Below are 144,179 nucleotides of genomic sequence, written 5' to 3'. Positions count from 1 at the left end.
AATTTTGTTTGAGAATGATTGTATGATGATTAAATGATATCATTGTTGTGTTATGGTGATTGATCATGCTTTCTTTTCCATTTCCATGGCTTGATTGAGTTTGAAGAAAATGTTAGGTTTTGAGAAAGATTGATGAATCAACCATGAAAAGTTTAATGCTAGGTTGTTTCTATGGTATGTATGTGTTGTATTGGTGTTATAATGATGTTTTAGAGTGGTTTTGGTGGGTATAAGAGGGTTAGAACAGTTCTGGTTCGTGCTGGTTTTTTATGGGTTCTCGCAGGTCCGTTGAGCGGAGGGGGGTCCGCTGAGCGGAGTTTTCTTTGGCTCGCTTCTGGCAGGGTCTGCTGAGCGGAGCTCAAGCGGCCAACAGCATTTTCTGTTTTTCCAAAACTTTGAAACTTCGTAACTCCTGAACCGTAACTCCGATTTTGTCGCCGTTCGAAGCGTTGGAAAGCTAACGCAATGAACTATACTATGATTTAATGAAATGATTCATAGGATGTAGTATCCTATTATTTTTATTAGGATTTATTGATAGAACTATGTAGGGTTAACTTATGAAGTATGTTTATGTTTTCCAAACTTTGAAAGGTCGTATCTTTTAACTCGGGTGTTCGTTTTATGTGTTGTTTGAAACGTTCGGAAGCTATTTCCATGCTCTATATGATGATGTAGGATGTAGTAGTGCTTGGTTGATTTTCATAAATGGTTTTGTGAACTAGTGCATGATAAATCATGATGATGTGTTGTGTGAATGTTAACGTATTGGTACGAGGTATGTGATTAGTTGTCGATAACATGAAACCATGTTCATATGTGTTATGTATTAACGAATGTTCATTCTTGATATGTGACGATGTTGGTTGTTTGTTGTTAACATGATGTGTGGCCTTATGACAAGTAATTGTTATTATGAGAATGATGTATTATCATTGTTGAATTGTTGTTATTACAACTTGTTGATGATGTATTGATGAAGTTGTGGGCCGATGGCCAATATTAATTTGATGTGTATAAGTGTGTTATACGTTCATCTATGCCAATGTGGCCAGTATGTTTTGACGGTGAATGTGTGTTGTGTGCTTATTAATGCCTATGTGGTAATTATGGTGTGATGTAATTGATAACGATGTTATTAATTGGTGATGTATCCTTTTGGATAGAATATAAACGATGTAACGTGAGTGTATGATCGTGTTATATTGTTGATGATGTTGTTGTCGTGTAATAGAGTCATATATTTAAACAACATAATATTTCATTACGTTAATGGCGGAATGCTATTAACAGGTGGCCTGCGGGCATTGGTTACCAGTAGGAGCTTAATGCTCGGTAACGGTATATTAGCCTGAGTGGCAAGAGGTCATTGGTGGGAGCTACATGCTCGGTGACGACAGCCAGCGGGCTTCCTGAGTGGAATAAAGTCCCAGCATAATGCTCGGCAAGGTGTATTTGTCATAATGACAAGGAGGAGTTTACTCCGGATTTGGTACCACATGCATATGCATAGTCGAGTCTCATTCATCATTGTCTGTCTGTATAATTTATGTTATCATTCATGTGTCGCATTACTTATATATTGATTGTGGTTGACTTAGTGGATTACTTTGTTGTATGATTATTGATGATACTTGTTGGCATTACTATATTTGTCATGCTTTTCATTATAAATTATATTCTCACCCTTCTGCTGATTTGATGCTTGAGTGGCATCCTGCAGATTAGCCGCTTTGGGAGTCTTTTGGAAGAGGTAGTTCTCCAGTTGGTCTTGTCGGTCGCTCTGATATGTAACACTGGGTAGTCGGGAGCCTGTTGTTATTTATTTGTATATGACTCTTTTGAACATGTTTATTTGATAACGTGCCATTATGTATTGTAAACACTTTATTTTGGAAAACTCCTCTTTGAGAGTGAGAGCTATACGTATATATATATATATATATATATATATATATATATATATATATATATATATATATATATATATATATATATATATATATATATATATATGTTCATATCTTCTGTGTGTTATGTATCGTTTTATTGGCAGGTGTTGTATGCTTTTGGCATCGCTGATGTCCGTTTGTTTTCTAGGTGTTTGTTTGGTTACTTAGTGTAACATCCTAATTGTGTTGTATGAAATTTTAATACTCTGATATTTTCTTGCCTAAATGCTTGGGTAGAATTGGGGTGTTACAGAAGGTGCTGGAGGTTTCGAGCTCTGAAAATACATATTAAAACCATGTGAGTAATATTCATAAAATTACACAAGTCAGAATATAAAGTATGTATGTACCGTGGGTTTCTTTCCAGTGGTGACAGAATCACTCCCACTTGCCTTGGTGTTCCTCGAAGCTCCAGAACCCTTCTGTGCAGGGGCTTCCTTGATATTTCTCTTTCGAGTAACGGCTGTGAACAAAATGTGAATCAGTATTTCAGTGAAGAAGGAAAAGTTAATCGAAGGATTGTCTAAACCCCAACCTTCAGGTATTGGAGTCAAGACGCAAACGTGCTCAAGACCTATGTGAAGATGTCCTTTGAAAGTATCCAAGGTATGCTTAGTCGGGACCACTCGTTCAGCGTGTTTTTTAGATTGTTCCTGAAGGATTTTTATGAGATTCCCACACACAAACCAGTCTGGAAAAGGAGGGCTTAAAGCCACACCAAAATCAGCACTAGGTAGTGGAGGAAATTTTGGAGGATTAAGTTCAAAAGCCACTTCATAACGTAGTTTAGGTCGAACAAACGTGGGCAATTTCAACTTATCCAGTTTAGCAGAAAACTTTTCACGTAAAGTGACCGCAGCCTCACGAACGGTCCGACTAAGATCATCAGGCCTGTAGATAGTTTCAAAGAATTTTTTGAAATGCTTGGATTTCTTTAATGTGAGTCGAAGTACCTTTATGGAAGTTCGCGTGCACATCAGCAAAAGCTTCAGTTAGTTCTTGAGAAAGGCTCTCAGCATCGAAGATTTGCGTAGTATAGTAATCTGTCCACCATTAATGAAAATCTATGGTAGAATAAAAAGCAAGTTCGAAAGAGACAGGAGTCAAAGTGGTGATGCCAACATATTTGGAGATTTTTGACTCATATTCATCTTCTGCCAGATGCAAAGTGTGTAGACACGTGTGATTCCTTTTGTCGTACAAGCATTTTGGTTTGAGTTGAACCAACCCAAATTGTCTCGAAACCAGATTTGGTTGATAACAAAGAAGACAGCAGTGACTTTTTGGAGATCGAAGCCGGTGATATAAAAACTTTGGGGTGAGGAAAGCTTCCCAGATAGCCATGGATTCGGCTTGTTGGTCGGAAGAAGTTGCTGGAAATTCTCGAGTAAACCATTTGGGACCCACTTTTCGTTGTACGAATGGAGCCATCGAGGGACTAATTGATAACGTTTAGCGAACATCATTATGTATGCCAAGAAGGTTTCACGAAGTTTGCCAGTTTCTTCTTTTGGAGTTAGGTAAGCTAATCTGGTTCCTTCCACTGTTCGATTCTTTATAGCTGTACTTTCTTCATCCACAACACTTTTGTATGGGAGGTGAGCCTCAAAAGTGGCATTAAGCCATAGTTGCAACAACCAAAAAGGACCAGCAAAAAGAAGAGATCCTGTTTTGTAGTTCTTAACAAGGTATGTTGCTTCACCGAGATTCTCGTAGAGAAATCCTAGAATTAACTGGCTTAAGTTTAACGTTTTCCCAGTATTCAGCTGGTTAGCCATGCAAAGATATCTCTTTGCTACTTGTATGGACCTAGAACAAAAGACATATCTCGAAAGCCAGAGTGCTAGAAACGCAATATGTTCTTCATCTGAGACTTCTGTGTTCGTTTCGTTGTGGTATTGTTGAATGAAAGCAGTATAAGTAACTGTTGCTTCATTAAAATGGATGGTGTCAATATCCATGAAATTGGGATCGAAGGTTTCTCCAGTTGGTCGAAGCCCTGTGATAGCAGCTACGTCAAAGAGGGTAGGGGTAACCATTCCACATGGAAGGTGGAAAGTATTGTGAGAAGCATCCCAGAAATAAACTGACGCTACTAACATGGTTTGGTTATATTCTAAGCCTGTTTTGGATAACCGGATTAGGTCATAAATCCCTAGTTGTTTCCAGAAAGAAGCCTTTTGTTTTTCCACTTTCGCTAGCCAAGCGTAATACAATTCAGGATCTTTTGCTAAAGGGATTGACCTAAAGACTTTCACGAAATTGGTTACATAGTTTAACCTAATTTTCTCTAAGACCGGAGAAGTTTCAGTCGAGGTTTCTTCTGTGTTGTCAGGATTAGCTAAGATTGGATGACCATCTTCATCTATCTTATTCTTGCTAACTAAAGGTCTAGTTTTATAATAAGCAAGGAAAAATTTACTCAAAGAGGGGTTATTTCCTCCTGGTAAAGGACCCATGAAAGCATGAGTTTTTCCAGAAACTTCAAAAAGGAATGATTACCTGAGAAGCATAGATGGCGCGCGCCTCTGCAGCATTTGGGTCTGGAATGTGTTCTTGATTCCCTATTTGTGTAGGATTTTGAAGTTTTTGAATGGGTTGAAGAGCATTTGAAGAAGACGCCATGAGTAAATTTGATTTAAGAAATGGGTTATACAAAGCCAAAGAGGATTTTCTTTTCTGCGATGAACGTAGGAAAATAGGAGTGGAAGTTATGCGAGGGTAGAAGTTCAAGTATTTAAAGGTTTAACGGAAACCCTTTCAAATCTTTTGGGTAAAAGTCAAAAGACACGCGGCAGGCGTTGATTTAATCCAACGGCGGTCGAATAGTTGTTAGCCTTACTCCTAGTATATAGGAGTAATGATCATGAAGTAATGACAAAACGTGGGAATGTAAGTTCTGAGAAGACACCTTTGAAAATGAAAAGACGTTTTGAAAGTGGAGTCATAAATGATTATGACGTTAGTCAGTTGTCTTGGAACTCTAAGAAGTGAGTAAAACGAAATCTCGTCATAACAAGAAACGCCTATTTCTCTGGTTTTCGAAACAGGCATTTATTGGGGGCAATTTGTTGGCCGGAGATTTCGTTTGGAGGAAATATTCTTTGAAGGATTATGATTCGAAGAAAGATGGTTACTGATGACCATTTTTTATTAAAAATGGCTACTGATGGCCATGTTTCGAGAATGTTGTTTGAGTTGGAGTGAAGGTGGTTAGAATCGGAGCTAATTAGAAGTGAATTATCTTTGAGACTTAAACGTTTTACAAAATATGTAAGGTACTGAGGCTTAACGTGTTTTCGTGGTATTCTCGGTTCTGATCACGTTGCCACGCGTCGAAAGAGGAGTCAGGCGGGAGGATTTGAATTTCGAAGTAGTCTGTGTAACCGCACAAGGGCAGATGGCATCCCATGGATTCTTGTGGGCAACGTGGCATAAGATTAGTGTAGGACTGTTATGGTCGAAATTAGTATAAATAAGGGTCTTAATGTTAGGATTCCGTGTGTTCATTTTGTACAAATCACTCACAAATCACTCAAGTATCAAGTGTTTAGAGAACGAGTTCGCTGAGAAATGTACGTATGACACCAACACCATTTTAAATACATTTGTATCTTTCTTTACTCAAGTATCTTTTCAATTCCTTTATCCTTTTCGTTTAACTTTCATTTCGAAGCACTTTACATTTCTGCATTTTACATTATTGTACGTTATATTCCTGCACTTTACATTCCTGCAGTTTACACGCTTTTGTTTACGTTTCCTTTGTCGAAAGTCATATTAACATGTATAACAAGTGTTGTTTTAAGTGAATATTCATACGATCACGTCACAAACAAGTTTTCTTGAAGTCAGAACAAACAAACATGAATCAAATCATATCGAGAGACAATTGTTTGACTATGTCCTAGGATCAATCTAGTCGATCCTGCGAGTAACCAAAGTATATTTTATAGTTTAGAGGACTAGCGGTTGTTTACCGGAAATCACCGTAAACACCCCGCAAGGCCTGTTGCGGGGTGTTTTGCACTTCAGAACTTTTGTGTCAGTAAAATCTCCAAACGGTCACCTGCCACCCTGACTTTTTAATAAATGTAATATTTGATTTTTCAATATTTTTTTTAAAACATCGTTGCGAGGTGATTAACACCCTGAAATGTTTTTTCCCAAAATTTCAAACTTCCCTCCCTCCATTGCGAGATAGAAATACACTTTTTATATATATATATATATATATATATATATATATATATATATATATATATATATATATATATATATATATATATATATATTTTAAAATAATTGGTTTGAGAGGTGGTTTGCACCCCGCAACTGTAATAATTTGCGAGGTGTATTTCACCTGGCAAACTCACCCAGCTAATCAGCAATTTTCTTGTAGTAAAAGTCGTTATAAATCTTGTAGTCTTTTAAAAACTATAGTACTTTTTATGCAAAATTTGTCTTTTGAATTCCTAATAAAAAGAAATCTTCCAATTTAATTATTTTATGACCATCTTCCCAAATTCTAGATGAAACTCACCTAGATGCTTCATAATTATAACCCATTATTTTCCTTGTGTCAAAAGAAACAAGGTTGAAAATTGATTTACCCTTATCCCAATTGATTTACCCTTATCCCAATTTCAGCAGCACAGGCAAAGCCGACATTAACCCACCATCTCTTCTCAATAAAACGCTACATAGATAAATTCACAAATGTGTAAATTTAAAAACGAAGAGGTGGTTGTCGAAGATGCGGTGGATCAGATTGGCTCTCTTCATGGTTTTGCCAGATTATAGGACTAAAAGCAAAGGTCCAACAAATTATTATTTCTGATGTCAAAATCCTTTAAAATTAATGTTGGTGTAATGGATTCTTTGTAAACAGGCTAGTACCCTTGTACTCTGTTAAATATTATCATTATTAAAAAAAAAAAACAAGTGCAAAATACATAACCACCACATAACTCATAACATAAGGAAGTAATAAATATCTAAAACAAAAAGTATGGTTTTAAATCGTGGTTGCGGGTGTTGCGATTGTGGTCATTGCGGTTGCTGCGATGCGCATTGCGGTCGTTATAGCGTGAATTTAATTAAATTAGAAAATATTTGAAATACACCTTTAAAAAACACTTAATGTTAAATCCCAAATAAAAACTGCAAGACCATTTCTCCCTCATTGGAATTTATGGTTAGCTCACACAAAAAAATGCATGGAAATAGGACGTAGAATGAAAGAAATCTTAAATCACAAATAAAAAGAGAAATAATAATATCCAATGAAAGATAGTATAGATAGTTATCAATTCCACCCTAGAATTTGTGAACTAAGGAAAACTCAATGTAAATACTTCTAGCTAAGAACTAAAACATCTCAATGAAAGCTGACATGTGGGGGAGATCCTTGTACAGGTGGTTAAATCTTCTAACGCTTTGGTCTTCTGCGCTTGATGTAAGAATCTTTCAACATGGATAGTCATATCCTCTAAAAATCTCGCATTCTTCAAAATATATACTGCAAATTGAAAATCATCATCTCCTGCATCTCCATAGATTTCAATACGACATTTTTTTAGATGGGACGAAACACATTCAGGAACATGATATGGGTATTTCCAATCATTGTTGGTGGTTAATGTCTGTCAATCAAAAACAAAATAGAATTTGTTAAAATACTTAAATAGAATAAACAGAACAAAAATAAAAACATGTAATTATCCATGCACCATTGAAATGGAAAAAGCTTGAAGTTTGGGACAATTCTGGAGTATTCTCAATAGCTCAGTCCAGTCAAGAATCCCTCCATTTAGTTCAAGTTGAATTAAATTTTGAAAGGCTTTATCATATGATTCAATCGGTTGATAGGGAAGATCATCATGTCTCACCTGCACACAGTACAAAATATAGTATTATACAAACAAAAATAAATCAAACTAGAGACACAGAAAGGATGAATGCGTCAAAACAGTTATCATACCCAAAATACAGTCAAAATCTGGGCATTATAAAGTGCTGTTAGCGGAACCTCATATAAAGAGACATCGGCGCTGATCAAATTGTATAATAAGGGTTTTTCAGGGTATCGTTCCCAAACTCCCGCAACATATGCCGTAACCAAATGCTCCAATTTGGGAGATCCGGAAAGAAGTTTCATGAACTTGTTCATATGATAAAAATTAACATCATACAGATCTAGGGATTTAAGCAAAGGAAGATCCACAGAAAAGTTATCATGAGCTACAAGTAAGTTGTGCAATTTGAGAACCACTAGTGTTTTGCAGCAGAAAACCCTAGGCGGCAAGATTGTATTTAACAAGGATAGAGACAGATTCTCGATGCTACGTCGTTTTAATGCTTTGACACATTCATCCATGTTTGAACCGAGAGAGTAATTATTACTCCCGGATTGATCTTGAAATTCGAGATGAAATGTTTTGAGAGTATGTTTGTGCAGGCGTGGGGAGAGTATTACTGCGTTCAAAAATTGAAGGAAGTGAGTATAAGAGTTTTCATAAAGGCGGATAGAGGAAAGTGAGTAGAATAGTGAGACCCATCTGTGTGAAAGAAGAGTAGTTCGGAAAGAGTCTTTGACGGGGAGAAAAGAGAGTATATGGATTAGTATATCATCAGGAAAGTCGCTGATGTTCGGCGGCATTGTAATGAACAGGATTGAGAAAGATAGAGAATTGTATTGGCGACTAAACCTTACTATTGCCCTTATTTAAGGGGACAACTTCTCTACCCATCAGTAAAAGTTGGGTAGTGTACATTCAACCAATCACATGATACTATCAAAGTTTAAGACATTTAATTATTTATTAAATACTATAATTATTTGTTGTTTTCGATATATTTTACACTAGAGGTAATCTTACCCAACTTTTTGAGTTGGGTGGATAAGAATTCACCTTTAAAATGTTTTTACGATGGGAAACTCTCGTTTACTTGTTATCAACAAGCTGTTGACTTGTGATTGCAGTGGATCTGGTTCAAGCTTACGTAAGCTAAAATATATAACAAATAACCAAAATTTTTACTATTTAATAAGTTTTTAAATACATAATGATTTGCAATGATATACCTAATAAAATAGTCAAAATATATAATATATAATCAAGTAATTATTGTTAAAAATATGTTATTACAAAAGATGTTGGGTATAATATAATTTGGTCTAGGTGCGGGATATAATATAATTTGGTCTATTTCTTAGTCTCTGCTAGGGTTTTGTTTTTTTTCTTCCACTAAGAAGCAAAAGTGTAACTATTAAAGAGGCTAAGGATGGATTGTTCCTATTTCACTTTGCTGGTAACTTAAATATGGAGGCTGCGATAAAAGGCGGACCGCGGACTTTCGACAGTCATCATCTGATCCTTGAGAGGGTACGACTGGGGTCTAGATCGAGAATATCCCATTGTTCCATGTTGACTTTTCGATACAGATCCATAATCTTCCGACGGGTCTCATGATGGAGAAGGTGCGAAGAACTATGGCTAACTTCATTGGAAGCTTTGTGGAATATGATAAAAACAACAATACTAGCTTTTGGCGACAGTATATGCGACTGCGAGTTAGGATTGATGCGAGGCAGCCATTGAAGCAGCAAACTACGGTAAAAAATAAGGGAGGAGAATGGTTCATAGTCAAATTTAAATATGAAAAACTTAGCCTTTTTTGCTTTATTTGTGGCATACTGGGACATTCAGAGAACAAATGTGAAATCATATTTTCCATGGAAGAAGATGATGGTTCAAGATGGCGGTCAAATGATCTAAGGGTGGATCTTCGGCGGACTGGTGGTGAAACATCATCCAGATGGTTGAAGGATGAATATGACCGAAATGACATTGGAAAGAGCAATTTGCAGGCGCGTGAAAAACACTCCCACAGAGGGACGCATGAGATTAAAACACCGCAGGGTGAGGAAGAACAAATTCTCATTAGATTAAAACACCCCACAATTCATGTCACGTCACTAGAAAATACCCTACTCATTTGTTTTTACTTTTGTTTGTTTGTTTTCTTGAATAAAATAAAATGGAATTTGCATGCTTTCTTGTTTGTTATCTTGCTATGTCTGTGAATATTCTCTCTGTTTTGGTCAAAAGACTTGTGGTGTGATGTGATTTACTCTTTTTGTGCATTCTTGGTAGATATGTTTTAACTAAGCTCTAAATTGTACATCACTAGTGATAAATCACTAACCCTTGTGAGATTTCGAGCCTAATAATGGATAACACATAAAAAAAATCCATCTTTTCTTTCTTGTGTGATTTCACTCATGTTTGTTACTCTCTAGAACTTGAATTGACTATTGTTGAAACTTTTTGTTTACTTGTGTACACTAAAATGATAAAGGCATGTTAGTTTGTTTTATTTCTAACCAATTAGCCAACCTTAATAATACTATCCTCTTGTTTGGAAACCCCTTTGAGCCTATTGTCCTTTTTTGTGTTTAAAACTCATTACAAGCTGAAAAGTGAAAAACAATGTATCACCCTATTCAAGGGGTTAGAAGAGTCTTGTATGGAGTTATGTGGGGTTGAATATTATGTTTATGATGATGTTGTTATGATGTTGATAGAAAAGAAAATAAAAGAAGAAAAAAAACAAAAACAAAACAAAAAAATAGAGAAGGTTGTCAATTTTACTCCTTCTAGAAAAAAACAGAGAAGAGAATTAAGTTGTAAGTTTGTTGTTCAATAGAATTTCCTTTTGAGATGTTTTGTAGTTCAACTCCCGCAATTTCTTCAATCCTCTTTTAGCTCTTTGAATTTTAACTTAGGACCCCCTTAGGATTTATCTCACCTTTACCTTTGCCAAGTTACAACCAAATAATAGTCATTTTGATCTTTGTGTGCAAGTATTTAAATAGTGGATGTTAGAGTCTTTTCAAGCTTATGGTAGTACTAACTTTCATGTTGTGCTTTAAGCGTATACAGTAACCTAAACACTTGAGAGTTGAGTGGATATAATTTATCTTGTGAGGATCTTGATACTTTTGATGTACTTTTTGGTAATCTGTTTTTCATACTTTCTTTGAATGTCACAGTTGAATTTCTCACTAATGCCTTGTCTTGAAGCTTAGACTTAGAAGTGTGTTTGCATCTTGTGTCCTGGATAACTATTGAGTTCGCATGCTCTGTTTTATTTTTGTTTGAAGTTTCTTTATTTTGAATTTTTAATTTTGCTCGGAGTGCAAAAGTTCAAGTGTGGGGAATTTGATCGGTGCATTTTGATGCACATTTCTCTATGTTTTAATTTTACATTTCTATGTTTTATTTTGGTTATTTTTCCCTTTTAATGTGTTTTTATAATTTAAATTATTTTTACACTTATTTAATTTTCGCACTTTATTTTCAGCTTTAGCAGTCTGCACGGAAACGATCATAAGTGGAGCTCCGGGAATCCGATAGACGCGTTCTAGTAATTGTCGGAAATCTAACAGAAAGAGCTACAATTCATGTGTTGGAGTCGAAGTCAGATTTGAAACGCATATTTTCCAGAATTACGTTTGAAGTTGAAGCAATAGTTTTTTATTTAGTTTGGGTCATTTGTATTGGGCTGGGTTATGTATTTGACCCAGTTGGGCTGTAAACCGTTTGGTTCTCTCTAGTACCTAGGTTTGGCCGTACAATCGAGAATGCACGTTATCACTATTCAGGAATTTCGTGGACATTTTGAAGAACTCATGGAGAACTTAGTCCTAGGGTTTATCTACTGTTCATGTTCCACCGAATCTTTGAGGTTTTATAATTTTTAATCCCAATTCTTCTCCCTTTCAATAATCTTCTATATGTGTGCATGCTTAATTCAATTCATACATAATATTATTGATTTAATTCGATTGGTTTATGTTCTTTGATCTGTTTCGCGATTTAGCGTTGCTTTATCGTTAACTTGCGTATGTCAAATCATGTTTGCTTATTTCATGAGTGCTGAATCCGTTTGCTTTATATGGGTAATAGGGATATAAACCGTATAGTACCAATTTCTTTTGTTTATTGTTGCTGTAATCGAATAGGGGATAGAATTCACTTAGGGATTAGATTTATGATTAACAATGATAAGTGGGGAACCCGAATAGTAGAACAACTTATTTTATAATCACTTTTCAGAATCACTTAATTGCAATTTCTTTATTGAATCGATCCTAAACCATAAACCCCAAATTATATTTCTATTAGTTAATATTAAAGCAAGAATCCTTGTGATACGATACTCGAGTCACTTGTCGCTATCTACGGTATTTTCAAAATAACTCGTTTTTTATCCGCGCGCGACAGCGGATCAGAGATCCACAACCTTTCACAGGTGCTCAGGTATTTCTTTATGTCTATCTCCTTCCTCTTTCTCACGATTTCCTCTTCTTCTACTCTTTCTTCCCGAACTTCTGTGTTTCGCTGTTGCTTCTATGAATCGTTGTTTTTCCGTGCGATGAAGGTTGTTGCGTTGTTCTTGCAGGTTCTTGTTACGAGGTTGCAATCTCAGAGAAGGTGAAGATGATGAGAGGTTTGAGGGGATTCAAGATTTTTTCTGTTAAATGATTATATGAAGAGTTTTTTATGATTGAGAAAGAGAGGAACAGATTGGAGAAGTGAGGAGCAATGAAGATTGGAAATACGGATTGAAGATCGATTATAGCGATGATTCTTTTGCAGAGATTATGAAAATTTTGGAGAATTTGAAGATGAGATTTAGATAGAAGAAGAATCAATACTTTGGAGATTCTTGGTGTGAAGAGATTGAAGTGATGAAGTTGAATGATGGATTTTGTTGAGAATTTGGTTACAGGTTTTTTTGGTGAGTTTTTTTCTGATCTTTTTTCTCCCCTCTTCTGTTATACGATTTTTTCCCAAAATTTTGTTATATCTCTTTTTCCTGATGCTGATTCTGTTATTTCTTCCCTCAATCTTCTGCAGAAAATCTCGTTTTTTCCTGATGTGTGCAATTCTAGTGAGCTATTTCTGAATTTTGTGAACCGGTTCTATTTGAGATGCAGGCGCAAACCGATCCGGTTCGATTTTCATGAACCTGTGGGTTTGTTTTCGGTTTTAACTAAATTTTGCGGATGAGCTGGTTTTCCTTTGAGCTCCCAGTTATTTGCTTCTTCTTGTAATCATTTTTTGTAATTGATTTGTAATGGGCTGGGTTTGAATGAGCTCTTGTAATGAATGAGAACTTTTGAATATTTTTGTAATCTTGTAAATTTTCTCTTATGAAGAACTTTGAATCCAACGAGTCATTGAATTTATCTCTTGACTTTGTGGGCATCTCAACAATGTTTCTTCCAATTTTACCTCTAGATCTCAATGACATAAAGAATGAATGAAACTTGGATAATACTTGAATGAACTTGAATTCATGACGATCTCAATGAATGATTAAATCTTGAATGTGCTTTCAAATTAAACTTCTTCATCCAACCAAAGACACAAGGAATGAATATTGATCTCGAGTTTTAAATGGTAAACATGAAGATGTGTAGATCTTGAATGAATGAATGATTCAATAAATTTGGATGGAATTGCATCAATACTTGAATGAATCTTTTTGATGATTGCACGCCTTGTAACTTGATGAAGAAGTAATCAACGAACCAAACCTAAGCTTCCAACCATGCTATTAATTGATGAGAAATGCACTCAATGGATGTTTTATCCAAGTCCAAACTATTGAACTCTTGAGGAGAAATAGTCAGGAGGCAAAACCCTAATTCACAAGATCCCTAGTTGAAATATTGTCAAGCTCAAGCACAAGGGATTAGAAACCCTAATTTCAATGATCCTTGATCCCAATGCCAAGTTATAGATTAATGGATGCATGATGCATTATGTGACCTAATGGAAGGTATGCAGACGATCTGAAGCTATAACCCAAGATAAATAGGGTAGGACAAATTTAGGGTATGACAACCGCTTACGGCCAGGAGCGTAATCGGTTACGCCACGCACAGAAGCAATATAACAAGGAAAAAATAGAGTATGTAAACGGTTACGGCCAGGAGCGTAACCGGTTACACTGAACACAGAAGTAGCATAACTTATAGCTCAAATAAAGAAGGAAAATTTTGGGGTGCAACACCTGTCTGTGAAAAGAGTTATTCTTAAATTTTTTTTGCTGCATCAAAATGGTTTGTAAAAGTGTCAATTTCATTTTATATATTGATTTTTCATAGAGCTATGTGAGATAAGAACTATATGAGAGTTCTTTTTCACTCAGTTGTACAAATTTGAATAAGTGTCCTGATGTTTGTGACACAAGTATTATGAATTTGAAGTTAAAAGATATTCTGATATTTTGCTTACTATTTTTACAACACTTATTTGTAGTTTATTTTGAAAATGGTTGTCATATCCCAAAAGTTTCCCATCATATTTCCAAATATTCTGACTCATATGATCTTCAACTGCTCAAGACTATGCAAGAATCGAGCACACCTACCTATCTCCTAAGCAATCAACCCACAACTAGGGTTTTGATTCTCTCAAGTTCAAATCGAGTTCCAAGACCTAAAATGTATCCCATGGCCACTCATATGCTTCAAAGGATCCTCATGCCAAGTTTCAAGCTCTGATTCACCAGACTGCTCAATCAACTGCTCAAATGGTTAACAGTCGACTAGTTCGACCTAAAAGTCAACCATGGTCAAACCACAGTCAAAACTCTTGATTTTTGGTCAACATCAACATTTTGAAGTAAAATTCATCATTTGATCAAGAATTGATCATGATTCATCAAGGAAAGCTTCAAAATCACTAAATGTCCAAGTTTCTAAATTAGGGTTTTGAACTAAAAGTCAACCCAGCTTTGACTAGACATATCTCCTGCTTGGTTCATCAGAAATTTCCCAACCAAATCTCATTCTCAATGAAATTTGATTCTCTACAACTTTGATTTTGGGTCCAAGATCCAGAAATGCTTCAGCCTAAGAGATATGAGCCAAAACATTACAGGCCCTTCTAGAAGCTCGTAAAAAGCTATTTTTTGTCAGGAGGCATATCATCAAGATAAAATATTCAAATTCAAAATATGTTCCAAAGTGGCTTGTATAGGACACCTTGGGCTTTCCAAAAAGTCCTAGAACACTTCCATACCTTAAAAATTGAGGGAGATATGTCTTGTAAAAGTTGGCCAATTTTTGGTGAGGTGCATGAAGCAAATAAGGGTCAAAATAGAATTTCTTTCAAAAGGGCCCAACTTTTTATGACCCAATCTTGTTCCCCAAGTAATATAGAAGCTCCAAGCCCAAAGCCACGAATTTATGATTATTATTTGATTTTTTATTGAACTTTATTCATTAAAATTATGGCTAAAATCAAAGATTTGGAAAAAATATAAAAAGATGTGATTTATCTTTGATTTCCAATAAACTCCAATCAGCCAATAAATCAAATATATGACTAAATTTCGTGAAAGGAAATATTGGAACATGATTGAAGCAAAAAATCAAGTTTAATGCAAATTGGAAATCAAATTTTTTCTCATAAAGACAAGGTATTTGCTCCATGTTTCTTGACCTAAAATCACCCTACTATATATACCTAGCATGGGCAAAGCAAAAGGGATGAAATTTGGAGGTGAAGAGCAAGGGTTTCAAAGTTATTAAAAATTCAAGATTTTAGGGCACAATCAAGAAACCAACTCTAGCCATGTCTGCTCCATTCCAAGGTTTGGTTCAGGCTCCTGAGATCTCCAACAATGGATTCAATCCCTTAAGCAAGCTAATTCACGACCAGAACCCCTCTCATGAAGGTGCATCATTGGTATAGTTTCTTGAATCTCAAACATTCGTTTGGTCCCATATAAATGAGTTCAATGCATATATTCATGTTTACACTAATGTTTGTGGATGTTTAGAATTATCATGCACGAGTTTTGATGCAAGAACCATGGTCCACCATTGTTAGGGCATGGAACGTATATGCCTTCATTTTCATAGTTTCAGCGAGTTTCAAGGAAAAATAACATCACCAATGAATTCGTAGAGGTCCAGTTAGGGGACCTAGGTCGTTTCTTTGCCTTGTGTGATCTTTGTTTGCAGGTCACAGGTTGGTGCAAGAACTGATTAAGAAACCTTGGAAAATTCGCAGCAGAATTCGCAGGTAATTCCCTGGGAAAATCCGCAAGTGCGTAGGAGGGAGATGATGAACAGTCCCTGGAGACTGTTTGACTGTCTGCGTGTCATGAAGCTATCGGCCAGTCTTATTTCACTCTCTCTCTCTCTCCACGCGTGCACTGCATTGATTGGCCAGTCAACTTTTCCAACAATCCCTCTCTCCTCCCCATTGGCTCATTCAAATGGCTGGGCCCCACGGTTTGACTATCCCATTTATTTTTGTTTTAATACTTATTAATTGTTGATCATGTTATTAACAGCAAACGAGTTTGAATTAGTTGGTGAAGGAGGGCTTGGCGCATTACTCAAAACCTGGGTTCGATCCCAGGCGAAGTGTATTTTAATTTTTTTTTTTCCTTTTTTTCACAGTTTTCCTTCAGATCCAGTGCATGTGTTCAGTGCGTGTTTATGACGTGCCTTCCGTCTCCACCGTCTGATCGTTGTGAAGCCGAATCCTACGCCCCTAGAATACGTAGCACACCATAGACCCTCGGAGACCTCCCACACTGAATCCAGTGCCTCCCTCATGCTTTTTCTAGGTGTGATTGTTTACTTTTTTATTTATTCATTTCCTTTTTCTTTATTTTTTCCTTTTAATTAAATTTTCTTTTAGTTTAATAATTAACCAACCTAAAACTATAACTAGGTTTTAAAATTAACATTTTTATTAATTTTTTATATTTTATAATTAGGATTTAATTTTTAAAATCAATTAGACTTAGGTTAATTTAGTCATAAAATTAATTTAATTAATTTAGTTAGTTTTTTAACACTTTAGGTATTTTAGGGTTTATCACATTCTTTTCCACTTTATTTTGTCACTCGCCAAGAATCCTATTTTGGGAAACTTAACATCGATTAATTTTTTGGCAAACCTTTTTAGGTCTTTTTAATTATTAATTTTAGTCTTAACTAATTAATTTTAGGTTTATTTAAAATTAATCCTTAGTTTTTATTTTTAGGTTTATTCTATTAACCTTTAAGTTTTAGGATTTATCACCACAAATGCCTCTAACCTTCAATTTTTTTCCAACGCGCGAATTTCTCTTCTCATCCCATACTCCATGAATGTCGCATGTTTGTTTATTTAATTATGTTATTTAATTTTTTCCATTTAAAATTCTAGAAGGTGTATAGGTCACTCATTTGTTTTAAATGTAATAGTAATTAGGATTTTTATTTCCTGCTTTTACTTTCCGCACCCTATAACTGCTTTATTTTCTGCTATTATTAATTGTATTTAAACTGCATGGTTAGTAAATAGGGAGTGACAAGCTTGCTAATTAAAATTAGTTCACTAATTACAAGATAAAATATTTGAACATAATCACTTGATTGTGGCACACACACACCTTTAATGGTAACCTTCCTTTTATGTTGCCTTTTCGATTAAATAGTCAAGTCCCTCGGATACGAGGATACCTTAGCCAGTTTCCTACGAATGAAATCATCATATGAGATCTAGTCCCTCTATGTTGCCTCGGTAAAATGATGATCATCCCTTCGAATGCTAAGGTGTCCTAATTGTTGCCTTAAAATGACTATTATATCCTTCCCTGTGACTACCTGCCCTCTTTATGGTAGGGACAGTATTATGGCGAACGATAATCCTTGATGACCCTTTTCAAATCCAATGAAAGGACTACCTGCCCTTTTTATGGTATGGATAGCCCTTTCCAACTAAAGTCTTAAAGAACAGAAAATTTAAACTTAGGGTAATTGCTTTTAATTGCTCGCTCTTCTCAAATTCAAAATTATCTTTTCCCACTTCTTTCAAATCAATTCAAAAAGACTACGCTTATTTATAAGCTAAAGTTCTTATTCAAAATATTTTCTAATCACACACTACACTTTTTTTCAAACAAAACAAAAAGTTAGCTAAGCAATTAAGAGCGCATGGATAACCATGAATACAAAGGGTGCTTACACCTTCCCTTTGTATAACCTACCCCCAAACTCAAAATATTTTAAAGGTCTTTGCTGTTCTTTTTGCCTTTCCAATTGGATAAAATAAAAGTCGGTGGCGACTCTTGCTATCCGCAACACTTTTTAAAGTCAGTTCTCCCACCGTATTACAGAACTGGCGACTCAGCTGGGGACTTATTTAAAAGATGGGTTACCTTAAAGTTTAGGATCACTTTAATTGTTTGCTTTATTTTTAAGGGTATTGTTTGAGTATTCTCTTGTGTGAAAGATCTTATACCCGGATCTAGTGTACCTTAGGTATGTGGCAATAGACCAAGGAGATTGTACGACTTGTATCGATATGGTTGATCTGGTGGCCACCGTTAGTGTGACACTTTGGTTTGTCTTGATGGCCCTTGAACATGATCGGGGAGACATTTGGCTTCCGCGTAGTGTCATTAAGCACTAATTTGCCCTTAGAACCCTAGTTGAACTTGACTTTGGCCTATAGGAAGTAGCGAGATGGCTGGCTTTGGATTCCTGACTGAAGCTGGTTGATACTCGATGCTACACTCATTGAGATTGGACTCTAGGGATGCTTTTGGCTGGTCGTTTGAGTGCCATGTTGAGATAATGCCCGCGAGAAAGGTCATGGATATGAGCATCATAGAACCCGGTTACTATTCTAGGACAGGTTGAACCAACTAAACTTCAGTGGGGAGGGTACTTACCTACGGACTTCATGCAAGCCTTCAAACCTAAGGACACTTGTGTGACTTGCTTGTGTGTGCTACTAACCCTTCGATTTCCTTGCAGGTTTTGTCATAGGACTTGTTTGTCCTTACTATATTACGCTTTGCCTAATATACTGCATTCGCATAACATCATGACGTCATAACATATCATGTAAACTAACCCTTTCAAGGATCTTAGGGATTTAGGGCGCACAATTTTAGGTGCTCTTATCAAAGACTGAATTCCTAATCAAGGGGCAAGAGGATTTATTTTCCTCTGGCCATTTGTCTTCCAATTCAGAGACTCGGTACCTACCAAGGGGCAAGAGGATTTATTTTCCTCTAGCCAACTCAGAAGTATAGGTATCCCGAATCAGAGACTATGACCCACTGGATATGGTGAGCTTGATTCCCAAATAAGAACATCCAAGAATCAGAGTTCTTCGAATGAAGATACGACCAAATCATTTTTAATGTTGCTAACTAAATTCCTTAAAGATCCTTGAAAACATTGCATTTGCATTCATAACATTGCATAACAGGTTCCCGCCATAGGTCTCTCATCCTCTCTCGCTGTTTATTTCAGCACAAATGGATCTCGAGCAATCTGTCAAAAATCTTCAGGCTCAGAAAAACCAGTTCCAAGAGATGATCCTTAACTTGGCCAAGGGGCAAGAAGAATTGAAGACACTTCGTAATGACCGCAACCTATCTGTTGAGGCAGTTCCACAACGATGAAGCAAGCCAGATGCACCTAAGCGTCAATTCACCCAGATTAATAGGTCACTGGCTCAGGCATTACAATACTTGTTGAAGTCAGAGTTGATTACTTTAAAGGATCTCCCTATGAATCCTAGTACTTCTGCTTGCGAATATAATCCCAATGCGAGGTGTGCGTACCACTCCGATAGTCCTGGTCACGATACAAATAATTGCTGGACGTTGAGGAACAAGATCCAAGATATGATCGATGCTGGTGAAATTGAGTTCAACCCTCCTGAGACTCCCGCGGTAATCACTGCCATCATGCCTAGTCATGACAAGACTGATTAATGTCTAGAAGGATGGACTCTTGGACCATTAGTTGCATTCTCATTTTAATTTCTATTCTGTTTGTTTAAACATTCGACTTATGATAGACATTATCTGTTTTAATAATCATCATTAGTGCATTGCATATGTTTGTCTTGAATAAATTATTTTGCTATCACTCATTTAAACTGTGTTACTTTGTTTTTGTTTTGTGATGTTCAACTCCTGCTAAGTTGTAAGCCTTTTGAGGGAGGATGACGAAAACGATACCGCAACCTCATACAATATGCTTTTGAACGGACTATGCTGACGATGTACAGGCATTGTTTCAATTCCTAAACATTGGAGATATAAGGATGTTAATCCCTCGTCAACCCCTTTGAGCCTAAGAAATGGAAGTTTTATTTCTCGTACAGATTAAAACCTTGATCATAACCTGGGGCAGGGTAGTTACTCAGTTAACTCAATTATACTAGTCGTTGTTTACACCAAATAATGATGGGTTCCCGTAACCATTAAGTCAGGAAGTCAATATCCACCAAAAAGAAAAAAGTTGTTAAGTCAAAACCTATGAAGGAGACTTATCAAAAATCGAAACATCCCGCTGACTGTAATCTCAAAATAAACAGTTCAGGCAAAAGTTAGGGATAACAAAGTCAAAAATAGGATGCTACGAATCCTCGACAAAAGAAAACATTACAAAAAAGGGATGACTGTCTGTCCAAATAAACTGCCTGTATCTTAACTATCATGAAAGGCCAATGTTACGACTTCAAGCTCTGCTAGGACTTAACCGCAAAGTTAACTGAGCCTAGGATCGAAGAACATCACGAAGATTGAGAAGGGTACAAATAAACTTTGAGCCTTTATCCTTTGTTTCTTAAACTGTGAACCAAGCCACGTTACAACCCTTAAAAGTCCTAACTGAAGCATGGTTAGTTCGAAAGCGTATTGTCACCAAAAAGGTATCTTGACTCCTTAAGGTTTGCCATAAATGCTGAGTTGATATCACGTTCTTACAAATATCACGCTTTTACACCTTTGTTTTAATGTTTTTCAAAAACTCAAGACAGACATATGCATTGCATCTCATGAATTCATTATTAAACATATTCTGCTACATAATTTCAAGTGTTAGCAACAGGAAGAATCTGCACAGGGTACGACTAATGACTAAAAGTCATCCTGACAGATGAAACCATTTCAGCAGCAACATCTCTTGCATCTGACTCAGTTGATTAGAAGTCAATGAATACAAGGGGCATGACATGCTTTGACCAATAAATATGGGGTAATCAAGTCAAGATTCCAAGAATCTCTCAAGAATGCCAAACAAATCAGGGGCATGCACCCAAGTGGGTCTGAAGCTACTTGATCGGTCACCATTTCTAATAAGTTTACGCACCTTTTTCCGACAAGAATTCATGGTTTTGGTAACACTAAGTGGCATTTGCATGTGTTTTAAAGTAAGTTTTCGTATTTTCAATTGTGTGATTTTGTTGCATATTAATGCTTTATGAGTGTACAAAAGTGTCTTTTTATGCGCCGGTTGATTGTGTTGTGGCCAGGTTGATGCATGGGAAAAATAGGAACTTGTGGCGCGCACGAGTGGATGAAAAGAAGCCGGAAAAGCTGAGTTCAGAGGTCAACACGGGCCCCCGTGTGGAGAAACACGGCCCGTGTTGAAATGTGGCTGGAAATGCAATTTTGGACCTAAGACAGAGGATCTACACGGGCACCCGTGTTCACAGACACGGCCCGTGTGAGAAAGTGCCTGGAAATGTGTTTTTTTGCCAAGGTACAGAAGAACAACACGGGCGCCCGTGTGCAGCAACACGGCCCGTGTTGATGAGCGCGTGCTGAATATATGTTTATGTGTTTCCTCACTCAAAGGGGATCATTAAGGGTATTTTTGGTATTTGGTTTCAACCTGAATGGAAGATAGATTATAAAAACAACTTTAGGGCAAGGGAGAAGACACTTTTTGACATATTAGAGAAAAGAATACAAGAGAAGATTGGAGAAAGCAAGGGTTTGGGAGAGAAGAAGATCTTCATGAACGGAAGCAATTGAAGATCCAATCTCCTCCAATTTCTTGTAATGTCTTTATTCATTATTATGTTTTCTTTGAATACTATGAGTAGCTAAACCCCCCAATGTTAGGGGGGTGGCTCTGACACTTTGTAATGACTCTGAGTTTGCAATTGCAATAACAATCATGTTTTTCATTGTTGATTTATTCTCTTGATGTTTCTAATGCTTTTCCTTTCAGACAAATCGGAATTGATGTATGATTATCGTTTAGGTTGGACAACCATTGATAATGCTTTCATGAGAATATGCTATAATTGATATTACCTAGGACTAGGATTACCTTATAGTAACCGGATATTCTTGATAACTTAATTGCTTGATTTCATTGTAAATCTCTAAGGACTTAGGGTTTAGGATGAAGGATCAAAGGTTTTTTCACTAAGGACTTAGGATCAAACAACCTTAAGAACCGGTAATTGATTATTGAAAATAAGTTGTTGCAATAGAGATTTCAAAGTTGTTACATTGTCAATCATCCACTATCCCTAGCATGTTACTCATATTTGTTAAAAAATCTATTTCATTTACTGCTTATTTTACTTTTCGTTAAGTGATAATAACCAAACAAAACCCAATTGAAGTTTTTGTTTAATTGAACTTTGAATTGAACTCATCATTCCTGCGCAGTCCCTGAGATCGATATTTGGGGAATTTTCCCTATTATTACAAGAGGCAAAATAGTACACTTGCTATTTTATCGATCAAGTTTTTGGAGCCGTTGCCGAGGACTGCCATAATATTGAGTTTAAGTTGAGTTCAATTAGAATTTTGTTGCTCTGCGACTAAAATTTTATTTTCTGCACTTTTTATTTTATTTTCTGATTCTAATATTTCTCTAATCTGTGTATGCGAGGTAAGGCCTCAACTAAATTTCTTTTTGACGCAGAACCTGAAAGATCGTTGCACGCTAGGCTTAGAAAAGCCAAACAAGCAAGACTAGCAGAGTCAGCCATAGAACTCGTAATTTAAGAACCAGAAAAAGAGGAAGAAGCTTCAGATCATTCTGGTCACTCAAATACAGGTTCAAAATCAGATACAGAGTCAGAGACAGAGACAGTTATGGGGGAACCTTAAGAAAGGCTCCTCGGAGACTATGGTGTTGTGAATACACTGGGTGGGAGACTAACAATTGTCAACCAACCGGTGAATGTTCCTAATTTTCAATTGCATCCAAGCACCATCACTCAGCTCGAAAGAAAGCCTTTCACCGGAAAGGTTAATGAAGATGCAAACAAGCACTTGCAAAGATTTTTTACCATGAGCACCACTCTGAAAATTGATGGTCATACTCAAGAAGCCAAGAAGCTAAGGATGTTTCCTTTCACCTTAGCCAAAGAGGCAGAAGAGTGGTTCTACTCCCTCCCAGCGGGCAGTATCACATCGTGGGAAGAGATGGAAAAGGCCTTCCTGAATGAGTATTTTCCAGCGTCAGTCTTTCTACGAAACAGGTATGAAATTCTGAACTTTAAGCAGAAAGAGGGTGATCCTTTGGGAGATGCCTACAAAAGATTCAAGAGGATCATCGTAGCATGCCCAACTCATAACATGGATCATACTGAACAGATGCAAGTATTTGTTAATGGGCTCAAAATAAAGACAAAGCAGTTGATCGATACTGCAGCCGGTGGCTCAACTAATTTCTCAACAGCCACTGGTATTAAGAAGATCATTGAAGCGATAGCTGCAAATGAGCATCTAGAGTTGTATGATAGGTGTACTAACAAACTTGAGGGAATAATTGATCTAAAGTTGGAGACTTCTAAAATTTGGGTTGAAGATGCGATAGCTGCAGAAGTTGAAAAGAAATTGAAGGCTATGAATATAGGTACACAACAAGTGGCTCAAGTTCAACAAGCTCAACCTGTCAGCTGTGAAATCTGTAATGGCCCACACCAAACGGTGTACTGTTTTGCTACTCCCAAGCAGATTGAAGAAATCAAATTCCTAAGGCAAAACAACCCGTATTCTAACACCTATAATCCAGGGAGGAAGAATCATCCAAATTTTGCTTGGAAAGATCAACAACAACAAGGTACCCAGAAGGCAGAGTGGGAAGTGGCAATTGAAAGATTAGTTGGGCAGTGTTCTCAGTTCCAAGAAGAAACAAGAAACAACCACAGAAACACTTCGGCCTCAATTAAAAATCTGGAAGTTCAAGTGGGGCAGATAGCACAGCATCTCACTCTACAGGCACAAGGTACCCTTCCGAGCCCAACTGTGAAAAATCCGAAAGACCAAGAGAAGATTAATGTTGTTGCTACAAGAAGTAGGAGAGTAGCAGAACCTGAAAAAGAAAAAGAGGAAATAGATGACCCCATGGTAATAGAGGTGGATCTGGAAATAAGAGAGAATCCAAAAGAGCCAGAAGTTGTGGTACCACCGGTTAAACCAATTGAAGAAAAAAATAAGAAAGACGTTGAACCGGTGATAAAACTACCCTTCCTCTCCAGAGTGACAAAGAAGGGTTCAAGAGAGAAAGACTTTGAGAAGTTTACTAAATTGTTCAAAAAGTTAGAGGTAAATCTACCATTCTTTGAAGCACTTGAGCACATGCCTTTGTATAAGAAATTTATGAAGGAGGTGTTGGCGAAAAAGAGATCACTAGGAGGAGAACCAAAAATTGCAACGGAGAAGTGTGGTATAATCTCGACAGCAAGAAAGATCCCAATAAAGAGGAAAGACCCTGGGGCGGTGGCGATACCATGCACTATCAAGAATATAGCTTTTAAGAAGGTACTCCTCGATTCTGGGTCTAGTGTGAGTTTAATGCCTTTGTCCATTTTCAAAAAGCTTGAATTAGAAAAGATTAGTGAAAGTAAGACACAGTTAAGGTTCGCTGATCACACCGTTAAGAAATCCTATGGGGTAGCTGAAGATGTGCTAGTGGAAGTTGATAAGTTTGTATTCCCTGTTGACTTCCACATCATGGATATTCCGGAAGACGAAGAAACTCCTATCCTTCTTGGGAGACCATTTTTGTCGACAGGCCGCTGCAACTTCGACATTGAAAAAGGGACACTAACGCTGAAATCATTTGATGAAGAAGTAACCTTGAAGATGTTAGGAGTTAAGAAAAATAGGGCAGGTGTGAATGAGAAAACTTCAGCTGGTATGACAGAAGGTGAAAAAGAAGACAAAAACCCTAAAAATATCCAAGAAAAAGTTTCAAGCATAGCCTCTCGGGTGGAACCAACTTATGTAGCTGTCAAAAGTCCTAAGAAAGCTAAGGAAGTCAAGAAGAATGTGGGAAGTAAATTGAAGAGAACGGATATCCATGTTTTTCATCTTCATGAGTTCGTGGTTGCGGAAGTGATGAGCAACAAGGTTTGGAAAAGGAAATACCCTCCATAATAAAGGGTAATGGACGTCGAGCCATGCGACGTTAAACGAAGCGCTTCGTGGGAGGCAACCCACGGTTTTAATAATTAATTTTTCTGTTTGTTTATGTTATTTTCAGGAAATAAAAGAGGACGTCTCTGGTGAAAGCTTGGAAGTGATCATTGGAGTGCATTACCCTCTATGAGTCACCTCTCTCAGGCTTGTTCTGAAACATTGAGGCCGATGTTTCGTTCAGGTGTGGGGGAGGTTCTATTTTATTTTATTGCTTTGCTTTGTGTTTTTGAATTCATAGTTTAGTTTGTTTGGTTTGTTTGTGTTACTTTTGTTTTACTTTTTCTTTAAAGTGTGTTTCTTTCAAGTTTGTATGGTGCAGTGCTGTCATGGTGTTACCAGGTGATTGATAGAAGTCGGAGGGGAGCAAACTAATAGCTAGTGGTTGAACATCACACCCCATACTTGATCTCCGCAGGCACCACGGAAGTTGACACAATCAAGAGGAGAAGGTAGGACGCAAAGCATCAACACTGAACCAAGAGAGTGGTATGGTATGTGTCAGTTGAAAGGAAACCGCATGACACCAAGAGCACCTCGGAGCATGTAAGCTTAACCCACCCGGTGAGATTACAGAGCCAAATTCATAATATCACATGAGAGTTCAGTCAGGTATGACGTTATTCACTTTGATTTTGCGTATGTTCTCGTAACACAAGCACACTACGAAAACGCACACTGAGGCAAGTTTTTCTTTAGCCCCGAGCCTTTCTAGCCATCCTGTATGCATTATATCCATAGTCAACCCCCTTTGAGCCGTAATGTTTGTTTTGTTCATTGTTGTTATTCATGTTACCACCCACATATTCACCATTCATGTTATCGCTCGGCATTAATGTTTTCCTCTTGAAAGACATAAAAGAATCTAAGTGTGGGGTAGTGAACCATTGAGAAAGGGGCAAGAAAAAAGAATAAAAAAAAGGGAAATGAATGTTGAACTTGTGAAAATCCAAAGAAAAATTTTGAAAAACAAAACAAAGGAAAAGTCCTTAACACTTGCCCGAAAGATTACATGAATGACTCTAAAAAGCTAAAAACAAGAGTCGAAGGTCTTAACCCCATTCTTATGATTCAAACCACTAAAAGTAGAAATGTGAACCCGACATGAATGCAGAGCACCAAAACCTTTTGTTATTCCGTTCCTTGTTTACCCCACCGAACCCAAGCCACGTTACAGCCCGAAGACCTCATGAAGTGTGTGTAATCTGTGTGTGTAGTGATTCGAGAATGTATTCAAAGTTAAAAGTAATATGCATGCCTTGGTACTATGAGTGTAAACACTTTAACCCAGAGAGATTTATGAGAGTGTGAAAAAGCTTGCAGGTGCAAAAGTGCTCGGAAGTGATAATGCGGTCGATAGATTGACGAAGGATGCCATAGACTCGATTGCTAAGTGAAGGTATTTTGCGAATAACCTGATTGTGTTGTGGAGAAAAGAATCTCGTCGGTGACCTTTGTTTCGTCTCGATACATCACTTGAGGACAAGCAATGAGATAAGTGTGGGGTTGTGATCGGTCACCATTTCTAGTAAGTTTTCGCACCTTTTTCCGACAAGAATTCATGGTTTTGGTAACACTAAGTGGCATTTGCATGTGTTTTAAAGTAAGTTTTCATATTTTCAATTGTGTGATTTTGTTGCATATTAATGCTTTATGAGTGTACAAAAGTGTCTTTTTATGCGTCGGTTGATTGTGTTGTGGCCAGGTTGATGCATGGGAAAAATAGGAATTTGTGGCGCGCACGAGTGGATGAAAAGAAGCCGGAAAAGCTGAGTTCAGAGGTCAACACGGGCCCCCGTGTGGAGCAACACGGACCGTGTTGAAATGTGGCTGGAAATGCAATTTTGGACCTAAGACAGAGGATCTACACCGGCACCCGTGTTCACAGACACGACCCGTGTGAGAAAGTGCCCGGAAATATGTTTTTTGCCAAGGTACAGAAGAACAACAGTCGACCATGGTCAAACCACAATAAAAAATCTTGATTTTTGGTCATCATCAACATTTTGAAGTAACGTTCATTATTTGATCAAGAATTGATCATGATTCATCAAGGAAAGCTTCAAAATCACTAAATGTCCAAGTTTCTAAATTAGGGTTTTGAACTAAAAGTCAACCCAACTTTGACTAGACATATATCCTGCTTGGTTCATTATAAATTTCCCAACCCCAAAGCTCATTCTCAAGGAAATTTGATTCTCTACAACTTTGATGTTGGGTCCAAGATCCAAAAATGCTTCAGCCTAAGAGATATGAGCCAAAACATTATAGGTCCTTCAAGAAGCTTGCAAAAAGTTGTTTTTTGTCAAAAGGCATATCATCAAGATAAAAACTTCAAATGCAAAATATGTTCCAAAGTGTCTTGTAGAGGACACCTTGGGCTTTCCAAAAAGTCCTATTGTAGCGGGGAAAATCTGATATCGAAGCCATGGGATTGACTCGAATCAATATTTCAGTGAAAGTCGCCACCGCGCTTTTATTATTTCCAAAGGAAAAGGGAAAAGAACGAAAAAAACCAAAGTTTGTTTTTAAAACAAAAAGAAGAGATCTTAGGTACGGGTGTTGTTTATACAAGGGGAAGGTTTTAAGCACCCCTCATATCTGTGGTACTCCACAGGAACCTTTTTGAAAATCTGTGTGTGTGTGCTAAAAAACGGTTTGTTTTATTTTTAAAATAAGCTCGACAAAGCGTTAAGCTTTGGGCCTACATACCTCCTCGGTGCAATGGAGAAGTCAGAGCTAATGTAGTTCCGCTTTTTGGGAAAAACGTTTTTAAAACGAATAAACACTTTGTTGTCGTTAGAGAGAAATACTCAGCCATTGATCTTGAGCATGAGAACAAACAAGTTCTTTGCATCGCAAATGAAAGAAGGGCTCCAACTCGGATAAAATCAACGAGTATGCCACTAGCTCTCTCACGCGGAAAAGATCTCGTTATTATCAATCAATTTCAAAATCGTGGGGTATAACCACTCGTTTCGACAGTTAACGGTGTCTAAACTTTTGAAGAAAAGCCACTAAGGGCGAAAGATATTTTTGAGAAAAGGTTTTTGAAAAGGTTTGCAAACATAAGAAGGTTTTTGAAAAAGGGAGAAGATTTTGAAAATTTAAGAATGGGAGGAGATGAAGAGGCTAACCTAATGCATAAAGTAAAAGCTAAGGAAAGAAACGGTCTAACCAAATAAGAAGCCAACACTCGACATTAAGAGCCAAGGTAGTTTTCCCATCCTTTGGATTTATCAATACCAACACATTAACACTTGGGGATCCACATGAACTTATTGTCTTAGCACCACTTTGCATTAAACACATTAAGGTTCTGACGAAAATCGGGCAGAGTAACGACTGTTTTCGGGTAAAATCCTTATTTCAATGCCTTGGAATTAACCATCAAGGGCTTTCAAGGAAATACCTGCACACAAAAACATACAACAGCACAATGCCAGACAGACAGAACAATCACAGGATAATAATAGAATGAGTCCAAAGGTACTAGGTCCATAAGTCCGAATCTCCAAAGTGCTAGGGATAGTAACCGATAGTCCAAAGAGAGCCTTATGTATTTTTTAGATTTTGGTTATTTATTAGTGTTTTAGCGAAAGAGTAAAGTATGGTCCAAGTGGACAAAAGAAAAATAACGGAAACATAAACATATGTCCAAGTGGACAAAGAGAAAATAGCGGAATTATAAACGTCCAAATGGACAAAGAGAAAATGGCGGAAAGTAAATATGATGAAATGATAAAGTAAAGCGATAAGGCGAGAAATATAAAGAGCGGTAATATAAAGAGCGGTATAGTAAAGGTGCGGAAATTAAAGTTAGTTATTAAATGTTAAAGATAACCATCTTGAAACTTGTCAAGTATGTTATCGAAGTTAGTAGGAAGATCTATGGTGAGTGAATGATGTACTCGGATTTAAAGTCAATGGGGCTTATCAGAAGCTTGATAAAATCATAGCGAATACACGATAAAAACCTCCACAAGTCTTAAATCAACCGCATACAATTCTCTTCCATGTTTGATCTTTTTGATTCGGGACACGAAATATTGCGCTATGTTAAGCAGATCGCCAAGTGATTTATGTAGAAATCACCCTACAACGAGGCCGGTCAAAACTTTATGTGCTAATGTATGCGAGAAGAACGATATGTAGATCGCCTTCCGAAAGCAATACCGCACGAAAAGAAAATAGGTAACGATCTAGTCTTCACTAAGAATCCATAAGAATTCTCAAAGTATTAAGACTTTCATCGATCAAAAGAAAAAAAGGAGAAGAAGAAGATAAAATGCATAAAGATAATCAACTCACACTATCATTAATATCATTCATCTAATATTATGGATTTGGTTCTTTCAAACCTATCAACATCCTAGATCCAATGATATTAATGAAGTGGAGGAAGTAGGAAACCAAAACAAGCATAAAAAAGGCAAAAAACCACATTCTGCCAGCAGGAAATCGATTTCATGCAGAGGGAAATCGATTTCCATAGTGCAGTTTTCAAAAAAAACAAGTCACGCTCAGCAGGAAATCGATTTGAGCCTTAAGGAAATCGATTTGACCAGTGCAAATTTCAGCAAAAACAACATTTAAAGGCATAAAACTTGACTTAAGCAAACATACAAACACCTTATGATCACATATCAATTGGAGCACGAATTTTCCATCAAATCACCATCAAATAGCACCAATATAGCATCAAAGATGCATCACACACAAGCAACAAAGATCTACATCATGATATACAAAAAGGATGAAGAAAATTACCAAATCTTGAACAAAACTTAGATCTACTTCAAGAATCACCAACACAAATCTTGATCTCTCAACAATTGAAGAAAAAAGAGTGAAATAGATGGTGGTTTAGCTCAAAGTTTGTGAGGTTCAAGATGTGACTCACAAACTTTATGAAAGAACAAAGAGCTTTGGTGAATTTGGTAGGGATGAGGAGAGAAATTGCAAGGGGTTTTTTGGCTCTCCAAAGCTTGAGAAATGAATTTGCAAGAACTTTTTTGGCTATCAAAAGCTTGAGAAATGAGAGAGTAGAGGGCTCTATTTATAGGATGAGAGCAAGAGTAGTGGTAGTTTGGTCTTTTTGCATTTGGAAATTAGCTTGTGTTTAATTGGTGATTAAAGTGGCAATTAAATGGTAAAAAGTGGTAAAATGGGGTTTAAGTGGGTTTAATGAAGGGATTAATTTTGATGAGGTGGAAAATTAGTAAAATGATAAAAAATAATCAAAGAAAAAGGTGCCAAAATGATGTCAAGCTTCCCTCCTTATATTTTTTGAATTTTGCCTTAAGGAAATCGATTTCCCCAGGAGTGAAATCGATTTCACTCTGTTCCAGAAGAGAATTTGGCGCAAAATACACTAGGGAAATCGATTTACCCAGGAGGGAAATCGATTTCATGCTGTCCAGAATGTGATTTTGTTGAAGATTGCTGCAGGGAAATCGATTTACCCAGTAGGAAAATCGATTTCATCAGTCCAAAACATGAAAAATGCCTTGTTTATTGCATGTCTTGGCTTGGTACCTACAAAACAAGAGCCTACAAAGAAATAAAGCAATGTTTTTGGTGTTTGGGTTAGTATAAAACAAATAAAAAGCTAGAAATGCTCGATGGTTCCCCTCAAAGGAAAAATGATACCTCAAGGTTGTGATCTTGATTGATGATTGAAATGCAAATGATGTATGATCTTAGGGTCAAAAATTGGGGTATGACAGATGCCCCTATTTAAGTTTCTTCTTTCCGGAGATGTGAGGGTTAAAATCCTCAGCTCGACGTAATTGAAGAGACTTAAATATAAAATACACAATTTTTGAACCTAAGGTATAATGCGATGCTAATGGATGCATCAAGTATGCTTATGAAAATAGAGGGGGAATATAATGCCACTGGGGGGAACAAAAGGAATGAGCGATAGACTCGAATGAAAGGAGTGGCTAGGGAAACAAGATACTACTGGTTATCCGTCAGGGTGACAAGAAATATCCAGCAATACTTAGAAAGGGAGGGATAAAACCCAAGTTAGAAGTGTAGTAAGAACGTCTAAGAGTGGCATTAGACGATGAAAATCAACAGAGATATTCAAAAGTGGCATTGAATGAACTCTGGAACACAAACATATTGGGTAGAAACGTCTAAAAGTGGCATTAGACGACACCAACCATCAGAGACATTCAAGAGTGGCATTGAATGAATCTGAAAAAGGGCCCAAACTCTGAGGAAACAGCGGAGACATCCAATAGTTGTTTTGGATGGAAGGAGACCAACAAGATTCAATAGTGGCTTTGAATGCAAAAGGAGACCTACAAACCCGAAGATACGACAGAGACGTTCAACAGTAGCTTTGAGTAAAAGGAATCCAAACTCTGGAAAACATCGGGAACAATCCAATAGTAGCTTTAGACAAAAATGGAAACCAAAGAGATTCAATAGTGGCTTTGAATGCAAAATGGAAACCTGAACCCGGAAATACATCAGAGGCGTTCAACAGTAGCTTTGAACAAAATGGAAACCAATTCGGAAAATTTGAGCAACCATTCAGGAGTGGCAATGGATGGAAGACAAACTCAATAAACATCCAATAGTGGCATTGGACAAAAAGAATGTTATTCCAGCTCAAAGACATGAACGTCATTCAATAGTAGCTTTGAAGGAGGTGAGAAACATTTTAATGGGGATTGTGACATCCAATAGTGGCTTTGGATAAAAAGTAGCATTGGACAGAGAGAAAAGTTTACACATCCAAGAGTAGCATTGGACAGAGAGAAAAGTTTACACATCCAAGAGTAGCATTGGACAGAGAGAAAAGTTTACACATCCAAGAGTAGCATTGGACAGAGAGAAAAGTTTACACATCCAAGAGTAGCATTGGACGGAAATAGAAACAGGCAGACGAACATCTACTTTGGTATGTGCCAAGTAAGTTGGACTTAGATCTCAAGGTAAAATGTTGATAACAACAGGACCTCGGAGAATGTAAATGAGTATGAAATTTGTTTCAATGCATGATGTTGAATTTTTTCTATGCATGATATATGATCAATGCAATGCAATTGTTTGTGACAACTGAGGGAGACTCTTTTGTGAGGCACGATAGGAACTCTGATTCCTCAACACGGGAACTCTGCCAATTCTGCTTACGAAGAAGATGCTTGGACATACTTCTATTACACTGGTAACTGTATCAAATCGATGATCCTTTGAGAAGGGCTGATAAAACTGCTTGGGGATTGCTGAAGAAGATTGCCCCTGATTCACTAATTGTTGCAAGTTAACTGATCATGGCTTCAATTCTTGAAATGCATGTTGGGATGGCTTGCCCCAGTACAAGTATTGAAGTGATATTCTGATCAACAAATCTTGAATGAACAACAGGATCTTGAAATAACATGCCCCTGATAGGATCACTGATCAAGTTTCTCGACTGTTTGAACTTCCTGAAAAATGAGTGCTTACTTGCAAACAAAATGTTCATTCAAGAATGGTAATTTTAATGCAATGCTCAAAGAATATTTTTGAAATCAAAATCATTTTTTGAAAGATGTTATTGATGTAAAGAAAATGGAATCAACGGTCAAAACATAAAGGTTAAGACATTCAAAGTGAAAGATAAAACAAAGATATGATATCAAAGCAAATGATTGGCAAATCTCATGGGAGTCAGCTTACACAACCTTGTTGTAGTATGCTTTCAAACAAACCTTGCCTCAATTAGGTCTTTTAAAGGTTGTAACGTGGCCAGGTTCACGGTTTAAGAAACAAAGGATATAAGGCTCAAAATTTGATTGTTCCCACCCCCTTCGTGATGATCTCCAGTCCTACAACTCAGTTAATTCAACTTATGCATTCAGGTTCCAAGAGACTTCTGGAATTGCACCTTTGATAATGATGATAGTTCACAAGCAAAGAGAACTTTTGAGATTGCAGTCACTTCTTCCTTTTTGTTGTCACAACATTTTGTTGCTTGAGGAATTTATTGACTTCTCTTTTTTCATCTTTTTCTTTTGATATCCCTAACTTTTGCCTGAACTGTTTATTTTTGATCTTACAGTCAGCGGGATGCCCTTATTTTTGCCTAAGTCATCATTTTTGGTTTTGACTTAGCAGGCTTTTCTTTGTATACATTTTTTTGATACATTTTTTTTTGAAAGATAGTGACTGCCTTGCTTAATGATTAAGATGAACCATCATTGGCTTTTAATTGACATCTCCAACATTTCTTTGATGTATGCGGAGCAAAGCTTGCGATTGAAGCACTTGTTGAAAGGTGTACTGAATGATTCTCTTAAAATAGAATGCACAGCCAAATTAACTGAGAACTACCCTGCCCCAGGTTAAAAATGCGGGTTTTTCATACAGAAAGAAACTCCAACTTCGAAGGCTCAGAGGTGTTGACAAGGGATTAACTTCCTTATTTCTCCAGTGTTTGGGAATTGAAACAATGCCTGTACATCATCAGCAGAGTTTTATTCGAAAGCATACAGTTCAACAACTTGGGTATTTCGTTGTCATCATCCTCCCTCCAATCTTTGCATAAAACACAAGTTTGATAGAGAAAGCAAATGGAAGAAAAAGTTTTGTAAAATAAGGTATAAATATAAACACAGTGGATGTTAATGAATTCAAAATATGCAATGCTCATTTCATTAAAATCACCATTCAGAAACAAACAAAGTCTAAAAGTAAACAGTACAATAAAGGAAAAACAAACAGTACAGAAACAAAGCCTAGTGACTAATCAGCAACAAAGATGAGCTATCTTGTCTGAAACACTTGGCTTTAGGAATATCTGGCTTTGACTTGTCTTCAGCCACTTTGATCTGGCAAAGGATTAGTGACGACATTAGGACCCATATCCTTGAAAGAGAGCATCTTTGATCTTACCAACTCTTGGTCTTGTTGAAGTTCTTCCATACTTTTTAGATACATGCTTCTAGTTCAATGTGTCGAGGAATCAGCTTGACGGTAGACAACAACTCTGAAGATGGAGACAGACAAGGATAAGTTTTCTGGACAACCTGGATGTATGTATGCAAATGATGCAATTGTTGTTTTTTATTTATTTATTTATTTGGTTTTCAAAGAATTCAAGTTATTACTTTGTAAACATCAAAACATGAAGGAGGTAATCCTATATTGGATCAAAGCTTTGATCAAGTTATCATCAAGATCAATCATCCATTTTGGTGGATTAGAGTTTTCACCCCATCAACACCCAAGATCCATTGAGTTTGATGAAACTTATGATGTTTACAAAGAAAGACCTATGAGTTCCTTGGAAATCAAATGAATGCATGGATGCATGGTTTATGCATCAATCACAATCAAGATCACACATGGTCGCATAAACAGAGTTCAAAGGTTCGGCGTCACGAGCATGGAGTCAAGGTTAAGAACCACCCACAAAGGTATGTACTAGGGAATTTTGTACCTGCCAAACGGGTTCTACAAAGGTTCCCAGAGTTTTCAATCTTCTATCGGATATTACCGGCACGCACAATTGCTCATGGGCGCCAATAATATGCCTAAAAAGACCTCGTCTGAGCGTAGTATCGCATGACAACAAGCTCAAATTGGTACTTGATCTTGTTTCTGCACTACATCCTAAAAAGGCTTAGATTGGTTAAAAGGGGTTCTAGGTCATTCAGCTTCTACGGACACTCACTATTGAAAGTAATAGCGTTATCACGATGATTCGTAACAACATCTACTACCTTCCATGAGGCCTCCACTGATTGGGGTTCCACCATATGACGCTCATGCTAAGGATTGCTCCTGACATGCGACTATTGGTCTTACCACCTCCTATCTCAAGTTACTCACAAAAGTTCGGGTTAGAACTTTATCTCATCACAGAGGAACCATCGAGCACCAAAAAGAAAAAAAAAGATAAACAAACAAAGCACACAATAATATATACAGATAAAAACACACAGATAAACAAAAATAGGCTTAACACACTTAAAAACTGGATCCCCAGTGAAGTCGCCATTTTTCTGTAGCGGGGAAAATCTGATATCGAAGCCATGGGATTGACTCGAATCAATATTTCAGTGAAAGTCGCCACCGCGCTTTTATTATTTCCAAAGGAAAAGGGAAAAGAACGAAAAAAACCAAAGTTTGTTTTTAAAACAAAAAGAAGAGATCTTAGGTACGGGTGTTGTTTATACAAGGGGAAGGTTTTAAGCACCCCTCATATCTGTGGTACTCCACAGGAACCTTTTTGAAAATCTGTGTGTGTGTGCTAAAAAACGGTTTGTTTTATTTTTAAAATAAGCTCGACAAAGCGTTAAGCTTTGGGCCTACATACCTCCTCGGTGCAATGGAGAAGTCAGAGCTAATGTAGTTCCGCTTTTTGGGAAAAACGTTTTTAAAACGAATAAACACTTTGTTGTCGTTAGAGAGAAATACTCAGCCATTGATCTTGAGCATGAGAACAAACAAGTTCTTTGCATCGCAAATGAAAGAAGGGCTCCAACTCGGATAAAATCAACGAGTATGCCACTAGCTCTCTCACGCGGAAAAGATCTCGTTATTATCAATCAATTTCAAAATCGTGGGGTATAACCACTCGTTTCGACAGTTAACGGTGTCTAAACTTTTGAAGAAAAGCCACTAAGGGCGAAAGATATTTTTGAGAAAAGGTTTTTGAAAAGGTTTGCAAACATAAGAAGGTTTTTGAAAAAGGGAGAAGATTTTGAAAATTTAAGAATGGGAGGAGATGAAGAGGCTAACCTAATGCATAAAGTAAAAGCTAAGGAAAGAAACGGTCTAACCAAATAAGAAGCCAACACTCGACATTAAGAGCCAAGGTAGTTTTCCCATCCTTTGGATTTATCAATACCAACACATTAACACTTGGGGATCCACATGAACTTATTGTCTTAGCACCACTTTGCATTAAACACATTAAGGTTCTGACGAAAATCGGGCAGAGTAACGGCTGTTTTCGGGTAAAATCCTTATTTCAATGCCTTGGAATTAACCATCAAGGGCTTTCAAGGAAATACCTGCACACAAAAACATACAACAGCACAATGCCAGACAGACAGAACAATCACAGGATAATAATAGAATGAGTCCAAAGGTACTAGGTCCATAAGTCCGAATCTCCAAAGTGCTAGGGATAGTAACCGATAGTCCAAAGAGAGCCTTATGTATTTTTTAGATTTTGGTTATTTATTAGTGTTTTAGCGAAAGAGTAAAGTATGGTCCAAGTGGACAAAAGAAAAATAACGGAAACATAAACATATGTCCAAGTGGACAAAGAGAAAATAGCGGAATTATAAACGTCCAAATGGACAAAGAGAAAATGGCGGAAAGTAAATATGATGAAATGATAAAGTAAAGCGATAAGGCGAGAAATATAAAGAGCGGTAATATAAAGAGCGGTATAGTAAAGGTGCGGAAATTAAAGTTAGTTATTAAATGTTAAAGATAACCATCTTGAAACTTGTCAAGTATGTTATCGAAGTTAGTAGGAAGATCTATGGTGAGTGAATGATGTACTCGGATTTAAAGTCAATGGGGCTTATCAGAAGCTTGATAAAATCATAGCGACTACACGATAAAAACCTCCACAAGTCTTAAATCAACCGCATACAATTCTCTTCCATGTTTGATCTTTTTGATTCGGGACACGAAATATTGCGCTATGTTAAGCAGATCGCCAAGTGATTTATGTAGAAATCACCCTACAACGAGGCCGGTCAAAACTTTATGTGCTAATGTATGCGAGAAGAACGATATGTAGATCGCCTTCCGAAAGCAATACCGCACGAAAAGAAAATAGGTAACGATCTAGTCTTCACTAAGAATCCATAAGAATTCTCAAAGTATTAAGACTTTCATCGATCAAAAGAAAAAAAGGAGAAGAAGAAGATAAAATGCATAAAGATAATCAACTCACACTATCATTAATATCATTCATCTAATATTATGGATTTGGTTCTTTCAAACCTATCAACATCCTAGATCCAATGATATTAATGAAGTGGAGGAAGTAGGAAACCAAAACAAGCATAAAAAAGGCAAAAAACCACATTCTGCCAGCAGGAAATCGATTTCATGCAGAGGGAAATCGATTTCCATAGTGCAGTTTTCAAAAAAAACAAGTCACGCTCAGCAGGAAATCGATTTGAGCCTTAAGGAAATCGATTTGACCAGTGCAAATTTCAGCAAAAACAACATTTAAAGGCATAAAACTTGACTTAAGCAAACATACAAACACCTTATGATCACATATCAATTGGAGCACGAATTTTCCATCAAATCACCATCAAATAGCACCAATATAGCATCAAAGATGCATCACACACAAGCAACAAAGATCTACATCATGATATACAAAAAGGATGAAGAAAATTACCAAATCTTGAACAAAACTTAGATCTACTTCAAGAATCACCAACACAAATCTTGATCTCTCAACAATTGAAGAAAAAAGAGTGAAATAGATGGTGGTTTAGCTCAAAGTTTGTGAGGTTCAAGATGTGACTCACAAACTTTATGAAAGAACAAAGAGCTTTGGTGAATTTGGTGGGGATGAGGAGAGAAATTGCAAGGGGTTTTTTGGCTCTCCAAAGCTTGAGAAATGAATTTGCAAGAACTTTTTTGGCTATCAAAAGCTTGAGAAATGAGAGAGTAGAGGGCTCTATTTATAGGATGAGAGCAAGAGTAGTGGTAGTTTGGTCTTTTTGCATTTGGAAATTAGCTTGTGTTTAATTGGTGATTAAAGTGGCAATTAAATGGTAAAAAGTGGTAAAATGGGGTTTAAGTGGGTTTAATGAAGGGATTAATTTTGATGAGGTGGAAAATTAGTAAAATGATAAAAAATAATCAAAGAAAAAGGTGCCAAAATGATGTCAAGCTTCCCTCCTTATATTTTTTGAATTTTGCCTTAAGGAAATCGATTTCCCCAGGAGTGAAATCGATTTCACTCTGTTCCAGAAGAGAATTTGGCGCAAAATACACTAGGGAAATCGATTTACCCAGGAGGGAAATCGATTTCATGCTGTCCAGAATGTGATTTTGTTGAAGATTGCTGCAGGGAAATCGATTTACCCAGTAGGAAAATCGATTTCATCAGTCCAAAACATGAAAAATGCCTTGTTTATTGCATGTCTTGGCTTGGTACCTACAAAACAAGAGCCTACAAAGAAATAAAGCAATGTTTTTGGTGTTTGGGTTAGTATAAAACAAATAAAAAGCTAGAAATGCTCGATGGTTCCCCTCAAAGGAAAAATGATACCTCAAGGTTGTGATCTTGATTGATGATTGAAATGCAAATGATGTATGATCTTAGGGTCAAAAATTGGGGTATGACACCTATAACACTTCCATACCTTAAAAATTGAAGGAGATATGTCTCGTCAAAGTTGGTCAATTTTGGGTGAGGTGCATGAAGCAAATAAGGTCAAAATGGATTTTCTTGCAAAAGGGCTCAACTTTTTATGACCCAATCTTGTTCCCCAAGTCATCTATAATCTCCAAGCCCCAAGCCACGAATTTATGATTATTATTTGATTTTTTATTGAATTTTATTCATAAAAATTATGGCTAAAATCAAAGATTTGGAAAAAAATATAAAAAGATGTGATTTATCTTTGATTTCCAATAAACTGCAATCAGCCAATAAATCAAATATATGATTAAATTTCGTGAAAGGAAATATTGGAACATGATTGAAGTTTTATCAAGTTTAATGCAAATTGGAAATCAAATTTTTTCTCATAAAGACAAGGTATTTGTTCCATGTTTCTTGACCTAAAATCACCCTACTATATATACCTAGCATGGGCAAAGCAAAAGGGACGAAATTTGGAGGTGAAGAGCAAGGGTTTCAAAGTTATAAAAAATTCAAGATTTTAGGGCACAATCAAGAAACCAACTCTAGCCATGTATGCTCTATTCCAAGGTTTGGTCTATGCTCCTGAGATCTCCAGCAATGGATTCAAACCCTTAAGCAAACTAATTCACGACCAGAACCCCTCTCATGAAGGTGCATCATTGGTATAGTTTCTTGAATCTCAAATATTTGTTTGGTCCCATATAAATGAGTTCAATGCATATATTCATGTTTACACTAATGTTTAAGGATGTTTAAAATTATCATGCACGAGTTTTGACGCAAGAATCATGTTCCACCATTGTTAGGGCATGGAACGTATATGCCTTCGTTTTCATAGTTTCGGCGAGTTTGAAGGAAAAATAACATCACCAATGAATTCGTAGAGGTCCAATTAGGGGACCTAGGTCGTTTCTTTGCCTTGTGTGATCTTTGTTTGCAGGTCACAGGTTGGTGCAAGAACTGATTAAGAAACCTTGGAAAATTTGCAATAGAATTCGTAGGCAATTCCCTGGGAAAATCCGCAGGTGCGTAGGAGGGAGATGGTGAACAGTCCCTGGAGACTGTTTGACTGCCTGCATTTCACGAAGCTATCGGCCAATCTTATCTCACTCTCTCTCTCTCCACGCGTGCGCTGCATTGATTGGCCAGTCAACTTTTCCAACGATCCCTCTCTCCTCCCCATTGGCTCATTCAGTTGTCTGGGCCCCACGGATTGACTATCCCATTTATTTTTGTTTTAATACTTATTAATTGTTGATCATATTATTAACAGCAAACGAGTTTGAATTAGTTGGTGAAGAAGGGTTTGGGGCATTACTCAAAACCTGGGTTCGATCCCAGGCGAAGTGTATTTTAATTTTTTTTCCTTTTTTTCATAGTTTTCCTTCAGATCCAGTGCGTGTTTATGATGTGCCTTCCGTCTCCACCGTCTGATTGTTGTGAAGCCGAATCCTTCGCCCCCGGAATACGTAGCACACCATAGACCCTCAGAGACCTCCCACACTGAATCCAGCGCCTCCTTCATGCTTTTTCTAGGTGTGATTGTTTACTTTTTTATTTATTCATTTCCTTTTTCTTTATTTTTTCTTTTTAATTAAATTTTCTTTTAGTTTAATAATTAACCAACCTAAAACTATAACTAGGTTTTAAAATTAATATTTTTATTAATTTTTTATATTTTATAATTAGGATTTAATTTTTAAAATCAACTAGACTTAGGTTAATTTAGTCATAAAATTTAGTTTTTTTAACACTTTAGGTTTTTTAGGGTTTATCACATTCTTTTCCACTTTATTTTGTCACTCGCCATGAACCCTATTTTGGGGTACTTAACATCGATTAATTTTTTGGCAATCCTTTTTAGGTTTTATTTTTTAGGTCTTTTTAATTATTAATTTTAGTCTTAACTAATTAATTTTAGGTTTATTTAAAATTAATCCTTAATTTTTATTTTTAGGTTTATTCTATTAACCTTTAAGATTTCGGATTTATCACCACAAATGCCTCTAACCTTCAATTTTTTCCAACGCGCGAATTTCTCTTCTCATCCCATACTCCATGAATGTCGCATGTTCGTTTATTTAATTCTGTTATTTAATTTTTGCCATTTAAAATTCTAGAAGATGTATAGGTCGCTCATTTGTTTTAAATGTAATAGTAATTAGAATTTTTATTTCCTGCTTTTACTTTCCGCACCCTATAACTGCTTTATTTTCTGCTATTATTAATTGTATTTAAACTGCATGGTTAGTAAATAGGGAGTGACAAGCTTGCTAATTAAAATTAGTTCACTAATTACAAGATAAAATATCTGAACATAATCACTTGATTGTGGCACACACACACCTTTAATGGTAACCTTCCTCTTATGCTGCCTTTTTGATTAAATAGTCAAGTCCCTCGAATACGAGGATACCTTAGCTAGTTGCCTACGAATAAAATCATCATATGAGATCTAGTCCCTCTATGTTACCTCGGTAAAATGATGATCGTCCCTTCGAATGCTAAGGTGTCCTTATTGTTGCCTTAAAATGACTATTATATCCTTCCCTAAAACTACATGCCCTCTTTATGGTAGGGACAGTCTTATGGCGAACGATAACCCTTGATGACCCTTTTCAAATCCAACGAAAGGACTACCTGCCCTCTTTATGGTATGGATAGCCCTTTCCAACTAAAGTCTTAAAGAACGGAAAATTTAAACTTAGGGTAATTGCTTTTAATTGCTTGCTCTTCTCAAATTCAAAAGTATCTTTTCCCACTTCTTTCAAATCAATTCAAAAAGACTACGCTTATTTACAAGCTAAAGTTCTTATTCAAAATATTTTCAAATCACACACTACACTTTTTTTCAAACAAAACAAAAAGTTATCTAAGCAATTAAGAGCCCATGGATAGCCATGGATACAAAGGGTGCTTACACCTTCCCTTTGTATAACATACCCCCAGAACTCAAAATCTTTTAAAGGTCTTTCCTGTTCTTTTTGCCTTTCCAATTGGATAAAATAAAAGTCGGTGGCGACTCTTGCTATCCACAACATTTCTTTAAAGTCAGTTCTCCCACCGTATTACAATGGTGTTTGAGAGCTATGCCTTGTACAATAAGAAATGAAGAAGTTTGATTGAATAAACTGATAATGTGCTAAGATTTTACAAATATAGATCACTTATGGTAGATGAACTTTAGGTAGGAGTGTATCTTTATACAATTTCTGGATCTTTAACTACATGTCTATATTGAATCATATGTTGAATGACTTAGAAATTCAATTTAAGGATGGAAAATGGTTCCATGTTGATGCCTTTGCCTCTATGTTTGTTGTCTTGATGAGCGATACATACATGGTAACGTCCTTATATGCACCTGACCATGATGCAAATTAATTAAGAAGAGCGAATAGCGAGTTTGATGTGGGAAGATGCATTAATGGTGAGTGTTGAAGTGTGAGGATGATTCGTCGGAGTGAGATCGAACGGAGGGTGTCGTCGTGGCGGTTAGATCCTCCCTTCCACTTCTCAATCTTCCTAAATAACAACATTTGCCTAAATATCATTACTATGATGCACGGTGCTATAGAATATCATTACTCTGATTGAATTAATTAATTAATTAATTAAGTAATTAGAAAAATAATTAAGGAATTGAATAAACTTACAATGGATATGGTTGGAGGAGATTGAGTTTTAGTCAATGGCGATTGTATTTTGTTAACTGCTAAAGTGAATCTTCTACATGCAACTTTGAGTAAATCTGTCTACACAATAAACAACCACAACATTCAAAACTACGTCGTTTTAGTGAGTTAGGAGTTGAAATAACAATGGCAGAAAGTAGAAACGATAGCGAAGCAAAAGTGAAAGAGAAGAAGCATAGCTGACCATAACGTGATGGTTGTAGAGGTGGTCGGCGAATGGAGGAGTTCGGAGGAAGGCGAACGAAGGGGTGGGCAGTCGGCGGACAGAGGAGTTCGGAAAAGAATTGCAGTCGGCAAATCGGAGGAGTGGTGACGACGCTCGAAGAAGAAGAAGAACAGAGAAATTAAAAGATTTACAACAGTAAAGAAGTATTAGGGTTTTTGGAAAAAAATTTGTTAACATTTCCCATTGGTTTTATACTGGGCCGATGTAAAGGCCCACTATGCTATATTTCCCATCGGTTAGTATCAAGGCCCGATGTAAAGGCCATGTTGTGCGTAACATTTCTCCCATCGATTAATATATATAACTGATGTAAAATATCTTATAAAAGAATTTCGTTTAATTTACAATTTTGCCACTGCCTATTTTTTTCATTATATTTACAATACTGCCACTGTGTTATACATTTTTCATTTTCTTCATATATTTTTATATCATTGAAAATAAATACTTGATGTAAAATTGTTTGGCAAATATTTTCACATCATATATTCTAATACCTTATATAAAATCCTTTAAGCGAATGTCTTATTTTTAGTAGTGGGAATATGGTTGCTCTCAAGTGTCTACTCTTCTTGTAAAAGGCTATTTTAATGTGGTTCTCTTTTACATCAGAATTCACATCAATTATCTGTGGCAGGGGGAGTGATGTGTTAGAACAAAAAATGTTCTGATCAATATTCTTAGTTTTGATGATAACATTAAGTATGAATTTTGTATAAGAGAATATGGTACTCTAATCCTTTACGTTTTCCATTTCAAGAAAAGTATAAAAGAGTATGCACAAATCAGCGTTCAGAAGCACTGACCCAGAAGTTCTGGATGGCTTCATCAGAACATGGTCTGGCAAGACATTAGAAGATGGCCCTGCAGAATCAGAATATGAACTGGAAAGCATCCGAAGATGGCAGTTAGAAGGAAAAGCTCTGAAGCTCTGATGATATCATGCTCAAAGCACATCAAGTCTGAAGACAGAAGTTGCATCTGCACCAAAGCTGAAGACTCTGAAATTCAAACGTATACTCTATTCATTACATTCTGAGTCCAGAAGAAAGTACAAGTACAAAAGGCTATAACGTTAAATCTATGACTGATAAAAGGAACGTTAGAAGCTACAAAAGGCAAAGTCAGTAAAAGCAGCAAAAGCATGGCTCGAGGTAGTTGACAAAAGTGTGAAACATTAAATGCAGCGTTGTACTATTCACGCAAAGCATTAAATGCTCCCAACGGTCATTTCCTCTCAGCGCCTTTTTATAGAAGCTCCATTCAGAAGCAACATACAACACTCTTGCGCAAACTTACAGAAACGCTGTCAAACTGAAAAGCAAAAAGAACTTCATCTTCAACCTCACAACTTTTTAATATCTTAGTGAGTGTTAAGAACTAGAACTTAAGAGAAATATCATTTTGTGATTACAGCTTTATTAGAAGCAATCTAAACTCATGTAAACATTTATTTTACATTGATTGTAAAAGAATTTCCTAGAGTGATCAAGTTGTTATCAGGATACTCTAGAAGACTTAAAGTGTTTCTAAGTGGAGAACCATTGTAATCAAGTTTGATTAGTGGATTAAATCCTCAGTTGAGGTAAATCACCTTGTCAGGGGTGGACTGGAGTAGTTTGGTTAACGACGAACCAGGATAAAAATAATTGTGTTATTTATTTTTTATCTACCATTTTTTAGAAGTACACTTATTCAACCCCCCCCCTTTCTAAGTGTTTTTCACTCCTTCAATTGGCATCAAAGCGCCGGTTCTAGGTGCAAGAACTTAACCGTGTTAGACAAAAGATTCGGGGAGAAAAACACTATATCAAAATGGTTGAAACAACTTCATCTACTCCTACTCCTGAACAAAACAATGGTAACAATGGAAGCAGTAGCTTCAATGGTTACAATAGACCACCAGTCCTTGATGGTGAAAATTTTGAGTATTGGAAGGATAGACTTGAAAGTTACTTTCTTTGTCAATATGGTGACTTATGGGACTTAGTGTTGGATAGTTACAGACATCCTGTAAACACTCGTGGAGTCAAGATTACAAGACAAGCTATGAGTGATGACCAAAAGAAAGATTTCAAGAATCATCACAAGTCAAGGACCATATTGTTAAGTGATATCTCTCATGCTGAGTATGAGAAGATAACAAACATAGAAACAACTCATGATATCTTTGAATCCTTAAATATGACTCATGAGGGTAATGCTCAAGTAAAGGAGACGAAGACTCTAGCTCTAATCCAGAAATATGAAGCATTCAAGATGGAATAAGATGAGAACATTGAAGCAATGTTTTTAAGATTCCAGACTCTGACTGCTGGATTGAGAGTGCTTGACAAAGGCTACACTAAAGTTGATCATGTAAAGAAGATCATCAGAAGCTTACCCAGAAGATGGGGACCCATGGTGACTGCCTTCAAGATTGCCAAGAATCTGAATGAGGTGTCTCTTGAAGAGCTGATAAGTTCCCCAAGGAGTCAAGAGATCGAGTTGGATGCAAATGAGCCTCAAAAGAAAGGTAAGTCTATTGCATTAAAATCTAATAATAAAAAATGCACTAACGCTTTTCAGGCTGAAGAAGAAGAATCTGACCAATCAGAGTCAGAAGAAGAAGATGAACTGTCTCTAATATCCAAATGAGTAAATCAACTCTGGAAAATCAAGCAGAGAAAGTTCAAGAACTTCAAGAACTTCAAAAGACCTGAAAATCGAGAATCTTCTAAACACAGAAGATCCAACAAAAAGAAGGTGACGTGCTATGAATATAAAGAGCCTGGACACTACAAGAGTGAATGTCCAAAGCTTTAGAGGGAAAAGCCCAAGAAAAAATTTGAAAAGAAGAAAGGTCTTATGGCTACATGGGATGACTCAGACTCTTCTGATCAAGAGTCAGACTCTAAAGATGAGCAGGCCAACATAGCACTGATGGCAACAATTGACGCTGGTGAAGAGTCTACTTCTAATTCAGACTCTGATGAGGTATTTTCTGAACTTACTAGAGAAGACCTTATTTCCAGTTTATCAGAACTTCTGGAAGCTAAAAGTCAACTTAGTATCAAATACAAAAAGCTTAAAAAGCTCTTTGAATCTGAAACTAAGAGACTTGAAATAGAAAATTCTGAACTGAAAGAAAAAGTTTTAAAATTAACTAAAGATGTTGAATCATCTTCAAGTTCAGAAAGTCTATTCCAAGTACTAATAATATTCTGAAGGAATATGACTTAAGCTTTAGAAAGTTCTTATCTAGAGGTATAGGCAGAAGTCAGCTAGCCTATATGATATATGGAGTAAGTGGAAACAAGAGAATAGGCATAGGCTTTGAGGGTGAAACCCCATATAAACTTGAACCTGTTGATGAGATGATTATCAAATACAAACCTTTGTATGAACAGTTCAAGTATGACCATTCTCATGATATTAAGCACACATCTCACTATAAGAGGTTCCACATAACACACACTAAGAAATATGTTGCTACACACTCTAGAAAATCTTATGATAAATCTTATGCTAAATCTCAGTTCAATCAGAACTTGAGAAGAACTAACCCAAAAGGACCCAAAAGAATGTGGGTACCTAAGGAAAAGATAATTCTTGTTGCATATCTCCTTCAAGGCTCAAAATACAAAGGCAAACATGTCATGGTACTTGGACTCTGGGTGCTCACGACACATGACGGGAAGAAGGTCTATGTTCTAAAGCCTGGAACTTAAATCTGCTGGAGAAGAAAAGTTTAGAGGGAACCAAAAGGGCAAAATCATTGGCTCTAGAACCATATGCATTGGTAACTCTCCCTCTATAACTAATGTTCTTTTAGTAGGTCGATTAGCTCATAACTTATTGTCCATATGTAAATTAAGTGACAATGGTTATGACATAATCTTTAATCAAAATTCTTGTAAAGCTATTAGTCAGAAGGATGGCTCAATCCTATTTACAGGCAAGAGAAAGAACAACATTTAGAAGATTGATCTTTCAGATCTTAAGAATCAGAAGGTTACTTGCCTTATGTCTGTTAGCGAAGAGCAGTGGGTCTGGCACAGAATATTGGGTCATGCTAGTTTGAGAAAGATTTCTCAGATTAACAAACTTAATATGGTCAGAGGACTCCCTAATCTGAAATATAAATCAGATGCTCTTGGTGAAGCATGTCAGAAAAGGAAGTTTTCAAAACCTGCATTCAAGTCTAAAACTGTTGTCTCTTCCTCTAGGCCGCTAGAACTTCTGCACATTGATATTTTTGGCCCAGTCAAAATAGCATCAATCAGAGGGAAGAAATATGGATTAGTCATCGTAGACGACTATAGCAAATGGATGTAGGTAAAGTTATTAAAACACAAGGATGAGTCACATTATATATTCTTTGACTTCTGTACTCAGATTCAAACTGAAAAGGAATGCAAAATCATAAAAGTCAGAAGTGATCATGGTGGTGAATTTGAGAACAGATTCTTTAAAATTTATTTCAAAGAAAATGGTATTGCCCATGATTTCTCTTGTCCTATAACTCCACAGCAAAATGGAGTTGTAGAACGAAAGAATAGGACTCTACAAGAAATAGCCAGAACCATGATCAATGAAACTAATATGGCTAAGCATTTCTGGGCAGAAGCAATTAACACAACGTGTTATATTCAGAATAGAATCTCTATAAGACCTATTCTAAATAAGACTCCTTATGAATTGTGGAAGAACAGAAAGCCCAACATTTCATATTTCCATCCATTTGGATATGTCTGTTATATTTTGAATACTAAAGATCATTTGAATAAGTTTGATTCTAAAGCTCAGAAGTGTTTTCTACTTGGATATTCTGAACGCTCAAAAGGCTACAGAGTATACAATATTGAAACTATGGTAGTTGAAGAATCAATCAATATCAGATTTGATGATAAGCTTGGCAATGAAAAGCCAAAGCAGTTTGAGAATTTTGCAGATATAGATATGTCTAACTCAGATCATGAAGAACCCAAAGGAAAGAATGATGCAGAAGATCAAGTTGCAACGTCTTTGGAGAATCTCAGAATATCTGAAGAGCCAACACTCAGAAGATCTTCGAGACTTAACTCTGCTCATTCAGAAGATGTCATCATTGGAAAGAAAGATGATCCCATCAGAACAAGAGCATTCCTTAAGAACAATGCAGAATGTCAATTTGGTCTAGTATATTTGATTAAGCCAACTTCTGTTGATCAAGCTCTGGAAGATGCTGACTGGGTAATTGCCATGCAAGAAGAGATAAATCAGTTTACAAGGAATGATGTATGGGATTTGGTTCCAAGACCTAAAGGATTTAATATCATTGGAACAAAGTGGGTCTTCAGAAACAAGCTAAGTGAGAAAGGTGAAGTCATCAGAAACAAAGCCAGACTGGTTGCTCAGGGCTATAGTCAGCAAGAAGGCATTGACTATACAGAAACCTTTGCACTAGTGGCCAGGTTAGAATCTATTTGCTTATTAATTTCTTTTGCCACTCAGAATAACATCACTCTGTATCAGATGGATGTTAAGAGTGCATTTTTAAATGGTTATATAGATGAAGAAGTTTATGTCCACCAACCTCCTGGTTTTGAAGACTCTAAGTCTCCAGAACATGTTTTTAAATTAAATAAATCATTATATGGATTGAAGCAAGTTCCCAGAGCTTGGTATGAAAGATTAAGTTCTTTCCTTCTGGATAATGGTTTCACTAGAGGAAAAGTAGACACAACTCTCTTCTGTAAAACCTTTAAAAAGGATATTTTAATTTGCCAAATTTATGTTGATGATATTATATTTGGAACATCTAATGCTACACTTGGAAAGGAGTTTGCTAAGTCTATGCAGGCAGAATTTGAGATGAGCGTGATGGGAGAACTAAAGTACTTCCTAGGCATTCAGATCAATCAAACTTCTGAAGGAACTTATGTTCATCAAACCAAGTATGTTAAAGAGCTTCTGAAGAAGTTCAATCTGGATGAAAGCAAATAAGCAAAGACTCCAATGCATTCAACATGTGTATTAGGTAAGGATGAGGTAAGCAAGAAGGTAGATCAGAAGATCTATAGAGGTATGATATGATCTATTCTATATCTAACTGCCTCTAGACCTGATATTTTATCCAGTGTATACTTGTGTGCTAGATTCCAATCAGATCCTAGAGAATCTCACTTAACTGCTGTTAAGAGAATTCTTAGGTATCTGAAAGGTACTACTAACGTTGGTTTAGTCTACAGAAGATCTGAATAATACAACTTAGTAGGATATTGTGATGCTGATTACGCTGGAGATAGAGTTGAAAGGAAAAGTACTTCTAGAAGCTGTCAGTTTCTGGGTAGTCACCTGATCTCCTGGTACAACAAGAAGCAAACTACCATTGCACTCTCTACTACATAAGCAGAATATGTTATTGCTGCTGGATGTAGTACACAGATGCTCTGGATGAAAAGTCAGCTAGAAGACTATCAGATATATGAGAGTAACATTCCTATATTCTGTGATAATACTTCTGCTATTTGTTTATCTAAGAATCCTATTTTGCATTCTAAAGCTAAACATATTGAGATTAAACATCACTTCAATAGGGACTATGTTCAGAAGAGTGTTCTTTCTTTAAACTTTGTGGATACAAAACATCACTGGGCTGATATCTTTACAAAACCCCTCGCTGAAGATAGGTTTAAGTTCATTATGAAGAACATCTATATGGATTTATGCCCAGAATGAATGTGTTGAGAAGATCTGATATATGGATTAGATTTGAAATGCTTATTTATTTTCTTATCAGATGTTCTAGTTATGTCTGATCATTTAGATACTCTGATTCTGTTATTGCTAATGTTTCATATGTCTAAGTATGATCCAGAACTTCTGTTAGATCAAAACAGCTGTCACCAGCTATTCCAGATGATGACCACGTGTTCATTCTGAAGGGACAAGCATGCATGCAGTTGATGAGACGCCGCCCTAGGTAACTGTGTAAATCTTTTCAAATCTCACACTATCTCTCCTAACGTCTGTCATCATTAATTGTGATTGATTCAAATTTTGTAATCTCTTGCATTCAGAATTTCATTGCATTTTATTTCAAATTTGTGCTTATATAAACGCATCTCACATTCATTTCATCTCTTTCCTCTCATCATCATTGTTCATCGTTTTATGCATTTTTTGCCTCCTCTTCTCTCTTTTCAAAAACCCTAAAGTGAAACCCAGTAATCTCAAGTGTTCTTCAATGGCTTCTTCATCAAATTTTCAACGCAAGGTTTCATCCTCTAAACATCAAGAACAAGTACAGCAACAGAAATCTATCTTCACTTTATTGAAGACTTGTTTAATTCCATACGAAGATTTGGAAGTTCTCTATGAATCCATGGTTGATTTTGAAAATCTGCAAGCACACGATTTCAACATCAAAACAGATATGTTGGTTCAAGGATGGGCAAACTATTTTGAATGTCTAATTGGACCGGTTTATCCTCTTTTGGTTAAGGAATTTTAGAATCATGCCACTATTACCCCAACTGCTATCATATCCTTCGTGCTAGGTCAAGAAGTTGTAATCTCTGAGAATCTGATAAGGAAGTTATATAACCTCCAAGATTTGGGTGGAATTACTAGTTCTCTCCCTGGAAGAACTGATTGGGAAAAAGTTCATCCAGAGTTGTTTACTTCTGGAAAAGGCTCACCCCACTCTACAGATCTGAAGCCTTCTTACAGAGTTTAGGCGAAGATCATTCTGGGATCTTTCAATCACAGAAAATCAACAAATTCTGCAACCTACATCAGTCAAGATCAGCAGTTCTTTTTGTACTGCATTGGAAAGGGTATGAGAATAAACTTGCCTCAGGTTCTGTTCGATCATTTGTGTACTCATGTGAAATAATCAAGGGAAGCAGAACGTCTGAAGAACCCAAAGATTAAGAAGAATACCATTCCAATGGGAAGGTTGATATCAAACATTCTGACTGAGAGTGGTCTGATTGATACTCTAAGAGCAGCTGGCTCTATTCCAGATCTGACTGTTGTTCATGGGAGTACTCTAACTGCTCAGTCTCTGAGAAGAATGCAGTTGATTAAGAAAGTGATCTCCACTCCAACAGTGATTCCTGATATTCTGACAAGAAGAACTCTAGTTGCTGACTACCCTCAGATGTTCAAGGAAGAACTGTCAGAATCTATGCAACTCTATCTGGAATCTTGTGTAAGAGACCAGTCAGAAGTTGACCCTGCCTGGATTTGTGGAAGAACTCTTCCATCTTTGGATGAGTTAAAGAAAAAGGATAATAAGAAGAAACAGAAGAAGCAAAAGAGAAAAGTTACTGATGAAGGTCCTGCTGCAAAGAAAGCTAAGAAGCAGAAGAAACCTTCAGGTATTGTTATATCTGATTCTGTACCTAATAATAATAATAATAATTCTAAACAAGTATCAACAGAATCCCTGAAAATACCCAAAACTTCTGAACAGCTTCAGAATTTAATAGAAGAAATTGATCATGTAGACTCCTCTAGTTTACATTCCTCCTCTGACCTTCCATCCTCTTCCACCACCTCTAAAAGAAACCGTCCACTTCATTCTGAAACAGTTCTACACCCCCAACCACTAAATGTTATCTTTCCACCCATTCCATCAGAAAATATATTCTCCACTAATCAATAAACCTCCTCTATTCCAAAACCCATCTCACCTATTGTTGACCCTTCATCTCCATCCACTGTTTCTGACCCTCTTGTTTCTGTCGTTGACTCTAACAATGAAGTAGAATCTTCACCTCCTCCATCCTCTTCAAACATCTCTTTATTAGATAGAGTTCCTAAACCTTATTTCATTCTCAACCTAGTTGATCCAATAACCGTCCTCAACCCTCCAAAACCCTCTCTTGATATTCGTTTTGAATTGTTGAAGTATAAGGTACGGACAGGGTTAGATACTCTGAAGGTTGCTCATGACTCCAAGCTGGATTATGTAGCTGCTGGAAAGCTTTGGAAAGCTTTTGCTGAAGAGATTCAAGGAGAGTTTCTGGACCTCCAGAAGGACTGCCTTGCTGATGCTCCTAGTCCTGCTGAACTATTGCTTGAATTTGGCAATGGAAGGTATTATCATCCTATCACTAACTGGAGGCCTCTAGAAGAGAAGCCTTTCGTTGATGAGATGGAAGCAGATAATTCCTTGGCTCTGGTTGTTTGGAAACCACATCCTTACAAGGTTCTGACTGGAGATTTTCAGCTTGTTATTCAACTGGTTCCGAGAGAATCCTCTGGAAGCTCATCCTGATATGGTTTATCCTGAAGTTGAGTATCCTCCAAAAGTTGAGATTCCTGTGTTTAAAGAGCAATCTGCTGAAGAAATTCCTGCTGAGGAAAATCAAGAAGATGCTAAAATGGTTGAAGCTGATGCTGCTCATCCTGCTCTAGAAGATAACCTGGTTGCTTCTTCTGCTGGTCCTTCATCTTCTGTTCTGATGAACACTCTGAAGAAACTCCAATAGAATCAGGCTACCTTGGCTAGTCGTCTGGACAAGCAAGATGACACCAACGAGGAATTCAGATCTTGGATGAAGAAACAAGAAGAAACCTCCAAGAAGCAAGCTGGAGACACTTTTGAGATTAAGAACCTTCTGGCCGCCTTAGCTTATAAGTTTAGCCAGTCGTAGTCTGTCTTGTGTCTTAGTTGTATTTCTTTGTTTTTGCATTTGTTTCTATTGCATCTGCCTTGTATTCTCTTCTTCTGATGAATCAATGAATATTATCTCTTTTCTCTTCATTCTATTGTGTCTTTCATCTGAATCTTTTATACTTTTTGATGTTATCAGTTGCTGGGCTTAAGTCTCAACATTCCTAACAAATATTGCAAGTTTTTTTGTCTTTGATAGTTTTGCAGGAATGTGATTCTCTGAATAAGCTCAACATGGAGAGAAGCAAAAGGGGAGAAGCAAGTATATAAAGAGAAGCAGATTTGAAGCATCTCTTAAAGAGTTAAAGCAATAGAGCTCAATGTTCTGATACATCTCAAGCTCTTCTATGTTCTGATTCAAGAAGCTATGAAGCTCTGATAGAAGCAAGCCTTCTTGATGTTCTAATAGAAGACTGAAGATAGAGCTCTGATACAAGTGATCCCAAAGAGAAATTCAAAGCTCTGAAGCTGTCCAATGGAAGCTCTGAAGTGAACCTCTGAATATTCTGAAGTTCAAAGTTCAACGTGAAAGTCTCAACTGAAATGGAAAAATACTCAGGGAAGTCTTTTGTTTATAAATTCTTCTAGTGTTAATTTCAGGGGGAGATTGTTAATCTCAGGGGGAGACATATTCACACACTCTGAATTATATGCTTAATGCTATATCTGTGTATTGTCTTTTTCATCTGATATTCTGGATACAAATTCATATCAATTCTATATGTTTTTGTCATCATCAAAAAGGGAGAGATTGTTAGAACAAGAAATGTTCTGATCAATATTCTTAGTTTTGATGATAACATTAAGTATGAATTTTGTATAAGAGAATGTGGTACTCTAATCCTTTACGTTTTCCATTTCAGGAAAAGTATAAAAGAGTATGCACAAATCAGCGTTCAGAAGCACTGACCCAGAAGCTCTGGATGGCTTCATCAGAACATGGTCTGGCAAGACATCAGAAGATGGTCCTGCTGAATCAAAACATGAACTGGAAAGCATCAAAAGATGACAGTCAGAAGGAAAAGCTCTGAAGCTCTAATGGTATCACGCTCAAAGCACTTCAAGTCTGAAGACAGAAGTTGCATCTGCACCAAAGCTGAAGACTCTGAAATTCAAACGTCTATTCATCACATTCTGAGTCCAAAAGAAAGTACAAGTACAAAAGGCTATAATGTCAAATCTCTGACTGACAAAAGGAACGTTAGAAACTACAAAAGGCAAAGTCAGTAAAAGCAGCAAAAGCATGGCTCGAGGTAGTTGACAAAAGTCTGAAACATTAAATGCAGCATTGTACTATTCACACAAAGCATTAAATGATCCCAACTGTCATTTCCTCTCAGCGACTATTTATAGAAGTTCCATTCAGAAGCAGCATACAACACTCTTGCGCAAACTCACAGAAACGCTGTTAAACTGAAAAGCAAAAAGAACTTCATCTTCAACCTCACAACTTTGTAATCCTTTTAAAAATGTTTACAAGAGTTTAGATTGCTTCTAATAAAGTTGTAATCACAAAGTGATATTTTTCTTAAAGGATTGATTGTAAAAGGATTTCCTAGAGTGATCAAGTTGTGATCAGGATACTCTAGAAGACTTAGAGTGTTTCTAAGTGGAGAACCATTGTAATCAAGTTTGATTAGTGGATTAAATCCTCAGTTGATGTAAATCACCTTGTCAGGGGTGGACTGGAGTAGTTTTGTTAACAACGAACAAGGATAAAAATAATTGTGTTATTTATTTTTTATCTACCATTTTTGAGAAGTACACATATTCAATCCCCCCTTTCTAAGTGTTTTTCACTCCTTCATGATGGTCCAATTCATGAGTTCTGTCTGCGTAGTGTGCTTTTGTACTGATCAAGCAAGACAAATTTGTTAGGATTACCTATATAAGTCTGGCTTATCGCTCTTTTCTTGTATCTTTTGCTGGAATCTTAGACTTAATCTTAGATTCTTTGGGTTATTCTTTTTAGGAAGAAACTTAGACTTACTCTTTGTTTCTTAGGGCTTTCATTGTTTTTGTTCAAAAAGCTTTGTCACTCTTGCTTTTTAAGAACCGTGTAATGGACACCCTTGGTTCTCTTAAAGATTCACCTTCATAAACTGTTGTTAGTCAGAAAGAGAAGACAATGTCTGACAGAATGTCAGGACATCTTGCCAAACATGTTTGACAAAGGAGTATATTTGAAAGTGTGTTCACACACGTCTATGGTACTGTGAGAGATTTCTTTGTAAATTTTTGGCCAAAAGGGGGGAGAAAGGTTTAGGCTTAGCCCAAAGGAGTCTGCTGAAACTTAATCTATGATTGCAACATGTCAAAGAGAAAGTCATGTCACAAGGGTTGATCTGCACTTGTGACTTGTGATCTAAGTTAACGAACACAATTGTGACTTGAGGTATGAGTTACAAAGAGAATGTATGATGTTCTACTTAAGAGGTTTGTCATTGTTCATGGCCCTCTTTCTCCACCACTAAAAGGGTGACCAACTCTTTATAACATAAAACGGTTCTAACGTTAAGGGGGGAGTATTCATCAAATAAACTCAAAATCTTCTTAGCATTAAGAATGAGGCTGTAGGTGTTAAGGCCTATACTGCATTGTAGCTCTGGAAGACAACTGAAGGAAGAGATCAATCCGAAGACGGTGTTCTTGATCTGAAGCTGGATTAAAAGTGATGGTGCTGAACGAGATGTCTTGACATAGTGACTGAAGTCTGACTCTATTCACAGTTGTTGCAGCCCACTCCACAGTTGCTGAGGTCTATTGACCATCAGAAGTTTTGTTCTACCTGCTAATATGTAATCTATAATTTATTTTTTTTAGCCAAAAATTTGCCAAAGGGGGAGATTGTTAGTTCTCTGTTTTTAGGGTTGGCTTAATTTTTTGTAAAACAAATAAAAGGATCAGTTTGTATAATGTAGAAGAACAACAGGTACAACAAAGAGCCCCACTAAAATGATATAACATGTTATGTTAGAGTAATTCAACATCTGGAATAACATGTCACATGGGATGTTACGACATGTCTGAGCTGAAGTGAAGAGTTTTAATTAAATCTGTGTGATTTAATTACTACAGAAGAATGCATAATATTCATGGATATTATGCAAATCAAATAAAGACGTGATATATTATTCTAAATATGGAGATATTCTTGGAAACTAAAAGATTGAAGAACTTGATTGTAGCAGAAGTTACCGCTGATTTGTAACAACAAATATGCGGTGATTACAAGCCCAAATCCAGTTGGGAATAGGTTATAAATAGAAGCATTGTAACCTAAGAAAAAGAGGACAATTGTAACGCCCTGAATTTAATTAATTATTTAATTAAATTGATCAAGGATTTATTCGTTGGAATTAGTTGAAGTCGGGGTTTATCGGTATTATTCTAAAGGCATAATTGGATTAATGTGTTGATTTGAGTAGTTAACTTATGGTCGGATTAGTCAAAGAAATACAATTGTGAGTTGGTATTATTTGCGTTATTGATCGATTGTAGTTGTGGAATATTATTGGAAATAATATTTGTTATGTTATGTGATTATTTATTTATGTGTGTTATTTGGCTTAATTGAATAACTAAAGGAATATTATGAATTGTACCTAAATGGAAGAAATATAACACAATGGATGGGTTATGGGTTAAGCCCATTAGTGAGATAGTAAAGGTTAGGGTTTTAGAGATTGAGTCTCATGACTTATTTTGGTGGAAAGAAGAGAAAGAAGAGAAAGAAGGGAAGAAAGAGGAGAGCTAGGGCATGAAAGAGAAGAACTCCATTGGTGAAGATGAAGCTTTTGCTAAAGTAAGGGTGAGGTTCTTACTCTCTAAGGGTTGGCATGATGATGGGTATGGTAGAGATTAGGTTTCATAATTGAAATCCATGAATATGTGAATAATTGCAATGTTGATGAATGTTGAAAATTGGTAAATGGTTTGCTGCGAATTTGATGTATTATTAGAGGTTTAGATGAGTGGATGATGTTGTGATTTGTGTTCAACCTTTTAAGCTTTCAATTTCATAGTTTTGTATTGCTAGGGTTTATGTTAGATTTCATGAGATTGGTGGTTTAAACATGTTTTGGTATGATTTGATGATGATAAATGATGTATATTAATCATATATGCTTTGAATTGTTGATTGGAAGTGATTTTGGGTAGAGATATAGCATTTTCGTAGGGCTGTTCACTGCTGTATTTTTCTGCATAATCACGCGGCCGCTGAGCGGACCCTGCTGTCAAAAATATTTTTGAAACTTTGAAATGATGTACCTTTTAATCCGTAAATCCGTTTTATGTGTCGTTCGAAGCATTGGGAAACTAATGAAATTATCTATCTGATAGTAGTAGAATGGTTAGCATATTATGGCTAAATTATGATGTTGTTAACACGTAATTGTGTATATGTGCGTTATAACTTTATAATTTGTGAATAACATTGTGATGACACGTTATGTGGTGTAATATTCATGATGTGTGTGAATGAATATGTGTTATTTGAATGTTCTTGTGGAGAATTATTACTTGATGACTTAATTATGATGTGTTTGTTTTAATAACATGTATGTATGTGAATATGTGTTATGGCTTTATGAAATGTGAATAACATGTGTTGATATGATATGTTGTAATTTATTCATATTGTATACCGTAATGCATTGATGAGGATGTGCGCAAATGTATTGGCAATTGTTTACTACACGTATAGTGAGATTTTGAATTGGTGAATACTATGAGTATGATTTATATGTGAGTGATAACAGGTTACATGAATCGTATTTACGTAATATGTGAATTGGTGTGGATTGATAATAATATTGTTGGCATGATATGTGATATGATATTCATGATGAGTGTGAACGATTATATGTTGTTTGTTTTTGAAAATTAAAGAGAGCTCGCTAAGCGGAGCCAATCCGCTAAGCGGAGCTCAGATTTTGGTTCGCTACTGTTTTTAGCCGCTTGAAGCGAGGTTATTGAAATTGTATTTCCATAAGCGCGCTTGAAGGTCGCTAAGCGGACCTTGTTGTGCAAAACTTGTTCAAACTTTGACATGATGTATCTTTTGAACCGTAACTTGTTTTTAAATGCCGTTTGAACTTCCATGAAGCTCTAATTGATGTCTATCCATGGTATATGCTTTGAATACCCTTGGAAATCTTTAAGAATCGTTTCCTTGAATTGAATTTCTTTATGTTGTGAATGTTGTTGTGAAGTTAAGTATTGTTGTATGATGATGATGCAACATAGCGACGTGATTGTGAAGTGATGCATTCTTATGAATGATGACGATTTTGTTGTTGTTGAAGTTCGACATTATATTGATAATGTTGTGATTTAGACGATGTTGTGACGTATTGTTTGTGATGTGTGTTGATTTGTGTGGATGTTACATTTATTGAGTCACATCCATTACATAAAGAGACGGTGGCCTTATTGGCAAATAGCGACGGTGTGCCCAATGGCAAATTTTGAGACGGTGGGAGTTTTACTCCAAATGTTACCACATGCATTTGCATAAGTCGAGTCACATGTGAATTGCATTTGAATCTTATTTTATTATGTTTGTTGTGATGTGATGACTTGATGATGAGATGTTTGTTGTGATGTGTCAGAATCTTACTTGTGAATCGCATATATCGTCATGGTTGATTGTTGACATTGTTGTCGTTTCATAAGTTGATTATGTGATTTGAATTGTTGAGACGATGATATGTTTGTCGTGACTTGATGATAGTGTAATTGTGAATTTGAATATGTTGTCTTAATTGATTAATGACATGGTTACCATTTTGAAAGTTGTATTATATTGGTAAGTTGTTCTGACTTGATGAAAATTGTTGTAAGATGTTATGTGATGCAAAGTGGTGAAATTATGTATGATTTATATCTCCTATATTATTTATCATGCATTCCCTTATATTGTAAGATATATCACCCCTTTGCTGATATTTCCCCTACCATGGGAAATGGGCAGGTATTCAAGATTAGCTGTGGATGTTCGAAGTAACTTCATGAAATCTTTATGTTGCTTTATGGCAAGTCGAGTTGGTGTCTATTGCTCTGATACGTAGCACTCGGGGGGGGGGGATTAGTTTTTATTATTTAATTGTTGTATTCCATGATGACATTTGTTTACAAGTTGAAATTGGAAGTTGTTGGATAAAGTTTTGTTTCCGAATACTATGTATCTTTGTTAAATGCAATATGAGTATGTTTGTTTGATTAAGTCAAAAAGTGACATCCCATCTTTGATGAATATTTTTTTAATGCACTCTGATCTTCACTTTTAATTGTGGGGTAGAATTGGGGTGTTACAACAACCACCGAGTAGAAAAGATGTAGTCATTAGGGTTTGCCAAGGTAAACCTCCCGGGTTGTGGGAAGGTTACCATGTGATCCTCGAAGCCTGTAGGTAAGAGGAGTATTGTTCTTGGAGGAAGCTTTGAAGTAACTCCAAGGGTGTGTTCATAGTCAAGAGTATTGACTAGGGATTGTCATGGAAGTATGTCTTCCAAACTATTTATCTGTGGGATCATAATATGTTGAGTATTAGGTCGTTGCTACAACTCCTGGGACTGGAGAACTGTACAATATCATTGTGGTGATTGGAAGTGGGACGGGGATATTCCATATCTAGAGAGGATCTAGGTATAAGGGTCATTGGTAGGGATTAAGTGAGGGGTTGTAAATTTGGGACTAGTTTAGCTCTGAATTAATACTGCTGATAGTGGACTTCATTCCTGACTTGGTATGCCCCTAGAGTAGGTGTGTTTGTCACCGAACTGAGTCAACAATTACTGGTGTTATTTATCTTTAGTTTGGCATAAATTTGTGCATATACATTGCTTAAGTTTCTTGACAGATCACATGTCTCGACATCTCTCAAGACATCTGGATTTGTTATACCAGAATTTCATATTCAATAATATGTGTGAATTTTTTTGGAGTTAATTTTAGAGTATAAGAATTATATCAATGTGTGAATAAGTTTTTAAATTAATTATTTTTATTTATAGTAATTTAAATTAATTTACAAGAAAAAATTAATTATTGATTCAATTTTTTTATAAACATAATGAAAACAAAAATAAACTTTATATAGAAATAAAATGTAATGTTGATTCAAATATCTTATTAAACAATGTTATTTTTATAAACGAGAAAAAATGTACACTGTCGATACGAACCATTTTATAAACGAGGAAGAATGTATTCTTGGTACAAATAATTTTATACATTGAAAAAATATATTGTTACTACAAATATTTTTATAAATGAGAAAAAATCTACTTTTGATACAAATATTTTTATAAACTGAAAAAATTATATTGTTGATGAAAATATTTTTATAAACAACGATTTTTTATATACGGGAAAAATTATCATACCAGTACTCGGAGGTAAATAATGCCAAAACTTAAATAATATTTACATACGAGAAAATATAATGTTAATCCAAATATTTTTATCTATAAATCAATTATATTTATGATTCAAATATAAATACAAATATGTCTTTATTTTAAAAATAATAAATTTTTTTGATTAAGTAATTTTGTTTTTCTTTCTTTTCATTTTTATTACATTTTAGAAACAAATGCGTGTAACGCACCAATACTCGTGCGAATGCACGGATAATACATCAGTACCATGTGAACACATTGGTAATCATACCAAAGTCCGTTCAAACGCACGGTTAATTATATTTTTTGTACAATTAAAGAAAACAAAATTAAAAATAATGTATTAATTCAAACACAAGAAAATGTGTTGTTTTTTAATTAATTTCATTTTTTTATTATATTTTTGAAAACAAATGCGCGTATCACACCAATACCCGTGTGAATGCACTGGTAACACTATTGAATATTAACGGGAACATGAAGTTACTAATTAAAATATTTAATATTAACGGGAACATGAAGTTATTGATCAAAATTTTGAATATTAACGAGAACACGAAGTTACTGGTCAAAATAATAAATATTAACGGGAACAAATATTAACGAGAACATGAAGTTACTGATAATTTTTTTGAATATTAACAGAAACATTAAGTTACTGATAAATTTTTAGAATATTAACGGGAACACGAAGTTATTGATCAAAATAATGATTATTAACGGGAATACAGAGTTACTGATCAAAATAATGAATATTAATTCTGATTAAAATATTGAATATTAACGGGAACAAATTTGGAATATTAACGGAAATATGAAGTTACTGATGAAAATAATGAATATTAGCGGGAACATGAAATTACTGTTCAAAATATTGAATAATAACGAGAACATGAAGTTTTTGAATAAAATATTAAATATTAACGAGAACATGAATTACTAATCAAAATATTGAATATTAACGGGAACATGAAGTTACTGATCGAAATATTAAATATTAATGGAAAAATAATGTTTATTGATCAAAATATTGAATATTAACACAAACATGAAGTTAGTGATCAAAAGATTAAATATTAATAATAACCTAAAATTATTGCTCAAAATATTAAATATTAACGGGAACATAAAATTATTGATCAAAATATATTTTTCTATAAAAAATACAATATTAATCAAAATAATCAAGCTAGAACAGATACATGTGCGAACGGACGGGTATCACACTATTTTATAAAAAAATAGTGTTTTTATTAACCAAAACAATCATTAATTAATTAACTAACTCAGTTGTGTTTGGTTACTGTTAAAACAGTCATTAATTAATTAATTAATTTAGTTGTATTTGGTTAATTAAATTAAAATATAAAATAAATATTTTGTTGATTAGTATAAATAAAAGGAAAATAAATATTTATAATTGATATTATTAAAAAAATGTTGTCATTGATAGATAAAAATGTTGTTACAAATAAATATATAAATATACAATACATATTTTTATTAATACATATAAAATTTCAAAATACATATTCATCAAAAATTAATTTGAATGACACTCGACAATTTTTTTTTAAAAAACTATACGAGAAAACTAAATACAATTTTTTAGATATGATTTTTATTATTTTTTAATAAAAATATGATAAATATATAATTTTTTTACAGATATACAATCTCCATATATTTTTATTTCTTAAATAATATTAAATACATTTATAATATTTTTATTGAAAAATAATAAAATCAAACCTAAAAAATAGTATCTAAATTTCCTCCTTCTTAATAATACATAAAACATGTGTGCCAAATATTTATTAAAAAAATCACCTGACAATTTTTTCATCAAAATAACAAATACCCTACAAAATTACATATATAATTATAATATCACTAATTAATTACTTGAATTTAGTTTTTTTTTCATATCTTCTACATAAAAAATATAATTAGTTAATTACAAATGATAATTTTTTTTTAAAAATCACAAACATGAATAACTTATTTTATTAAAGATTCACTGAAAATATATTTTTCTTTTTAATATTTTAACATAACACAAAATAAAATTATAATTTTTGTAAGTTATTTTATAAATGAGAAGATTATGTGATCTCTCATTTGTGTGTCTCTCTTAACCCAATATTAATTCAATGTTAATGCTTATCATGTTAAACCAACATTTATGTCACAACACATGATACTCTCATCATTTAATTGACAGCATTAAATAAATAATTTAATATTTCAGATTAACAAAAGATTTAAATAAATAAAAAATATCTTTTTTAGATAAAAAAATAGAACTATAAGAAATGAGAGGATGCATTTCTATTATCCACAACCATTAATGATAATTATTTTATAATACATACACTTTTAAATTTAAAATATGATATTATACAAATTTGAGGAGAGATATTCTTCCTTAATTTATTTTTTAATTTAATTTCGAAAATAAAAAAAAAATTATTTTTTTAATTTAATGATTAAAAATATTAAATAATTAAATGTGGAGAAAAAATTATTATTTATATTTTTAAACATTATATTAAAAAGAATTAATAGTCAATATATATTATAAGTTATAACTTATTGTTGGAATAAGAATAGAATACAACTCCTCTGTAAATTTATATATTTATTAAATTATTAAATTGATGACTCATTTTATAGTGAATAGTAGAAAAAGAAAAAAAAATAGAGGAAAGGAAAGGAAAAGGGTTTATTGCCAAATGCAGAAGGCTCACGAGATGCGCATGAGTTCAACCACATGCTAACTTACCTCTTCTCTCCGGTGGTGGTCACTAATGTCCTTTGCCGGAGACACTCACTCCCATTTCATCGCCGGCGTAGATCACCTTCTGAGGTTCGAAATCCAATTTCCATTTTTTTCTTTTCTCGCTTTCAATTTCTCATATGGGTTGTTCCCTTTTCGCTCAAAGTTTTCATTTTTTTGGGATTCAGAATTGTTGAGTGATACCTTTTGCGTACAACAATGAAAGCAGGAAAAGTGAACCAAGAAGACGACGAGTACGATGAGGAAGAGTTCAATTCTTCTAAAAAACTAGGCACTTCCTCCTCTGCCCCTAACTCCAATAAAGGTATCTTTCTTGTTTCTTCTAAAAAACATGTTTTTACCTTTTTCTTATGTTGTTGTTAGATCCGATTATAGGTGTGTTTCTTTGTTTTGTATGATGTTTTAAATTTTTTATTTTGTAAAGATTATTGAATTTGGTAAATTGATTTTGTTTGAGCATTTGAAATCATGAAATGTTGTATTGGTTTAATTTGCTGTGTAAGCAGATGGAAAAGCTACTGATAAGGCTAGTGTAATAAGATCGAAACATTCTGTAACCGAGCAGCGTAGAAGAAGCAAGATAAATGAGAGGTATGTGTGAAATACATATTGGGAAAATATTACTGGCATATGCTTGGTGTTCTAGTGTATGTTTTATTAAATGTTCGCCACGGCGGCGCTTTTGTGGATATCAATGGTTGTTTTTTTGGCTGGCAACAATGGTAAATATCGGCCCATATTGCTGGTTTTTTTGCCATAATCCGCTATGACGGCTCCCCAAAGCAGCCAGTATGGCGGGATTTTGGCTCTTTGCCATGGACCGCCATCTGCCATTGATAACACTGGTTTCTGAGATACATGAGAGCTGTGTTGTTGAAGTTTAATGCTTTAAGTTGAAGTTTTTATAATTTGTCACTAAGCTTTGGAGATTGATGATTGGTGACATTGTTCTTCAGATTCCAAATATTGAGGGATCTCATACCTCAATGTGATCAAAAGAGGGACACAGCGTCATTCTTATTAGAGGTACTTTTGTAATCTTAGAAATACTTATCATTTTCATGTTTATATTAGTTGATAATTTAGCTGACCATAAATCTCCGAACCATTTGATTTATCATGCTTCTCTGCAGGTGATCGAGTATGTTCAGTACTTACAGGAGAAGGTACAAAAATATGAGGGATCGTATCAAGGTTGGAGTCAAGAGCCGTCGAAGTTGATGCCTTGGGTAAACTTATTAAACCATACTTTTAGGTTCTCGTGCTTTTGTTGATTTATTGATATAGAATGCTTACCCGCAATAATATTGCAGAGAAATAGCCATTGGCGTGTACAAAACTTTGTTGGTCAACCTGCATCTGTAAAGAATGGTTCAGGTCCGGCTTTGCCATTTCCCGGAAAGTTTGACGAAAGCAACATTAGTATCTCTCCAACTATGCTTAGTGGTGCTCAGACTATGATGGATCATGATCTGAGTCGGGATATTGTCGGAAAAACAGTAGAGAGGCAACCTGATTTAGCAAGCAAGGGAATTTCTCTGCCCGCACCTATGCATGCAAACATGTCTGTCCCTGTCAGAAGTGATGGTGTATTTTCCCATCCTCTTCATGGAACTGTTTCTGATGCACAATCAACTGAGTGTCCTGCAATTAGTGAACACCTGAACCCGCAGGATGAACTTACAATTGAAGGAGGGACAGTCAGCATCTCGAGTGTATACTCCCAAGAGTGCGTAATTACTTGAAAATCATCTTTTTATTCCACTGAAAATTTTGATGATTGTATAGCTTATTTAACATCGTTCATTTCTACAATCTATTCATTTCTCGTTTCTAAAAATATTTATTTTTTTACTGTTTTAAAATTCTAACCATTTGAAGTTCTTTCTTTTAATTTTTGAACTTGTCACGTGTTACATTTGTCAATAAATATGTTCGTAAAGATTTCCCTATAATGGTATGAATATTTGACAATTTCGAGGTTACATGTATGTTGACTTTGTCCTGTTTTTTACAATTCTTTCTCGTGTGTGATTAGCTTTCTTTATGAAAAAAGGAAATATGTCGGATTCAAGAGTTGCTTTGAAGGAATTGGCTAATAAGTTAAAATTGTTCTACAAGTGTTTTTTGTTAGTTCATGATTGTTGAATCTAGCAGTTTGGTTATATTGTATTTTGTAGGATGCTGGTCATGCTCATCGCCAATCATTCTTTTTGTATTACGTAAACTCTTCTTAGGACCATACCAAGTTTGAAACCTTTCCCAATGCTGTCACTTGCAATTGCGAAAATTAGTGATTTGTTCAAATTTTGCTATATTAATGCTAATGCTGCTATATGACAAGACTTTGTACTAGATCACGTCTAGCAGAATAATAGCGGTTTGTTAAAATTCCACTATGCCATAGTGCTATAGAGCTGCCATATTCTCTATTTGAATACACGGGCCTTGCCTCTAGATGCTTTTTTCAAAATGGCTTAGATTAATATTTATCTGCAAACGTCTATTAGGATAACGTCGTAGCTTTTGTTGAAGTCTATTTGACCTTTTAATGAGATGTATAAAATCATTTGTAAAACAGGTTGCTGAACAATCTAACTCAGGCACTACAAAGTGCCGGGCTAGATCTCTCGAAGGCTAACATTTCGGTGCAAATTGATCTTGGGAAGCGTGCAAACAAAGAGCCAAGTGGCGCAACCTCTTCTCCGAAGGTATACATAACGGTATTTTTGTCTTCATTAATATTTGAACCTTTTAACATGAACTTAGGCTAGTTGAGAGTCAATTCCTAACCAAGATTGCTTTGCAATTTTCTGTGCTCAAAAGTTATTAAATGAAGTCGAGTATTTTTGCATAAATGAAGTTAATGATCCTTTGAGGTCTAATTATTTTGTTTATTCATTTTGATTATGCAGGATCATGATAACCCTCTTTCTGGCAATCAAAACATTGCTCATTTTAGAGATGTTGACATTAGAGAGGATTCAATTCAAGCTCAGAAAAGAATGAAAACATTCAAGTGATGATGATTCATATGACTTTTTTATGCATCCAAATTTCTTACTTTGTTTCTATCCCTTGCTTCCTTGTGGTTATTGTACATCCTCCCCCATTTGTTTGAGTTTAATTCCTCTCATGAAGGTTATTTTTAACATGCAAAAACCTTAATTACATAATTATTTGTGGAGATGATTAGGTTTCTGCTCTATTGCCTGTGTCAATTTTTTTGGTGGTGTTACAAAGTAACAAATCAAAAAAAAGAAAAGAAAAGAAGAAGCTGGTTTGTCTCTCAAGCAAGCTTAGGTTGATTTCAGTGAAATGAGAAAGCGGAATGCTCACCCTCCTTGACCATAAAGTCAGCACATATGTTTTGCTCCCCTTGGAATGTGAACTAAATTTACAGTCTCATGATGCAAAGCAAGTGGATATGTGAAACCTCATTGAGAGTACGCTTTCTATTGTGAAGACAAGTTTTTCCAGCATTATTGTGTTTTGATGAAGATAAATGTTTGACAAAGAAGGTCAAGATGTTTTTGCTAAAATTAAGATAAAAAAGATTTCTAGTTTCATTGGATATTTTTACTAATCAAGAGTGTCTTATGGATTTAAGGTACAAATATGTTTTTTATTATTCATAGACTAAGTGCTCACACTGTAATTATTCATGCATCAAGTGTTTTACGTGTTTCCAAAAAACTTATCAAAATTTCAATTTTTTGAACATGTCAATCGACGGACATATGGTTACAATCGACTGGCACAATATTTCATATCATTCTGCCAAAGGAAAAAGCGCATTTTCTAAGCATGAATCAATTGTCACAAGGCTTTTTTTTTTTTTTTGAAATTTTTTTAAACGCTGGGCTCAAGGCAATTGATTGTGACAATTTCTTTATATACCTCCCTATCTTTTTAGCAATCCGCAGCGAAATTTCACAAATGCCCCTATATTTTGAAAGTATATCTCCGAATGCACATTTTTTTGAAAAAAATGTGATTTCAGATGTGCACATCCGAAAATACTTTTTTTTTTTTAAAAAAGAAGGTGAAATGGGTGGAATGACCTTGTTTGTACTTGTACCTGGCCGTGAGGTAACCTGGATTTTCAGTGAATCCGTTGTAATTGTATGTTCCTTGTAGGACCGAGCGAACCCCCTAAGATAGGGAGTTCAGGTAAACATCACTGTCGGCTCAGTGACTCGACCTACCATTTTCATGGTCATCAAGGGAAAGCCTAGCTACAACCTGTTGGTTGGAAGAGAGTGGCTACATGGGATCGGGGTTGTTCCTTATTCCATACATCAACGCTTGATTATTTGGAGGGAAGATGTTATTGTCGAAAACATCGAGGTCGACCAGAGCTATTTCATGGCTGATGTTAATAATGTCGGCCAAAAGCAGTTCGACATGAAGCTAGTAAATATTGCTCCTTGTCAACCAGCCGAAGAGGTGTATGCAAACTTGAGCGGGGCATTTGTCTCTTTGAAGCTGCATGAAACTCATGGTTTCATATGGGACGTGGAGCCTTTAGAGGATCCATATGTAACAAACCCTGCGCCAACGGGCTGGGGAAACAACAATAATGAAGATGTCTGAGCTAGAAGCTCTAAAAAAGATTTTGGCATATATTGCTGAAAACAAAATAAATTCGACTTTAGAGGATGAAGTAAGTATGGCTGAAGAGGCCAACAGAATTCGAATCTCAGAAGCAAATTTGGCTATTGATCCAAAGCCACCAGATAGAGAAGATGTGGTTAAAGACGTCAATAGGCAACGTTTTGGTTGCATATATGACGAAGAACCTTTAAGTTTCGAAAAGGATCCCATGGCGCCTGAGAAAATGCAGCCACGAGATCCCTTAGAGGAAATCGACCTTGGCGAGAAAGGGGATAAACGACCCACATATATCAGCGCCAACATCGACAAAAAGCTCAAATCTGAGGTAATATTATTGTTAAAAGAATTTAAAGATTGTTTTTCTTGGGGCTATAATGAAATGCCAGGTTTGAGCAGGGAGTTGGTCGAACTAAAGCTACCAATACAAGCTGGAAAAAAGCCAGTGAAGCAAACACCTCGACGTTTTTCTCCAGCAATAATGTCAAAAATAAAGGAGGAAGTCGAAAGGCTCCTCAAGAGCAAGTTCATAATAACTGCAAGGTACGTTGAATGGTTGGAAAATATTATGCCAGCCATGAAGAAAAATGGAAAGTTAAGAGTGTGCATTGATTTTAGAGATTTAAACGCTGCCACTCCTAAAGATGAGTACGCCATGCCTGTGGCAGAAATGTTAATTGATTTTGCCGCTGGTTTTGAATACTTGAGTATGCTTGATGGTTATGCTGGTTATAACCAAATTTTTATTGTAGATGAGGATGTCTTGAAGACGGCGTTTCGTTGCCCAGGGGCATTAGGAACCTATGAATGAGTGGTCATGCCATTCGGCTTGAAAAATGTCGGAGCAACATACCAGAGGGTAATGAATTCTATGTTTCGTGATTTTATCAAAGACTTTATGCAGATTTACATCGATGATATTGTGATAAAGTCGACTAGTAAATCGACACGTTTGGAACATCTTAGAAAATCCTTTGAAAGGATGAGGCAATATGGATTAAAAATGAATCCATTAAAATGGGCTTTTTGTGTGCAGGAGGGAGATTTTCTTGGTTTTGTGGTACATAAAAGGGTATAAAAGTCAACCAAAGCCATTATCAAATATCAAGCAGGTATACAATGAATGGTACCATCTTAAAGTTAGAAAATGGGCCCGAGGTCGGAAATGCAACACCTTTTGAAACTTTTCGGTGATAACCAATACATTTCAAGCTTTAGAACTTGTGAGGACAAAGTTACGGTTTGTTACATATTTTGGACTCATCCCAAAAGTATCAAGTTGTTCAAAACATTTCCAACCATTCTTATAATTGATTCGACATACAAGACCAACAAGTATAGGCTTCCACTTCTAGAAATTGTTGGTGAGACCTCCATGGGCAAAGACATATTCGGTTGGATTCGCTTTTTTGGAATGTGAAAAAGAAGATAAATTTACACGGGCTTTGGAAATATGTAAGACTTTGTTGGTTGATCAAAAAAATATGCCTAGTGTCATCGTTCCCGACCGAGATAATGCTTTGATGAATGCAGTAGGTACCGTCTTCCCGATATCCACTGCATTACTTTGTTGGTATCACATAACATGCAATGTGAGAACTAAGCTCAAACTCGTGGTTGGCACAAAAGAAATAAAGGATGACAACTGAAACATCATCAAAGCCGGTGTTTTGGTTGACAAGATAATGGCCGCATGGAGGGAGATTTTAGATGCATGTTTCAAAGAATTGTATACCGAGAAAGTGGTACAACTCCGGACATTGTGTGTCGGATTGAACACTTTTTTTCATTACATCGAAAGTATTATCCTTGAAAAAGTAAAATAAAAAGTTGTTTGTGCTTGGACGGATCGAGTTAGACATCTTGGTTGCACTACAACTAACCGTGTTGAATCCGCACATGCGAAATTGAAGAAATGGTTTGGTGATAGCGAGGGGGATTTGTGTAGGGGATGGGACACTGTGAACCAAATGCTCCAAAATCAACATAAATAAATTCAAACATCGTTTGGTCGGAGCAAGACGGTTGTGAAACACCGGTTTAAGGGTAGAAATCTCTACTCGCAATTGATTTACAACATATCTAGTGTGGGATTGAATTTTATTTTTCATGAAGCGAGGCGGGCGGAAACGACGGGCCCGGATAGTTCAAAATATGGGTATACAATTAGAAAAACTTACGATCTTCCACGTGCTTGTATACTTTCAAAAAAGATGAAGTTGAATTCCCCGATACGCATGGATGAAGTAATCGATCATTGGAAAAAGCTCCACTTTGATGATTTCGAACCGGCGAAAGAGGGTGAATCCAAAATTACCATCTCCGACGAGTTGGAAGAGATAATGGATAAGTTTACTAAAGGGGATGACACCGTGAAGTTTCACATAAAAAACAATTGCAAATGCATTTTCGGAGACCACCGATTTGAAACCTCCATCTCAACCGCTTAAAACCAAAGGTGCGCCTAAAAATCCGAAAACTACCCAAGATGACACATCGACTAAAAGAAATCCTTCTTATTATGAACATGTTGATGCAATGATCCCGGATTCACCCACACCAAAGTCCAAGTGTAGTGCTAACAAAGGAGCACGTATTTCGAAGCCGCCTCGCACACCTCCGATAAAAAAATCTCTGATGATCTACATTGATGAGATGCCACTATTTATGCAAAAATATATTGATAATATAGTTGATGTGGGTACTGACAATAATTGTGGGTATCAGGTCGTTGCCGTTTTGCTCGGAAAAGGAGAAGAAGATCACACTTTATTCGACGGGCACTTATTTCGGAGTTGATTTTGCATAGGAATTGTGCATGTTTGTATGTCATGCATCATCATGTCGTGTTATGTGGAGATGAGCCTAGGTGGGAATCCATGATGGGTGCCTAGTCTCATCCGGGCTCCAAGTGGGAGTCGAGTCACTACAATAAAATTAGGGTTTTACGACACAAAAATCACAACAGTTACTTGATAAATGTCGTAACTCTAATATAGAGACGTGTGTCACGACGGTATACACCTACCGTCCTTACAATTTTTAAAAATTATTAAATATAACGACTGTTATACAACTACCACCCTGAAAATCAGTTCACGATGGGTTAAAAATCGTCCTAAATTATATGTTACGATGGTACATTAACTGTCGCCCACCAAACCAAATAACACACGCCCTGCACCATGAGAAACTCATCAAAGGTCACGACGGTGAACCAACCGTTGTGCCCACTTAAAAATTATCAAACTTCACGAAGGTGAACCTACTGTCACCCATGATTACAAACAGTTATCGAAGGACACGACGGTGAACCTACCGTCGCCACCCCATATCCTTCACCCGCGTATAAAAAGTTCACTATAGTGTTTTCACCCGTCGTCATCTATGAATGCACCTTTTGCGCCAAAACTGAATCCTCTTTTTATGTTGTTTATTCTCTTCTTTTTTTAGAATCACCGTCAAAGGCCACTCACGCTCAACAAAGAATCACAATTAAAGCATTTCTCTCAGCCACTTACGTCGTCATTGCGAATCACCGTCAAAACAACCATCATCAATTCAAATCACCATAAAAATTAATATCAGTTTTATAATATAAAATTTAACAATCTAAAGAATAAACATTATTATTAAAATATATGAAAATTATTTTATTTAATAAAAAAATTAATTAACTATTTTCCCATTGATCATTTCATCATTTGTATATAATACATATCATATCACATCATTAATAAATTTAATTAGAAAATATAATATAATTATATAAGTAATTTAATTTTTATCGAATGCACATTAAGCATATGATAAAAAAACAATTATGCTCATTTTTTATTATATTCATTATCGTTAATATAAACAACGGGATTTCAGGCTACAATCTTATAATATTTTTTATTATTGAAAATTTACTTTTATTTCCTCAAATATTGATCCACAATTTTTTTTTTATTTTCCTCAAAAATTAAAGTTCAACTCAATTGAATTTAGCAAAATTCAAGAAAGAGAAATTCAACATTCATTCATCTGGAAACTCAACTTTCGTATGCACACTAGGAGATAAGTGGTCGTTCAGGGGAACGTGCATGACTTACCCGAATTCCGACAGGAATCAGGTTCGTATGAATGAATCATATTGTATATGTTGGTACCGCATGCATAGAGTCGTGATAGTTGAGTCACATTCCATATACTAATGAATGTGGACTGTGTACAATAAAGGTGCATATATTATGATAATATTTATGTGTATGGAAATTGTTATTGATGTGGTTTGTCTGTGAATACTACTCCTTAACATGTGATTTACACCATTTAATTATTTGAATGATTTCTCACCCCTTTTGTATTGTTGTGTTTGTGCTCCTCGGGGAGTACAAGTGATCAGGTACCTGAGTAATTCATGGATTCTTGTGTTGCTTTTTGATGGAGTCTTAGGGTTCGCTCTAATATGTAACACCGGGGACACGAGAATTTATTATGTTTCGTTTTGGGGTTCTTTGTTATGTATCACGTTTTGAATTTAATGTTGGACCATAGCGAGGTGGAATCTATTTATGTTGAAGCTTGAGTGTCATGAATTAATTTTAATTACCTATTCCGCTGCATGTTTTCTGAAGAGAAGTTATACAAAATGATTGTTATGTCATGAGTTTTAAGGGATGTGGCATTCTGCTTTACTATTTTCTAATCACGTTTATAATATCGTAATAAATAATTAACAGAGAAAATAGGGTGTTACACTATATTTAATACTCCCTCCGTCCAGATTCATTGAATAATTAATGTATCTAGTCTATATATAGACCAGATTCATTGAATAATTAATGTATCTAGTCTATATATAGACCAGATACATTAATTATTCAATGAATCTAAAAATTGATTTTCTCTTATAATTTAGGACAGAGAGAGTACAATAATACTGATAAAGCAAATTACTATGAATTAACTTTTTGTTCATAAAAAACATGACCACTCTCAATGGATAAAATGACCCATTTCATCAAATATAAATTTATAATATAGAAAACAATGAGACAATGTATATCAATATTGTTTTGTAGATATCCATATTTTACTGAAATTTTAGAATAGTAATTGAAAAGGGTTGATAACTCAAAGTTGAACTCTGAACTTGCAGCCTAGTTTTGACAACATTTGAAGGAGTTGAGCTCGATTGAAAGGTTTTCCCAATTTATTGGTTGTGACTAAGAGCTTCCTACATTACCCATACCATCTTATTTAAGGAAGAGGTCAGAACATACCGTCCTAAGAGCAGCCCTCAAATGAATTATTAAGATGTTATTTTGAGTTAGATATCCAATTTTCATTCCTATACTATTTCAAACTTTGGTTTTGAGATTCAAAAGTTAATAGCTAATCTTGTTTGTTTTAACAGTGAATTGGTGTTGAAATTAAAAATTTAGGAAATATCACAACCCTAAAATCTCAATTCACCCCTTAATACTCTTAGACACCTGGTGAAATTCCATTTATGCCCCCTAATTTCGGAGATGCCCATCAGGAAACACCTTTTTTTTGCCAAAATTTATTTCTTTCCAGAGCCTTATCTACGGAAGCATTAAAAATATAGTGAACGTTGGAAAAATTCAAATTAATTCAGTTCAGGAAATGTTCTGTAGATATATCTACGGAACGTGTTAAAAACATAATGTTTCGTAGATGTACCTACGAAACATTTTGTTATATTTTAAATCAACAACATTTCACTCCAAATATAGTACATCAAGATAGTGTAATGTAAAGGCAATGGTATATGGTATACAAAAATAATACATCGTATAAACCATCCAAATAGTGTCAAACATAATTAAAATAAAGTACATCAATCTAATAAAAATACAGACATCAAAATAATAAGCACGATCACTATTGTGTGTGCCGAACAACAACCCCATCCTCTCCTCTACCTCTGGCGCCACCTCTGCGTCCACCACCTCATCTGCCGGGTACTCTGCCTCTACTGTCAAGTGCCCCACATGTACTGGCACAATGTCTATGGTACAAAAATTCCCCCTCTGCCACCCTCATGATATCTTCCAGTATATGCCTTTGACCAGACCCCTCATGGAAGAAACCATCGCCAAGGCCTGCCTGCGCGATCTCAAGTATCTCATGACAACGGGGAAGCACATCCTTAGTATGGTCAAACTGAGACTTATGAGTCTGCAATATCTCTTGATGTGATGGTATGGCGGAGATCCCTCTGTAGTGGGGATCATGTACGGGTGTGACACAGTGAAGTACCAAGTGATGTACCTGTCGTGCAGCTCCAGTCTACCTCTGCTCCTTAGCCCGAGCCTCGTTTGGAATCATGTGATGGAGAAAATCTGCAAAGGCCTCATATATCTGCCAACGGGTCATCAAGATAGGATCAGAGACAAAAGGATCGTGAGGTATCTTCAGACAGTAGATAAACTGCCGCATGAACTCCCCAGTTGTACTCATGGATCCGTGCGGTATCTAAAAAGTACCTCAGATAAACGACATTTGTATTGGAGGAGATCGTGTCCACAAACAGCTGAGTTCCGATCAAAAATAAGAAGTAACACCTAAGCACTCGCTGTCTGTGTATCTCTACCTCAACTGGGTCACCAACAGCCTGTTGTTCCGCAAGTGACTCGACATCAAATCTCTGCGTCAAGAAGGAAAACCTCACATGCGCGCCACAGGTCCTCTCCACCTCCTCAAACGCATCCTTTAGATCAGCTGCGAGCCCCTCAACCAAAGCCTCTCTCGCTTCCTCCTTCGTCGTCCTACCGTGACAAAGGAGGGTATGTAACACCCCAAATTCTACCCGAAATTATAATGCAGAAATTAGAGTATTTTAAAAACTATCAACAAGAATTTGGGATATCACATTTACTTCATATAAATAACACATAATCAGATACGCAACACTTCAATCTCAGAGGATCACAAACGACTTATATCAGCTCTAAGAACAAACCAACTTTTATTTAATATGCTGCAGAATCATAACATTCGATTTTATAAACAAATCATCTTTATTCAATCAGAAACAACTTTGAAACATCATAGTAATTCTCATTATTCACCTTAGAACTCAAAAAATTATATGTTAACTACATGAAACAACAAAATAAACATCCCCCGAGTGCTACATATCAGAGCGACACACCAACTGGACTCAATGAAGCTACAAACTTCCACAGCTATACTTGAGTACTTGCCCATTTCACATGGTAGGGGAAACATCAGTAGAAGGGGTGAGATATCAAACAGTATAAAAGAATGTATGATAATACTTATAGCGAAGATAAGATCATACACTATTCACCACTTCTCATCTCAAAGTAACTTGCATCATAACAACAATGTTAATAATCAATCACAATAATATATTCAAATTCACAACTAATTCATCAACAACTACAACATTTCCTTCATAATCACAACGAGAATCGACGTAACTATCATCACGACAAACATCAACAAAACATAGCAATGAATTCACAACCACGAATCCAACTTAAACAACAACATAATCAACTTAATCCAACTTAAAAAACAACATAATCAACTTAATCCAACTTAGACAACAACATAATCAACTTAACATAACAATCATTCATCAACACAACAACTCGATATGCGACTCATTATGCAACTCAAACTATTCAAATGCATGTGGTACCATTCGGAGTAAACTCCCAACTTAAACATTGCCAGTAATTCTGAGGCATAAGGCAAAGCCTTCAACTTAAAACGTGTCAACCCAGGCCAACTTTAATGAGCATTAGCTCCAACTTGAACATTGCCAATCCAGGCCAACTTTATGTTATGCTATGCTATGCGACGCAATGATGCAACATCCACAAGTACAACAACAACTTAAACATACAACAATAACAACAACTTAAACATGCATCAATTGCATCAAATTAAATCAACACTGGTCATTTGACCTACAACTCAAACATGTCCATATATTGGGACGATTCAACTTATTCAACATTGGCCATAGGCCTACAACTTCATCAACACATCAACAACAAGTTATAATAACAACACATCAACAATAACAACATATTCAACTTCACAATACATCATCATCATCGTATAAGTATCATCATATAATCGTCTTCGTCATAACAACATCTATTCGCCATAAAGAGCATACATCATGTTATTTCAAACATAATCATTTCCAACTATACAACAATATTCACTTCATGCTTATCCACACAATACAACCTATCAACTTTGACCATAGGTTCTACAACAACAACAACAACAAATTCAACATACTAACAACAAACATAAGTACATGTTATCTACAATTCATCAATACATAACGCACACAAACATGATTACATGTTATCAACAATTCATTACATAGCTCACACAAACATAATTACATGTTATCGACAATTCATTCAAAACATGATTAGAGTCAATTTCACGAGAATCTAACATAAACCCTAACATTTTCAATTCCACAACTAAACTCATTATTTCACTATCAATGGTTTACCCACAACAAGCACAACAATCTAATGCATATAGATTATCAATTGCACACAACTTATCACATTTATATCATCACATTCCAACAAACCATCAAATACCCAAAATTGCACATAGAAGAACATGGATATCAAGTATAGAATCTACCCACCATAACATACTATCGTACAACACTTTATCATGAAAGAACCCCACCCTTACCTTGGTAAATTTGGACTCTTTCACCATAGCTCTAAGCTTTTCTCCAAAAGAAATCATTTCTAACATCATTTGGAGACACACCTAAAATCCAGTTCGGAAATTGGCTTATCAGAAGAACTTAAAAACCCTCAAAATGAAAATCACTCCGCTCAGAACTTACCTTTACGAGTCAGGAACGCCGTGACCAAGTATCGGAATGATCCAACGGTTGGATTGAGAGATACACCCGATTTGCCAAGGTGGTTTTCTGCTGAAACTTGCTGTAAATGTTGAGGCTTCCTATATAATTTTTCTTCTTCCCTCAAGTGCTTTTCCCTTTGAATTTTTCGCTCTTCTATTTCTTATTTCTCCCCCAAAATGAGTTATGATTCTCCAACCCTAATCTCTACTCTTACTATCTCTTATCTTAATGGGCTTAACCCATAATCCATCTATTATGTTATATTCTACCACTTAGGCTCAAATCATTAAAATCTCTCTAATTACTTAATTAAGCCAAATAACACAAACACACACATAATTAAATACTTAAATAATTATTATATCACATAATAACTAAATAAATAAATAATTATTAACAACATCAAATAATATAATTACTAAAATAATAGCGAATAAAATCGAGCTGTTACAGGGTACCCCAAATAGGTATATGCAGGACGCATGTGATTTTGTCTAAAGTAATGGTAATCTCACTATGAGGCAGATGAAGTGAGGACGTCTCTGGGTGTCATCTCTCCGCAAATGCCATCAGCATCCCGTTATGTATAGTGGAGTACCCGATCTGACATAGATTCTTTAGCCTAGAAGCTGCAAGGACATCCTGAAATCACGCCTCTGTAGGCTGTTGTAGAAATAAAATCTTCCTCCCGTCGTTGTAGAACTTCTAGGAAGCCCTATCCAGAAAATTTCCAAAGAAAACACTATTAATAACACGCAAAGTTAGAAATAATAAATTTCCATTGAGGTTTAAAAAGTAATAAGTCTAAGAAATGTTATCTCTCTGTTCCAGACATGTCTGGTAGTATGATCTGCGTATCTTGTCAACAGGGATAAATCCGAAGGACCTCCTGGGTAACCCTCAAGCACCTCAGGCGCACCAGCCTCCCTGTGGAATGGGTCCGCACCATCAGGAGGTGGCACAAAAGATCCTGCATCTACCAGATGTGGCACAGGAGGAGTAGAAGTAGGCATAGGAGGAGCAGAAGTATCCCGACTTCTGCGGTGGAGGGCGCCTATGAAGTACCATCACCATCATCTTGATACCTACGGGATGAAGAAGTAGAAGTGGAAGGCCCATGTCCACTATGCTCCTTGTGAGTCTGCATCGTGGCCCCATCATTCACGTCTGCTAGAACAGAGATGTCAGCTACATCTGCTGAAACGGAGGTGCCATATGTCACTATGACACTATCTGCATTTGTGCACGTCTCACGAAGGCATGTTGTACAATCCTCCCAGATATAAGTCGGTCTGATTGGTCGACCATGATGTCTGCATTGTATTACAAATAAAGTTGAATTAGGTACAATTAACTTATTAAAACAAAAGGAAAAAAGCTCAATTATAACTCCGTAGTTGCATATATGGAAAGCTTATATAAATGCATCTACGAAAGCACCTAGCATTTCTAAAACTGGGTTTCTTCTGTATATGCACATACGGAACTACCTAATATTTTGTTTGTTTCGTAGATGCACTTACGGAACGTGATGCAACTTTCAAAACGCAACAATGACGTCTGTCGGTATTCCAGCCGTTAAAAAACCCATTTTTGGTGGCTTGATCGTCTTTTTTACACATCAATAAATTCCTACATTGTCTCTAAACTTTGCTTTTAAAACTATCAAATCATTTCACACCTAAAAATTGAATTTTAACTCTATTACGGGAAATACTCGAAAATAACTCAAAAAATCAAAAACCTACCAATTAAATTGAGTGTTGAACGAGTTCGAATGTGTTGATCGTTGACGTTGATGTTCACTGTCGAACTCGAGGGAAAACAACGGAGTTTTGTGGAAGTTTGATTTTTGAAGTTGAAAGAGACTGGGAGTGTAGAGAAGATGGAAAGTGAAGAATAAGGGGGGAGAAGAGTCTAGCGTGAATATAAGATCAAATGCTTTCGGATGTGCATGATTGAAAATATTTCCTAGATGCACCTACGAAACAAATGAACTTTGAACCAAAAAAATGTACTTCCAGATATACATCTACAGAAACAGGAGACATTTTTGACAACGCACGTGGTGGCTAAGAAGCTCAAGGTATAGATTAAGAGTTTTTCAAAATTTAAGATATTTATTATTCAGTGCTTAAGAGTAACTTAAGATATTCATAAATACAAATAAAATCAAAAGAGAAATAAATTAAAATCGTATCCAAGTAATAATGACTAACTAGCATCTTAATCATGATAAATACGGTAAAGATTTATCTATAACAAATCTTCTAACATAAATAAAATCTGTTAAGAAAGATTTATTTTGGTAATGAAATATTAACGTTGTGAATCTAAAATCATGTATAAATATAATCCATATCATACTTTGTCTGAAATTAACTCATCATCTATCTTCTTCCCTTTCTCTTGTTCACGCTCACTCTTTGCTCTTCTTTTTGTGTTTCTCTTCTCATCAACGATCTTCAACGATCCAGCAGCTCTCATAATCGGTTCAGGTATTGATTATTCTTCAATCACAATTCTATCTTCTTCCTCTTCTTTGCATTGCTCATCTTTAGGGTTCATACAAATTTCCAATTGTGTTTCTCTTCTTCTTTTTCTGCATGCAAGAGGAGAAGGAGGAGGGTATTAAGGGTATTTTCTGTTGCTTATGAGTGATACTGTATAATCTTTTAAACGTGTCTAACATTTGGAGAAAGAAAAAAAATAGAAACCCGACAAGAACCTTTTATTTTTATAAGGTTTAGCAAAAACCTTAGTTTTCCGACCAAAATTTGGGTAAAACATAACAATGTTCGTAAAAGAAAATTCTAACTTGTCATAGCATAATGATATATTATCCGGAATATGCCTATATTTTTATGAATATATATTATGAAAATATTATTCATACTTCAGTATCAAACTATCTTTCTTTCTTGGCATTGATAATAGGAAAATTAGAATGACATGAATAATGCATGTTGAATGGTGTATATGTGGTGCGTGTGCAGAGTGCAGACTTCTAAATAAATTGTACACTAAATATTGAATAAACTAAAATAAACATATTTTTATTTTCTTAAATTTTAAAAACAAAAAAAAAAATGAAGATTATACTTTTCATACCGTTAAATTGTAAACAAAATGTATTTGATCTGATTTTAGTATTTCTTTAACAAAATATTCTCACCTTCTCTTATTTTAATTATCTATTTTTATTTTTCAGTTGCAAAGAATTTGACTTTAAGGAATGGAGCAACAAGGACATCAAAGACATAGAATCATAAATGGTTCACATGTTTACTATGGAGATGTAATTGGACCATTTGTACCATGGAATGTTATTAGCAATGTTAACTATCAAATGATGAGTGTTCCTTATGGGTCTCATGGTGGAAATCAACTTAGGAGGAGTATCCCACAAATATATGCTCATGTTGAAGATGGACACTTTATTCTCAATGATCAAGTCAACCATGTTTCAACAAGAAGATTCATTGAACCTCATACACCATATCATACCAATCTTGGAAGAAACCAACCTAGGGTGAGTACACAAGATGTCTTGCCGGCTAATGCTTATGTTCAAGATGGTCACTTGATTCTTCAACAAAACAACATAAACCAAGCTTTATTAAGAAGAGACATTAAAGCTACTCAAACACGTTCTGTTACAAATCTTAAGAGAATTACAATTGAAGATGGAACGACAAATTCTGAACATATCACATGTTCCATTTGTCTTATGGAACTTTCAAGTAGTTCAATCGCTATTCAATTGCCTAGTCCTTGCTCACATGTGTATCACGAAGATTGTATTATGAGGTGGTTTGATAGATCTAGGACATGCCCTTTGTGTCGTAGGTCTGTTTTGTGAAATTCGTCATATATTTGTTAACTCTTTTTTTATAGTATTATACATATTGATTTAAATTGACGAAATGGATGGAAATATTCTTATTGACTGCCACCACCTCTTATTTCATTTAATCTCTTTTGATGTTTTTCTCAATAGAGATCTTTCTTTTAAATATGTTTCTATTTTAATTTTTGTCTTCTCATACACCCATTTAACACGGTGGGATAATAAATTGAGAGAATGATGTGATAATTGATCCTATGTTGTTGATGTGATAAGAAGAGATAAAGTAAAAATTAGATATTGAATGAGTATTAGAGAATTAGAGGTATCCAAATATCATTACCAACAAGATATTACATTTAAACACCACTTCATTTGATCTCAAAAAGTAATAATTTAATTTTATAACTATTCTGATCGATTCAATCCAAAAACTCAATAAATATCATGTATTTAAATTAATCAGACATCTTGTATTTGTTGGTGCACAATGAATAAAGATGGTGACAAAGAGAATAATAGAATAACGGCGCAAAAGAGATGAGAGAATAAATGTTGTATTCTACTTGCGTTGTTAATAAATGATAGCTACTACAAGACTATTTATAAGAAGAAAAAAATCTTGCCACCTAAGCCCTAACAGACTAAACTTAGTGAACAAGTTTAGGGTACAAACAGTACAGTACTACAAAATACTAAAGTACCCTTACTACTAAACAACTAAGCTAATGGGACCCAGACAGCATCTTCTGGTCAATACTATCTTCTGAGTAACCATCAGAAGATCAGCCCACATCAGAATATCAGAAGCATCTTCTTCTGATTAACAACAACTTCTGAATATTGAATTACTCTTCAATACCATCCCTTAATTCATATTCAGCTAGCCAAAATCTACAACACCAACTCCATCCCTCAAACGGATAAGGTGTTCAGTCTTGACATCCTTCATCATAACATCTGCAAGTTTCTTTTGATTGCTACAGTGTGCAACTTCTGATACTCCATTTAAAAATGCAGATTTCTCCTTGAAAACCCATCTAACGCTGATGGTTTTCTTCTCCTTTGGAAGCTTAGTTAACTTCCAAGTCTTGTTTCCTTCTAAAGCCTCAAGTTCTTCTTTTATGGCATTCAGCCAGCCTTTCTTCTTGAGTGCTTCTTCAATACCCAATAGTTCAGAATCTCCTTCTGATTCTAGAACCATATCTCCTTCTGGATTTTCTTCAGAAGTTTGATTACCACCAGAAGATCCACCTTTAGAAGTTGGATCGCCTTCAGAAGCTCTGCCTTCAGAAGTTCCAACTTCATAATCTTTTCTTTCAGAATCATGACCACCGTCAGAAGCTGGACTACCTTCAGAAGCTCCGCCTTCAGAAGTTCCACCTTCAACGTCATGATTAACACCAAAAACATGATCATCTCTAGAAGCTTGTCCTCCAGAACCTATGTCTTCAGAGTTTTCCCTTCCAGAAGCATGACCACCACCAGATTCCTGATCATCATCAAAATCTGGATTAGAATCAGATTCACCATCTGACTCATCTTCAGAGTCTCCAGAAGATTCTTCATCTTCTGACTCTAACTCTTCTTCAGAACTTTCAAGTTCTGACTCATCATCAGAAGCAGAATCTTCAGATTCTGACTCATCTTCTGATTCTCCTTCAGACTCAGAATCACCTTCGGATTCTGACTTGTCTTCAGCTTCAGAGTCATCTTCTAACTCTGACTCATCTTCAGAAACCTCAGATTCTGACTCTTCTTCAGAATCTTCAAAGTCATCTTCTGATTCTGAATCATATAAAAATACTCCTTCAGAATATTCAGAGTTATCTTCTTCCCCTTCAGCATCAGAAAATGACAAACTCACAGGTTCCTCATCAGATTCATAAGCCATTAATAGCACAGGTTCACCATCAGAATCTCCTCTGGCTATTTTTGCTTCTTCTTTGTTTGACCAACAATCTTTAGCAAAGTGGCCAAACCTATTACAACAGTAACACTGAACCATTCTCTTGTCATACTTCTCCTTTCCCTTCTGATGTTTCTCCTCATCAGAATAGAAGACTTCTGACTTCTGCGACCTACCATGTTTTTTCAGCTTCTGGTCCTTCTTGACAAAAGAAGCCTTCAGAGCCTGCTCAACTTCCCTCTCAGAAGTTCTTTCAGTCAGACGCAACTCTTGCGCCTCTAGACTACTTTGCAGCTCTTCTATTCTCATGGTGTCCAGATCTTTAGAATGTTCAATCGATACAACAATATAATCAAATTGAGGAGTAAGTGACCTCAATATCTTCTCTATGATTACTTGTTCAGAAAGAGTTTCTCCACAAGCCTTCATCTCATTAGTGATCACAATCACTCTAGAGATATACTCAGAGACTTTCTCATTGTTCTTCATGTTGAGATTCTCATATTGCTTTCTCAGGGATTGAAGCTTCACCTTCTTTACTGATACGTCACCACCGTAACACCTGACCAGTATATCCCACGCCTCTTTTGACGTCATAGAATCAGCAATCTTCTCAAACACATTCACATCCACACACTGATGGATGAAGAACAACGCCTTTTGGTCTCTCTTCTTCGTCTCTCTCTGCGCTTCTCTTTGTTCTTCCGTTGCATCCGCTGCAACCGGAATATATCCTCCAGTGACAAGATCTAGAACATCTTGAGCACCAAATAATACACGCATTTGAATCATCCATCTATTCCAGTTTTTACCATCAAGAACTGGAAGTTTGGTATTCAAGTTGCTTCCACTCATCTTTAAACTTGTGCAGACAAAAACAAATTTCACTCACACTCACAGTGTTTCCCAACCCACAAAAATTCAAGAAAAATGTGATTCAACACAACTTTGTTTCCCAGAAACAAAATCAATCACACAGTCACACAAACTCACGTTCACTCGTGTTTCCCTGTGTTTGGAACCGGAGCTCTGATACCAATTGTTGGTGCACAATGAATAAAGATGGTGACAAAGAGAATAATAGAATAACGGCGCAAAAGAGATGAGAGAATAAATGTTGTATTCTACTTGCGTTGTTAATAAATGATAGCTACTACAAGACTATTTATAAGAAAAGAAAATCTTGCCACCTAAGCCCTAACAGACTAAACTTAGTGAACAAGTTTAGGGTACAAACAGTACAGTACTACAAAATACTAAAGTACCCTTACTACTAAACAGCTAAGCTAATGGGACCCAGACAGCATCTTCTGGTCAATACTATCTTCTGAGTAACCATCAGAAGATCAGCCCACATCAGAATATCAGAAGCATCTTCTTCTGATTAACAACAACTTCTGAATATTGAATTACTCTTCAATAGTATTTATAATTAATTAACTTGAAAAATGTAAATGTCAACCATGAAAAAAAATAATCAACTAGGTTTTAAAAAACTTTGAGCTCTAGTGACATGTCATGATACAAATATTTGAGGTTCTTACCAAGTAGTACCAAACTATGTCTTGCTGTGGAAGTAAAGGTGTGAAAGCTTCCATTTCTTTTCAGGTGCATGCACTTTTCAGATTTTGGTCTTAAAAGCTTCAATTTCTGAAAAGCATCAAATCATGCAAATTTCATTATGTCAAAGTAGAATGAGTTTCTAACATCACTTTAGTCTCATCATTTTTCTATCCCAAAACAGCATTTCAAGTATAGATGTTGAAACATGCCTGTGTCTCTAAAACCTTGATATTGACTCTACTGCACTAACTAGGAGGATACAAACAACTCATCCTTTTTTCCTTGACATGTCTTCAGCTAATAAAAATAACCTTGCTGTTTCTGGCCTAATGATTTAGCTTATTCATTTAACATTCCAAAAGCTTTCATGAAGAAAGCATATTCATAAGCTGCTTCGTCGCACTGAGCATAGCGTCCACCTTCGCCAAAATGGCCTCCTATCATACTTGTTTTCATGATTACAGCACGAGAACAACGAGAGCAGGTACTATCTCTTACTTTAGCTACCCACTTAGCACCTTCCCAAACTCCAACCCTGAGAACGAATGTCAACTGTTAACATCAATTTCTTTGAATGCATATAACTTAAGAGGTAAGGAATGCATATGAATCTTTTATGTACATGCGCGTGTCTGTGAATGTATTGCAACTAATAGATTATTGGGAAGAGTGAGATTGCCTTGTATCATTAACTGCCGCTGTAACCATAACTGAAGGAAAGCAACAGCCTTGAGGAATGTTGTCATAAGGAGAAAAACTTAAAATAGAATCAAAGTTTGCTTGAATTTCAGGATTTCCAAATTCTTCATAATCCAGGATTGTGAGGGGTAGACTGGGATCCAACAATGTGTTGCATACATCAATAAATGGTACCTGATATATATAACCCATTCGAGTATCACAAGAAATAAATTAACATAAGAAATTATTGATTGAAATACCGTCTTTCTAAATCAAAATAAGTGAATTTAAAAGTGACAATTGATTATTTCGAGTTTTGACAAACAGTTCATCAAATGAATTTTAGCCCAACAGCAGACAAAAAGGGTTTGCTTAAAGACCTTAAATTTGAAATGTTCAAAATCTTTTTCACAGCTCACCATCTCTGGCAAACAATCGCTCGCTGTAACACTGACAATTATAACAAACTTACCTTTAATATGGTGGCTCGAAAGAGTTGTGGATACATATTCATAGCTGCACCAACAAGAAGGCAGCCTGCACTGGTTCCAACAGCACCAAGCAGGTCTCTGTGGACATAACCCTCATGAACCAGGTAGTTTCCACAAGATACAAAATCAGATATTGAATTCTGTTTGTTCAATCCACATCCTGATTTGTGCCAAGAATGACCTCCACCACCTCTGGTGCAATACACATGATCAGACAATAAAAAATATGGATATGTAAGTTAGATATATACATATATTATAATAGAAACTTCCACTCTAATATGGTCAACAGGAATATATAAAAATAAATAAAAAAACCGATATGCAAAACATTCTCTTTCAATGATCTCAAACAACCAACCTTACGTCAGCAAATGCCAATACCCAACCACGATCCAATAAACTCAGGCGATCTGAACACCAACTCTTATCAAGATCTTCTCCATATGCTCCATATCCTACTAAAATTCCCGGGCTTTGACCCTTTTGCCAGGACTCCCTAGAGTACACAATGGTTAGTGGAACTTTTACACCATCATGGGAAACAACTTCCTCTCTCTGACAACAGTATACTTCTGAAAAGTCCTTCCATCTCTGTGAATTAGAATCTGAGACACACTCTTTCTTATGGCCACATGCCTGTTGAATTTTATTATGCATTGGCCCGAATGGTAGAATGCTTGACTGACCAACAGAATCACAATTCACTTCCTCTTGATGCTCAATTGAATAAGTCTGTCTTGACATGTCATAGTCAACAATAACATCTGGCATCTGTCCACTCGCCAAGAAAAACAAGGTTAAGTCAAAGCAACTAGATATACTACAGCTACAAATATTTACTTCAATGAAATCACAAGTCACAACACCGTCAAATGCACTAAAGGATCAACTCCCATAATTATAATCAAGCTCAATGTAGATTTAGTCACATGTTTAGATATGGAAGAATCCTTCTTCTGACCTATAGTGAAAGTAGATAAGTGGACTTGTACTTGACAGAGTCCCTTTTGAGCCTTTATCAGGATATTAAAAAATATGATAGAATACTTGACTGATTTTGACAGCCTCTTTAAAAACTACTAGCAAAGGAAAGTGTTCCGGAATACTTTCCTTTGACAATCCACTGATGAATATAAGCACTAAGGACCATACTATTGAGACTCTCTAGTGGCACACCCAAATTAATCTGGTGATCCCACCAGTGCCATCCGATGACAATCCAACGTTGATCAATGAGATCACATATAAGGCAATGCCAGGACTCAGAAATTCCACCTGGAAAACCCTAGAGTTCGACCTATAAATACTAACTCACAATTCAAGTTAAGTTACACATTCTTTAAATTCTATAAACCTCACACCCTCGATCACAAACTAGCTTGATCACGTAGTGTTTGCAGGTACAACACCCTCTCCATGGAGTTACTTTCGTATCAGCTGCACTACCGTCTCTCCGGCCGTTGATCAAGGTCCACTCCGGATCAAAAATAGACCCTAAATTATAGGATCCTAATCAATTAAAGATTAATCAAACATATAAAGGAATCAAAATCAATAAACCAATTAAGAGAAACAAAATAAATAGTTAAGGAAACAATAAATTATAAATCTGATTGTATTATTTCCTGCTCGGATATTTGGTCTCATACTGTATGGAAATAAATTACAAATCAATGGAAAATATAAATCATAAATTTTTCACAAATACAAAATATAGCAAATTCACAATGTTAGAGAAAGATGATGCTGTTCTCTGCAAATGTTGAAGGGCAATAACATATTAAAAATAGTTCAACTTTATATTAGCAGTTGGAAGAACAGAAACAATTTTTACATATTATAGAGCAGGCTAAGCCAAGCAGTGCCTTGAAAATGAACTTAGTATATAAAATGGGAGCAAATTTTGGGGGCAAATGGGAGCAAATTTTGATCAATTATGGGTAATGAAATTTTTTCAAAAATCCGAATACTAAATATTAATAAAACTATTAATTGTAATATATGGATTTCCACAAGCACTATCACATTTAATAATCAAATGAGTAAAGAAAATCATCACTAAATCTACAAATATGTGTAACATACATAACTTAAGTTATCGTACCACAGGTGATGAAAGAACCACACGATAAACCGTGTTTAGGAAGTCATGATTGGAACCAGGAACGGCACTACATGTATTTGTTGGCAGAGGAAAGTACCACGGTTTCAGGTCTTGAATATATACTTGATTCTGCAATGCAACTCAAGATAAGGTCAATATATGTCAGACATTTAAATTTTAAATTTGCACGGACATAGTTTATTCATATTCCATCATGGAGGAGCTTTGCAATAAAATTAATAACATTACAGAGAAGGAAATCAAACTACATGAAAAATGATATGCCCAATAGAAAAATGTCTAAATAGTTTTTGCAGTATCTGCAAACAGGCCATATCCAATATAGTTTATCTATCACTTAGGATTTGAACATTCATATTCACATAATTGATACGACAATTATGCAGTAGTGTATCTTTCGTTTCCATTGCTATGGAATACAATTTTATATATAATGAAACACTATGTAACATGGCCAAACAAGGTAGCAACATAAATTTTGTTTTGGCTGTTTTGATTATGCTCTTTTTAACATATAGTTATTTCCATCAAACTGATACATTAAATTTGTAATGGGTGAACATCATACACCTTGGCAGGAGTGTGTGTATGTGCATGATGGTATTAAGAAAGGAAACCCAGTAATAGGCTCTTTCATATGATCATATTAAACAGCACATGTTTTCAAAGAGGCCTGGGTCATGGTTGTAAAGGTGGTGGTTATGGCACGGGTGGTAGATGAATTTTTTAATGTTCATTGTTCTTCCCTGCATGGATTCCCACATAAAACTTCCAATGTGGTTTAATCTCTTCAACTGAATAATAAGTAAAATACTAAAACCAAGTGGGATCATCTACTATCTAATAGTGAGTATAAGGAATACCTTCATTTTAAGGAATCCCAACAAGCTTCTTCAGTTATTGCAGCTTACATTGGTATTTTTGCCATCTGCCTCTCCCGCTCCGTAGGATACTCGATTTTAGGTTTTGATTATTCTTATCACTTAGCTTGTAATCCCTCTTAAGAAAATTTAGAAAGCACTATCCTATTCAAGATGGAGAAAAACCTATGTTATTAAACTCTTCGGTTCCAGCCGTTATCTCGGCATGGAACAGCAAAACCAAGGAAACCGCATCAGACTGTGCCGTTCTATCACAGATGGGTGACTCGGTTGGAACAAATGCAATAATCGGATTGGATTCAGAACAACGCCGCTTTGACGCAACCGCTCCGGCCGCGTCAGCCTCAAATGACATTACCCTTAAATTTTTAAGGATAGCAAGGCTATTTTATTGAATTTTACTGGCATTTGCAAGTATGTTTTTCTTAAGACTTGTGACTTTCTAAATATGAAAACTTCATAAACTTTGATTAATTTATGTTAGTTTTTAACAATTATGCTTTCTATAGTATTAACGTAATTAGTGTTCGCGTCCCTAAAATATTGGCCGTTCCGCTCTCAACTCCCGTTCCGTTCCATTTTTGGAGATGGCTGAGCTGCTATCTGAGAGTAGGTAATGTAAAACCAATCATTCTTCAAATCCAGTCCTTCACGAAAGGACTGAATACAAATTTGACTGTCACTTCATTAGAGAAACGATCTTCGCATGTATTATCGAGGTTTCTTTTCTAGAATCCAAGATTAAGCTAGTAGACATGCTGACTAACTTCTTACAGGATCTCAGGATAGCATATATATGTAACAAGATGGATGCATCTAACATACATGCTTAAGTTCCTCCAAGTTGAGCCAGAATGTCGATTGTAGTTATTATTGACTGTTGAATGATTGATTCTTTCCTCTTACTCTTTTATAGCACTCCACAGTTTTAATACATGGACCTAAGCTATCACTAATTCTTACCCTAAACTTTAAGGATTTAAGACACTACTGCCTTTGCATAAATTTGTGCAGTTCTTTGTGATTAATAATAGAAACTATTCAGATTCAGTTAAACTATTGGGTGGTGAAGTAGACGAAACGGGTTTATATGCTAAATGAGACTTTGTTTGTATCAAGCCAACTTTCCCTCAAAAAATATCTAGCAACAAATTCGATAAACTAACATAAAAAACTAAGCCATTCAGTTATCTTTAACAGATTTAATCCATGCTTAGAAAATGTGTGTCAGGTAGCATCAGTTTCATTGTGATCAATGTCTAATAATATACCTTTTTGAAATCAATTTGGAAAGGTAAGTTCAAGGAACATAACAAAGGAAGACCTTTCTTATTGAGGAAAAGAACCAGATGACCATTAAAGATGTCCAAATCACATAGGCGTGTATCTTTTTCGGGAAGGATGATGTTCTGAAATAAAAAGAGCATACCAAAGAGGAGTTAGAGACACAGAGGAGTTAGAGACACAGTAACAACATCGTTCACATACAGCGCACATGTCTAAGAGAACTCAAATAAGAGAGAGATGTGTGGAGCTTATCAAACATAACCTGCAATTTAGGTGACTCGATATCTTGAACTCTGCATCTAACAAGGTAATACTCTTCACCAGACCATTGACCATCAGGTAAAGGAGCATTGGTAAGGATATAAAATAGACCAGAGTGATGTTCTACAAAATACTGTACACCAGAAGTACGCTCACATAGTCTTTGTAAACCATCCATCGGATTGGCAGAATCTATAACATGAACCTGTGATAAGCATCAAGATAAACATGTCACTAAAAAAAGAATTGTCTTTGTATATTCATAAGAGAAGACATATAAGTTCCTTCCTCAGATGAAGTCCTTGAGTTTGAATTCACAGTAATGAACTTGCCATCCTTTGTGCTTGTTATGTCCACACAAAAACCGGAATCACTTTCGGTAAATACTGTGAGATCATTCACAAGATCATATCCAAGTTTTCTGCAGAGAACCCTGACATAATACCATATGAAGGTTAGGTAGGGTACTATCTTAATGTAACTCTCATTCCCTCCCTAAAACCCCATAAAACAGAAAATCTAGCAACAAATTTTACCTGTAAGGTCGCTGGTTTTCATCTGCTTGAGTATAAAAAAGAGAAGTTGCATCTCTAGCCCAAGCCAAGCTAACAACACCATCAACTTCTACTTTGGGGTCAAGTAATCCACTTCTAAGGTCTTTAACCTGAAGCACAAACCGTTCACCACCAGAAATATCAACTGTATAGGCAAGATAGTTATGATCAGGTGAAACTCTGCATGTTCCGACGTGGACATACCCTGTAGTATTGTTTATTTTGTCAAATATCACCAATAGAAATAATCAAATCAAATAAAAATTCAAACAGAACTTAACATCCAGTGATGTCTAGCTATAGGTTAAAACTGTGAACTTATCAAATTCAGTATTGGTAATCATGTTTTGGGAGAACTGACAAAACAACCATCCTTTATAGGTGTATTGGTACAGTACACCACATTTTCAGTATATATTTTCTATATTACAGAAACTAACTAACCGTATTTCTCTGCGAGTTCATTCCAGTCAAGCAAAACCTCCTCCCTGTCTGATCCTGCAATTCCATGGCGAAACAAAAATGTGTTCATCCAGCCACTACTCTTTGTTTCCAGCTTCCTACAAAGCACAGGATATTCCTTTCCCTCTGGAATGTACTGATAATACAACCTAACCAACGGAACAAAATCAATCAATTAAATTCAAAATAGAGCATTGTGCGGGAAAATGGAGAAGAGAAACAAACCAGGGTCCCCAACGCTCAGGGGGGGTGCAAACATAAGAAGGTAATCGTGTTTTCATCTCGGAAGACAATTGAGAGCGGAGTTTGAGAGTGTCAGCCATGAAGGCGTCAGCATAGCTGTTTTCGCAGTTGAGATGTTCCAACAAATGGGGATCGTCGGTGTTGGACATCCAGTGATATGGGTCCTGCCATGACCTGCCGTGAGCTGACACAGTGAAAGGGAGCTTCTTAGGGGACGGCGGAGGTTGCGTGGGAAGTGTGGCAGAAGGACGGAGGCAGCGGGTAGAGAAGAAGGAGGAGCTGGTAAGTGTGAGTTTGGCGTGTGAACGATGAAAATGAAATAGGGCGCGGTATGCCATGGAAATGGTTCTGGAATTCTAACTCACTTGTTAGCCCAGGTTTATATATAAGCTCATATGAAAAAACCAATTAAATGATGATTTAAACTAAACCAAATTAAAATAAAATTAATTGTTTCTAATTCGGTTCTAAAACCAAATTGAACCAATGAAAATCGATTTGATTTGGTTGGATTTCGATTTTAATTTTTATTAACCAAAATCAATGGATATAATTACGCTCTAAATCTTTTAATATAGTCATCATTAACCCCAAATTTTATATTGATCCAATCATTTTGAATCTTTGTTTACACTTTCTTTCTTTTAACAAAACACAAATTTAGAGTCAAACTCCAAAACATAAAAAGTAGAAACCATAATTCACAAAAAAATTCTTTTATTGAACTGAAGCTTTGGTTGTCTGCCACAATTGTTGCTCTCTCTACGGTCATTCTGACATGTTATCGTCGTCTTCTTCGTATTTAAGCTCTCTTCGTTAATTTTCATATTTTTTTTACCTTTTTTTCGTCTCTTCTTCAACAAAATTCATTCTAATTGATGTGTGTTTTGTTGTATTCTGTTAGTTAAGCTTTCAAATTCTTTCACATGCCAACTATCAACTTTTATATTTGATAGTGAAAATTATGTCATTGTTTAGTATGGATTAAGAACAACTTTTAATTTGTTTGAAAAAAAAATAGAGTATGAAATAAATTACATGAAATGTATTATTTTAAAAAATAATATTATAAAATACACCGAAAAACACGATTGTAGAGAATACAATGATGAATATAATGTTTGAAAAAACATTGTAAACCGATCAACCAAACCAAAGTGAACCAATTAGTTTGGTTTGGTTCTATTTTTGAAAAATATTAAAAACCGAACCAAACTAAACTGATAGAGATATCATTGGTTCGGGCCCTTGTTTACCAAAAATCGGTCCAAATCGAACCGATTAAACCCCTACTTAGGGTACATAAAAATTATGACGGTGTAATTTTTTTATTTACTCGTATTTTTATCTTGGAGTGAATTTTTTATTTCTTTTTAATGTTTTGAAAATCAAGAGAATGAATCCTAAAAGAAGAAAAAAACTACAAAGCAATTAAACTAAGAGTGAAAAGTCTAGAAATATCCGAAAAACATAATTAACTATGTTAAACTAAACAAGATTTATAAATAACTAAATCATCATCTACGTTGCATCTCATATTTACAAGATCAATTGCATTTTTGCAAATGTTTATTTCTCCATTATCGTGAGAATGAGAACGGTGATTTTTTTTAAATGTTTGAACTCTTAAAGGGTCTCAATAAAGCATTTTTGCTATACACGACTCATACTAGAGAGATTGTGTATCTTTAAAATTATTTGGTGTAGGGACTTGATGTTAGAACAAGATTTGTTCTGATCAATATTCTTAGTTTTGATGATAACAAGGATATGAATTTTGTGTGAGATAATGTGGTACTCTAATACATTGCAATTTCCCTTTCAGGAAATATATAAAGAGTATGCACAAATCAGCGCTCAGAAGCTTTCTCTCAGAAGGTTCAGCATGCAACATCAGAACATGGTCTGGCAAGACATCAGAAGATGGTCAAAGCAGAATCAGAACATGGGTCTATGGAAGCATCAGAAGAACTTGATATCAGAAGCAGAAGCACTGAAGTTCTCATGGTATCACGCTCAGAAGCACTTCAAGGTCAGAAGACAAGAAGATGCTATGCACCAAGCTGTTTGACTCTGATGATATTCAAACGTTGTATACACAAACATCAGATCAGAAGAAAGTACAGGTGGCAGGCTACGCTGACTGACAAAAGGAACGTTGGAAGCTATTAAAGGCAACGTCAGTAGACACAGCGTGAACAAGGCTCGAGGTAGTTGACAAAAGCGTGAAACATTAAATGCAATGCTGTACGGAATACGCAAAGCATTAAATGCTCCCAACGGTCATCTTCTCAAGTGCCTATAAATATGAAGTTCTGATGAGAAGCAAGGTTACCAATTCTGAACGAACTTATTCTGAAATACTTGCTGAAACACTGTTCAACTCAAAGCTCAGAAACTTCATCTTCATCAAAGCTCACTACATTGCTGTTGTAATATATTAGTGAGATTAAGCTTAAACGTTAAGAGAAATATCACTGTTGTGATTATAGCTTTTCAGAAGCATTTGTAATACTCTTAGAATTGATTACATTAATTTGTAAGTAACTAGAGTGATCAAGTGTTGATCAGGATACTCTAGGAAGTCTTAGCTTGTGTCTAAGCAGTTGTAATTAGAGTGATCACGTGGTGGTCAGGATACTCTAAGAAAGTCTTAGCTTGTGTCTAAGCATTTGTTCCTAGAGTGATCAGGTTGGGATCAGGATACTCTATAAGACTTAGTCGTGGACTAAGTGGAAAACCATTGTAATCTGTTGCGATTAGTGGATTAAATCCTCAGGTGAGGTAAATCACTCCGTGGGGGTGCACTGGAGTAGTTTAGTTAACAACGAACCAGGATAAAAATAACTGTGCAAATTGTTTTTATCGTTCAAGTTTTTAAGACTACACTTATTCAAACCCCCCCTTTCTAAGTGTTTTTCTATCCTTCAATTGGTATCAGAGCGCCGGTTCTAAGGTGCAAGCACTTAACCGTGTTTTGAAAAGATTCAGGAAGAGAAAAACGCTTCAGTAAAAGATGGCTGGTGAAATTCCAACAAATACATCTGCATCTACATCTGGCTCTGCTGAGCAATACAATGGTAACAATGGTTATACTAGACCACCAGTATTTGATGGTGAAAACTTTGAATACTGGAAAGATAAACTGGAAAGTTACTTTCTTGGTCTAGATGGTGAATTATGGGATCTTCTGATGGATGGTTACAAACATCCAGTGAAAGCCAGTGGCGTAAGGCTTACAAGGCAAGAAATGGATGATGATCAGAAGAAGCTTTTCAAGAATCATCATAAATGTAGGATTGTTTTGCTGAATGCTATCTCTCATGCTGAGTATGAGAAGATATCTAACAGAGAAACTGCCCATGATATATATGAGTCATTGAAAATGACCCATGAGGGAAATGCTCAAGTCAAGGAGACTAAAGCTCTTGCTCTAATCCAGAAATATGAAGCCTTCAAGATGGAGGATGATGAAGATATTGAGAAGATGTTCTCAAGATTTCAAACTCTAACTGCTGGATTGAGAGTTCTGGATAAAGGCTACACCAAGGCTGATCATGTAAAGAAAATCAACAGAAGCTTACCCAGAAGATGGGGTCCAATGGTGACTGCATTCAAGATTGCCAAGAATCTGAATGAAGTTTCGTTGGAAGAGCTTATCAGTGCCTTGAGAAGCCATGAAATAGAGCTGGATGCAAACGAGCCTCAGAAGAAAGGTAAGTCTATTGCATTAAAATCTAATGTTAAAAAATGCACTAACGCTTTTCAGGCTAGAGAAGAAGATCCTGAAGAATCAGAATCTGAAGAAGAAGAAGATGAACTGTCCATGATCTCCAGAAGGGTAAACCAACTCTGGAAGAGCAAGCAAAGGAAGTTTAGAGGCTTCAGAAGTTCAAAGAAATTTGAACGAAGAGAATCTTCTGGTGACAGAAGATCTGACAAGAAGAAGGCTGTCTGCTATGAGTGCAATGAGCTTGGACATTACAAGAACGAGTGTCCAAAACTTCAGAAGGAAAATCCCAAGAAGAAGTTTCATAAGAAGAAAGGTCTTATGGCAACATGGGATGATTTTGAATCAGAATCAGAATCAGACTCTGAAGAAGAGCAAGCCAACTTTGCGCTGATGGCTACAGAAGATGATGGATCAGAATCTACATCAGAATCAGATTCTGAAGAGGTATTTTCTGAACTATCTAGAGAAGAGTTAGTTTCCAGTTTAACAGAACTTTTGGAACTCAAGGCTCATCTTAGTATCAAATACAAAAAGCTGAAAAGGCAGTTTGAATTTGAAACTAAGAAGCTGAAATTGGAAAATTCTGAACTGAAGGAAAAAGTTTTAAATCTATCCAAAGATAATGGATCTCCTTCTGAAACAGAAAAATTCATTCCTAGCATGAATCATATTCTGAAAGAATATGACTCGAGCTTCAGAAAGTTCTTATCTAGAAGTATTGGCAGAAGTCATCTTGCTTCTATGATATATGGTGTTTCTGGAAACAGAAGGTTTGGTTTTGGCTATAAGGGTGATACCTCACATAAATTTGAACCTGTTGATGATCTGAAGATCACATACAAGCCATTGTATGATCAGTTCAAATATGGCCATGCTCATGATATTAGGCTCACTTCACATGCACAAAAGTTTAACACTGTTCACACCAAGAAGCATGTGACACACCCTAAGAAATATCATGCTGACAAACCTAAAGAATATCATGTTGTTCCTCCTGTTAAATATTCTGCTAAACCCAAGTTCAATCAGAACTTAAGGAGAACTAACAAGAAAGGACCCAAGAAATTGTGGGTACCTAAGGAGAAGATAATTTCTGTTGCAGATATCCTTGGCGGCAAAGAAGACAAAAAGCAAAATGTCATGGTACCTGGACTCTGGGTGCTCGCGACACATGACGGGAAGAAGGTCTACATTCCAAGACCTGGTGCTTAAGCCAGGTGGAGAAGTCAAGTTTGGAGGAGATCAGAAGGGCAAAATCATTGGCTCTGGAACCATAAGTCTTGGTAACTCTCCTTCCATAACTAATGTACTTCTTGTAGAAGGATTAACGCATAACTTATTGTCCATAAGTCAATTAAGTGACAATGGTTATGATATAATCTTCAATCAAAAGTCTTGCAAGGCTGTAAGTCAGAAGGATGGCTCAATCCTATTTACAGGCAAGAGAAAGAACAACATTTATAAGATTGATCTTTCTGATCTTGAGAAGCAGAAGGTGACTTGTCTTATGTCTGTTTCTGAGGAGCAATGGGTCTGGCACAGAAGATTAGGACATGCTAGTTTGAGAAAGATTTCTCAGATTAACAAATTAAATCTGGTCAGAGGACTCCCAAATCTGAAATACAAATCAGATGCTCTTTGTGAAGCATGTCAGAAGGGCAAGTTCTCCAGACCTGCATTCAAGTCTAAGAATGTTGTTTCTTCCTCAAGGCCGTTAGAACTCTTGCACATTGATCTGTTTAGCCCAGTCAAAACAGCATCTATCAGAGGGAAGAAATATGGATTAGTCATTGTAGATGATTATAGCCGCTGGACATGGGTAAAGTTCTTGAAACACAAGGATGAGTCTCATTCAGTGTTCTTTGAATTCTGCACTCAGATCCAATCTGAGAAAGAGTGCAAAATCATAAAGGTCAGAAGTGATCATGGTGGCGAATTTGAGAACAGATTCTTTGAGGAGTTATTCAAGGAAAATGGTATTGCCCATGATTTCTCTTGTCCTAGAACTCCACAGCAAAATGGAGTTGTAGAGCGAAAGAATAGGACTCTACAAGAAATGGCCAGAACCATGATCAATGAAACCAATATGGCTAAGCATTTCTGGGCAGAAGCAATAAACACTGTGTGTTATATTCAGAATAGAATCTCTATCAGACCTATTCTAAATAAGACTCCTTATGAATTGTGGAAGAACAGAAAGCCCAACATTTCATATTTCCATCCTTTTGGATGTGTATGTTTTATTCTGAATACTAAAGATCATCTTGGTAAGTTTGATTCTAAAGCACAAAAGTGTTTCCTTCTTGGATATTCTGAATGCTCTAAAGGCTACAGAGTATACAATACTGAAACATTGATTGTAGAAGAATCAATCAATATCAGGTTTGATGATAAGCTTGGTCTTGAAAAACCAAAGCAGTTTGAGAATTTTGCAGATTTTGATATTGATATATCAGAAGCAGTAGAACCAAGAAGCAAAGCTGCAGAAGCTGGCAGTCTCAGAAGCAATGGATCAGAAGATCAAGTTGCTGCATCTTTAGAGAATCTCAGGATTTTTGAAGAGCCAACAGTCAGAAGATCACCTAGACTTGCTTCAGCTCATTCAGAAGATGTGATCCTTAAGAAGAAAGATGATCCTATTAGAACAAGATCATTCCTAAAGAATGACAATCAGAAGCAGTGATCAGAATCAGTAGGCGTAAAGTCTATTCAGAAAAATACAGCTGTCATCTATTTTTGGATGATGAACGCGTGTCTGTACGGTTAGTAAAAAGCGTGCAGTTGAAAAGACGCCGATCTAGGTAACTGTGTTAAATCATTTCATTTACCGTGTTCTCTCTCCTAATGTCATTTCTCATTAAATGCATAATGATTTCGTTATTTTCAAATCTTTTAAATAACCCGCTTCACCTTCATTCCTTCTTTTTCTCTCTCTCTCTTTTGTGCATCCCTTTCGTTGCATCTGTTTTTCAAACCCTAGTTTTTGATTTGATCTCAAAGCATAATCATCATGAACTCATCTTCATGTTCATCAAATTCAAAAGAAAGACTCACTTCTACACAAATCCTTCTACGCAAATATGAGTATGCTCCATTAAAAACATGCTTAATACCCACGGAAGAACTGGAAGTTCTTTGTGAATCTGCTGTGGACATCAACAACCTAAAAGCAAATGGATTTAAGTGTGATGCAAGAGTCTTTGAGCAAGGATGGTCTAAATATCTTGATAGATTGGTTGGTCCAATTTATCCTGAACTTGTGAAGGATTTCTGGGTACATGCAACGGTTACTCCAACTGCCATCATTTCATTCGTGCTAGGGCATGAAGTGGTTATCACTGAAAAGCTCATCAGGAAGCTGTACAATCTGAATGATGAAGAAGGTTGGTCTGGTCTTCAACATGCAACAGTTGACTGGTCTAAAGTTGAACAACAAATCTCTCTGGCTTTTGGAATTGATTCTCATAACACGGGCACCTTAAGGCCGTTTTATCAAGTATGGGCTGAGATTATTCTGGGTTCTCTTCACCATAGAAAGAAGATGCTCTCCTCCTCCTACATCAGCCCGGATCACAAGTATACTCTTTTCTGCATTGGCAGAAAGATAGAGATCAACATCTCTCATATTCTGTTTGAGAATCTGAAGACTTCTATTTGTGAGTCAAGAGAAGATGAAAGGGCGAAGTACCCTAATATTTCTAGAAAGACTATTCCCTTCGGAAGAATGATTTCAGACATTCTGATTGAAAGCAAAGTGCTGGACTCCATCAGAAAACTCAATGCGTCCCATTTTCTTGGAGTAGTTCAAGGTCCCATTTTCAATGGTGTGGATTTGTTCAGACTGGAACTCATTCAAAATGTACCGTCTGTGTGCACAAGCTTTCCTGACATCCTGTCAAGAAGACTTGCTGTTGAAGGTTTTGCCTCTTTGTTTCATAAAGAACTGCATCAGGTTGTCAAGCTTTACCTGGAAGATTGTGTTAGGAAGCAATCAGATATTGATCCTGCTTGGATCCGTGGCAGAGTACTTCCGTCCAAAGCTGATCTTCTGAAGAAGGATCAGAAGGAACAAAAGGCTAGGCTAAAAAGAAAGGCCCGAGAAGATGAGGTTATGAAAGCCAAGAAGTTGAGGGTCACCTATGATCCTGACAAGGTGGACTCTGAAGAACGAAGGGAGAAAAGGATCAGAGACTCCTTTCACAGAACCAGATCTTCACATGCTTCTTCTGCACACGTCTCCAAGCAAGTTTTTACTCCACCTCCTTCTGTCCCTAAACCATCTCTCCAATCACCTCCATCTGAACCAAAAGTAAACTTCACTTTACCAAATCCTTCTCCATCATCTTTTTCCTCTCCCATTCTAAACCCCACACCTCTAAGTATTCTTCCCCCAACTCCTTCTGATAAATCTTTCTCACCAATTCCCTTTACAAATACTCCATCCTCTTCTCAATCTATCCTTTCTGATATTCCATCCTCATCAATCATTCTTTCAGATATCCCTTCTTCCTCATCCACCGCACCTCCACCTTCTATATCCCATCCCTTACCTACCAGAAAATCCAAACCCTACTGTCTTCTCTACCCTGACTACAAATTAATCCGCCTGAACCTGAACCCTATACCTACTTGGAACTATTTAGACATGAGGTGATTAGCAGTCTAGACCTTTTGAAGGATGCCTTTCTAAATGGTCTGGATGATGTTTCTACAAGAAATCTTTGGAAAAGCTTTCGCAAGGATTTTCAAGTAGAAGCAATGGGAGTACAGAAAAGACTAGTGGTTGCTGCCCCTGGTTACCCTGGTTACCTTCCTCTCAAAAATTGTGTTGCTGCTGAGGAGAAGCAGTTTGTGGATGAATTGGAAGAAGCAAGACTGGCTGCTGCATTGGAAGCTAACCCTTGCAGGGAGATTGTGGTCTGGATACCTCAATATCCTGTTCTGCTCGGAGATTTCAAGACTCTCTTTGACTTTTTGAGGGAAAACCCTTCTAAGGAAGACCCAAGCTTGGTCATTCTAGAAGTTGTTGACCCACCAGGAGTTGAAGGTCCCTCTGCCCCCAGGAATCTAGCTGCCATTCTTCAGGCACTTGAGAATGGAGATTCTGAGGTTCCTGCTGCAGAGTATGGAGATGCTTCTATGCAAGAAGCAGATGTAGAAGATCATGTTGCTGAATCAGTTCCTGTTGAGGAAATCCATGCAAATGATCTATCAATGGAAGCTACAGATCACAATGCCATCCCGTTGGATAGAAGCTGTGAAGCTTCTTCTGATGAACCTTCCCGTCTTGCAAGGACTCTGGAAGTTCTTCAGAAGAACCAGGATGAGCAAAGCTCAGTCAATGCTGAGTTTAGAGCTTTCATAGAGAAGCAGAATGAGCACAACAATGGGGTTCAAGAGATGCTGGCCAAGATCCTGTCAAGGCTAGGGTCATCTTAGATTGAGTCTTAGTTGTTTTGTTTTTTGCTTTTGTTGCATCTGTTTTGTGCATCTTCTCTTCCTTATCTTCTTGTACTTCTGTACTTTTGTCTGCTTGAACTTCAATGAAAATTATCTTTTTCTTCCATGTGTTTCTTTTTGTTTTTCATCTGAATCTTTTATGTTTTTGATGTTATGACAAAAAGGGGGAGAAATATGTGATAAATGATTTGATTTAGTCAACCACATTACTAACAGAACTTGCAAAGTTCTATGCTTTAAGTTGTGTTATTGCAGGAATTGAAGATTCTCTTTAAAGATCAACATGAGAAGTAACAAGATGAATCAAGTTCTTGGATTCTTGAAGCAAGCTGAGTGCTATGAAGCTTCAGAATCAGAAGCAAGAAGGAAGAATGTTCAGATATTCTGATGATAGAATATGATCTGAAACATTATGTCTATTTGTTCTGATACATTCTATATGGCTCTGATACATATTATGTGTTCTGAAACATATTCTATGTTCTGACTCATTCATGCTGACTTTTGTCGTTTAGTTTTGTTCTGTAACATTTCAGGATGTAGAGATGCTCTGATGATGCTCTGGTACATTCAACAATGTTCTGATACATTCTAGCATGAAGTGATGAAAGAAGAAATTCAAGCTCTGAAGTTGTCCCAATGGAAGCAAGAATCAGAAGCTGTGGATGTTCTGAAGATCTAAAGAAATTCAAGTTCTGAAGCTGTCCGATGGAAGCAGAAGTCAGAAGTTGTGAATGTTCTGAAGATCAAAGAAATTCAAGTTCTGAAGCTGTCCGATGGAAGCAGGAATCAGAAGCTGTGAATGTTCTGAGGATCTAAAGAAATTCAATGTTCTGAAGCTGTCCTATGGAAGCAGAAATAAGAAGTCATGAATGTTCTGTAGATCAAGCAATGTGAACGTCTCTACTGAAATACTCAGGGAAGTCTTTTATTATTAAAATTCTTCTAGTATTAATTTCAGGGGGAGATTATTCATCTCAGGGGGAGATTGTTAATCTCAGGGGGAGACATATTCACATGCTTATGTATAGCTGTGTAAATTGTCTTTAGCCGTCTGCTCTTTCTGATCGCAAATTCATATCATTTATATATGTTTTTGTCATCATCAAAAAGGGGGAGATTGTTAGAACAAGATTTGTTCTGATCAATATTCTTAGTTTTGATGATAACAAGGATATGAATTTTGTGTGAGATAATGTGGTACTCTAATACATTGCAATTTCCCTTTCAGGAAATATATAAAGAGTATGCACAAATCAGCGCTCAAAAGCTTTGTCTCAGAAGGTTCAGCATGCAACATCAGAACATGGTCTGGCAAGAAATCAGAAGATGGTCAAAGCAGAATCAGAACATGAGTCTATGGAAGCATCAGAAGAACTTGAGATCAGAAGCAGAAGCATTGAAGTTCTCATGGTATCACGCTTAGAAGCACTTCAAGGTCAGAAGACAAGAAGATGCTATGCACCAAGCTGTTTGACTCTGATGATATTCAAACGTTGTATACACAAACATCAGATCAGAAGAAAGTACAGGTGGCAGGCTACGCTGACTGACAAAAGGAACGTTGGAAGCTATTAAAGGTAACGTCAGTAGACACAGTGTGAACAAGGCTCGAGGTAGTTGACAAAAGCGTGAAACATTAAATGCAATGCTGTACGGAATACGCAAAGCATTAAATGCTCCCAACGGTCATCTTCTCAAGTGCCTATAAATATGAAGTTCTGATGAGAAGCAAGGTTACCAATTCTGAACGAACTTATTCTGAAATACTTGCTGAAACACTGTTCAACTCAAAGCTCAGAAACTCCATCTTTATCAAAGCTCACTACATTGCTGTTGTAATATATTAGTGAGATTAAGCTTAAACGTTAAGAGAAATATCACTGTTGTGATTATAGCTTTTCAGAAGCATTTGTAATACTCTTAGAATTGATTACATTAATTTGTAAGTAACTAGAGTGATCAAGTGTTGATCAGGATACTCTAGGAAGTCTTAGCTTGTGTCTAAGTAGTTGTAATTAGAGTGATCACGTGGTGGTCAGGATACTCTAAGAAAGTCTTAGCTTGTGTCTAAGCATTTGTTCCTAGAGTGATCAGGTTGTGATCAGGATACTCTAGAAGACTTAGTCGTGGACTAAGTGGAAAACCATTGTAATCTGTTGCGATTAGTGGATTAAATCCTCAGGTGAGGTAAATCACTCCGTGGGGGTGGACTGGAGTAGTTTAGTTAACAACGAACTAGGATAAAAATAACTGTGCAAATTGTTTTTATCGTTCAAGTTTTTAAGACTACACTTATTCAAACCCCCCCTTTCTAAGTGTTTTTCTATCCTTCACTTGATAGCACAACGAAGAGCACACACCCTAGGCATGGGCCCAGTTGTAAGGTGGAGTCAAACAAGTCAACCCTAGATTAACAATGGTCCGCTCAAAGATAGTAAAGTCAATCTAGACATGTTAGAAGGTCAGGTCGGGTCATACGACTCAAAACCAACATAAGAAGAAGGACAACTAAATAAAAGGGGCTTAATGTGTAGACAATGCATTCAAATCAGATTAATAACCATAATAGGTCAGAATCGTACAAGGGGACACTAGCTTTGATGGTTATTAAATGGTCTTGCTTAAACAATGGAACAATGATATTGATGGCCATTAATTGTTTTAATCGAACATAATATTTATAGTTATATCTATACTTATTTCGTTATGGAACAAGAAAGAGAGAGAGTTGGGAAAGTTGTAGTGGAGTTGAGCTTTAGATGCGATGAAACGGGAGTGTATGTAACACCCTATAATTTTAATTTTTAATTTATTTATTTAAATCAATAAATAGAATTATTTGGCTTTTTGGAAATTATATGGAAAGTTTGGTGTGAGTCATTGGGCCATGTGTGGCATTAGTAAGGAAGGGGGGGTGTGTAGCGGGGAAAATCTGAGAACGAAGCCATTAGATTGACTCGACTCAATATTTCAGTGAAAGTCGCCACCGCGCTTTATTATTTCCAAAGGAAAAGGGAAAAGAACGAAGAAAACCCAAAGTTTGTTTTTTTAAAACAAAAGATATCTTAGGTACGGGTGTTGATTATACAAGGGGAAGGTTTTAAGCACCCCTCATATCTGTGGTATTCCACAGGAACCTTTTTGAAAATTTGTGTCGTGTGTGCTAAAAAGGGTTTGTTTTATTTTTAAAATAAGCTCGGCAATGCATTAAGCTTTGTGCCTACATACCTCCTCGGTGCAATGGAGAAGTCAGAGCTAATGTAGTTCCGCTTAAAGGGAAAACAGTTTTTAAAAGGAATAAACACTTTATCGTTGTCGGAGATAAATACTCAGCCATTGATCTTGAGCGTGAGAACAAATGAGTTCTTTGCATCGCAAATGAAATAAGGGCTCCAACTCGGATATAGAATCAACGAGTATGACACTAGCTCTCTCACGCGGAAAAGATCTCATTATATCAATCAATTTCAAAATCGTGGGGTATAACAACTCACTACAACAATTAATCGTGTCTAAACTTTTGAAGAAAAGCCACTAAGGGCAAAAGATATTTAAAAAAAGGGTTTTTAAAAAGGTTGCAAACATAAGAATATTTTGAAAAAAGGAAGAAGATTTTGAAAATCTAAGAAGGGGAGGAGATGAAGAGGCTAACCTAGTGCATAAAATAAAAGCTAAGGAAAGAAACAGTCTAACCGAAAAGAAGCCAACACTTGACATTATGAGTCAAGGTAGATTTCTCATCCTTTGAAATATCAATACGAAACCAACACATTATCACTTGGGGATCCAGATGAACTTATTATCTTTAGCACAACTTTGCATTAAGCACATTAAAATTCTGACGAAAATCGGGCAGAGTAACGACTGTTTTTGTGTAAAATCCTTATCATGACGTCTTGGAATTAACCATCAAGGGCTTTCGAGGAAATACCTGCACACACAAACAGATAACAATCCAATACCAGACAGACAGAATAACAACGGAGTAATAACATAATAATAGGGTCCAGAGGTACTAAGTCCAACAAGTCCATATCTCCAAAATGCTCGGGATAGTAACCAATAGTCCTTAGAGAGCTTTAGGTGTTTTTTAGATTTTTGTTATTTATTAGTGTTTTAGCACAAAAATAGAGTATGGTCCAAGTGGACAAAAGTAAAATAGCGAAAACATAAACAAAACATCCAAATGGACAAAGAGAAAATAGCGGAATGTAAACGTCCAAATGGACAAAGAAAAAAATGGCGGAAACATAAACATGATGAAATGATAAAATAAAGCATAAAGCAAGAAATAAAGAGCAATATAATAAATTGGTGAAATTAAAGTCAATTGTTAAATGTTAAAGATAACCATCTTGAAACTTGTCAAGTATGTTATCAAAGTTAGTAATAAAGATCGATGGTGAGTGAAGGATGTTCTCAGATTTAAATTCAATGGAACTTTATCAGAAGCTTGATAAAATCATAGCGACTACACGATAAACTTCCATAAGTCATAAATCAACCGCATACAATTCTCTTCCATGTTTGATCTTTTTATTCGGGACACGAAATATTGCGCTATGTTAAGTAGATCGCCAAGTGATTTATGTAGAAATCACCCTACAACGAGGCCAGTCAAAACTTTATGTGCTAATGCATGCGAGAGAAGCGATATATAGATCACTCTCCGAAAGCAATACCGCACGAAAAGAAAATAGGTAACGATCTAGTCTTTACCAAGAATCCATAAGAATTCTCAAAGTATCAAAGACTTTCATCGATCAAAAGAAAAAAAGAAGGAGAAGAAGAATAAAATGCATAAAATAAAATCACTCACACTATCATTAATATCATGCATCTAATATTATGGATTTGGTCATTTCAAACCTATCAACATCCTAGATCCAATGATATTAATGAAGTGGAGGAAGAAAGTGTTAGAACAAGAATTGTTCTGATCAATATTCTTAGTTTTGATGATAACAATGTATATGAATTTTATATAAGACAATGTGGTACTCTAATCCTATGCATTTCCTATTTCAGGAAATATATAAAGAGTATGCACAATTCAGCACTAAGAAGCACTGACTCAGAAGGTTCAGTATGCAACGTCAAAACATGCTCTCGCAAGACATGAGAAGATGGTCAAGCAGAATCAGAACATGGTCTATTAAAGCATCAGAAGAACTTGAGATCAGAAGCAAAAGCACTGAAGTTCTTATGGTATCACGCTAGAAGCACTTCAAAGTCAGAAGACAAGAAGATGCTCTGCACCAAGCTGTTTGAATCTGATTATTTCAAATGTTGTATCTACAAAGATCGGATCAGAAGCAAGTACAAGATGGCAGGCTACGCTGACTGACAAAAGGAACGTTAGAAGCTATTAAAGGCAAAGTCAGTTAAAGCAGGAAAAGCAAGGCTCGAGGTAGTTGACAAAAGAGTGAAACATTAAATGCAATGTTGTACGGATCACGCAACGCATTAAATGCTCCCAACGGTCATCTTCTCAAAACGCCTATAAATAAAAGTTCTGATGAGAAGCTGAATACAACACTTTTGCGCAAAAATACAGATACGCTGTCAAATTCAAAAGCTCTCAAACTTCATCTTCAACCTCACTTCATTACTGTTGTAATATCTTAGTGAGGTTTAAGCTTAGAACTTAAGAAAAATATCACAGTTGTGATTATAGCTTATTAAGAAGCATTGTAATACTCTTGTAAGAATTTGTTTACATTAATTTGTAAAAGGTTCCTAGAGTAATCAAGGTGTGATCAGAATACTCTAGAAGACTTAGAAGGTATCTAAGTGGAAAACCATTGTAATCAAGGTTGATTAGTGGATTAAATCCTCAGGTGAGGTAAATCACTCCAAGGGGGTGGACTGGAGTAGTTTAGTTAACAATGAACCAGGATAAAAATCATTGTGCAAATTGTTTTTATCTTAAGAGTTTTTAAAGATACACTTATTCAACCCCCCCCCTTTCTAAGTGTTTTTCTATCCTTCAATTGGCATCAGAGCGCCGGTTCTAAGGTGCAAGCACTTAACCTTGTTTAGAAAAGATTCAGGAAGAGAAAAACGCTAAGTCAATATGGCTGATGGTACTCCTACTCCTACTACATCTGGCTCTACTGAGCAACAAAATGGAAATGGAAACAATGGCTACACGAGACCACCCGTATTTGATGGTGAAAACTTTGAATATTGGAAAGATAGACTCGAAAGTTACTTTCTTGGATTAGATGGTGACTTATGGGATCTTCTGGTGGATGGTTACAAACATCCTGTGAAAGCTAGTGGAGCAAAGCTCACAAGACAAGAAATGAGTGATGATCAAAAGAAGCAATTCAAAAATAATCACAAGTCTAGAACTATTTTGCTGAATGCTATCTCTCATTCTGAATATGAGAAGATATTTAACAGGGAAACTGCCCATGACATATATGAATCATTGAAAATGACTCATGAAGGAAACACCCAAGTCAAGGAGACCAAAGCTCTTGCCTTGATCCAGAAATACGAAGCTTTCAAGATGGAGGATGAAGAAAACATTGAAACAATGTTCTCAAGATTTCAAACTCTAACTGCTGGATTAAGAGTTCTTGACAAGGGATATACAAAGGCTGATCACGTCAAGAAGATCATCAGAAGCTTGCCAAGAAGATGGGGTCCTATGGTGACTGCATTCAAAATTGCCAAGAACCTGAATGAAGTTTCTCTTGAAGAGTTGATCAATGCTCTGAGGAGTCATGAAATTGAGCTAGATGCTAATGAACCTCAGAAGAAAGGTAAGTCCATTGCGTTAAAATCTAATTATAAAAAATGTACTAACGCATTTTAGGCAGAAGAAGAGGATTCTGAAGAATCAGAGTCAGAAGAAGAAGAAGAAGATGATGATGAACTGTCCATGATCTCCAGAAGGGTAAACCAACTCTGGAAGAGCAAACAAAGGAAGTTCAAGAACTTCAGAAGTTCTAAGAAGCCTGAAAGAGGAGAATCTTCTGGAAGCAGAAGATCTGACAAGAAGAAAGTCACTTGCTTCGAGTGCAATGAGCCAGGTCACTACAAGAATGAGTGTCCAAAGCTTCAGAAGGAGAAGCCCAAGAAGAAGTTTCATAAGAAGAAAGGTCTTATGGCAACTTGGGATGATTCAGATTCATCAGAATCAGAATCAGACTCTGAAGGCGAGCAGGCAAACATTGCGCTGATGGCTACTGTGGATGCTGAATCAGAATCTACATCAGAATCAGAATCTGACTCTGAAGAGGTATTTTCTGATCTATCTATAGAAGAGCTTGCTTCCAGTTTAGCTGAAATTCTTGAAATCAAGGCTAAGCTCAGTATCAAGTACAAAAAGCTGAGAAAGCTCTTTGTATTTGAAACTGAGAAGCTTGTATTAGAAAATTCTGAACTTAAAGAAAAAGTTTTAAAACTATCCAAAGGTGTTGAGTCATCTTCTGGTTCAGAAGAATCTATTCCAAGCTTGAACCATATTCTTAAAGAATATGACTTGAGTTTCAGGAAATTCTTATCTAGAAGTATTGGTAGAAGTCATCTTGCTTCTATGATATATGTTGTTTCTGGAAACAAGAGAGTTGGCATTGGCTATGAGGGTGATACCCCATACAAACTTGAACCTGTAGATGATATAAAAATCACATACAAGCCATTGTATGATCAGTTCAAGTATGGCCACTCCCATGATATTAGGCTCACCTCACATGCCAAAAGCTTTCATGTTACACACACTAAGAAGCATGTGACACAACCTAAAAAATATCATGTTGCTAAACCTAAGGAATATCATGTTGTACCTCCTGTTGTTTATAATGCTAAACCCAAGTTCAATCAGAACTTGAGGAGAACTAACAAGAAAGGACCCAAGAAAATGTGGGTACCTAAGGAAAAGATTATTCCCGTTGCAGATATCCTTGGCTGCAAAGAAGACAAAGGAAAGCATGTCATGGTACCTGGACTCTGGGTGCTCTCGACCCATGACGGGAAGAAGGTCTATGTTCCAAGACCTGGTGCTTAAATCAGCTGGAGAAGTTAAGTTTGGAGGAGATCAGAAGGGCAAGATAATTGGCTCAGGAACCATAAGTACTGGTAACTCTCCTTCTATAATTAATGTTCTTCTGGTAGATGGATTAGCTCATAACTTGTTGTCCATAAGTCAATTAAGTGACAAGGGTTAAATATGCCAGGGGTCCCTATAAATATGCGACCCTGCAATTTTAGTCCCTCTAAAAAATTTCTTCAATAAATGGTCCTCACAAACTTCTCCGTCCCCAACATTGGTCCCTCCCGTTAGTTTCCACTAACGGAGGCTGACGTGGCACGCCACGTGGAAGACAGATTGACAAAAGTCTGAAAACATTTGAAATTGAGGGGGTTTTAAACCTCCTGTAAACTAACAAAAAAAACAAAAATCTTGGTTCTGAACTTTTATCAAACACCTTGCAAACAAGTTCAGAAACAAGATTTTGTGAAACACACTCAATTATGTGAAACTGCAAAGCATATCAGGGAACAACACAGATTCTCCAACTGTGACCACTCTCTTCTCTAACTTCGTTTCTTTCTCTCTCTCTGTTATCTATCTTTAATTTCCTCTGCAAATTGCTTATTATTCCAACCCAAATAACAACCTAATCATCAAGATCGAACAAAAAACATTCCAAACAAACCAAAAACGAACAAGAAAAGACCACAATTATGAGCTAAAAAAAGAGTTATGAGCTAAAATTGTTAGTGGAACTTTGAAATCAAGCAATTATGAGCTAAAAAAAAGAGTTATGGATGTATACAGAACTACTTCACAACGTCGTTTAAGGGGAATCAATATAGTTGTGACTTTGTCCCTAATAATTGATGTATAAACTTGTGAAAGTCAAGAACGATGGCTCAAAGACATTGATACCGAGAGTGAAAGATTTGTCCTTCCAACTAGTGTGAAGTTTCTCCAGGACATTAATTTATATTGACTTTGATGCATAGAATGACTGGTTTGTCCTTTTAATTTGTCTTTAACAATGGTGTGCATTTTCCATTCAAGCATCTATCATTCTTCCAATTATTGATGCTAGTTGTTGTGATACTAGTGCATAATCATCCTCACACATGTGATGCAACAAACACTAATAACCAAACATACTGTCCACCTTCTTCATGTGGGAAACTCTATGGTGATTCGAGGTACGAGTTTTCATGCGAAAACAACATGACAGTGTTAAATCTGTCTTCAGGTAAATACTATGTGAAATCAATCATCTACAGAAACTACACAATCAGATTAGTTGATCCCGGAATTGTAGATGGTGATTGCTCCACCATTCCCCGGTATTTCTTAACCGCAGCCAATCTTGACTACCAGCGTGATCCATATGAAGTCGCGGATGGTCAAACTAATTCTGGGCATGTAATATACTTGAACTGTAGCAAGCCAATGAAGAACGATCCTATTTACGTGGATACATCTTCCTGTTTCAAATGGCATTCCAAAGGCCATGTATATGCTATCGCTGGGGACATCAGCATTGGGAGGTTAAATGTTGGTTGTGACGTGAAACTTGTTGCTATGTCATCAGCTTCTCCTTTTATGCCGTATTCCCAGGATGATACAACAAGCCCTCAAAAATATTTTTCATACGCGGAAATTCATGGAATGCTAAGCTATGGATTTGATCTTTCATGGATTGGACATAACGTTTTGGAACAACGAATTTAGGAAGACGAGCTTGTCCTTTGAATTCATCCATCTTTGAACACAAATTGATAATTCGAAATGGCTAGTTATATAGATTGTTCAAATTGTTCTAACAGTCACACTTTTTCAAATTATTTGGAATCAATTATCTTACACTTTATTTCATTTTAGCCCGAAACCTTGCAAGCAATTCTTCGTGGACACTTACATCACTGAAGCCTAGCAAATTCAGCCAAACATTTGTACCACTCATAAGAGATACTTGCCGTTCTGATGTGTCACCTCCAAAAATGACAAACACTTTTCGATCTCCTTCACAGTGGGGAAATGGCTTATTAGTCTCTAAAGATTTTGATCTTCTTGGAATCTTACCTGATATACTACTGGCTGATATGCTAGCTATGGCGAAAGTTTGCAAGGGATGGGGAGAGACGAAACTATGTGGTCAAATTTGTCTTTTTTTTTGGGTTAATTTAGAGGAGGTTTAAAACCCCCGCAATTTCAAATATTTTTTAGATTTTTGCCAAGCTGTCTTCCACGTGGCGTGCCACGTCAGCCTCCATTAATGAAAACTAACGGGAGGGACCAATTTTGGGACGGAAAAGTTTGTGAGGACTATTAATTGAAGAAAAATTTTAAAAGGACTAAAATTGCAGGGTCGCATATTTATAGGGACTAAAAACGTATTTAACCCTAAGTGACAATAGTTATGACATAATCTTTGATCAAAAGTCTTGTAAGGCTGTAAATCAGAAGGATGGCTCAATCCTATTTACAAGCAAGAGAAAGAACAACATTTACAAGATTGATCTTCAAGATCTTAAGAATCATAAGGTAACTTGTCTTATGTCTGTTAGCGTAGAGCAATGGGTCTGGCACAGAAGACTAGGCCATGCTAGTTTGAGAAAGATTTCTCAGATTAACAAACTAAATCTGGTCAGAGGACTCCCAAATCTGAAATATAAATCAGATGCTTTTTGTGAAGCATGTCAGAAGGGAAAGTTCTCCAAACCTGCATTCAAGTCTAAGAATGTTGTTTCTTCCTCTATGCCGCTAGAACTTCTGCACATTGATCTGTTTGGCCCAGTCAAAATAGCTTCTGTCAGAGGGAAGAAATATGGATTAGTCATCGTAGATGATTATAGTCGCTGGACATGTGTAAAGTTATTGAAACACAAGGATGAGTCTCATTCAGTGTTCTTCGAATTCTACACTCAGATTCAATCTGAGAAAGAGTGTAAAATCATAAAGGTTAGAAGTGATCATGGTGACGAATTTGAGAACAGATTCTTTGAGGAGTACTTCAAAGAAAATGGTATTGCCCATGATTTCTCTTGCCCTAGAATTCCACAGCAAAATGGAGTTGTAGAGCGAAAGAATAGGACTCCACAAGAAATGGCCAGAACCATGATCAATGAAACCAATATGGCTAAGCATTTCTGGGCAGAAGCAATAAACACTGCATGTTATATTCAGAATAGGATCTCTATTAGACCTATTCTTAATAAGACTCCTTATGAATTGTGGAAGAACAGAAAGCCCAACATTTCATATTTTCATCCTTTTTGATGTGTTTGTTTTATTCTGAATACTAAAGATCATCTATGTAAGTTTAATTCTAAGGCACAGAAGTGTTTCCTTCTTGGATATTCTGAACGCTCTAAAGGATACAGAGTATACAATACTTAAACATTGATTGTTGAAGAATCAATCAATATCAGATTTGATGATAAGCTTGGTCTTGAAAAACCAAAGCAGTCTGAGAATTTTGCAGATATAGATATCTCAATTTCAGAAGCTGAAGAACCAAGAAGCAAAGTTTCAGAAGCTGGAGAACCCAGAAGCAAAGGATCAGAAGATCAAGTTGCTGCTTCTTTAGAGAATTTCATAATTTCTGAAGAGCCAACTGTCAGAAGATCTTCTAGACTCACCTCTGCTCACTCAGAAGATGTCATTCTTGGAAAGAAGGATGATCCTATCAAAACAAGATTTTTTCTTAAGAATATTAGTACGGATCCTTGATCAGAATGAGAAGATGAGAAGTTCTAACTCTTTCAGAATCAAAAGTAAAGCAATACAATTGTCACCAACTTTTCCAGAAGGTGAACACGTCTTCACTCTATTTGGACAAGCATGCGTGCAACTGATGAGATGCCGCCCTAGGTAACTGTGCAAATCATTTCAAATTTCACGTTATCCAACCTAACGTCATTCATCATTAAATGCATTTGATTTTTCTTGATTCTGTAACTGTTCATTCTCATAATTTCATTGCATTCTTTTTCAAATCCGTCTCTATATATACTCCCCTCATCATATCATTTTCTCTTTTACGCATTCTTTCTCTCTCCTATTTATGCACTTCTGCAACCTTTTTACCCTATTTTCTTACCCTAAAAGAAAGAAATCTAGAAATCTCTGAAAAGTGCAAATGGCTGCTTCTTCATCCCATATTGCTGAGTCTTCATCTCCTTCTCAACAACATCAACAAGAAGAAGAAGAACTATTCTATCCACCCCTCACTTGCACAATTCCTCGGGAAGATTTAGAGGTTATCTGTGAGCTGTTAGTTGATTTTGATAATCTGGAAGAACATCAGTTTCGTCTCAGAGATAATGTGATCTTTCAAGGATGGTCATCATTATTTCGTGAGTTTTGTGGACCGGTCTATCCTGACTTGGTAAAAGAATTCTGGGTTAACGCTTTCGTCATTCCTAAAGCAATAGTCTCTTTTGTTCATGGAAGATTCTTCTCAATCACTGAAGACACATTGCGTATGCTGTTTAATTTGAAAGAGCCTGTTGGTGATTTTGAACTCTCTCGAAGGGCAAATTGGAATCATGTTCTTGCTAAACTATATCCAGATGTGACGAAAACAAAAGATGTCAAGGATCTGAAGGACATCTACAAAGTGTGGACAAAGATTCTTCTTGGTTGTTTCTATCACAGGAAAGCAACCCATTCTCCAAACTTTGTCAACAGAGACCAACAATACATCTTGTACTGCATTGGTACTCAGAAGAAGGTTGATGTTGTATATATCATTTTCAATCATATGTGGACTGCTGTAAGAGATACTCGAGATGAGAATAGAACCAAGAAAGGTAATATTATTCCTTTTGGAAGAATCATTACAAATCTTCTGGTTCAAACCAAGATGGTTGAAAGACTGGAAACTGCTGGAGTTGTCAAGGACCTTGTTACTGTCACTGGAAGTATCTTAAATGCCAATACCTTGAGAAAGATGAATTTTATTAAGGTTATTGAACATGTTCCCCAACCTATTCCAGGCGTCAAAAACAGAAGAGGACCTGTGCTAGCTGAGTTTGAAACGTTCTTTTCAAATGAACAACCTGATATTAAAGTTCATTATCTGAACGTTGTCAAGAAAGGTAGTACTATAGATGCTCCGGCTGGGATCAGTCGTCAGAAAGCCTCAACTTCCAAGCCTGTAGCTTCAGAAGGTGTTTCAAAAGCTGCTCCAGAATTTGTTGCCAACAAAGAAAGAAGGACAAAGCGAAAGCATGATCTTCCTTCTGTCAATAAGGAAAAAGACAATCAAGAAGAAGCTGCTGCAGAAGTTGACGAAAACGTTGTTGTTGAAATTGAGAATATACAACAAGAAGATGCTGAGAAAAAGAAGAAAAAGAAGAAGTCAAAGAAAGAGAAGAAAGAAGATGTTGAGAATAATGCTGAGAAGGAAGTAGAGAAGAAGAAGAAAGATAAGAAGAAGAAAAAGAAAACTGTTGAAGTTGAAAAGAGGTCAGAAGAAGAAATGATTCAAGAAAAAGTGAATAAGGAAGAAGAAGAGAAGGAAGCTGCCAGAAAGAGAGAACTTGCTCTAGAAAAGATAAAGGCTGTTTATGAGAAGAAGAAGCGAAAGGCTATGGAAGATGTCTCTGAGAGGCCTCAGAAGAAGAGCTCTTCAGGTATTCATGTTTCTGAACCTAACTCTGTTTTTGTTTTAAATTCAGAATCTGTACCAATAGAAGTTCCTCAACCTTCTCAACCAGAAAATCAACCACAAACAGCCCCTGTTGAACCACCTCATATTACCAAAGTTCTCACCCCTCCTTCTTCACCCATAACCAATACTACTTCTGACCATCCCATTGATACACTCGTTCTAGATATTCAACCCCTTCAAACTCTCTTTCCCCCTCAAACAAATATCTCCATTTCTCAACCTCCTCCTCATGCAAACCATTCCCCTATTGATAACCCAGTTACAAACAATTCTCCTGAATCAGAATCTAAAAGTACTGGTTCTTTGGCTCAATTGTTTCGTGACTGCAATTTCACTCCTAAACCCCGTCCTGAACCTGAGCTTGTGGTGTTAGACGCTGAGTCAGAAGAAGTAGAATCACATCTCTCTCTTGATAGAGAACCTCAACCCTACTTCTTTCTGAACCCAGATTCTGCTGTCACCAAACTCAAATCCCGCCGGGAATTTTATGTTGGTGTACGTTTTGAAACGTTAAAACTAAAAATGGAGACAGGTTTAGAGACATTGAAGGCAGCACATCATGCTAGGATGGATGATGTTGAATTGATAAATCTCTGGAGGATTTTCAGAAGAAAGATGCACTCTGAGTTTCTGAAGCTTTAGAAGGCGTGTGAAGCAGAAGCTCCATGTCATCTTGGATTTCTAAGATCCTATGAAGAATTCTGAGTCAGTCATCTCAAGGGCAGGTATTGTCTTGAAGAAAAAGATTTTCTTGATGAGCTTGCAGAAGATGTGTCTGACCAAGCGCCTTGTCTTGCCATGGTCGTGTGGAAGCCCCCATATTCTGTTCTGACTGGAGATTTTCAGTCGTTATTCAACTGGCTAAGGGAGAATCCCTCTAAGAAAGCACCAGATATGGTATATCCAACTGTTGAATATCCATCAGAAGTTGCTGCTCCTGCACCTCCAAGGAATCTGGCTGAGATTCTTCAGGCTCTTGAGAATGAAGATTCTGATCTTCCTGTTCTAGATTATGCTGAAGATGCTTCTATGTCAGAAGCTGATGCTGAGAAGCAAAGTGCTGAGAATCATCCTACTGAGAAACTTCCTGTTCAGGAAAATCAAGATGATGTTCTCATGTTAGATGCTGTTGTTGAGCATGCTATTCCTCTGAATGATGGCTGTGAAGCTTCTTCTGTTGAACCTTCTCTTCTGGTGAACACCATGAAGGATCTTCAAAAGAATCAAGATGCTCTAGCTTCTCGTTTGGATAAGCATGAAGATACTCACAATGAGTTCCGCTCATTCATGAAGATGCAGACTGAAAGCACTTATGAGATTCAAAACCTTCTGGCCAAGATAGTTTCTAAGCTAGGCTAGTCGTAGTCCTTTGGTCTTAGTTGTTTCTTGTTTCTTGCATCTGTTTCTTGCATCTGCTTCTCTCCTTCTGTATCTTCTGATATGTTTTGATGAATCAATGAAACATTATCTTCTCTCATATTGGGTGTTTTTCATCTGAATCTTTTAAATGCTTTTTGATGTTATGACAAAAAGGGGGAGAAAACGTGATAATTGATTTGATTTATTATATTAGTTGCTGGGAGTAAGTCTCAACATTCCTAACAATATTTGCAAGTTCTATGTCTTTGAGATTTTTGCAGGATTGAAGATATTCTGAAAAAGCTCAACATGAGAAGCAAATACATGGGAAAAGCAATTCTAAAGAAACATGTTCTTGGAATTGAAGCAAGCTTAGTGTTGTGATGCTTCAAGATCAGAAGCAAGAAGGAAGAATGTCTGAAACATGTTCTTGGAATTGAAGCAAGCTTAGTGATGTGACGCTTCAAGATCAGAAGCAAGAAGGAAGAATGTCTGATATTCTCGTGGCAGAATATGCTTTAACACATTCTTATCCCTTATATGTTCTGATACATATTTCTTTTAAGAACTTATCAAAGTGTGCTCTGATATTGTTTAGCACTGCTCTGATATATGTTCTTTCGTAAAAGAATGTTCTGTTTCATTCATGCTCTGACTTTTGTCGTCTAGTTTGTTCTGAAACATTTCAGGATGTAAAGATGCTCTGATGATGCTCTAGTACATTCAATAATGTTCTGATACAATCAAGCATGCAATGATTCAAGTAGAAATTCAAAGCTCTGAAGCTGTCCTATGGAAGCAAGAAGCAGAAGCTCTGAATGTTCTGAAGTTCTAGGCAAATGTGAACGTCTCGACTGAAATGGAAAATACTTAGGGAAGTATTTTAGTTATAAATTCTTCCAGTATTTATTTCAGGAGGAGATTGTTAATCTCAGGGGGAGACATATTCACACACTATGTTTATATGCTGATGCTATAACTGTGTAATTGTCTTTGGTCATCTGATATTGTGATTGCAAATTCATATCAATTATATATGTTTTTGTCATCATAAAAAAGGGGGAGATTGTTAGAACAAGAATTGTTCTGATCAATATTCTTAGTTTTGATGATAACAATGTATATGAATATTGTATAAGACAATATGGTACTCTAATCCTATGCATTTTCCATTTCAGGAAATATATAAAGAGTATGCACAATTCAGCGCTAAGAAGCACTGACTCAGAAGGTTCAGTATGCAACGTCAGAACATGCTCTCGCAAGACATCGGAAGATGGTCAAGCAGAATCAGAACATGGTCTATTGAAGCATCAGAAGAACTTGAGATCAGAAGCAGAAGCACTGAAGTTCTTAAGGTATCACGCTAGAAGCACTTCAAAGTCAGAAGACAAGAAGATGCTCTGCACCAAGCTGTTTGACTCTGATTATTTCAAACGTTGTATCTACAAAGATCAGATCAGAAGCAAGTACAAGATGGCAGGCTACGCTGACTGACAAAAGGAACGTTAGAAGCTATTAAAGGCAAAGTCAGTTAAAGCAGGAAAAGCAAGGCTTGAGGTAGTTGACAAAAGAGTGAAACATTAAATGCAATGCTATACGGATCACGCAACGCATTAAATGTTCCCAACGGTCATCTTCTCAAAACGCCTATAAATAGAAGTTCTGATGAAAAGCTGAATACAACATTCTTGCGCAAAAATACAGATACGCTGTCAAATTCAAAAGCTCTCAAACTTCATCTTCAACCTCACTTCATTACTGTTGTAATATCTTAGTGATATTTAAGCTTAGAACTTAAGAGAAATATCACAGTTGTGATTATAGCTTATTAAGAAGAATTGTAATACTCTTGTAAGAATTTGTTTACATTAATTTGTAAAAGGTTCCTAGAGTAATCAAGGTGTGATCAGAATACTCTAGAAGACTTAGAAGGTATCTAAGTGTAAAACCATGGTAATCAAGGTTGATTAGTGGATTAAATCCTCAGATGAGGTAAATCACTCCAAGGGGTGGACTGGAGTAGTTTAGTTAACAACGAACCAGGATAAAAATCATTGTGCAAATTGTTTTTATCTTAAGAGTTTTTAAAGATACATTTATTCAAACCCCCCATTTCTAAGTGTTTTTCTATCCTTCAGAAAGAAGGCAAAGCAAGCATAAAAACAGAAAAAAAAAACATTCTGCCTCAGTGGAAATCGATTTACCTCTGTAGGAAATCGATTTCCTGAGTGCAGATTTCAAATCTGGCGCAAAACATAGTGTGGAAATCGATTTCCCTCTGTAGGAAATCGATCTCCTACGCACAGTTTTCAAAAAAACAGCATTATGAAGCATGAAACCTTGTTCAAGCAAATCAACAAATACCTTATGATCTCATATATCAATGTGCACGAATTTTCCATTAAATCTTCACCAAATGTCACCAATATAGCATCAAAGATGCATCACACACAAGCACAAAAGAATCACATTGTAAGAGATGAAAAAGAATGGAGAAATTTACCAATTCTTGAACAAAACTTAGATCCACTTCAAGAACAACCAACACAAATCTTGATCTCTCAACAATTGAAGAAAAAAGTGAGATGGATGATGGTTTATCTCAAAGTTAGTGAGGTTCAAGATGTAACTCACTAACTTTATGAAAGAAGAGAGAGCTTTAGGTGAATTTGGTAGGGATGAGGAGAGAAATTGCAAGAGTTTATTTGGCTCTTCAAGCTTGTAAAATGAAGAGGTGGAGGCCTCTATTTATAGAATTGGAGAGAGAGGTGTGGGCAATTTGGTAATTATGCAATTGGTAATTAATTTGTGTTTAATTTGGTAAAGTGGGGTTAAAGTGAGATTAATGAAGGAAATTAATTTGTGGTGAGGTGGAATATTGGTAAATGGTAAAGAATAATCAATAAAAATGTGTTTGGTGCCAAAATAATGTCATGCTTCCCTCTTTTTTTTTTTTAAATTTCGTTTCAGGAAATCGATTTCCCATATGGGTAAATCGATTTCCACAACCAAATTTTCAAAAATTTGTTTTCTTGCACTGTTTTGATTTTTGCCCGATATTTTACCTGTAAAATATAAACAAAAGAGACAAAATACATATTTTTGGATTTTGGTTAGTATAAAACAAATAAAAACTAGAAGTGCTTGAAGATTCCCCTCAGAGACAATCATAGTATCAAGAATAGAACTTCACAATGGTGCTCTTGATTGATGCAATTGATGTATGATCTTAGGGTCAAAAATTGGGGTATGACAGGGTGTTATACTAATAAAGCCTTTTTACAAATTAGAATCTTTTTTCACAAAAGTAAGGAAATTGGGAGAAAGGAAAAAGGAACGTGAAAAGCAGAGCAGAAGAGACGAGAGATTGGGAAGCTGATACGTGAAGAGGAATTGTAGAGGGAGAGACCTATCAAGAATTTCGACTAAGGTAAGGGGGACTTTCCGGTTAGCATCTATTATCGCTGTCATACCCCAAAATTTGCCCATTATATTTCAATATAGTTGGACTCAGATAGTTTCCACAGGCTCATGCAATCTCTGACTGAAAGCATGATCATTCTCCTCATAAGCAATAAAGACCAAAACTAGGGTTTGGATTCTCTCAAGGTTAAATCAAATTCTAAGATTGCAAATGGGCTCCATGGCCTCTCATATGCCTCAAAGGACCCTCATGCCAAATTTCAAGCCTTGATTCACAAGATTGCTCATTCAATTGCTCAAATGATCAACAATCGACTAGTTTGACCTAAAAGTCAACTATGGTCAAAACACAGTCAAAACTCCTGATTTTTGGGCAAAATCAACATTTTTATGTTATATTCATCATTTGATCAAGGTTTGATCATGATTCATCAGGAAAAGGTCCAAAATCATCAAAAGAGAAAGTTTCTAAATTAGGTTTTTAAAGAAGAAAGTCAACCCAACTTTGACCAGCCATAACTCTCACATGGTTCATCAGAAATTGCCCAACCAAAGCCTGTTCTCAAGGAAATTTCATTATCTACAACTTTGATGTTGGGTCCAAAGTCAAGAAATGCACCAGTTGAAAGATACAAGCTAATACATTATAGGTCCTTTTGAAAGTCAACAAAAAGACACTTTTTCTCAAAGGATGGTAAACGAACATGGTAAACTCAATGAAGGTGAAACCAAAAGGATCTTTTAGAGGACATTTTGAGCTTTCCAAAAAGTATAATAACACCTTCATATGATTAAAAATGAGGGAGATATGCTTGGTACAAGTTGGTCGATTTTCAAGAAAAACATGAAAACCTAAATGGCAAAAATCAAACTTTTAAGTAATGGGCCATATGTTTTGGATTAGCCACGTGATTTTAAGACCATTCAAGGCCCAAGGATCATTTGATAAGTATTTTTTGATTTTTATTATATTTATTTTGATTTTATTTATTTAAAATCAATATAAATCAAATAAAATCAAAATAAATCAAAATCAAATCACACAAAAAACTTCCATTTATAAAATCATGTCCAAATGCATCCAACCAAGGCAAATTACACGTGAAAAAAAGTTGTTGAAAAAAGAAAGTTTTCATACATATTCAAAACAAAATATTCTCTCAATCAAATCTCAAGCTCTCTCTCTAATTTCTTGACCTAATCTACCTCATATATATACTTCATGATGCAGCCTCCAAGAGACACGAAACCCTAGCCACCACAAGTGTTCCAAGTTTGCAAAAATCTCAAGAAACTCAAAAAATCTCGTATCCATAGTTGCAGCAGCTTTCAAGAGAAAACAACCATCCAATTATCTTCCTGAGGTAAATGAGAGTGAGTGTTGGTTAATGCATGACTCCATGATACGTACATACTCTTATCTCACATGTCATATTTTTACATGATTTTTGTTTTTTTGTTTATCTCACATCACGCTCTTTTAATGTAATATGATGGTTTTTATGATATCATGGCATGGTTGAGAGAATAACTGAACCCTTAGATCGAAGTTTCCATGCGCGTATGAACATTCACCGCTAGGGCTCAAACGAATGAGCTTTTCGTTTTCACACTTGCAGGGGTTTTCTATAAAAAACGGACATCATATTCTAGCTCAAGAGGGATTTTTAAGTAGATCTGGGCACTCAGGTTATTTTGCTAACATCGTTTTGTTGAGTTTTGAAATTTTGTAGAACAGGAAGGAAAATCCGCAGGTAATTCCATGGCTGATGTCGCAGGAAAATCTGCAGGGCTAGAGGAAGGAGATGATGACGTGGGAGAGTGGATTGTTTGACTACACGTGCGAGCGGCTGGTTCGCCGGTCAACATGTCAAAGCAGCCCCTCTTCTCTCATTGGTCCAGCTGCGCCATTGGGTCCCACGCGTGCAAAAATATAAATGGACTCAGGGCTTATATTACTCTTTGACTTGCGTGCACGATGCACCTCACGCCCAGACCGTCAGATATCTCTAGTAGTTGATCCAACCGCCCTGATGACGCGATACCATCGTAGACTCTCAGAAACATGTCGCACTGGATCGAACCCGGTTTTTTTTCAATTTTTTTTTGCTTTTCTTTATATGAGCATTTCTTTTCTTCTTTTTTTAGTTTTTCTCTTTCTTTTTTATTAAAACAAAAAACAATAATAAAATAATTAGTTAGGACTTAATTTTAGTTATTAGAATTAATATTTATTAATTTAGTTAATTAATTTGGACAATTAATTTTTTATTAATCCTTATTTTTATTAATAATTAAAATTAGTTTATTTAATCTGGTTATTTATCTAGGGTAATTAATTTAAATAAACAATAAAAATTAGGTTATTTAGTTAACTTGTTTTTTTTTTTATAAAAAAAAAAACTGATTTTCAAACTTTCTTCTCCTCATCTCCGATTCTCGACTTTCCGGTCATGTTTTTATTTATTATTTGCTGAAGGGGTGCAATGATTTTTATTAGCTTTATTTTCCGCATTAGTTTTTTTTTTATTATGTATCTGCTAAGGGATGTAATAGTTTAATTTAGGTTTTTATTCTTTTCGCACGTCCCCGATTTTATTGTAATCCCCCTCCCCGAAGCCCTGTAATAGCTAGGACTCTCTTATTTTTTCTGCTTTTTATTTTCTGTACTATATACCTGCATGAGTTAGTAAACTAGGGCGTGGAAAGAAATTTAATCTCAATCGTAGATCACTAACTAAAAGATAAAAATACTCGAATTCAACACACATGCTTGGTGCACACACTCACCCTTAAGGTACGTCTCTCTTGGTTGCCTTCGAATATAAGGTCGCGTCCCTCGAATGTGGAGGTATCTACTAGCAAAAGTCCCAACGGTTAAGAAATCATCGTAAAGATCATAAGTCCCTCGATGACCCTCAAAGTTGCCTACGAAAATATATGATCTAGTCCCTCAAATGGTTGCCTACGAAACGATGACTGTCCCTTCGAATATTGCTAAAGGTACCTCTACTTGCTTCATTCAAACGACCTCGATGACCCTTCGATGACCCACACGTCCAATATAAACAAGGACTACCTACTTCTATATAGTATGGATAGTCCTAGGAATTTTAAAAAGCATAGAAAAAGACCAACTATTTAGGGTAGTGCTCTTAATATACCTAGCTCAATTAAAAAAAACATCTTTTCAATATTCTTTCAAAAAACTAAGGCTACGCATTTACGCTAAAGTCCTTATGTCCCTTTTCAATTCAAAACAAACATGAGCTAAGCAAATTAAGAGCCCGTAGATAACTACGGATGAAAAGGGTGCTTGCACCTTCCCTTTTCATAACTTACCCCCCGAGCCCGTTTTCTTTTTAAAAGGTCTTTTTTTGTACTTTTTACCTTTCCAAAAATTGGACAAAATAAAAGTCGGTGGCGACTCATGCTTACCGCAACATTGTTGCTTATAAAAATAAAAGTCAGTTCACCGAGTTACAGAACTGGAGACTCTGCTAGGGACTATTATAAAAAAAGAGGGGTTTACCTTAGGGTTTAGTTCATCACAAATGTTTTTAATTGTTTGTTTGTGTGTTTTATTTTTAAGGTTTTTGTTTGGGATTGTTTCTGAGTGAAAGATTCTAACCCGAATCTCGAGATACCTTAGGTATGTGGCAATAGACCAAGGAGACTATATGACATGTATCGTTATGGTTGATCTGGTGGCCACCGTTAGTGCGACACTTTGGTTTGTCCTGATGGCCCTTGAAAGTGATCGAGGAGACATTTGGCTACCGCGTGGTGTCATTAAGCACTAATTCGCCCTTAGAACCTTAGTGAACTTGACTTTGGCCTATAGGAAGTAGCGAGATGGATGGCTTTGGATTCTTGACTGAAGCCGGTTGATACTCGATGCTACACTCATTGAGATTGGACTCTAGGGATGTTTTTGGCTGGCCGATTGAGTGCCATGTTGAGATAATGCCCGCGAGAAAGATCAGGGATATGAGCACCATAGAACCCGGTTACTCTTTTAGGACAGGTTGAACCAACTAAACTCAAGAAGGGAGGGTATGCACCTATGGACTTCATGCTGGCCCTTAAACCTAAGGACTTTGTGTGACTTGTTTGTGTTTGTTATCTACTTGACATCATAACATCATTACATCATAACATCATGGCATATCATCTCCACTAATGATTTCAAGGACCAATAAATTTATCTTTGTTCTGTTTTGTAGGACATGGCTTTCGCTACTAGGGATTATATACGGATCAATTTCATGGGGATACCTTCCGAGCTTAAGGATTTGGTTTCAAAGATTCCTGGAGATTCTCAATTCACGGAAAGACACGGGTATCTACTTCAGCTGGTCACCTCTAAGTTTGAAGAAGACATGATGAGAGTCTTGGTCCAGTTCTTCGATCCTGAACATCATTGCTTCACCTTCCCAGATTATCAGTTGGTACCTACCATAGAAGAGTTCTCAGATCTACTTGGTATACATGTCCCTGATCAGCTGCCCTTCACCGGTTTGGAAGACACCCCAAAACCCGAGACGATTGCTGCTGCTTTACACTTGAAGAGATCGGACATTACTTCCAATTGGGAAACAAAGAATGGAGTCAAAGGTCTCTCGGCCAAATTCTTATTTGGGAAAGCTCAATCATTCTGGGAGGCCATGAGTTACCATGCCTTTGAAGATATACTAGCTTTATTAATTTACAGTTTGGTGTTGTTTTCTAATCCCGATCAATTCATTGATGTGCACGCCATTAAGATCTTTCTGACTCACAATCCGGTACCTACTTTACTCGGAGATATCCCACACTCTCTTCACACCCGTACTAGCAAAAAGCGAGGAACCCTCATGTGTTGCACACCTCTACTAGCCAGGTGGTTTATTTCGCACCTTCCCCGTTCAGTGTTAAGGAATGATCAAAAGATGCAATGGTCGCGAAGGATTATGTCACTCTCTCATTCAGATATCCGCTGGCACATCATATCTCAGGAGTACGTCACTATTATTGACCATTGTGGGAAATTCCCTAATGTGCCACTCCTTGGCATTAGAGGGGGAATAACTTACAATCCTTCATTAGCTCTACGTCAATTTGGTTATGCTCGCAGGGATGGTCCTCATAACATGATTAATAAAGGGGTTGTCTTCAACTACGAAGAAGATGTTAAAAACCAACGTCAGGAGTTCATACGCGCTTGGAATAAAGTATACAAGGTTGATAGCAAAAGCTGGGCTCAAAAGAACTCCATTCCTTTAGAGTCTTATCTCAGATAGGTGCGTACTCGTGCTCAGCGCTTCGTCAAGCCATATCCATATGTCAGACCTGTGATTGTGGAACCGGAGTACGAAGAAAGGGTCCCTCAGGTTATTCCTCATCCAGACGTGCCTACCGATCTTGAGGAGCTGAATAGATCTTGGATCCAGTTGAAGGAAGAAAGGGACACCTTTGAAGCTCAATTTCGCGCTAAAGAGAAGAAAGTATTAGAGCTCACAAAGCAACTTCTGGACGAGCAAAGCATCAACACATTCCTTGGTGCAAAGCGAAAGCGTCCATGGGAGACTTGAAGACCTTCTTTTTTATGCTTTTATTTTTGCTATTCCAATTTCTTTCTTTGTAAAGCCAAAAAATGGCAAATAGTTTTATGTTTTTTTAACGTTATTAATGAAAGTTTCTTTCTTGTTTGGTTTAAACAAATTTAAATTTCAAGGTCCTTGAAAACATTGCATAAACATGACCATATCATTTCATAACATTGCATAACAGGTTTCTATGAACAGGATACTCATCTTCTCGCTATTTATTTCAGCTAAGAAAATGAATCCTCTCGAGCAATCAGTCAAGGATCTGCAAGCACAAAACGCTGAATTCCAAGCCCTAATCTTGAATTTGTCCAAAGGGCAAGAAGAGCTGAAGACCCTTCTTACTAAGAAGGAGAAGAAGACCAAGAAACCCGTGGGTGTTTTCAACATGGGAAGGAGTTTCCGAGGCCCTCTCAAAAAGGCCAAAGAAGTCGAGATCCCAGAAGAGACTGAGCAAGATGACGGTGATAGTGGCAAGACCGATCAAAAGAGCAATAATGGTTCTGTGAAGCAAGACGAAGAAGAGGAAGAGTACTACTATGAGGAAGAGTATCCGGAGGATAAGTACATACAATTGGAGGAACGAATGAAGGCTGTGGAAATCCAAAAGGTACCAGGGCTGGACTTTGAGGAACTAGGGCTCATCTCAGGAGTCGTGATCCCTCCAAAGTTCAAGACTCCGACCTTTGCAAAATATGACGGAGTCTCTTGTCCCAAAATGCACCTAAAATCATATGTGAGGAAGATCCAACCTCACACCGGTGACAAGAAGCTGTGGATTCACTTGTTCCAAGAGAGTTTGTCTGGAACTCAACTTGAATGGTACTATCAGCTGGAGGGTATCAATATCCTTACATGGGAAGACTTGGCTGTTGCTTTCTATAAGCAATACCAATATAATGCTGATCTCGCACCGACTCGTACACAACTGCAGAGCATGTCCATGGGTCCGAGAGAAAGTTTTAAGGAGTATGCGCAGAAGTGAAGGGATTTGGCTGGCAGAGTTCAACCTCCTCTGGCTGACAAAGAGCTAGTAGATATATTCATGGGTACATTGACTGGTCCATTTTATAGTTATTTGCTGGGAAGCTCATCCGCTGGTTTTACTGATTTAATATTGACTGGAGAACGTGTCGAAAGTGGCATTCGAAGCGGGAAAATTCAGATGGCAACTTCTTCTGGTGTTACAAAGAAGCCCTATAGTGGAATAACTGAAGCTAATGCTGTGCACGGCCAGAAGTTTCGCAATAAAAACGATAATAGCCAATATGTTGGAGCCGTCCTAATCTCTACACCAACACCTCGACCAAATCAACAGTAGGGATACCAGTATAGACAAGATGCGCCCAAAAGGAATTTCACTAAAATCAACATGCCACTATCCCAAGCATTACAATACCTATTAAAGGCGCGTTTGATCACTGTGAGGGACCCTCCAAGACCACTAATACTACTGCTCCTGGTTATAACCCCAAATGCGAAGTGTGCGTACCATTCTGATAGTCCGGGACATGACACAAGTATTTGCTGGACTCTGAAAAATAAGATTCAAGACATGATAGATGCTGGAGAAATTGAGTTAGATCCTCCAGAAACTCCCAATGTTATCACTGCTCCTATGCCGAAGCATGACAAAGCAGTCAATGCTGTTGACCAGGATTCTTATGTTACTAATGTGATGAGCCTGACTACTCCTCTCCCTGTTATCAAGAAGAAGTTGTTGCAATCCGGTTTATTTTCGGGTTGTGTTGAAGACTGTTACTACTGCTCGTCTCAGTCAAATGGTTGTGTAAGGTTGAAGACTGGCGTTCAACGCTTGATGGATAATCAAACGATCTTGTTTGAAAGAATGCCTTATGCGGAAAACTTGTGTGAAGATCTAGCTCAAAAATTGAAATTCGAAGACGTGTCCGTGATCTCTAAGACTCATGTGAGAATTCCTACCAAGGGCCCCGTAAGGATCACCGCTGAGCCCAAGGTAGCTCCCTTGATCATTACCAAGCCTGGTCCAATCCCGTACTCCTCTGACAAGGCTGTCCAATAGAGCTATGGCAATGATGTGTACATCCATGGTGTGAGACAAGAAGCTTTGAATAATGAGCCTGTCAAAGTTCCCAGTCCCGACGTTGACAATATTGTAGGGACTAGTAGGGTTACAAGAAGCGGAAGGATTTTCTCCTTGGAAATCTCTCCAGATGCCAATACCTCGACCCAAATTCCTGTTTCTGATTCAACTGCTGATGTGCGAGGAAAGGGACCATTGCTGAAATCAGTTCAGACACCAATTGAAGCTACTAGTGAAGAAGTCTCCCAGAAAGAAATGGATGAAATTCTGAAGATCATCCGGAAAAGTGATTATGATGTGATTGAACAGTTGGGGCACACTTACTCCAAGATATCCAAGCTATCATTGTTAACTTGTTCTGAGGCTCATGCCAAGGCTCTGATGAAATTTCTGAAAGCAGCGCACGTGCCACAAGAGATTTCTGTTAATCAATTCGAGAACTATGTTGCAAGCTTGACAACCGACAACTACCTGGGGTTTTCTGATGCTGATTTGACTCCCGCTGGAAAAAATCATAACAAGGCCTTGCACATCTCCATTGAGTGTAGGGGCACTACTCTGTCTCATGTGCTAGTGGATAACGGTTCCTCGTTGAATGTGTTGCCTAAAATTGTGTTGGATAGACTTGATTATGAAGGGATGGTACTAAAACCCATTGATGTGGTGGTGAAGGCTTTCGATGGGTCGAAGAGTACGGTCTATGGAGAGGTTGAGCTCCCGATCAGAGTGGGTTCTCAGACTTTCAATTCCTTGTTCTATGTGATGGATATTCATCCCGCTTATTCCTGCTTGCTTGGGCGCCCGTGGATACATGGGGAAAGTGCTGTGATATCTACTTTGCATCAGAAGCTAAAATACCCTGCAAATGGCAAGATCGTCACTGTGCATGGGGAAGAAGAGTATGTGGTTAGCTATGTGAATGAGTACAAATATGTCGAAGTGAACGGCGAATTCATTGAGACTCCTTGCCAGACGTTTGAATTGGTTCCTCAGGTTGTATCTGCTGCCAAACACACTCCCACTGTTCCTAAAGTTACCCGGATCCCTCCGACAATGGCTTCTCTGAAGGATGCTAAGGCTGTGGTTGAAGAAGGTGGTTGTACTGTTTGGGGCCAACTCATTGATGTCCCCTATAAATTTGACAAGCTTGGTCTAGGTTGTACTACTGGAACTCAAAAAAGTAATCATCACACCCGTTCTGGAGGATTGATGTCTCACTTCATCAGCAAGGGAGTCAATGCTTTAGAAGATGGTGAGAGTAACTAATCTGGAAAAGTGGGTCTTTCCTACACCTGACCATGGGCTGAACAACTGGAAGACCGAAGATGTTATCTCTATCTCCTTCAACCAGGAGTAATTGCAATTTTCCTGTTTTTATTGTTTTTCTTTTCCAAGTTTTGGTTATGTAATTCAAACAATAAACTTTAAAACCATGTGCCTTGCCCGGGGCACAGCGGTCCATTTGTTAGGGCTTGTCATTTCATAATCATATTTTCATTCAAATAAATCATTGGATGTTTCACATTCAAATATTATGCTCTATGTTTTTGCCTTTTATATTATTAAATAGCTATGTGTTCTTACGCACACCCACATAATACACTGCAAATTCACATCCACTCTGGATCCCATTGATAACGACTCTGCTACTGCCAATTATGACTTTGATAATCCGATCTACCAAGCTGAGGATGAAGGCGAGGAAGATTTTGAAATGCCTAGAGAACTTGCCAGACTGTTAGAGCAAGAAGAAAAGACTATACAGCCACACGAAGAGCCGATTGAAATTGTGAATCTTGGTACTAACGAAGGAAAGAAAGAAGTCAGGGTAGGCGCTGGGTTGGAAGACAGTGTCAAACGGAGACTGATTCAGATGCTACGCGATTATGTTGAGATTTTTGCTTGGTCTTACGAAGATATGCCCGGTCTTGATACTGATATTGTGGTGCACCGCCTACCAATCAAGGAAGATAGTCCTCCGATCAAGCAGAAACTATGAAGAAGTAGACCTGATATGGCCAAGAAGATTAAAGATGAAGTTGAGAAATAGTTTAATGCTGGATTTCTGAAGGTAGTGAGTTATCCACCATGGATCGCCAACATTGTGCCGGTACCTAGGAAAGATGGGAAAGTCAAAATGTGTGTTGACTATAGAGATCTGAATCGAGCAAGCCCAAAAGATGATTTTCCGCTGCCTCACATTGATACACTGGTGGATAATACTGCACAATGCAAAGTGTTTTCCTTCATGGACGGCTTCTCTGGTTACAATCAGATCAAGATGGCACCAGAAGACATGGGGAAGACAACATTCACAACACCTTGGGGGACTTTTTGTTTTTAAGTGATGCCTTTCGGTTTGAAGAACGCAGGGGCAACATATCAGCGTGCAATGGTAGCCTTATTCCATGATATGATTCACCAAGAAATAGAAGTTTATGTGGATGATATGATTGCAAAATCTGACACAGAAGAAGAACACCTCGTCCATTTGCAAAAACTCTTTGACAGGTTAAAGAAGTACAAATTGATATTGAATCCGAACAAGTGCACTTTTGGGGCAAGATCCGGTAAACTCCTAGGGTTCGTCGTCAGTAGTAAACGTATTGAAGTTGACCCGGCCAAGGTTAAAGCTATTCAAGAGATGCCTGTACCACGTACTGAGAAGGAAGTCAGAGGTTTCTTGGGACGTTTGAATTATATTGCCAGATTTATTTCTCACCTGACAACCACTTGTGTGCCAATCTTCAAACTGTTGAGGAAAGATCAAGTGGTAAGATGGAACGACGAGTGTCAGTTAGCTTTTGACAAAATCAAGGAGTACCTCCAAGAGCCTCCAATTATGATGCCGCCGGTTGATGGAAGACCTCTGATAATGTACCTAACAGTGTTAGAGAATTCAATGGGGTGTGTACTGGGGCAACATGACGAGTCTCGTCGAAAAGAGCATGCAATATACTACCTTAGCAAAAAGTTTACCGACTGTGAAACAAGATACTCACTGCTCGAGAAAACTTGCTGCGCTTTGGCATGGGCTGCTCGCCGACTGAGACAGTATATGTTGAACCATACTACTTTATTGATTTCTAAAGTGGATCCTATCAAGTATGTATTTGAGAAGCCCGCCCTCTCCGGACGAATAGTAAGATGGCAAATGATATTGACAGAGTACGACATCCAGTATACCACACAAAAGGCAATCAAGGGAAGTGTACTAGCTGATCATTTGGCTCATCAAGCGGTAAACGACTATTAGTCCATGAATTTTGAGTTTCCAGATGAAGATATTATACTTGTTAATGATTATGAAGAGCCCGGTCCGGATGAAGGACCTTAACCAGGATCCCGATGGACCATGGTTTTTGACGGAGCTTCGAACGCACTTGGAAATGGTATTGGTGCTGTGATTATCTCTCCCGAAGGTGGTCATACGCCGTTCACTGCGAGACTATGTTTTGACTGCACCAACAATATGGCCGAATATGAAACGTGCATCATGGGTCTCAAAGCCACAATCGACTTGAGAATCAAATTTCTAGAAGTATATGGGGACTTAGTCTTAGTAATCAGTCAGATCAAAGGAGAATGGGACACGAAACATCCCAATCTCATCCCTTACAAGGAACATGTGTTGACTTTGATCCCTTATTTTGAAGAGATTACTTTTGAGCATATCCCGCGAGAAGAGAACTAGTTGGCAGACGCGCTGGCTACCATGTCATCTATGTTCAAAGTCAGGTGGGACAATGAGGCACCCATGATCACTATTGAAAGATTGGATGAGCCGGCACATTGTTGTGAGATTGTTACAGAGGAAGTATACGAGAAGCCTTGGTTCTACGAAGTAAAAAGATACCTCGAAGCTCAGGAATATCCTGAAGGGGCATCCATCAATAATAGGAAGTTTCTAAGAAGGTTCTCTGCCAAGTTCTTCCTGAGTAATGGAATCTTATACAAGCGTAATCACGACTCGACCCTGCTTCATTGTGTGAGCAAGAAGGAAGCAGAAGAAATAATGGAAGACATGCATGACGGTATTTTTGAAACTCATTCTATCATACCCAAAAATTTGCCCTCCTCTATGCATCTTCAATGGCTCAAGGTTCAAAGGTTTATTCAAGTCACTCTCTCCTAATCGAGGGTCTCAAAACTAGGGTTTGCAGTTTATCAAAGGAATTTGAATTTCTAAGGTCTCAAATGGATCCCAAGGTGTCTCACATATATCAAGGCACCTCCATGTCAAAAGTCAAGCTTCTATTCCAAGGATTGCTCACTCAATGGCTCAGACGACCAATAATCGACTATGTTGACCTAAAAGTCAACTATAGTCAAAATGCAGTCAAACTTCAAGATTTTTGGTCAACATCAAGTATGTGAAGTTATATCCATCATTTGATCAAAGACTGATCATGATCCATTAATAAAAACTCAGAAATGAACAAGTTTCAAAAGTTCAAATTAGGGTTTTCTAGGAAAAGTCAACTCAACTTTGATTGACCATAACTTTCACATGGAGCATCAAAATTTCCTAATCAAAGCCTATATTGAAGGAAATTTGATTCTTTACAACTTTGGCTCTCACATGCCAAGGCCAGAAATGCATCATTCAAGAGATATGGTCAAAAAGATTATAGGTCCTCCAAAAAGTCAACAAAAACACCGTTTTGGGTCAAAGTTCATAACTTGAGCATGGAAGCTTCAAATGAGATGAAACCAAAGGCATAATTTATAGGACTCTTTTAGCTTTCCAAAAAGTCTTATAACACTTCCATATTATAAAAATTGAAGGAGTTATGATAGTTGCAAGTTGGGCAAAATTAAGGAAATGCATGAAGTACAAAAGTGAAGAAACTTGATCTTTCAAACCAATGGGCCAAATTTTTGGATCTAAAACATATCCATGGATAATAGTAAGACTTAAAAATCTATTATCTCATTTTTATGACATTTATTTTATTTATTTGAATATTTATTCATTTAAATATTAAATAAGTTAAATAAAACCTAAGATAATTAGATTAAATCAAAAAATTGTTTTTTAATTAGTTTCAATGATATAATATATCAAATATATAGTCTAATTTCGTTCATGAGAGGATGGGGGAGATCTGATACTAATTTAGCAAGTTTTCAATCAAAATTAAATAGAAAATATATCAATCTCAATCATTAAAAATACATGAGCTCTCTCCAAATTTTGTCAACCCTAATTGAGCCCATATATATACTAAAAACATTCACTAAGGAGGGGGGCGAAATTTGGTGTCAAGAGGCAAGGGTTCAAAAGGTGAAAATATGAAAGAAAGAGTAGAATTTCGTGTTCCTCATTAGAAGCATTTTCAAGACCAAATAACGATCCTATTCCATTCTGGAGGTAAGACAAGGTGAGTATACGTTATCCTTAAGGTCTCATGACGTGAGAATATGCGTTTGGGTGTTGTTCAATATTCATCCGTACTTTTGAAATTCGTAACTCATGGTTTATCATATTTAAATCGAATCTAACTATGTATTAGAGTTCAAGTTGAAGTTTAGGGTTGTTTAGCACTGTTTGCAGGAGGTTATATCGCATATCCAAGGGGTTGCCATGGTTAGGGCTCAAGAAAGATGATCTTCGAAGACCCTCCTTCGAGCCCTTCTCCGATCAAAAAAATGCCACTATTAGGACCGTGGCATGTCATATGAAGGATCTGGGCGGTGGTGTTACGTGTCTAACGTTCGTTTGTAAGGTTTTGATGTGTTGCAGAATTTGAAGGATTACTCGCAGCTAAAATCGCAGGAGATTACGCGGATAAATCCGCAGGTAATCGGACACCAGCAAAATGAAGAAGATGAAGAGGGAGGGGACGTGGCGTACGACTGTTGGCCGGTCAAAGCCTTTAATTCTTCATCCACGCGTGCAAGCCTATGAGTGGACGGTCAAAAGGTACACAGTCTCTCTCCAAATTGCATTGGATGCCAAGCGCTACGTGGGACCCGGTTCTTGATTCTTTGACTTTTCCCATTCATATGCTTTTATTCTATATATTTATTTCAGCCCATTCTTTTTTCAAATGAATAAACCAGCGCAGGTGGCAAGGCAAAGTGATATTTAACCAAAAGGAGGGGGGTTCGATCCCTGGCTCCTTTGGGTGATTTTGGCCATTTTATTTGAATTGAGTTACTTGAAGATCTAGTGCGCTGCTGCCCCATATACTTACCATACATCCTCAACTACGCACCACAAGATCTCCTATGATTCAAATCTAACGCCCAGAAAGATGCATGCACATCATACACCCTCAGAGGCTTCCCACATAGGATAACACGACCAGGTTCTTTTGTTTTATTTGTTTTTTTTAGAATTATTTTCCCGACTTTTTCTTCAAATTATTCGATTTAATTTATTCTAATTCTAATTACAAAAATCACAACAAACCCTAGAAAAGTTGATAATGGTTAGGGTTCGCCCAATCCCACTGTCCAGTGGCCAAAGTATTAGGATTAGGGTTTTCTAACCGACTTAGGTTTTAGCCAAACAATTTTAGAATTTTATTCGCTCCGATTAAGTTAATTGATCGCGGTGGGTAATAATCAATTTTTTAATTAATCAAATTCGAATCACTTATGTAAAATAACATTTATTTTGCTAAAGGGTTTTAACCAAATCTATTGGTTACGATGATTAGCATATTTCCCTTTATCAAATTCGTTATTATTCGTAATCAAATCTATTGATTATAAAGGGTAACGATCAAATTAATTATTTAAAATACACATATTTGCTATTCGTGATAATCGAATCTATCGATTATAGTGGTTAGCAATCCTCCCTTCAATCCGTTAGCCATGGTAATCAAACCTATTGATTATCGCAACTAATGGTAACAAATTAAAATCAGGGTTGTACGCCCAAAATTTCAAAACACACTAAACCACGCAACTACAGATTTCCATCTCTGCGATTTTCAAAACTATGATAAGGTAATTCGAAATACCTTGCGAACTTCGCATTTCAAAACTACGATAAGGTAACTCAAAATACCTTCAAACCACTTCATATCAAATTCTAAGGCGTACAACCCTGCCCCAAACTACGTTGACTCTGATTCTCCATAAGGAGATACGTAGGCACTTGGCAACAAGGCGAGTCCCCTCCCCCATAAATCTCATTTTGTCCCGATTATGTTTTCTTTAATCATAAACCTTTGATTTTAATAATTTTTGCCATTTACCCTATAACTTTCTGTCACCTTTCTTTACATCAACCTTATAATGCAAACCATAGGAAAGGGTTGAGGGTGCCTAACACCTTCCCTCGACCTGAATATAGTATCTTACCCCGATCTCTCAACTGCGCGAGGTTTCCTATTCGCCTTGGTAGAATAGGTGGCGACTCTAAACATTAATTTTTAGGGCAGGTTGCTACACATTCCAGTGGACATACCATGGCTAAAAAGATCTTGAGAGCAGACTATTATTGGTCCACCATGGAGACTGACTGCCACCATCATTCTAGGACTTGCCATAAGTGTCAGATCTACGCTGATAAAGTGCACGTGCCTCCAATTCCACTAAATGTCTTGACTGCTCCTTGGCCTTTTGCAATGTGGGGCATTGATATGATCGGAGAAATCAAACCCACTGCCTCCAATGGGCATCGCTTTATCCTTGTGGCTATTGATTACTTTACCAAATGGGTGGAAGCGGCCTCATTTGCCTCAGTTACCAAGAATGTTGTGGCTCGATTCATCAAACATAATCTCATCTGTCGGTATGGCATCCCCGAAAGGATTATCACAGATAATGGTACCAATCTGAATAACAAGATGATCACTGAGCTCTGCACGTAGTTCAAGATCAAACACCAAAATTCTTCCCCGTATCGACCAAAGATGAATGGTGCAGTGGAAGCCGCTAACAAAAACATAAAGAAGATTGTACAAAAGATGACAGTGACGTACAAAGACTGGCACGAGATGTTACCATTTGCTCTTCATGGTTATCGCACTTCTGCACGTACCTCAACTGGGGAAACCCCTTTCTCACTGGTTTACGGTATGGAGGCCGTCTTACCTATCGAAGTTCAGATTCCTTCCCCGAGAATTATGAAAGATGCAGACTTGAGCGAAGACGAGTGGATCCAGACTCGACTGGACCAGATAAACTTGATTGATGATAAAAAGCTTGCGGCTGTTTGTCATGGGCAATTATATCAGAAGCGTATGATCAAAGCGTTCAGCAAGAAGGTTAAGCACCAAGCGTACCATACCGGTGACTTAGTAATAAAGCGTATCATCCTTCCGTAAAGTGATCCCAGGGGAAAATGGACTCCTACATACGAAGGACCATTTGTAATTAAGAAGATATTTTCCGGCGGAGCCATGATGCTTACCACAATGGATGGCGAAGATTTCCCGCACCCCGTGAATGCGGACATAGTAAAAAAATACTACGCATAAAATAGACCCGCTAGGTTGACATACCTAGGCAAAAATAAGGGCATCCCGACGAACCAAAAGGGTTCGGGCAAAAATTAGGAATATAAATACAAAAAATGTACACCAGGCAAGTCGAAAACCCAAAAAGGCGGCTTGGGCAAAAAAGGGTATCCCGGTAGGCTGAAAACCTGAAAAGGCGGTCTAGGCAAAAGTTAGGGATTAAAGCGTACGACTATGTCCCATTAGATCATCACTCATCAATCCCCAGTTAGCTTTGTTACCAAGGTCAAGTTCAAAAGGCACTAATTAATGCAATCGTTTCTTCCAACAAGCAAGGGATGAGATACTCGAAGGCATAATGGCGATAGCTAGGTCGAAACCCAATGAGATCATTTCCACATAGTTGTTTTCCTTATTGTTCACTTTGTACTTCTTTTCAAAAAAATTGCACGACGACTTCCTTTTACTAGGAATTTTGTCTCCTTGTAGTAATTCCCCTGTTTGCGGCCTTTTCCCAAATCAATACAAATTGTTTCAAACTTACTTTTTCACTTTCTCTGTTTTGAATACGCAAGCGTCCAATGATAATTTTGAATGAACATATGCATTTTGAATATGACCAGTGTTTGCCAAAAGATTCTTATATTCACATGAAACAGAAAAAGCAATTGAATAACATCCAAGTCATCTAGATGTCCTCCCAGAGCTAACAATATGGAAATATCACCACAAAGCATTCCCCAAGGAATAAATTTTTCTCCTACAAGGATGTATGCCCCAAGCAGAGGTCAGAAAACCCCGGCTGGTTATTTTCACGCAAAATAGCAAGGGTCGCCAGCGTAATTACAACATCATCTCTTAACAAATTATAGAGATTTATGTCTCAAGACAGAAACTACCATATGGAGCTGCTGACATGCTCCAACTACATACATCATGCATTCTACATCGCACATAACACCTGCATGACAGACGCAGGACTCATTTATTTTGAGAATCCCACTACATAATACATTACATGCATCATGACATCGCATAAGAAACTAACTTTAACTTTTCAGGTCACTTCCCAGTCGAATATTATTTATAGTACAGGGACAGTCAAGACAAAGACTTAATCCTGGCACTCATTCATGGCAATGGAGCCTCTGACAATGGAGTCATAATCGATCATGACAATGGAGTCAAAATGATCACGGCAATAGAGCCACCGACAATGGAGTCATAATCGATCATGACAATGAAGTCAAAATGATCACGGCAATAGAGCCACCGACAATGGAGTCATCAATTGATCATGACAATGGAGTCAAAATGATCACGGCAATAGAGCCACTGACAATGGAGTCACAAATTGATCATGACAATGGAGTCAAAATGATCCCGGCAATAGAGCCACCGACAATGGAGTCACAAATTGATCATGACAATGGAGTCAAAATAATCACGGTAATAGAGCCACCGACAATGGAGTCATCAATCGATAATGACAATGGAGTCAAAATGATCACGGCAATAGAGCCACCGACAATGGAGTCATCAATCGATTAGGACAATGGAGTCAAAATGATCACTGGCAATGGTGTAACGCCCGGAAAAATAAGTATATGCTTAATTTGGACGTTTGTGACGTTTATTGGAATTTTACCGTTTTTGGAGTCGTTTCAGTCGGTATTAGTTCGGGATGGCGGACTAATATTTAATTGAAGGTTTTCATAGTTTTGGTACTAGAAATATTATTAAGGTAATATTCGGCGTTTTGGGGTTTTTCTGAGCGATTGAGTTTAGACCGTAAAGTAGATATTTTATTGACATATTTTGGAGAAGTAGTGGGGGGAGATAGAAAAGAGATAAGTAAAGAAAAGAAGAAAGAAAAAGAGAAAGGAAAGAAAGAAGAGAGAAAAAAAGGAAGAGAGAAGAAGAAGAGGAAAAGGGATTTTTGTGGAGATCAAAACAAACCTTGATCCAAGAACAAATACAAGGTAAGGGGCTGAATATAATTTATCTTGGATGTATGATTCTTATAGTTTTGTTTTGTTTTTGTTCTTGTTCTTGTTCATTTCTATGCTTGACCAACAATGGAAGATTGTGAGTTTTGAAGTTATAAACATGATTTTGTGGTGTGTATGTGTAGTATGATGATAGATATCTTCATTGATCATGTTTGTTTTCCATTTCCATGGCTTGTTTGAGTTTGGAGATAATGTTAGGGTTTGAGAAAGATTGATGAATCAACCATGAAAAGTTTGACGTTAGGTTATTTCTATGGTATGTATATTGATGTTATAATGATGTTATAATGATGTTTTGGAGTGGTTTTGGTGGGTATAAGGGGCTTGAGACAGTTCTGTTAGTGCTGGGTTTTTTCTGGTTTTTCTCAGGTCCGCTAAGCAGCCTCAGGTTCGCTGAGCGGAGTTTTCGTTGGTCCGTTTCTGGAATTTCCGCTGAGCGGCCCGCTGAGCGACCAACAACATATTTTATTTTTCCAAAACTTTGAAACTTCGTATCTCTTGAACCGTAACTCCGATTTTGTCGCCGTTTGAAGCGTTAGAAAGCTAACGCAATGAACTATACTATGATCTAATAAAATGATTCATAGGATATAGTATCATATTATTTTTATTAGGATTTAGTGATAGAACTATGTAGGGTTAACTTATGAAGTATGTTTATGTTTTCCAAACTTTGAAAAGTCGTATCTTTTAACTCGGGTGTTCGTTTTATGTGTCGTTTGAAATGTTGGGAAGCTATTTCCATGCTCTATATGATGATGTAGGGTGTAGTAGTGGTTGGTTGATTTTCATAAATGGTTTTGTGAACTAGTGCATGATAAATCATGATGATGTGTTGTGTGAACGTTATCATATTGATACGAGGTATGTGATTAATTGTCGATAACATGAGATCATGTTCGTATGTGTTATGTATTAATGAATGTTCATTCTTGATATGTGACGATGTTTGGTTGTTTGTTGTTAACATGATGTGTGGCCTTATGGCAAGTAATTGTTGTTATGAGAATGATGTATTATCATTGTTGAATTGTTGTTATTACAACTTGTTAATGATGTATTGATGAAGTTGTGGGCCGATGGCCAATATTAATTTAATGTGATGCAAATATGCGTTCATCTATGCCGATGTGGCCAGTATGTTTTGACGGTGAATGTGTGCTGTGTGCTTATTAATGCCTATTTGGTAATTATGGTGTGATGTAATTAATAACGATGTTATTAATTGGTGATGTATCCTTTTGGATAGAATATAAACGGTGTAACGTGAGTATGTGACCGTGTTATATTGTTGATGATGTTGTTGTCATGTAATAGAGTCATATATTTGCACAGCATAACATTTCATTACGTTAATGGCGGAATGCTATTAACAGGTGGCCTTAATTGGCAATTATTACCAGTGGGAGCTTAATGCTCGGTAAAAAGGTGTATTTGCCCGAGTGGCAAGAGGTCATCAGTGGGGGCTAAATGCTCGATGACGGTTAGTCGTAGCTTACTGCTCGACAAAGGTGTATTTGTCATAATGACAAGGAGGAGTTTACACCAAATTTGGTACCACATGCATATGCATAGTCGAGTCTCATTCATCATTGTCTGTATTTATAATTTATGTTATCATTCATGTGTCGTATTACTTATATATTGATTGTGGATGACTTAGTGGATTACGTTGTTGTATGAATCTTGATGATACTTGTTGGCATTACTATATTTATCATGCTTTTCATTATAAATTATATTCTCACCCTTCTGCTGATTTGATGCTTGAGTGGCATCCTGCAAATTAGCCGCTTTGGGAGTCTTTTGGAAGAGGTAGTTCTCCAGTTGGTCTTGTCGGTCGCTCTGATACGTAACGCCGGGTAGTCGGGAGTCTATTGTTATTTATTTGTATATGACTCTTTTGAACATATATATGTGATGATGTGCTGATGTGCTGATGTGTATTGTAAACACTTTATTTTAGAAAACTCCTCTTTGAGAGTGAGAGCTATACGTATATATATATGTTCATATCTTCCGTGTGTTATGTATCGTTTTATTGGCAGGTGTTGTATGCTTTTGGCATCGCTGATGTCCGTTTGTTTTCTAGGTGTTTGTTTGGTTACTTAGTGTAACATCCTAATTGTGTTGTATGAAATTTTAATACTCTGATATTTTCTTGCCTAAATGCTTTGGTAGAATTGGGGTGTTACAAATGGAGCCACCAATATAGTCCCAATTCTCAACAACAAAAGGTGGTCAAGACGATGGAGTCAATGATCTAATCTTAATACTTTGGCAATAGAGCCGACAATTCAATCCAGGAACAACTCAGATACAGCCCAACGAACGGCTCATTCTGGTACCCTCATCATCTCCAGATGCAGTCTAACTTTCAAAAGACCGGTGGCATCTTTAAGCCCATCTCCAAAAACTTCCTGTCAACATCCTGATGGCATCCGTAAGGCCATCCCCGTTAAAGGTCCCTACATCCGCAAGGGCAAATTTCTTGGTATTCTAGTGTTCAATCCTCTTCCATCTTCAGATTCCGATTGGCATACAAACCACTCTACATCCTCAGATTTAAGAAGATTGAACAGGGGCAGCTGTCATACCCCAAAATTTTCCCATTATATTTCAAGATAGTTGGGCTCAGATAGTTTCCACAGGCCCATGCAATCTCTGACTGAAAGCATGATCATTCTCCTCATAAGCAATAAAGACCAAAACTAGGGTTTGGATTCTCTCAAGGTTAAATCAAATTCTAAGATTGCAAATGGGCTCCATGGCCTCTCATATGCCTCAGAGGACCCTCATGCCAAATTTCAAGCCTTGATTCACATGATTGCTCATTCAATTGCTCAAATGATCAACAATTGACTAGTTTGACCTAAAAGTCAATTATGGTCAAAACACAGTCAAAGGTCCTGATTTTTGGGCAACATCAACATTTTTATGTTATATTCATCATTTGATCAAGGTTTGATCATGATTCATCAGGAAAAGGTCCAAAATCATCAAAAGAGAAAGTTTCTAAATTAGGTTTTTAAAGAAGAAAGTCAACCCAACTTTGACTAGCCATAACTCTCACATGGTTCATCAGAAATTGCCCAACCAAAGTCTGTTCTCAAGGAAATTTCATTATCTACAACTTTGATGTTGGGTCCAAAGTCAAGAAATGCACCAGTTGAAAGATACAAGCTAATACATTATAGGTCCTTTTGAAAGTCAACAAAAAGACACTTTTTCTCAAAGGATGGTAAATGAACATGGTAAACTCAATGAAGCTGAAACCAAAGGATCTTTTAGAGGACTCTTTGAGATTTCTAAAAAGTATAAGAACACCTTCAAATGATTAAAAATGAGGGAGATATGCTTGGTACAAGTTGGTCGATTTTCAAGTAAAACATGAAAACCTAAATGGCAAAAATCAAACTTTTAAGTAATGGGCCATATGTTTTGGATTAGCCACGTGATTTTAAGACCATTCAAGGCCCAAGGATCATTTGATAAGTATTTTTTGATTTTTATTATATTTATTTTGATTTTATTTATTTAATATCAATATAAATCAAATAAAATCAAAATAAATCAAAATCAAATCACACAAAAAACTTCCATTTATAAAATCATGTCCAAATGCATCCAACCAATGCAAATTACACGTGAAAAAAAGTTGTGGAAAATAGAATGGAGATTGAAAAAAGAAAGTTTTCATACATATTCAAAACAAAATATTCTCTCAATCAAATCTCACGCTCTCTCTCTCTCTCTCTCTCTCTCTAATTTCTAGACCTAATCTACCTCATATATATACTTCATGATGCAGCCTCCAAGAGACACGAAACCCTAGCCACAACAAGTGTTCCAAGTTTGCAAAAATCTCAAGAAACTAAAAAAATCTCGTATCTGTAATACGGTGAACTGACTTTTTATCGAAATTGTGGTGTCGTTTTTTTACCTCCCCGTTTCACTTGGGAGGACGGCACGCTAGACCCTTCACGCGAAATTTGGAAGGAGAATGCGCCCGGGATGGGATGAATTTTGTTTCAGTTCTTCCTACGATATCACACGAACTTTCTTATTGTCCTACGAGTAGGAAAGGGAAAAAAAGATCTCAACTAAACCCTAGGAGTTTGCTAAGTGTGGGGATTTCACCTAGACTAGAAATTCTGGAGTTCGGGGGGTCGGTTATACATAGGGAAGAGTTTAAGCACCCTACATATCCGTAGTACTCTACGGGAACCTTCTCTGTGTCATTGTGATTGTGTTTATTGCTAATGATTGGGAAAGTTTCTCCTTTGTGTTAGGAGAAGGAATTGAATTGATTAAAAAAAGACAGACAGACAGACAAACTGACTATTTTTGGTATTTTATTAGCTCGCTGAGATTCCTTGTGAACCTCATGCCTACATATCCCTAGTGGAAGTCAGAGCTTAATGTAGTTCGGGGAATTAACTAAGGAAATTAATTATTTTTGGTGCCTTGCTTGAAGCTCAAGGTTGAAGCTTTGAATAAAATCTCTGTTTACAGTAAAGAGACATGAAGTCATCTTTATAGAGAGGTATTTCTACTATTCCACCACAAACATTAAAAGAGTGACAGAATAACTTAATTCATTTCATTCAAGAGAGGGAGCCTACTTGGTTGATCAAGTATGACAACCAACATGCTTCTTGAATGAAAGAAAGATGCTCGTCCAAATTAGGGAAAGTTAATCACATGTCTGGTTACACTGCCAGCTCATGCCTTTCAAAATCCTAAATGGGAGACTTGGTTAAAAATTAAAATGAAATGTAATGTTTGTTTGTTTGAATGTGGTGAGATAGAAGAAAGATCTCTCTATAGAGATAAGCTATGTCTATCTACTGTATAAAAGATTTGACTTTTTAGCTGGCTTGAATGAGGCCCAAGCTTGAGGCTTTTGATTGATTTATTTGACTATGGGAGATAACCTTACTGGGGAGAATTTAAACTAAGGAGATTTTGTGTTCTGTACAAAGCCCAGAATTGAGGATGACTCTAGTTAGGGAGACTCTATTTGTGTGCCTTGTATGAAGCCCAAGGTTGTGGCTAACTGTTGAGGATAACTGAGTTTTTAAGACTATGAATGACTCTGTTTTGTGTGCCTTGTACAAAGCCCAAGGTTGTGGCTGACTCTTACTGAGGATGGTTATTAATTTGTGCCTTGTATGAAGCCCAAGGTTGTGGCTACTCTAGCTAGGGGGAATATTATTTTTTGCCTTGTACAAAGCCCAAGGTTGTGGAGGACTTTTAAAGAAACTGAGTATGGAAGACTCGATGGGAAAAAGATCCTAGAGATTAGGAATCTTTGACACAGGGAAATATGGTTTATCTGCCTTGTACAAAGCCCAAGGTTGTGGCTAAAAAAATGAAAGACTCACTGGGGAAGTTTTATTCTGCTAGAGGTTTTAACAAACTAATTTATTATTTTTATGTTTTTGGAAGCTAACCCTTTCCAGGGATTTTGACTCAGTTGGAGAAATTGACTATTAAAAGACTGAATTTTTATCATGTTTTTTGGAGGCTGACCCTTTCTAGGGGTTTTGACTCTTTTGGGGAAAATATCTCTTAAGAGAATGAATCTTTGGTTTTGAAGGAGTGATTTTGGAGGCTGACCCTTTCCAGGGGTTTTTGTAAAAATGGAAGAATGATTGGAGGCTAACCCTTTCCAGGGATTTTTATTAAAATGAAGGAATGATTGGAGGCTAACCCTTTCCAGGGATTTTTGTTAAAATGGATGGCAGAAAGATTATCTAGTGGAGACTTCTTGTTTTAAAGCCCAAGATTAAGGCTGACTCTTGCTGGTGATAAGCAAATATGGATCCTAGACTCTGCTAAGGAAGATTGATGAAGATAAGGGTGACAGAGACTGTCCATGTCTCTCATTCCAAAAAGTGTACTCAATATGAAATTGAGACAATCTTAGCTTATTTAAAGTCTGGTTTAAAGAATAGAAGAAACTCACCAGGATAGGCTAAAAGGTAACTAAAGACCAGTTCCTATGTTTATAAGAAACCTGATGGGTCCTTGTATACAAGCTCAAGAGGAAGCTGGAAATGCTTGGAAGAAGCCCGTGGGTCCTTGTACAAAGCCCAAGAGGAGGCTAATCGAGGGTCATCGAGGGTCCTTGTTATAGCACAAGAGAAAGCTATGTGGTTTTGAACTTATTTTGGCTTTAAGCAAATGGGTAAGAGGTTTCACCAGGAATAATTCCTCTTTGGGTGGATGTGTCCTGTCATACCCCAAAATTTGCCCATCTCATTTCACCTTTCAAATGCTCAAAGATCTCCAGTTGCTCAAAAGCTACATACCTCCTAAACGAATGCCTTTGAACTAGGGTTTTGATCTTCTCAAAGAGAACTCAACTTCTAATGCCTCAAATGGAACACATGGTCTCTCATATGCCTCAAAGGATCCTCGTGCCAAGTTTCAAGCTCTGATTCAAAAGATTGCTCACTCAATGGCCCAAACGATTAATAATCGACTGGTTGACCTAAAAGTCAAACTATGGTCAAACTACAGTCAAAACTTCTGATTTTTGGTCAACATCCTCATATTGAAGTATCATTCACCATTTGATCAAGAATTGATCATGGTTCATCAAGGAAAGATCAAAAATCAACAAATCCAAAAAGTTTCTAAATTAGGATTTGTATAGGAAACTTAACTTTGACCAGCCATAACTTTCACATGGAACATCATAAATTTCCCATCCAAAGCTCAATTTCAAGGAAATTAAATTCTCTACAACTTTGTCTCTCACATGCCAAGTCTAAAAATGCTTCATTTGAGAGATATGGATCAAAAGATTATAGGTCCTTCTTAAAAGTCAACCGAAAGCAGTTTTTTGTCAAAGCCCATATCATCAAGATAAAATCCTCAAATGGGAAAAAGCTTTCAAAGTGGCTTGTAGAAGACATCTTGAGGTTTCCAAAAAGTCCTAGAACATGTTCATACCATAAAAATTGAAGGATATATGCCTTGTCAAAGTTGGACAATTTTTGAGGAAAAAGTGTGAAGTAAAGGGCTCCAAAATGAATCTTTTTGCAAAAGAACCCAATCTTTTTGATTCAATATTGTTCCCCAAGTCATCAAAGATGCTCAATCTCAAAGCCACGAATTTATGGCAATTATTTGGTTTTTTATTGATTTTTTTCATTAAAAATTGATTTAAATCAAATAAAAGGATTAATTATCAAAATATTTGTTTGGTTTTATTTTTAAGATAAATTCCAATCATTATCATATAATTAGTCCAAATTGGTGTTTAAAGAAGATTGGAAAGAGAAGGGTGAGATTGAACATAATTGGAAAGCTTGGATAATTGATTTTGAATCAAATTTCAATCTCCATAATTCGCCAAAATTGGATCCAATTTCTTAAACCTAAATCCCTCTCATATATATGGGATATTACTGAGATCAGAAAGAAAGAAAAGAGGGTTTTTTTGGCTGCCAAGAGACCATACCCGAGTGCACACAAGCTCAAGGAAAAGGCCAAAAACGTTCTTGGATTTGCAGATCGATTCAGGGTGTTTTGGAGATTCAAATACGCTCTTAAGGTATCACTGATCATTCCCCAATCATCATCGAGCTCTGAAGCCTCAAAATCACGCTAGCACAGTCACGGTTTGTATCAAAATTTTTTCAAAATCGATTATGCCTGTACGGTTGTTATAAATAGCATATGAATGTATATTCTTGATCGTGATGATGTTTGGAAGCCTTCTGTGTCGTTTAATTTGTGTTTAGTAACAGGAATAAAGATTTGCCATGGCTAGGGTTTCGGCATCATGATTTGGGGAATCCTATTTAGAAGCCGTATTAGTTTGAATTAAGGCCTCCAATGGATTCGTGAGGGGATCTGGAGTTAATCTGGGTTGCTTTTATCTTTGTTTCGTGTTTGTTCTTTGATGTTCATATATGCAGGTATTAGCTATTAGCCAGGTCGCAGCAAGTTCCTGGCTAGTTTGTAGCAAAATACTGAGAAGTCAAATGAAGAAGACGATGGACCTTGGCGCGCTGGTTTGGTTCAAAATTTGGGTGAAGCAAGATTTCATATATTAATTTGGACGTTGGTATTGTTGTCAACAAACGAAAAACGGTTTAGTGGCAAAGTGTTTGGTCCTAAGGTGTTAGTGTGCAGGGGCGCGGGTTCAACCCCTGTCTCCTGCATTTACTTTATTTACTTTCTTGTTTTATCTTGTTTTCAGATCCCATACTACTCACCTATGCACGACCACTATGCACCATCAATGATCA

The 144,179-nt window shown here is 36.6% G+C and overlaps 7 protein-coding genes across 7 annotated transcripts; 4 read left to right on the top strand and 3 right to left on the bottom strand.

Annotated features, from left to right (window-relative positions):
- Positions 1-6,825: 6,825 nt before the first annotated feature.
- On the bottom strand, positions 6,826-8,622 carry LOC131646079 (putative FBD-associated F-box protein At3g50710). The gene is made up of 3 exons (XM_058916241.1): positions 7,936-8,622; positions 7,685-7,843; positions 6,826-7,597 (listed from the first exon to the last, which is right to left on the bottom strand). The coding sequence occupies exons 1-3, from the start codon at positions 8,611-8,613 to the stop codon at positions 7,316-7,318; spliced, it is 1,119 nt and encodes a 372-aa protein (XP_058772224.1). The 5' UTR covers positions 8,614-8,622; the 3' UTR covers positions 6,826-7,315.
- A 53,652-nt stretch (positions 8,623-62,274) lies between these two features.
- On the top strand, positions 62,275-65,557 carry LOC131650050 (transcription factor BIM2). Its single transcript, XM_058919792.1, has 8 exons — positions 62,275-62,437; positions 62,536-62,672; positions 62,875-62,959; positions 63,325-63,394; positions 63,502-63,597; positions 63,682-64,097; positions 64,950-65,079; positions 65,284-65,557. The coding sequence occupies exons 2-8, from the start codon at positions 62,567-62,569 to the stop codon at positions 65,389-65,391; spliced, it is 1,011 nt and encodes a 336-aa protein (XP_058775775.1). The 5' UTR covers positions 62,275-62,437; positions 62,536-62,566; the 3' UTR covers positions 65,392-65,557.
- Positions 65,558-79,116: 13,559 nt separating this feature from the next.
- LOC131648854 (uncharacterized) lies at positions 79,117-79,743 on the top strand. The gene has a single exon (XM_058918583.1). The coding sequence runs from the start codon at positions 79,117-79,119 to the stop codon at positions 79,741-79,743; it is 627 nt and encodes a 208-aa protein (XP_058774566.1).
- Positions 79,744-80,611: 868 nt separating this feature from the next.
- On the bottom strand, positions 80,612-81,946 carry LOC131648853 (uncharacterized). The gene is made up of 4 exons (XM_058918582.1): positions 81,592-81,946; positions 81,325-81,495; positions 80,896-81,111; positions 80,612-80,724 (listed from the first exon to the last, which is right to left on the bottom strand). Exons 1-4 carry the CDS (start codon positions 81,944-81,946, stop codon positions 80,612-80,614), a joined length of 855 nt encoding a protein of 284 aa, XP_058774565.1.
- Positions 81,947-83,284: 1,338 nt separating this feature from the next.
- LOC131650049 (uncharacterized) lies at positions 83,285-90,561 on the bottom strand. The gene is made up of 11 exons (XM_058919791.1): positions 90,171-90,561; positions 89,928-90,094; positions 89,466-89,688; positions 89,220-89,362; positions 88,931-89,136; positions 88,653-88,790; positions 86,480-86,608; positions 84,734-85,146; positions 84,354-84,564; positions 83,880-84,073; positions 83,285-83,735 (listed from the first exon to the last, which is right to left on the bottom strand). Exons 1-11 carry the CDS (start codon positions 90,524-90,526, stop codon positions 83,540-83,542), a joined length of 2,376 nt encoding a protein of 791 aa, XP_058775774.1. The 5' UTR covers positions 90,527-90,561; the 3' UTR covers positions 83,285-83,539.
- Positions 90,562-108,448: 17,887 nt separating this feature from the next.
- On the top strand, positions 108,449-109,096 carry LOC131648852 (uncharacterized). The gene has a single exon (XM_058918581.1). It carries the CDS (start codon positions 108,449-108,451, stop codon positions 109,094-109,096), a length of 648 nt encoding a protein of 215 aa, XP_058774564.1.
- A 15,937-nt stretch (positions 109,097-125,033) lies between these two features.
- On the top strand, positions 125,034-126,746 carry LOC131648851 (uncharacterized). The gene is made up of 2 exons (XM_058918580.1): positions 125,034-125,369; positions 125,460-126,746. Exons 1-2 carry the CDS (start codon positions 125,034-125,036, stop codon positions 126,744-126,746), a joined length of 1,623 nt encoding a protein of 540 aa, XP_058774563.1.
- The last annotated feature ends 17,433 nt before the right edge of the window (positions 126,747-144,179 follow it).

Source organism: Vicia villosa, linkage group LG2 (genome assembly GCF_029867415.1).
Source record: "Vicia villosa cultivar HV-30 ecotype Madison, WI linkage group LG2, Vvil1.0, whole genome shotgun sequence".
NCBI lineage: Eukaryota > Viridiplantae > Streptophyta > Magnoliopsida > Fabales > Fabaceae > Vicia > Vicia villosa.
The sequence above is the reverse complement of the archived record's forward strand: the minus strand, read 5'-3'. Positions and strand labels throughout refer to the sequence as shown.

What these genes read in the sequence shown, in the direction of transcription:
- LOC131646079 (XM_058916241.1), bottom strand. Translation starts at nt 8,613, where the DNA reads ATGCCGCCGAACATCAGCGACTTTCCTGATGATATACTAATCCATATA. An exon ending in AGATTTTGACTGTATTTTGG is followed by an intron (nt 7,844 to 7,935) that starts GTATGATAACTG and finishes TACTGTGTGCAG; the next exon opens with GTGAGACATGATGATCTTCC. An exon ending in AAGCTTTTTCCATTTCAATG is followed by an intron (nt 7,598 to 7,684) that starts GTGCATGGATAA and finishes TTTGATTGACAG; the next exon opens with ACATTAACCACCAACAATGA.
- LOC131650050 (XM_058919792.1), top strand. Translation starts at nt 62,567, where the DNA reads ATGAAAGCAGGAAAAGTGAACCAAGAAGACGACGAGTACGATGAGGAA. An exon ending in TCGAGTGTATACTCCCAAGA is followed by an intron (nt 64,098 to 64,949) that starts GTGCGTAATTAC and finishes TTTGTAAAACAG; the next exon opens with GTTGCTGAACAATCTAACTC. An exon ending in GCGCAACCTCTTCTCCGAAG is followed by an intron (nt 65,080 to 65,283) that starts GTATACATAACG and finishes TTGATTATGCAG; the next exon opens with GATCATGATAACCCTCTTTC.
- LOC131648854 (XM_058918583.1), top strand. Translation starts at nt 79,117, where the DNA reads ATGGAGCAACAAGGACATCAAAGACATAGAATCATAAATGGTTCACAT.
- LOC131648853 (XM_058918582.1), bottom strand. Translation starts at nt 81,946, where the DNA reads ATGAGAATAGAAGAGCTGCAAAGTAGTCTAGAGGCGCAAGAGTTGCGT. An exon ending in TGATGAGTCAGAACTTGAAA is followed by an intron (nt 81,112 to 81,324) that starts GTTCTGAAGAAG and finishes ATGACGTTGAAG; the next exon opens with GTGGAACTTCTGAAGGCGGA. An exon ending in AGGAGATTCTGAACTATTGG is followed by an intron (nt 80,725 to 80,895) that starts GTATTGAAGAAG and finishes ATGGAGTATCAG; the next exon opens with AAGTTGCACACTGTAGCAAT.
- LOC131650049 (XM_058919791.1), bottom strand. Translation starts at nt 90,526, where the DNA reads ATGGCATACCGCGCCCTATTTCATTTTCATCGTTCACACGCCAAACTC. An exon ending in TTCGAGCCACCATATTAAAG is followed by an intron (nt 84,074 to 84,353) that starts GTAAGTTTGTTA and finishes TATATATATCAG; the next exon opens with GTACCATTTATTGATGTATG. An exon ending in GCGGCAGTTAATGATACAAG is followed by an intron (nt 83,736 to 83,879) that starts GCAATCTCACTC and finishes ATTCGTTCTCAG; the next exon opens with GGTTGGAGTTTGGGAAGGTG.
- LOC131648852 (XM_058918581.1), top strand. Translation starts at nt 108,449, where the DNA reads ATGCTAGTTGTTGTGATACTAGTGCATAATCATCCTCACACATGTGAT.
- LOC131648851 (XM_058918580.1), top strand. Translation starts at nt 125,034, where the DNA reads ATGCCGAAGCATGACAAAGCAGTCAATGCTGTTGACCAGGATTCTTAT. An exon ending in GAATTCCTACCAAGGGCCCC is followed by an intron (nt 125,370 to 125,459) that starts GTAAGGATCACC and finishes GCTGTCCAATAG; the next exon opens with AGCTATGGCAATGATGTGTA.